Source organism: Ranitomeya imitator, chromosome 4 (genome assembly GCF_032444005.1).
Source record: "Ranitomeya imitator isolate aRanImi1 chromosome 4, aRanImi1.pri, whole genome shotgun sequence".
NCBI lineage: Eukaryota > Metazoa > Chordata > Amphibia > Anura > Dendrobatidae > Ranitomeya > Ranitomeya imitator.
The window spans coordinates 408,670,808-408,814,986 of NC_091285.1; the positions used below are offsets into that span (position 1 = coordinate 408,670,808).

Consider the following 144,179-nt stretch of genomic DNA (forward strand, 5'->3'; position numbering starts at 1 on the left):
GACTTTTTTTTATTATACATCATATTTCCATTAGCTATAGTCTCTCAAGATGCAATCTATAGATCTTAAGAGACGTCACATGCGTCATGTCCACTCTGACAAACCTGACAACTATCTGAAGGCTATCTCAATGTCTACCAACTTGTCTTTTTCTACAGATTATCGCAAGACACTGCGATCGTTCCATTGCTTTCCACACCGGAGAGGGGAGCGTTTCCATAGAGAAAATATCAGAGCCCCTTCCATAAGAGTGAGGAGGGGGAATGAGAGAGAGAGAGGGAGAGGGGGAGCAGACTTTCAAGTCAGAGGCAAGCTTCCTGATGATTTCTTTATCCTGAGAGGCAGAGAGAAGGGAGCGTCACTCATCAGCACTGCCACATTCAGGTAAGCACACACTGCTACTGACACCTTACCTAAAAGTCTTTATTAAAAGTGGAATAATGTCACTAATAACTTCTTTGTGATGTTGGAGATTTAAGAATAGGGGTGTTGATGTGTCCAGTATCTCTAAGAATGAAGTTATCTTCTTAAATTTATGTTATTTTTTTATTCTCTTTTTGAATGAAAAAGTTAGGAAATAATGGAGCTGTTAAAAAAAAAGGCAGGTTATATTTCAAAAAGTCATTCGGCAAAAGTTAAATATTGTTTCCACAATTAATTGATCTATTGATCGATCATCTCTTCACAGTAAAGAGAAATCTGTTAAATAAATATTCATTTTCAATATTAATTAAATACATGCTAATTTATTAGTTATTGTTAATAAGACATTGTTAGAAGCCAAGGAGAGAGGTGCTCCAACAGACACAGAAGTATTTTTTTTTCTATTCCTAAGAGCAATGCTTTATAGAAAATGTAAGCAACTTGAGTCCCATGTACTCATATCTGTTATCTCAATCATATATATATATATATATATATATATATATATTTATCTGCATTTTTACAGAATGGTACATTAGAGAAAATATTATTAAATCTATTTAATAAAAAAAAGCTGATATCCTATTGAAGCATCGTTAATTTACATGTAATATTATGAATATTATGTTGCATGCTACAAATGAATATTCTTCCTGGTTACTACATATGTTCCCACAAAGTTTATAGCAGTTATCTAATATGTAAAATATCTTATCTAAACTATCAACAAATCAATGAAAAAAATGCTTAAAACACCAAAGTACAGATACGATACATTAGAAAGATTAGATCAGATAAATTGATAATAAATTATAGATAAATAGATGATAAATAACATATATAGATGTATAGATAGATAATGGGTAGATAGATAGATAGATAGATAGATAGATAGATAGATAGATAGATAGATAGATAGATAGATAGATAGATAATGGGTAGATAGATAGATAGATAGATAGATAGATAGATAGATAGATAGATAATGGGTAGATAGATAGATAGATAGATAGATAGATAGATAGATAGATAGATAGATGATAGATAGATAGATAGATAGATAGATAGATAGATAGATAGATAGATAGATAGATAATGGATAGATAGATAGATAGATAGATAGATAGATAGATAATGGGTAGATAGATAGATAGATAGATAGATAATGGGTAGATAGATAGATAGATAGATAGATAGATAGATAGATAGATAGATAGATAGATAGATAGATAGACTGGTATTTACCTATGAGACTTTGTACCCTATACCCATTTGCACTGATTTTTACTCTTTATTTTCTAGATTGATGATAGATAGATAATAGACAGATAGACACATAGATAGTTAGAAAGAAAGATAGATAGGCAGATAATAATAATAGATAGATGATAGATGTATAGATATGGGATAGATAGATAGATAGATAGATATAGGATAGATAGAAGATAGATAGATAGATAGATAGATAGATAGATAGATAGATAGATAGATAGATAGATAGATAGATAGGAAGATAATAGATAGATAGGCATATAATAGATAGATAGATAATAGATAGATTATATAGACAGATATATATATATATATATATATATATATAGATGATAGATAGATAGATAGATAGATAGATAGATAGATAGGCATATAATAGATAGATAGATAGATATAGGATAGATAGATATAAGATAGATAGATAATAGATAGATGATATAGATAGATAGATAGATAGATAGATAGATAGATAGATAGATAGATAGATAGATAGGCATATAATAGATAGATAGGCATATAATAGATAGATAGATAGATATGGGATAGATAGATAGATAGATAGATAGATAGATAGATAGATAGATAGATAGATAGATAGATAGAAGGACTGGTATTTACCTATGAGACGCATATAATAGATATAGGATAGATAGATAGATAGATAGATAGATAGATAGATAGATAGATAGACAGATAGGAGGATAATAGATAGATTATATAGATAGATAGATAGATAGATAGCTAATAGATAGGCATATAATAGATAGATAGATAGATATAGGATAGATAGATATTAGATAGATAGATAGATAGATAGATAGATAGATAGATAGATAGATAGATAGATAGATAGATAGATAATAGATGATATAGACAGATACATAGATAATAGATAGGCATATAATAGATATAGATAGATAGATAGATAGATAGATATTAGATAGATAGATATTAGATAGATAGATAGATAGATATTAGTTAGATAGATTTATTTAAAAAACAAAAGTGAAAAACAGCGCTGATCCGAATAGTATTCCATGCAGGTGCGAGCCTTCAGGTCTCTGACCCACTGGACCGCAACATACAAAACACAGGACTCACACATTTTGGAATTCCCTTATTTCAGGGAGCCTGTGCGGCACCAGCAGTGTAATATCTATTGCACCATGTGAGTCATGAGTGCCTGCATCCAATATACATTGCAGTTGTGCAGGAAAAGTAAAACTACATAACATGAAGCCACAGTTCCTGACAAACAAGTTGACATTTCGTACTAAATGCTGTCAATATCCCTCCCTATTCATGTTTAGATCCAGTGCTTTACAGCCATATATTTTTCAGTTATGTGACAGCATTTGTGTAAAAAACAAAATCCAGCTCACCATACCGACATTCCCAAGAGCTCGGAGCACGGAACCGCTGTGTCAGGGCGTAGACGAACAAGAAAGAGAAGGAGATCCAGCTCAACGAAATAGTGAAAAATCCATAGTTTATTTCACTTAAAATATAGTGAAAGGACAAAACATCAGCATACAAAAAAATATTTTAAAACCAAGGTCAACGCGTTTCCCTTAAGGGTGCTTAGTCAGCGGAAACGCGTTGACCTTGGTTTTAAAATATTTTTTTGTATGCTGATGTTTTGTCCTTTCACTATATTTTAAGTGAAATAAACTATGGATTTTTCACTATTTCGTTGAGCTGGATCTCCTTCTCTTTCTTGACAGCATTTGTGTACATGTAATTTACATTCCCGAAATTACGACTAATTGTAATCCCAGCTATTGGAAGCCATCCTTGTGACTATGTAAATGTGCTAATGAGGAAGCGTTCCTCCTTTCCTATAAAGTGTAAGCTCTTAGTGTAACATTCACTCGCCTCCTTTCTGCCCATCCTCATGTACAAGTGATGCAGTGTATCTATTACCTCCTTGTAGAGAACCACCACAAACATTTCTATACATTATAATAATAGATAGCAGTGAACCCTTTTATGTCTGCCGAGGGGATGGCATCATTATCACAGAAATGTGTAAAATGTTTTCTGTCTTGTCAGAGAAAAGTGCTAAATTCAAGGAAAACTGGCATCAAAGTGTGATTTATAAAATCGTCACTAAAGTTGGGGAAGACTAAGCCTTGCAATTAGATCATGCAAAGCTAAGGATAGAACGCCGTGTTATGAAGCTCGCTCTTTTCTTGTGGAACGTTGTCTTCAAAGCCTGATGATCTACAGAAACACGATTTCTTACACAAAGTTCTAATAATTACTGCATAAACATGTAAGGAGAGATTAGCTAAGCAAAACGCGCCAGACTGTGGCCCAGAACGTGGCAAAACACTGGTGCACATGAAATGGACAGATTTATATGTGTTTTAGACACTTTTACGTGAAACTAGACAGTTTTGAACAGTTTCTAGAAATGGCTAAAAGGAGTTGTAAATGGCTACAAATGGTGCAGTGGTTAGCGGTGTAGCCTTGCAGCGCTGGAGTCCTGGGTTCAAATCCCACCAAGGACAACATCTGCAAAGAGTTTGTATGTTCTCCCCATGTTTGCGTGGGTTTCCTCTGGGCACTCCAGTTTCCTCCCACATTCCAAAGACATGCTGATAGGGAATTTAGATTGTGAGCCCCATCAGGGACAGTGATGATAATGTGTGCAAACTGTAAAGCGCTGCGGAATATGTTAGCGCTATATAAAAATAAAGATTATTATTATTATTATTAAAATGCTAAAGTAGTTATTGAATATTTGCACTTTGCAAGAATTTCCCTACAGACAGATTTCCAACGTGCCAGCAGAATGCTACAGAGCTGGAGGGGTTAAACAGAGTGATGTACCTATATGCCTTTCCCAAGCAATGTTAGGGATGTACATTCAGATATTTAAAGGGATGTTACAATTGCATATTGTTAACATATCGAGTGAAAAATATTATGTTAATTCATTATATAAACGTTGCATTAAAGTGCATACTAGTGACTTAATAAAGTGACAGTGCAAAATTACATAGATCAAATCTTTAACAGTTTTGAGATTTGATATGTGTAATTTTGCACTATCACTTTATTATATTAAGTAATTAGTATGCACTATAATATATATATATATATATATATATATATATATATATATATATATATATACACTGTGGTGGAAATAATAAGTATTCGATCCCTAGCTGATTTTGTAAGTTTGCCCACTGACAAAGATATGAACAGTCCAAAATTTTAAAGGTAGGTTAATTTTAACATTGAGAGATAGAATATCAAAAATAAAATCCAAGCACAGCAGTAAGACTTTTTTTGTAGTTGATGATGAGGTTTGCGCACATGTCAGGAATTTTGGTCCACTCCTCTTTGCAGATCATCTCTAAATCATTAGGATTTTGAGTCTGTCGCTTGGCAACTCGGAGCTTCAACTCCCTCCTTATTTTCTATGGGATTAAGGTCTGGAGACTGGCTAGGCCGCTCCATGACCTTAATGTGCTTCTTTTTGAGCCACTCCTTTGTTGCCTTGGCTGTATGTTTTGGGTTATTGTCTTGCTGGAAGACCTAGCCATGACCCATTTTTAATGTCCTAGCGGAGGGAAGGAGGTTGTTACTCAGGTACATGACTCCATCCATTCTCCCATTGATGCGGTGAAGTATTCCTGTGCCCTTAGCAGAAAAACACTCCCAAAACATAATGTTTCCACATTCATGCCTGAAAGTGGGGACGGTGTTCTTTGGGTCATAGGCAGCATTTCTCTTCCTCCAAACACGGCAAGTCGAGTTAATGCCAAAGACCTCAATTTTTGTCTCATCTCACCACAGCACCTTCTCCCAATTACTCACAGAATCATCCAGGTGTTCATTGGCAAACTTCAGATGGGCCTGCACATGTGCCTTCTTGAGCAGAATGTGTTTCCAATGGTTTTCCTGGTGATTGTGGTCCCAGCTGCCTTGAGATCATTAGCAAGTTCCCCCGTGTAGTTTTAGACTGATCTCTCACTTTCCTCATGATCAAGGATACCCCATGAGGTGAGATTTTTCATGGTGCCCCAGATCAATGTCGATTTACAGTCATTTTGTATTTCTTCTATTTTCTTACTATTGCACTAACAGTTGTCTTCTTCTCACCCAGTGTCTTACTTATGGTTTGGTAGCCCATTCCAACTTTGTGCAGGTCTATGATCTTGTCCCTGACATCCTTATAAAGCTCTTTGGTCTTGCCCATGTTGTAGAGGTTAGAGTCTGACTGATTAATTGAGTCTGTGGAACGGAGTCTTTTATAATGGTGACTATGTAAGACAGCTGTCTTTAATGCAGGTAACAAGTTGATTAGAAGCGTCTAACTGGTCTGTAGGAGCCAGAACTCTTAATGGTTGGTAGGGGATCAAATACTTATTTCTCACTGCAAAACGCAAATAAATTTATATAATTTATATAATATGATTTTCTGGATTGTATTTTTGATATTCTATCTCTCAATGTTAAGATTAACCTACCCTTAAAATTATAGACTGTTCATGTCTTTGTCAGTGGGCAAACTTATAAAATCAGCAAGGGATCAAATATTTATTTCCCCCACTGTATTATCTTGTTAATTAACGTCCCTTCTATTTCTAGATTTATACGTTTAGCGTGTGGTCCTACAGTAAATGATGGTTACCTTTTATGCATACTTGCTGAACTTGTTTAATATGATTCTTTTTAGGTGGAATTAGTGGCCAGGTAAGTCTCCCCGGTGACTTCCCACTCCATGTTGAACCCTATCTTGTCATCAACAGTGTGAAAGGACTTGCAACAAAAAAAAATTTGTGTGCGTCTTTCTAGATCCCCTATAGAATCATTCAATAGATACGATGAGGACAAGAATAAATAAATTGAAAAGTATGACGTTCATGCTGACGCACATGATTGTGCTGGAAAAAGTAGGAGGGATTTTACTGTTACATGTAGCGTGACTCATTTACTAATAATCTCCACCACTTTTCTTACTGGCAAACAGCACTGTCTGATCTGGAATTCTTTTTAGCCAATAAACAGAATTATTGAAGCTCTACCATGTTATTAGAACATTTTAACAATTATAATTTAATGCCAATCCTTGTAATTTGTGAATGTATACAAGCAATTGCTCAGTAATGAAGAACGGTAAGGTCAAAAAGGTCAAAAATCATGAAACTTCTCATTAGAACATAAAGATAATTAGTTGTTAGTAGGGTAATAAATATCTGACTTGTTTAGGAACCCTGGTCACACATAAAGAATTGTTAGGGTTAAGTCATCTGTGTAGATAGAATGGTCCAAATCTTTTTATATCAGGACATGACATGTATCAGTAGAAGTACTAATGCCTGGACAATGCCTGTTTAAAACAAATGATGGAAGTCAATCAATGACATGGTGTGATATTGCACTTGTAAGTTACTGTAATCTTAGGATAATAATGTCTGACTATGTTGCATTAGATATTAACTACTCTGATGCCTACAGACAGCTAATGGGACTATTATATACAGTGGGGAAAATAAGTATTTAATACGCTGCCAGTTTTGCAAGGTTTCCCACCTACAAAGAATGGAGAGGTATCTAATTTTTATTAGGTTCACTTCAACTATGAGAGATAGAATCTTGAAAAAAATCCCGAAAATCACATTGTATGATTTTTACATAATTAATTTGCATTTAGTTGCATGAAATAAGCATTTTATAAAATAGAAAAACAGAACAGAACAGGATTAGGGGGACCTTGCATGCCCTGCAGGATTTTAATCCATGAAGGCGTAACGGTGTTACTAACAGTAATGTTAATGTAATTGAGGCTGTGGTCCCAGCTCTCTTCAGGTCATTGACCAGGTCCTCCCATGTAGTTCTTCGCTGACTCCTGCCCTTTCTCACAATCATCCTTACCACACAAGGAAGACTGACAGCCATCTTCTGTTTCTTACATTTTCTAATAATTGTGCCAACAGTTGTTGCCCTCTCATCAAGCCGCTTAGCTATTGTACTGTAGCCCATCCCAGCCTTGTGCAGGTCTACAACTTTGTCACAGATGTCATTAGACAGCTCTTTGGTCTTGGCCATGGTGGAAAGGTTGGAGTGTGTTTGATTGAGTGTGTAGACAGGTGTCTTTTATACAGGTAATCAGTGCAGAGTAGGAGAGTTTTTTAAAGAAAAACTAACAGGCCTGTGAGAGCCAGAATTCTTGCAGTTTGGTAAGTGATCAAATATTTATTTCTTGCAATAAAATGCAATTTAATTATTTAAAAATCATACAATGTGATTTTCTGTTTTTCATTTTTAGATTCTGTCTTTCACAGTTGAAGTGTACTATGATACAAAAATTACAGACTTCTCCATACTCTATAGGTGGCAAAATCAGCAGTGTATCAAATACTTATTTTTCCCACTGTATGGTTTTGTCAATTATATAGTGACACTGAATAGGAATTTATGAATTTCCATAAACACATTGCTTTTTTTGGACCCTTTGATTTTCTGGTGGTTTGAGGTCATACTGGGAACTATACACTGCACACAATGTGACAGATCGGCAGCCACACCACAAAGTTGGCCTTAGTCTGTATGGTACTCTGTGCAAATTTGTTTTTGGTGCCCTCAGCCCATTAGATACACATATACTCATGGCCGAAAGTGTTGGCAACCTTGAAATTGTTCTGGAAAGTTAAGTATTTCTCCCAGAAAATTATTGTAATTACACATGTTTTGCTATGCACATGCTTAATTATGTTGTGTGTATTGGAACAACACAAAAAAAACAGAGAGAAAAAAGTAAAATTGGACATAATTTCAAAATTGGGCAGAACAAAATTGTTGGCACCTTTCCAAAATTGTGGGTAAACAACTTTGTTTCAAACTCACCTGTGGCAAGTAACAGGTGTGGGCAATATCAAAATGACACCTGAAACAGTATAAAAAGGGGAGAAGTTGACTCAATCTTTATATTGTGTGTCTGTGTGTGCCACACTGGAATACAGAAAGAGAAGACGAGAACTGTCTGAGGACTTGTGAACCAAATTTTTTCCATAAAAATGACACCATAGCTAATCTCCCTGGATGTGAACAGCAGAGAAAATCGATGAAAGGTTGCAACACAGGATATGACAGAAAAACAACTGGCACATCCAAACTAGTGTGAATAGGTGCAATGTCTGTATGCCTGGGTGAATGTGCACACCTCTGTCAGCAAGGCCTACATATGGGTTGGCCGGAATCAAGTGTGAATAGATGTAATTAAAAACCACATGGTGATGGGAGGAGTGCTCAGTCAGTAAGCTAACATAGAAATGACAGAAAAATTACTGGCACATCCAAACTAGTGTGAATAGGTGCATACCAGGAGCAGCTACCTCCATACACAATATACAAAAAAAGGTTGCACTCTATTGTGCCAAAGCATGTCTAATATGGAATACATGAAATATGAATAGCAAAATGGCTTTTGAACATTAGGAAAATATTTGGGAGACGCTTTGCACAGAATTTGATCAAATAGTGTGAGCCCATATTGTATATTGCAACACAGGATAGTTCGAATGGTGGATAAGCAGACCAAATCAAGTTCCAAAGAAATTCAAGCTGTTCAGCAGGCTCAGGGTGTATCAGTGTCAGCGTGAACTATCCAGTGACATTTGAACTAAATGAAATACTTTGGCAGGGGAACCAGGAGGACCCCACTGCTGACACAGAGACATAAAAAAGTTAAACTGAAGTTTGCCAAAATGTAGATGAGTAAGCCAAAATCCTTCTCTGCAAGAGTCTTGTGGACAGAGTAGACAAAGATAGAGCTTTTTGGTAAAGCACATCATTTTACTGTTTACCAAAAACTGAATGAGGCGTACAAAGAAAAGAACACAGTATTTACAATCAAATATGGTGGAGGTTTTGGGGTGATTTTGCTGCCTCTACCACTAGGTGCCTTGACTGTGTGCAAGGCATTATGAAATCTGAAGATTACCAAAGGATTTTGGGTTACAATGTAGTGCCCAGTGTCAGAAAGCTGGGTTTGTGTTCTAGGTTATGCGTGTTCAAGCAGGACAGTGACTCCAAACATACTTCAAGAAGAACCCAGAAATGAATTGAAATAAAGTGCTGGAGAGTTATGAAGTGGCCAGCAATGATTCTGAATCTAAATCCCATTGAACAATCGTGGAGAGATCTTAAAATTACTGTTGGGAGAAGGCACCCTTCAAATACGAGAGACCTGAAGCAGTTTGCAAAAGAAGAGTGGTCCAAAATTCAGGTTGAGAAGTGAAATTATGTCCAATTTGCCTTTTTCTCTCAGTGTTCTAATACACACAAAGGATATAAACATGTGAAAGCAAAACATGTGTAATTGCAATAATTTTCTGGGAGAAATACTTCATTTTCTTGAACAATTTCAAGGGTGCCAACACTTTCGGCCATGACTGTATACTACTCTACACACATATTTTCTTGTGCATTGAATTGATCCCACTTTCATGTATTGTACTAAAAACTCATGTGAATGTAACGGGGGCCAGGGAGATAGTTGTGGCGAGAGCCTGCTGCTGTTCTGGGACACCCTGACGCACCGCTACAGAAACATTAGATTCTTTATGCTGTGTGCTCTGTGCGTGGTACACTTCACCCACCTGTGGGTCAGAAGTCTTCTCAGACTGCAAAGTCCCGATCTGTTTCAGCAACGCACAAATATTCTCAAAGTTCAGATTCATTTTCAGCAAAACTTTACTTAACTCATTCAGATTCCTTACAGACACTGTCCAACAGTCTTCACATGTCACAGATGTTTCACCTTCTAAGCTGTCCATGGTCTTCCATAACAACACATCATCTGGTACCGTGATCTCCGTTCCTGCAGTTTTTTCTGGATAGCCGGTCTAGCTGGTCCATGGTGCTCCCCGTTCACTTTCCCCTTCTTGGGCGAAATTACAGGATTACGCTTCTAATCCTTGCCGGAATAGGTCCCGGGTGTCACGTGAGTTCCCAAAAGCCTAACTGCTGACCACTCCAACTGCCCAGATCACACCAGTCACGAAGACGGCCATGTCACACTTCTAATCTTCTCTGTTCTCTCACTTCTTCCAGAACAATTCTGCTCACCCTTGGCTAACTCCTCCCACTAGCTAGCTTTCAATGGCTGACTCTTCCAATCTTATCTGACATCTAAATCTGAATCTGACTCTATAGTGCCCCCACTGTCCTAAATCGTACATGACCCTTACTGAACACTAAACCTAACTGTATCACTACATATCCCTACCCATCTCTCACACCTAGAACCATATAAAAATTACTTGCACAATATATCAACACAAGTACATTGGTCAGCAGTGCACACTAAAATAGAATAAAATGCTACCACATTACATGGTACACATATTAAAACATATAAATCGTACCCGGTGGTGTGGAATCTGCTGGTACAATTCATGGTCAGCATATATTGCAGCTCCAGGCCAGGGGGAAGAAGCACATATAAGTTACGCCAGCAGTAATGAGCAGAGATTAATTATGTCACTTGTGGGATTGCGCTCTGCTGCCGGCTTGTTACTGCTGATTTGAGCCAGCAACAGAGAGCAGGTTTTAATTGTGCACATCAAATAGTACACAGTGTGCAGGGACTAGCCCAATCCCTGAAATGAGCCTCATTGACTTTGGCTGTCGCTGCCACAGCCTCTGCCCCCTGATGACTCTTTGGATCAGTATCCCAGCATGTACTTAATTCTGAATCTCTGAAACGAAGCCTAGTCAAAAAAGAAAGTGGAAAAAAGAAAAGCAATTAGATAGTGTAGTTAGGGAACGATAGAGTATTTTTAATTCACTTATATAAGAAAATGGTTTAGATTATGGCATTAAATAGATTTAGGATAAAAATGAATTTGGATTTCGGATCACCCTTTTAATTTGAAAATTACTTTTTTCAGTTTCAAATTATTTCAGAGACCATTATGGGTTTTTCTTTCTTTATTAGAAGGGCGACAATAATTTTGTCCACGTGTGTAAGTAGTATCGCTGCGCCTGTAAAAGTTCGAACAATCAAAATACAAAATTCATTAACCCATATGTTAAAAGTTGTAAAAAGAAAATCATCAAAACACTATTAAAGGATTACCATTTAAAAACAAAACATTATAAATTTGGTATTGTTGTAATTGAAATGACTTGAAAAATCATAATGCCATGTAGTTTTCACTGCAAATGAACACTAAAACCAAAACCCACAAAACCATTGCAGATTTAATTTTTTTGTTACATTTTTTTGCAAAACCCAAGCCTTCTTATGGATTTGCCATGGGAAATTTAGAAAGGTATGGCTCTCTGAAAAAGAAGAGGAAAAAATGAGAGCACAAAGCTTTTGTTTCTTAGGCTATGTGCACACGATGCGGATTTAGTGCGGATCCGCAGCGGATTTTTCCACGCAGAAACGCTGCAGATCCGCACTGTGATTTACAGTACAATGTAAATCAATATGAAAAAAAAAAACCTGTGCAGATGGTGAGGAAAAATACGCGCGGAAACGCAGCGGATTTAAAAGAAGTGCATGTCACTTCCTTTGTGAGGATCTGCAGCGTTTCTGCACCCTTCCATTATAGAAATCCGCAGTAGTAAAAACCGCAGAAAATCTGCACCAATTCCGCATAAAAAATGCACAAAATCCGCATAAAATCCGCAGCAAATCTGCACCTGCGGATTCTGCCAGGAGATGCGGATTTTGTGCAGAAAATTCTGCACCCCATTCCGCAACGTGTGCACATAGCCTAAGTCTACCAATGTTAGGCTGGTTTCACATTTGCATTTTTTGCCGCTGCGCTTTAACGCATATAAACGGATGCGTCTTGTTTTCCTAAGTTGAACATTAAAAACGCATGCGTTTTTTTGTATGCGTTTGGCTGCGTTTGATGACGCATGTGTCATTTCGATGCTTGCGTTTTGGTGCGGAAATGCAACATGTAGTAATTTCTAGAGGCTTTTTTTGCCGCAAAAAAACGCATGCGTTCGATTGCGTCAAAAAAAGTATTGCTGTCTATGTAAACGCATGCATTTTTAAGCACATGCGTTTGGTTGCGTTTTTGAACGCATGCGTTTCAATAGAGAAAAACAAGTCTAGACACTGATAAGCCACCCCCCACCATCAAGGTGATAACGGGATCCAAACCCTAACCCTAACCCTAGCCCTAACCCTACCCCTAACCCTAGCCCTAGCCCTAACCCTACCCCTAACCCTAACCCTAGCCCTAGCCATAACCCTGACCCTACCCCTAACCCTAACCATAATGGGAAAATGGAAATAAATACAATTTTTTAATTTTTCCCTAACTAAGGAGTTGATGAAGGGGGTTTGATTTCTATTTATAGTGGGTTTTCTAGTTGATTTTTATGATTGGCAGCTGTCACACACTAAAAGACGCTTTTTATTCCCAAAAATATTTTTTGCGTTACCACATTTTGAGAACTACAATTTTTCCATATTTTGGTCCACAGAGTCATGTCACACGCCCTCTGTAGTCCCATTGGCGGTGTCTGGATCTTGATTTTTCTCTTGTGAAATTTCTCATCGTGCGTACCAAAAGCGCAAACGCAGGAAAAAAGGCATGTAAACGCGTACAAATGCAGCGTTTTTTTAACCGCATGCGGCAACGCATGCGTCTAAAAAACGCAGCGTTTGTACGCATTTACATGTGTTTTTTTCACCACCTGCGGATGCGTTTTAAACGCTGCGTTTTTAAACTCAAATGTGAAACTAGCCTTATTTGGGGATATTATTTCTTCGTATCATATTACAAGTTTAGGTTTTTCTTGTATATTGTGTTGAGTACAGTGTGAATTCTCATCAATAGGGAAGGTCACCAACTTAGAAAATTTGATACAACCAGTATATTGAAGGACAGTGGCTTTATTAGATGTTTTTGTTGTATATATATATACAGGTATCCTGATAATGTACAGTACAACATACAGCTATTTGGAATCTAATTTAATTATTCAAATAAAGTTGTATGAGCAAAGCCTACTCCTTTTGGTCAATGTCCCCCACAGTGGTATTATGCTGCGTGCTGCTGAAAGCTTGTGGACTTTTTAAAACAGATATTTCCATGTATACCCTTATGGTATGAATTAATTTCACATAACAATAGCATATGTTCAATTTAAACTAATGTGTGATCTGAAATATCAAAACAGTGATATCACCTGCAGCTAATTAGAACGTTATACGGACCCGTGGATTTACTGCTGTTAAAAAATTTATATAAGAAAAAATACTTCACAGTATATTCCTGTACAAAAAACACATGGCCGGAGTCAGCAACTGGCAAGTTTGAGCATATACTGGGGCCCACTGAAGACCGGAGGGTACAATGCTGCTCTCTATTCCGTATTTCTTGTGCATTTTCTAACACAAAGGACAGAAGGAGAATCTCCTGGCGCTATATATTTAACCTCTTATTTTACCCAGTCTCAAATTCAGGACCTGGCTTATGGGAGGCAGAAACACTAACAGTGAGCCACAGGCTGAGATGTTGTCTATGAGAGCATTACACTTACATAAAAAAGGGCAGTTTGAAACCAATTCACAGCATTTCGGAAAAAAAACACACAATTGCAATAATGGAACTGGACTCTGTTTCATGCTGCCTGTGCTTCATACAGCTTGAATTAGCTTTCCTGCAATGGTTAAAAAGGTTGTAACTTATTTGCTACTTTGGCACTAACCACGTATTCTTAGAATAAACCATCAATATTGCTGGGAGTTGGACTCTCGACAACCTTGCCAATCAGCAGTGTCCTCTTTATTGATTACACTGCTCTGATTTGTACTTTTAGTTGTGTCTGTACCTGTCTGGCAGATATTCAAAGGAATATGGCAGCCTTTCCACCAGCTATTCATGGGCTGGCGAGAGTTGGACCACCATCAATTTGACATTGATAGCTTATCATAATCTGAAATGTATATCTTAATATACAGCATTATCCTTATTGCTCCTGAACCTAGAGTCATCAAAAGATTAGAAGGATCCTTCAATAAGTTACTATAGCGTCTTCGCAGTGTTTTAACATTTAAAAGGATTGCCCATATTTAAGACCAAAGTCTCCATTAACACTCACATTAACAGTATTAATATTGGTCCATGTCATATTTTCCTTATTCTTTGATAAGCTCATGATCATGAAGTTCCAAATAGCAATTATCTAGCTCTCTTTTAATAGGTCTAGCATCTGTTTGCTTTAGTGGAGCATGTTCATTACAAGTTCATGGTCAGTTCCACACTCTGCTATGTCTTTGAATAGTCTTTAAATAATAAAAAAAAGTTACTTTTCCTGTTGGCGTTGAGTATGCTTATCATTTGAGTTCAGTGATTCATGTCTAGTGATGTCCTCATCTAGATAAATCGCTATGATATATATTTACAAGGGCCCATTCATTATTTGCTATCCTGATCTCTACAACATTTATGAACAAGTCATTCATTTTCACCATTTCCCTTTTTAGCTTTGCTGGTGTTACCTATTTCATCATCTAATATAAAATGGCATGTAAATGTCTGAGCACCCCTGGTCAAAATTACTCTTATTGTGAACAGTTAAGCAACTTGAAGATAAAATGATCTCTAAAAGGCCTAAAGTTAAGGAGGACACATTCCCTTTGTATTTTAGCCAAAAAATATATATATATATTTTTTAATCTTTTACATTTTAAAAATTATAAAAAGGAAAATGGGCAGATGCAAAAGTATGGGTAAACAACTTTGTTTCAAGCATGTGATGCTCGCTCAAACTCACCCATGGCAAGTAACAGGTGTGGTCAATATAAATATCACACCTGAAACCAGATAAAAAGGTGAGATGGTGACTCAACCTTTGCTTTGTGTTTCTGTGTGTGCCACACTAAACATGGTGAACAAGAAGAAGAGAAGAGAGTTGTCTGAGTACTTGAGAACCAAAATTCTTGAAAAATATCAACAATCTCAAGGTATCACTGAATACTTGTTCATTACCAGACACTGACATCTGTTAAAGGTTTGATTGTCTAAACTCTTTTTAGAGGACTGCTAGATAACTTTGATAATTAGAAATGGCTAATTATAAAATGGTTTCAATGTTGTAATAATAGTTATGATAGTAAACGAATTGTAAATTAGCCTTCCCCAGTATTACATTATTCAATGAAGCCAACTAAGCATGCTTTATATTAGTCAATACTGTAAAGTGAAACCTATTTAACATAACTATGCTTAATTGTAACTTAAAGTATTTTTCTCGGGGGTGGCCTTTTCAACAAGATTACTTTTAAGCATATAGTACATACATTACAATACTGCTTAAAAGTTTTAGGCAATTACACAATATTACACAATGTAAAAAAGAAATAAATTTACATCTCAGAATCTATCCTCTGAGTGCCATTACATATTTTCTTTCCCACTTTTCCTAATTTTCCATACAGAAAATTGCCTAAGCTAGGCCAAGGACTGTTCGTGTCTACTTACAGGTCCCAATTAAGATATTACAGCAAATTTTCAAACTTTAAAATTGGCATTCTGTCTACCCGATCAGGAACTCTTCAACCTCATAGATCTTAGAACATGTATTAGACGTAAAATATCTCTCCCCTTAGTTTTATCTAAGGCTATTAATACTCTTTTAAGAAATCCCCATTTGGTTTTAGTGTGGAATATGAAAAATATATACTGTTTTTAATTCAGACACGGAATTTGTTAAGCAAAATCACATAATCAAATGGGAACAAGATGTAAATAAAAACTTTTCTAATAAAGCTTGGCAACAAACCTTTACATTGATGCATTAAAACAATATTAACTCCAATATTCAAGAAAATTATTTTAAACTTCTTGCAAGATGACATCTTACCCCTACTAGACTCAACTCAGCTTTCCTGTCTTATCCAGACACATGTTGGAGAGTAGAGTTGAGCGACCTTGACCTTTTTAGAGTCGAGCCGGGTTTCGCGAAACCCGACTATCTCAAAAGTCGGGTCGAGTGAAATCGGCCGAATATGACGTAAAGTCGGGATCGACCGAAACACGAAATCCAATGCAAGTCAATGGGGCAGCATAGTCGGCAGTGAGTGGGGGCCAGGAAAACACCTAGAGTGCCCATTTTAATGTCAAAACCATCCATTCTTCTTAATGAAGCTTGTCAAGCGTAATTTACCTTATAATAATTGGAAGGCATTTGAAATTGGGGTTCATTTGGCTAAAGTTGTGGTGGGTAGGGCTGGTTCAAGTAATTAGTGGGCCCAGGAAATCTGGACCACGTCACGGCAGTGGAGCAGGGAGAGGTAAGTATTTCAACTTTGCAAGTGCTGTGAACCTGAGCAAGCAGGGGGGGCCCACTCGTTGGCATTGGCACTGGCACAGGGCCCCTCAAAGTACAGCGGTGTGTTTGCACGGCGGGGGCGCCTCCCACCGGCAGCAACACTTTTGCGTACTATGAGAGGCCCTGTGCCAGTGACGTCGCCAACTAGTATTCCTCCCCCCACCTGATGAAGGAACCTGCACTTTCATCTGCACCTTCCTGTTTGTCCCCGTGTAAGGTGGTATGGTATGCGGGAAGGGGGACCTGACTTTCAGCAGGGTCACAATCTTGCAGTGTAGCGTGCACGGGAAATGTTGCGTTATGGGTCAATGTACCAGCAGACTCATCTATCACTGGCTGGGCAATGGGCAGGATGAGGAGGAAACACAGATATAGGCCCAAAGAATAAAGTGGGCTAAATGCAGTTCAAAATTGGTAACACAGGACTAATCAGGGGGCATTGCAGTGGAGGACAACTGGAATGAGAGGCTGACACAGAGAGTAGGCCCAAATCAGTAAGTAGTCGAAATGCAGTTCAAAATTGGCAACAGTAGTAAACAAGCGGCACAGCTTTGTTCAGTGGAGGAGAACAGCAAGGAGTGGCAGACACCGATAGTAGGCCCCAACCCAACTAGTAGGCCAAATGCAGTCTAACATTAACAACTACTTAACGAGAGCCTGAAAATGGAATTTCAGGACAGGAAACCAGGAGAACAGCAAGGAGCGGCAGACACTGTTAGTAGGATCCCAAACCAACTAGTACGCCAAATGCAGTTGTTCCGTTTAACCACAATTTAATGAGAGCCTGAAGATAGAAGTTCAGGAAAGGCAACCTGGAGAACACCTTGGAGTGGAACACACCATCTCTCTACACCCCATACCCAATTTGTAGGTCTAATGCAGCGTAGTTTCCAACAACTACTAAACGAGACCATGATGATCGAAGCATTGGCGAGGAAACCTGGGGAACACCTTGGAGTGGAACACACCATCTCTCTACACCCCATACCCAATTTGTAGGCCTAATGCAGCGTAGTTTCCAACAACTACTAAACGAGAGCATGATGATCGAAGCATTGGCGAGGAAACCTGGGGAGCACCTTGGAGTGGAACACACCATCTCTCTACAGTGGAACACACCATCTCTCTACACCCCATACCCAATTTGTAGGCCTAATGCAGCGTAGTTTCCAACAACTACTAAACGAGAGCCGGAAGATCGAAGCTCAGGAAAGGCAACCTGGAGAACACCTTGGAGTGGAACACACCATCTCTCTACACCCCATACCCAATTTGTAGGCCCAATGCAGCGTAGTTTCCAACAACTACTAAACGAGAGCATGATGATCGAAGCATTGGCGAGGAAACCTGGGGAACACCTTGGAGTGGAACACACCATCTCTCTACACCCCATACCCAATTTGTAGGCCTAATGCAGCGTAGTTTCCAACAACTACTAAACGAGAGCATGATGATCGAAGCATTGGCGAGGAAACCTGGGGAACACCTTGGAGTGGAACACACCATCTCTCTACAGTGGAACACACCATCTCTCTACACCCCATACCCAATTTGTAGGCCTAATGCAGCATAGTTTCCAACAACTACTAAACGAGAGCCGGAAGATCGAAGCTCAGGAAAGGCAACCTGGAGAACACCTTGGAGTGGAACACACCATCTCTCTACACCCCATACCCAATTTGTAGGCCTAATGCAGCGTAGTTTCCAACAACTACTAAACGAGAGCCGGAAGATCGAAGCTCAGGAAAGGCAACCTGGGGAACACCTTGGAGTGGAACACACCATCTCTCTACACCCCATACCCAATTTGTAGGCCCAATGCAGCGTAGTTTCCAACAACTACTAAACGAGAGCATGATGATCGAAGCATTGGCTAGGAAACCTGGGGAACACCTTGGAGTAGAACACACCATCTCTCTACACCCCATACCCAATTTGTAGGCCTAATGCAGCATAGTTTCCAACAACTACTAAACGAGAGCCGGAAGATCGAAGCTCAGGAAAGGCAACCTGGAGAACACCTTGGAGTGGAACACACCATCTCTCTACACCCCATACCCAATTTGTAGGCCTAATGCAGCGTAGTTTCCAACAACTACTAAACGAGAGCCGGAAGATCGAAGCTCAGGAAAGGCAACCTGGGGAACACCTTGGAGTGGAACACACCATCTCTCTACACCCCATACCCAATTTGTAGGCCCAATGCAGCGTAGTTTCCAACAACTACTAAACGAGAGCATGATGATCGAAGCATTGGCGAGGAAACCTGGGGAACACCTTGGAGTGGAACACACCATCTCTCTACAGTGGAACACACCATCTCTCTACACCCCATACCCAATTTGTAGGCCTAATGCAGCGTAGTTTCCAACAACTACTAAACGAGAGCCGGAAGATCGAAGCTCAGGAAAGGCAACCTGGGGAACACCTTGGAGTGGAACACACCATCTCTCTACACCCCATACCCAATTTGTAGGCCCAATGCAGCGTAGTTTCCAACAACTACTAAACGAGAGCATGATGATCGAAGCATTGGCGAGGAAACCTGGGGAACACCTTGGAGTGGAACACACCATCTCTCTACAGTGGAACACACCATCTCTCTACACCCCATACCCAATTTGTAGGCCTAATGCAGCGCAGTTTCCAACAACTACTAAACGAGAGCCGGAAGATCGAAGCTCAGGAAAGGCAACCTGGGGAACACCTTGGAGTGGAACACACCATCTCTCTACACCCCATACCCAATTTGTAGGCCTAATGCAGCGTAGTTTCCAACAACTACTAAACGAGAGCCGGAAGTTCGAAGCTCAGGAAAGGCAACCTGGGGAACACCTTGGAGTGTAACAAACCCTCTCTCTACACCACGGAAGGGCTGATTCTTAGGAAGGAAGGCTGTCGGAAAGAAGCAGGGCGCGTCCGAGGGTGATTATATTCTTATTAGGTATATACTCACCCTCGGACGCGCCCTGCTTCTTTATTTGTAATGAATGTTTATTTGCAATGTGGTTTTGACTTACTCTATTTTTTTGGTAAATAATGATTTTATTATTTTCATTGTTTTGCATCTTCTTGGCAATAATATAAAGAAGACGCGACAGGACAACACTCGGTGGATGCCATATCTGTGTTTAAAATTGAAAAAACCTTTCAGTTAACTACTTGCAGGAGAAAGTTATTGTAGCTGGTGGCCATTTTTAGTACTGTACCAGATTTTTGTTGTATGTGTTTGTTTTTAATGTTAAAATGTCTGCATTTGATATCTCTCCAGTATTTTCTTTTTTATAAGCAAAATACTTATTTTTATATTTTCTGATGTTGGTTCCAGGGGTACACGGGCAGCAGTGGTGTGGTCAGTGGAGGACTAGTGGAAGGAGTGACCGCAGACAGGCATCGAAGGCCTAAAATAATAACACATGGCTGTAGGCAATTTTAAATTGGTTCCAGGGGTACACGGGCAGCAGTGGTGTGGTCAGTGGAGGCCTAGTGGAAGGAGTGACCACAGACAGGCATCGAAGGCCTAAAATAATAACACATGGCTGTAGGCAATTTTAAATTGGTTCCAGGGGTACACGGGCAGCAGTGGTGTGGTCAGTGGAGGCCTAGTGGAAGGAGTGACCGCAGACAGGCATCGAAGGCCTAAAATAATAACACATGGCTGTAGGCAATTTTAAATTGGTTCCAGGGGTACACGGGCAGCAGTGGTGTGGTCAGTGGAGGCCTAGTGGAAGGAGTGACCGCAGACAGGCATCGAAGGCCTAAAATAATAACACATGGCTGTAGGCAATTTTAAATTGGTTCCAGGGGTACACGGGCAGCAGTGGTGTGGTCAGTGGAGGCCTAGTGGAAGGAGTGACCGCAGACAGGCATCGAAGGCCTAAAATAATAACACATGGCTGTAGGCAATTTTAAATTGGTTCCAGGGGTACACGGGCAGCAGTGGTGTGGTCAGTGGAGGCCTAGTGGAAGGAGTGACCGCAGACAGGCATCGAAGGCCTAAAATAATAACACATGGCTGTAGGCAATTTTAAATTGGTTCCAGGGGTACACGGGCAGCAGTGGTGTGGTCAGTGGAGGCCTAGTGGAAGGAGTGACCACAGACAGGCATCGAAGGCCTAACATAACAAAAATGTCAATACAATGGTATTGTCAGTGGCAGGCATTGAAGGATGTCAGCGCATAGACTAAACATTGGTGGAGCTGTGAGATAATTTTGCAAGTGGTAGAGCACTGTTTGAGCTGGGGGGAAACTGTCTTGTGGCCGGCGGTACAGGCCCAGGGCCCCTCATATTACAACGGTGTGTCTGACGTTGGGTGCGCACCACCACCGCCAGAGACACTTTATTGTACTAGGAGGGGCCCAGTGGCAGTGCCGTCGACCAAAAGCGGGCTCACCCACCTCTTCAGACAAACTGCACTCTCACGGGTGCTGTCGCCAAGTGTCGATACCACGGCCCCGTGTGGGGAGTTTGGCCATTTAGTGAGGTGTAAACATGTCGTATGCTGGACAATCAGGTGCAGAAAATTACGAGATTGGAAAAGGCATTCAGAATAGTCCACAGGCAAGACCTTTTCATAGGAAAGCTAGGTGTCAGCCGGGCAAGGTGGGGCAAAAGATTTCGAAATCCAGTTGTGGTTCATTTTAATGAAGGTTAGATCATCTACATTTTGGGTAGCCAGACGAGTCCTTTTTTCTGTAAGTATTGAACCTGCAGCACTGAATACTTTTTCTGATAGGACACTAGCTGCCGGGCAAGCAAGCTCCTGCAATGCATATTCTGCCAATTCTGGCCAGGTGTCTAATTTTGATGCCCAGTAATCAAATGGGAATGACGGTTGAGGGAGAACATCGATAAGGGATGAAAAATAGTTTGTAACCATACTGGACAAATGTTGTCTCCTGTCACTTTGAATTGATGCTGCAGTACCTGTCCTGTCTGCGGTCATAGCAAAATCACTCCACAACCTGGTCAGAAAACCCCTCTGGCCAACGCCACTTCTGATTTCTGCCCCTCTAACTCCTCTGGTCTGCTGGCCCCTGCAGCTCGTGTGAGAACGATCACGGGCGCTGTGTGCAGGGAATGCCAGAAGCAAACGGTCAACAAGAGTTGATTGTTTGGTTGATAATATTAGTTCCAAGTTCTCATGTGGCATTATATTTTGCAATTTGCCTTTATAGCGAGGATCAAGGAGGCAGGCCAACCAGTAATCGTCATCATTCATCATTTTAGTTATGCGTGTGTCCCTTTTGAGGATACGTAAGGCATAATCCGCCATGTGGGCCAAAGTTCCAGTTCTCAAATCTGCGGTTGTGCTTGGTTGAGGGGCAGTTTCAGGCAAATCCACGTCACTTGTGTCCCTCAAAAAACCAGAACCCGGCCTTGCCGCGCCACCAATTTCCAGTGGCCCCGGAAAAGCTTCCTCATTAAAAATATAATCATCCCCATCATCCTCCTCGTCCTCCTCCTCTTCGCCCGCTACCTCGTCCTGTACACTGTCCTGGCCAGACAATGGCTGACTGTCATCAAGGCTTTCCTCTTCCTCAGCTGCAGACGCCTGATCCTTTATGTGCGTCAAACTTTGCATCAGCAGACGCATTAGGGGGATGCTCATGCTTATTATGGCGTTTAGGGTTGAGCGAAACGGGTCGAACATTTTCAAAAGTCGCCGACTTTTGGCGAAGTCGAGTTTCATGAAACCCGATCCGACCCCTGTGCGTGGTCGGCCATGCGGTACGCGACTTTCGCGCCAAAGTCGCGTTTCAATGACGCGAAAAGCGCCATTTCTCAGCCAATGAAGGTAAACGCAGAGTGTGGGCAGCGTGATGACATAGGTCCTGGTCCCCACCATCTTAGAGAAGGGCATTGCAGTGATTGCTGTCTGCGGCGTCACAGGGGCTATAAAGGGGAGTTCCCGCCGACCGCCATGTTACTGCTGCTGATCTGAGCTTAGGGAGAGGTTGCTGCCGCTTCGTCAGAAGCAGGGATAGCGTTAGGCAGGGTCCATTAACCACAAAACCGCTTGTGCTGTAGCGATTTCCACTGCCCAACACCACCTTCGGTGTGCAGGGACAGTGGAAGCTCCTTTTTTTTTTTTTTTCCTCAGCGCTGTAGCTCATTGGGCTGCCCTAGAAGGCTCCCTGATAGCTGCATTGCTGTGTGTACGCCGCTGTGCAAACCAACTGCTTTTTTCAAAGCACAAATCCTCTTGTTCCTTCCTTTCTGCACAGCTATCTTGTTTGTTTGTCCACACTTTTTATTTAATTTGTGCATCAGTCCACTCCTTATTGCTGCCTGCCATACCTGGCTGAGATTACTGCAGGGAGATAGTAATTGAAGGACAGTTCCTTTTTTTTTTTTTTTTTTTTTTGTGGGAGATTAAGATTGACATTTCTGCTAGAGTGCCATCTCTGTCTGTGTCATCTCTCACTCAGTGGGCCATAGAAAGCCTATTTATTTTTTTGCTTGATTTGGGTTCCAAAATCTACCAGAAAAAATCACAACATCAATCAGTGGGAGAAAAATATTGGCCTCAGGGCTTGTGTGCCACTCCTTACTCCTGTGTGTGCCATCTCTCACTCAGTGGGCCATAGAAAGCCTATTAATTTTTTTGCTTGATTTGGGTTCTAAATTCTACCTGAAAAAATCAATAAATCAATCAGTGGGAGATTAATATTGGCCTTTGGGCTTGTGTGCCAGTCCTAAGCGTGCCATCTCTCTCTCTCTCTCAGATAGTGGGCCATAGAAAGCCTATTTTTTTATTATTTTATTGGGTTTATAAATTTTCCCTGGAAAAAAAAAAAAAGTGGGAGATTAATATTGGCCTCTGGGCTTGTGTGCCAGTCCTGAGCGTGCCATCTCTCTCACAAATAGTGGGCCATAGAAAGCCTATTTATTTTTTTGGTTGATTTGGGTTCATAATTCTACCTGAAAAAATCAATCAATCAATCAGTGGGAGATTAGTATTGGCCTTTGGGCTTGTGTGCCAGTCCTAAGCGTGCCATCTCTCTCTCTCTCAGATAGTGGGCCATAGAAAGCCTATTTATTATTATTTTTTTTATTGGGTTTATAAATTTTCCCTGGAAAAAAAAAAAAGTGGGAGATTAATATTGGCCTCTGGGCTTGTGTGCCAGTCCTGAGCGTGCCATCTCTCTCACAAATAGTGGGCCATAGAAAGCCTATTTATTTTTTGGGTTGATTTGGGTTCCTAATTCTACCTGAAAAAATCAATCAATCAATCAGTGGGAGAAAAATATTGGCCTCAGGGCTTGTGTGCCACTCCTTACTCCTGTGTGTGCCATCTCTCACTCAGTGGGCCATAGAAAGCCTATTAATTTTTTTGCTTGATTTGGGTTCTAAATTCTACCTGAAAAAATCATTAAATCAATCAGTGGGAGATTAATATTGGGCTTTGGGCTTGTGTGCCAGTCCTAAGCGTGCCATCTCTCTCTCTCTCAGATAGTGGGCCATAGAAAGCCTATTTATTATTATTTTTTTTATTGGGTTTATAAATTTTCCCTGGAAAAAAAAAAAATGGGAGATTAATATTGGCCTCTGGGCTTGTGTGCCAGTCCTGAGCGTGCCATCTCTCTCACAAATAGTGGGCCATAGAAAGCCTATTAATTTTTTTGCTTGATTTGGGTTCCAAAATCTACCTGAAAAAAATCACTAAATCAATCAGTGGGAGATTAATATTGGCCTCTGGGCTTGTGTGCCACTCCTGACTCCTGTGTGCGTCATCTGTCACTCAGTGGGCCCTAGAAAGCCTATTTTTTGTTTTATTTGTTTTCTAAATTCTCCCTGAAACAATCATTTTATTTTCTTTGGTTTCTAAATTATTCCTGAAAAAAATCATTTTTTTGGTATTTTTTTTTCTCTCAAGTCTCCCTGAAAAAAAAAAAAAAAAAAAATCTGTGGGAGATTCATATTGCCCCTTCTGCTTGTGTGCCAGTCTTGACTCCTGGGTGTGCCATCTCTCTCTCTCTCCCCAATTGTGGGCCATAGAAAGCCTATTAATTTTTTTGCTTGATTTGGGTTCCAAAATCTACCAAAAAAAAATCACTAAATCAATCAGTGGGAGATTAATATTGGCCTCTGGGCTTGTGTGCCACTCCTGACTCCTGTGTGCGTCATCTGTCACTCAGTGGGCCCTAGAAAGCCTATTTTTTGTTTTATTTGTTTTCTAAATTCTCCCTGAAACAATCATTTTATTTTCTTTGGTTTCTAAATTATTCCTGAAAAAAATCATTTTTTTGGTATTTTTTTTTCTCTCAAGTCTCCCTGAAAAAAAAAAAAAAAAAAAAATCTGTGGGAGATTCATATTGCCCCTTCTGCTTGTGTGCCAGTCTTGACTCCTGGGTGTGCCATCTCTCTCTCTCTCCCCAATTGTCGGCCATAGAAAGCCTATTAATTTTTTTGCTTGATTTGGGTTCCAAAATCTACCAAAAAAAATCACTAAATCAATCAGTGGGAGATTAATATTGGCCTCTGGGCTTGTGTGCCACTCCTGACTCCTGTGTGCGTCATCTGTCACTCAGTGGGCCCTAGAAAGCCTATTTTTTGTTTTATTTGTTTTCTAAATTCTCCCTGAAACAATAATTTTATTTTCTTTGGTTTCTAAATTATTCCTGAAAAAAATCATTTTTTTGGTATTTTTTTTTCTCTAAAGTCTCCCTGAAAAAAAAAAAAAAAAAAATCTGTGGGAGATTCATATTGCCCCTTCTGCTTGTGTGCCAGTCTTGACTCTTGGGTGTGCCATCTCTCTCTCTCTCCCCAATTGTGGGCCATAGAAAGCCTATTAATTTTTTTGCTTGATTTGGGTTCCAAAATCTACCAAAAAAAATAACTAAATCAATCGGTGGGAGATTAATATTGGCCTCTGGGCTTGTGTGCCACTCCTGACTCCTGTGTGCGTCCTCTCTCACTCAGTGGGCCCTACAAAGCCTTTTTTTTTTTTTTTTTCCTAAATTCTCCCTGAAACAATCATTTCATTTTATTTGTTTTATAAATTCTTCTGTAAAAAATAATTTTTTTTTTATTTTTTTTTTTTCTGAAGTCTCCCTTTTAAAAAAAACAAACACAAATCAGTGGGAGATAAATATTTACATTTGCGCTTCAGTGACAGTCCTGCGTGTGTGCCATCTCATTTGTTGCCAACAACAACAGAGTGTGTAACATTGTGGCTGATTTTCGTTGTGGTCTCACCCACCTGTAAAGGGGTAGCTAAATCATACTGAAGTTATAGCTCACCGTGTAAGTTGTGTGACAGCAACAAATACCGTTCGTTTGGTAACGTTTTTAAAACAATGAGGAAGTCTGGTGGAAGAGGTCGTGGCCGGGGGCGTTCATTGTCAGCTGGTAATGAGGGTAGTGGTAGTGGTGGAGCATCAGCTGGTCGTGGGAAAAAAAATATTGCACCTAAGTCTGGAGCTGTGGAGCCAGGTTCGTCGTCTGGCTACACAAGGCCTCGAACGCTCCCTTTTCTGGGAGTAGGAAAACCGCTTTTAAAGCCGGAGCAGCAAGAGCAAGTTTTGGCTTATCTTGCTGACTCAGCCTCTAGCTCTTTTGCCTCCTCTCGTGAAACTGGTAAATGTCAAAGCAGCGCGTCGTTAGTGGATGTTCACGGTCAGGGACAAGTCGCTTCCTTGTCCTCTTCAGCAAAAACAACAACAGAGAAGAATGCAGCAGGCGACACAACGGGTTACTCCATGGAGCTCTTTACACATACCGTCCCTGGCTTAGAAAGTGAAGCAGTTAACAGTCCATGCCCATTACAAGTTGAATCTGACATGGAGTGCACTGATGCACAGCCACAGCCAGACTACTATCCTGGTCCTTTGACTCAGACCACAACATTGCCATCGCAGGGTGCTGATCAAGAATCAGACCCTGATGAGACTATGTTGCCCCATCACGAACGCTATACCACCGACCGACACGGTGACACAGACGAAGTTGCACACGAGCTACAAGAAGAGGTAATAGATGACCCAGTTCTTGACCTCGATTGGCAGCCATTGGGGGAACAGGGTGCAGGCGGCAGCAGTTCTGAAGCGGAGAAGGAGGGGCCGCAGCAGGCATCAACATCGCAACAGGTTCCATCTGCCGGGCCCGTATCTTGCCCAAAACGCGTGGCAAAGCTAAAACCTGTTGGAGGACAGCGTGGCCATCCGGTTAAAGCTCAGTCTGCAATGCCTGAAAAGGTATCCGATGCTAGAAAGAGTGCAGTCTGGCATTTTTTTAAACAACATCCAATTGATCAGCGCAAAGTCATCTGTCAAAAATGTTCAACTACCTTAAGCAGAGGACAGAATCTGAAAAGTCTCAATACAAGTTGCATGCATAGACATTTAACCACCATGCATTTGCAAGCCTGGACTAACTACCAAACGTCCCTTAAGGTTGTAGCACCCTCGGCCAATGAAGCTAGTCAGCAACGCAACATCCCTTCCGGCAGTGTAGGGCCACCATTTTCCGCACCACCTGCAGTATCTGTGCAGGTTTCTTTGCCAGGCCAAAGCCGTCAGGGTCAGGGAATCACCAGTTTCGTAGTAGGAAACACTGCATCTAGGGCACCGGTGGCAACAATACCATCTCCCACCGTCTCTCAGTCTGCCATGTCCACCGGCACCCCCGCTAGTTCCACGATCTCCAGCTCTCCAGTCCAGCTCACCCTACATGAGACTATGGTTAGAAAAAGGAAGTACTTAGCCTCGCATCCGCGTACACAGGGTTTGAACGCACACATAGCTAGACTAATCTCGTTAGAGATGATGCCCTACCGGTTAGTTGAAAGCGAAGCTTTCAAAGCCCTGATGGACTACGCTGTACCACGCTACGAGCTACCCAGTCGACACTTTTTTTCCAGAAAAGCCATCCCAGCCCTCCACCAGCATGTTAAAGAGCGCATCGTCCATGCACTCAGGCAATCTGTGAGCACAAAGGTGCACCTGACAACAGATGCATGGACCAGTAGGCATGGCCAGGGACGTTACGTGTCCATCACGGCACACTGGGTAAATGTGGTGGATGCAGGGTCCACAGGGGACAGCAAGTTTGGGACAGTTCTGCCTAGCCCACGGTCTAGGAAACAATTGGCTGTAGCCGTTCGCAGCCCCTCCTCCTCCTCTTCGTCCTCCTGCAGAAGCGAGAGCTCGTCCACAGACCGCAGTCGCACAACCACTCCATCCGCAGCTGCCACTGTTGCACACCAGGTCTCCCATTATGGGGCAGCTACTGGCAAACGTCAGCAGGCTGTATTGGCTATGAAGTGTTTGGGCGACAACAGACACACCGCGGAAGTTCTGTCCGAGTTCTTGCAGAAAGAAACGCAGTCGTGGCTGGGCACTGTAGATCTTGAGGCAGGCAAGGTAGTGAGTGATAACGGAAGGAATTTCATGGCTGCCATATCCCTTTCCCAACTGAAACACATTCCTTGCCTGGCTCACACCTTAAACCTGGTGGTGCAGTGCTTCCTGAAAAGTTATCCGGGGTTATCCGACCTGCTCCTCAAAGTGCGTGGACTTTGCTCACATATCCGCCGTTCGCCCGTACACTCCAGCCGTATGCAGACCTATCAGCGTTCTTTGAACCTTCCCCAGCATCGCCTTATCATAGACGTTGCTACAAGGTGGAACTCAACACTGCACATGCTTCAGAGACTGTGTGAACAGAGGCGGGCTGTTATGTTTTTGTGGGAGGATACACATACACGGGCAGGCAGTAGGATGGCAGACATGGAGTTGTCAGGTGTGCAGTGGTCGAAGATTCAAGACATGTGTCAAGTCCTTCAGTGTTTTGAGGAATGCACACGGCTGGTTAGTGCAGACAACGCCATAATAAGCATGAGCATTCCCCTAATGCGTCTGCTGATGCAAAGTTTGACGCACATAAAGGATCAGGCGTCTGCAGCTGAGGAAGAGGAAAGCCTTGATGACAGTCAGCCATTGTCTGGCCAGGGCAGTGTACAGGACGAGGAGGAGGAGGACGAGGAGGATGATGGGGATGATTATATTTTTAATGAGGAAGCTTTTCCGGGGCCACTGGAAATTGGTGGCGCGGCAAGGCCGGGTTCTGGTTTTTTGAGGGACACAAGTGACGTGGATTTGCCTGAAACTGCCCCTCAACCAAGCACAACCGCAGATTTGAGAACTGGAACTTTGGCCCACATGGCGGATTATGCCTTACGTATCCTCAAAAGGGACACACGCATAACTAAAATGATGAATGATGACGATTACTGGTTGGCCTGCCTCCTTGATCCTCGCTATAAAGGCAAATTGCAAAATATAATGCCACATGAGAACTTGGAACTAATATTAGCAACCAAACAATCAACTCTTGTTGACCGTTTGCTTCTGGCATTCCCTGCACACAGCGCCCGTGATCGTTCTCACACGAGCTGCAGGGGCCAGCAGACCAGAGGAGTTAGAGGGGCAGAAATCAGAAGTGGCGTTGGCCAGAGGGGTTTTCTGACCAGGTTGTGGAGTGATTTTGCTATGACCGCAGACAGGACAGGTACTGCAGCATCAATTCAAAGTGACAGGAGACAACATTTGTCCAGTATGGTTACAAACTATTTTTCATCCCTTATCGATGTTCTCCCTCAACCGTCATTCCCATTTGATTACTGGGCATCAAAATTAGACACCTGGCCAGAATTGGCAGAATATGCATTGCAGGAGCTTGCTTGCCCGGCAGCTAGTGTCCTATCAGAAAGAGTATTCAGTGCTGCAGGTTCAATACTAACAGAAAAAAGGACTCGTCTGGCTACCCAAAATGTAGATGATCTAACCTTCATTAAAATGAACCACAACTGGATTTCGAAATCTTTTGCCCCACCTTGCCCGGCTGACACCTAGCTTTCCTATGAAAAGGTCTTGCCTGTGGACTATTCTGAATGCCTTTTCCAATCTCGTAATTTTCAGCACCTGATTGTCCAGCATACGACATGTTTACACCTCACTAAATGGCCAAACTCCCCACACGGGGCCGTGGTATCGACACTTGGCGACAGCACCCGTGAGAGTGCAGTTTGTCTGAAGAGGTGGGTGAGCCCGCTTTTGGTCGACGGCACTGCCACTGGGCCCCTCCTAGTACAATAAAGTGTCTCTGGCGGTGGTGGTGCGCACCCAACGTCAGACACACCGTTGTAATATGAGGGGCCCTGGGCCTGTACCGCCGGCCACAAGACAGTTTCCCCCCACCCCAGCTCAAACAGTGCTCTACCACTTGCAAAATTATCTCACAGCTCCACCAATGTTTAGTCTATGCGCTGACATCCTTCAATGCCTGCCACTGACAATACCATTGTATTGACATTTTTGTTATGTTAGGCCTTCGATGCCTGTCTGTGGTCACTCCTTCCACTAGGCCTCCACTGACCACACCACTGCTGCCCGTGTACCCCTGGAACCAATTTAACCCCTTAGTGACGGAGCCAAATTTTTGAAATCTGACCAGTGTCACTTTATGTGGTAATAACTCTGGAATGCTTCAACAAAGCCCAGTGATTTTGAGATTGTTTTTTCGTGACACATTATACTTTATGATAATGGTAAATTTAGGTTGATATGCTTTATGTTTATTTATAAAAAATATCAGAAATTTGAAAAAAATGTTAAAAAATTAGCAATTTTCAAACTTTGAATGATTATCCCTTTAATCCCGATAGTCATACCACAGCAAAACATTAATAAATAACATTTCCCACATGTCTGCTTTACAACAGCACCATTTGCAAAATGTTATTTTATTTTGTTAGCATTTTAAGAGGATTAAAAATGTAGCAACAATTTAAATTTTTTTCAAGGAAATTTACAAAATGTATTTTTTTAGGGACTTATCCATGTTTGAAGTGAATTTGGGGGTCCTATATATAGGGAAATCCCCACAAGTGATACCATTTTAAAAACAGCACCCCCTGACATATTGAAAACTGCAGTCAGGTAGTTTATTAACCCTTCAGGTGCTTTACAGGAATTAATGCAAAGTGGCATGAGAAAAATGAAAATGTGTATTTTTATCACCTAAATGTCACTAACTTCTGAACAGGTTACTACAGCCGACAGACTCTAAGGCCGCTATTAGGTCATGAATTTCCATGACAAACATCAGGACCATGCAATCATGATCTGAGACCACCAATTGGGATAAAGAGGAAGCCCCCACAGTCTGTTAACCGTTTATAATTATGTAGTCACTATTGACAGCAGCATCTAAGGGGTTAAATAGATTTGAATGGTGCAAACACTGATCATGGCTGATGCAGCAAGTTGTCAGCTATAGTGGACAGCTGACAGCTACTGGATTGTCACCTGTATGGGGATATAAGTCTCTTATATCTCAGGTCAGTTAAAAGGCGTATTGGCGGTCACTAAGGGGTTAAAATTGCCTACAGCCATGTGTTATTATTTTAGGCCTTCGATGCCTGTCTGCGGTCACTCCTTCCACTAGGCCTCCACTGACCACACCACTGCTGCCCGTGTACCCCTGGAACCAATTTAAAATTGCCTACAGCCATGTGTTATTATTTTAGGCCTTCGATGCCTGTCTGCGGTCACTCCTTCCACTAGGCCTCTACTGACCACACCACTGCTGCCAGTGTACCCCTGGAACCAATTTAAAATTGCCTACAGCCAGCCCAATTTTTTTATTTTAGGCCTTCGATGCCTGTCTGTGGTCCATTCTTTCAACTACTACTACACTGACCAGGTCACTGCTGCCCGTGAACCCCTGGAACCAATTTAAAATTGCCTACAGCCATGTGTTATTATTTTAGGCCTTCGATGCCTGTCTGCGGTCACTCCTTCCACTAGGCCTCCACTGACCACACCACTGCTGCCCGTGTACCCCTGGAACCAATTTAAAATTGCCTACAGCCATGTGTTATTATTTTAGGCCTTCGATGCCTGTCTGCGGTCACTCCTTCCACTAGGCCTCCACTGACCACACCACTGCTGCCCGTGTACCCCTGGAACCAATTTAAAATTGCCTACAGCCAGCCCAATTTTTTTATTTTAGGCCTTCGATGCCTGTCTGCGGTCCATTCTTTCAACTACTACTACACTGACCAGGGCACTGCTGCCCGTGTACCCCTGGAACCAACATCAGAAAATATAAAAATAAGTATTTTGCTTACAAAAAAGAAAATACTGGAGAGATATCAAATGCAGACATTTTAACATTAAAAACAAACACACAACTAAAATCTGGTACAGTACTAAAAATGGCCACCAGCTACAATTACTTTCTCCTGCAAGTAGTTAACTGAAAGGTTTTTTAAATTGAAAACACAGATATGGCATCCACCGAGTGTTGTCCTGTCGCGTCTTCTTTATATTATTGCCGAGAAGATGCAAAACAATGAAAATAATAAAATCATTAATTACCAAAATAATAGAGAAAGTCAACACCACATTGCAAATAAACATTCATTCCAAATAAAGAAGCAGGGCGCGTCCGAGGGTGAGTATATACCTAATAAGAATATAATCACCCTCGGACGCGCAATGCTTATTTCCAACAGCCTTCCTTCCTAAGAATCAGCCCTTCCGTGGTGTAGAGAGACGTTGTGTTATACTCCAAGGTGTTCCCCAGGTTGCCTTTCCTGAGCTTCGATCTTCCGGCTCTCGTTTAGTAGTTGTTGGAAACTACGCTGCATTAGGCCTTCAAATTGGGTATGGGGTGTAGAGAGATGGTGTGTTCCACTCCAAGGTGTTCCCCAGGTTGCCTTTCCTGAGCTTCGATCTTCTGGCTCTCGTTTAGTAGTTCTTGGAAACTACACTGCATTAGGCCTTCAAATTGGGTATGGGGTGTAGAGAGAGGGTGTGTTACACTCCAAGGTGTTCCCCAGGTTGCCTTTCCTGAGCTTCGATCTTCATGCTCTCGTTTAGTAGTTGTCGGAAACTACGCTGCATTAGGCCTACAAATTGGGTATGGGGTCTAGAGAGAGGGTTTGTTACACTCCAAGGTGTTCCCCAGGTTGCCTTTCCTGAGCTTCGATCTTCCGGCTCTCGTTTAGTAATTGTTGGAAACTACGCTGCATTAGGCCTTCAAATTTGGTATGGGGTGTAGAGAGAGGGTGTGTTACACTCCAAGGTGTTCCCCAGGTTGCCTTTCCTGAGCTTCGATATTCCGGCTCTCGTTTAGTAGTTGTTGGAAACTACACTGCATTAGGCCTACAAATTTGGTATGGGGGAAACATTGGCGCATCTGCGGTCCCTCCTTCCTCTAGGCCTCCACTGACCTGTCTACTGCTGCCCGTGTTCCCCTGGAACCAATTTTAAATTGCCTACAGGCAGCCCAATTTATTATGTTAGGGCTTCGAAGCCTGTCTGCGGTCCCTCCTTCCACTAGGCCTCCACTGACCTGTCTACTGCTGCCCGTGTACCCCTTGAACCAACATCATAAAATTAAAAAAAAAGTATTTTGCATATAAAAAAGAAAATACTGGTGAGATATCAAATGCAGACATTTTAACATTAAAAACAAACACACAACTAAAATCTGGTACAGTACTAAAAATGGCCACCAGCTACAATTACTTTCTCCTGCAAGTAGTTAACTGAAAGGTTTTTTAAATTGAAAACACACATATGGCATCCACCGAGTGTTGTCCTGTCGCGTCTTCTTTATATTATTGCCGAGAAGATGCAAAACAATGAAAATAATAAAATCATTAATTACCAAAATAATAGAGAAAGTCAACACCACATTGCAAATAAACATTCATTCCAAATAAAGAAGCAGGGCGCGTCCGAGGGTGAGTATATACCTAATAAGAATATAATCACCCTCGGACGCGCAATGCTTATTTCCAACAGCCTTCCTTCCTAAGAATCAGCCCTTCCATGGTGTAGAGAGACGTTGTGTTACACTCCAAGGTGTTCCCCAGGTTGCCTTTCCTGAGCTTCGATCTTCCGGCTCTCGTTTAGTAGTTGTTGGAAACTACGCTGCATTAGGCCTTCAAATTGGGTATGGGGTGTAGAGAGATGGTGTGTTCCACTCCAAGGTGTTCCCCAGGTTGCCTTTCCTGAGCTTCGATCTTCCGGCTCTCGTTTAGTAGTTCTTGGAAACTACACTGCATTAGGCCTTCAAATTGGGTATGGGGTGTAGAGAGAGGGTGTGTTACACTCCAAGGTGTTCCCCAGGTTGCCTTTCCTGAGCTTCGATCTTCATGCTCTCGTTTAGTAGTTGTCGGAAACTACGCTGCATTAGGCCTACAAATTGGGTATGGGGTGTAGAGAGAGGGTTTGTTACACTCCAAGGTGTTCCCCAGGTTGCCTTTCCTGAGCTTCGATCTTCCGGCTCTCGTTTAGTAGTTGTTGGAAACTACGCTGCATTAGGCCTTCAAATTGGGTATGGGGTGTAGCGAGAGGGTGTGTTACACTCCAAGGTGTTCCCCAGGTTGCCTTTCCTGAGCTTCGATCTTCCGGCTCTCGTTTAGTAGTTCTTGGAAACTACACTGCATTAGGCCTTCAAATTGGGTATGGGGTGTAGAGAGAGGGTGTGTTACACTCCAAGGTGTTCCCCAGGTTGCCTTTCCTGACCTTCGATCTTCCGGCTCTCGTTTAGTAGTTCTTGGAAACTACACTGCATTAGGCCTACAAATTGGGTATGGGGTGGAGAGAGATGGTGTGTTACACTCCAAGGTGTTCCCCAGGTTTCCTTGCCATTGCTTCGGTCTTCCGACTCTCGTTTAGTAGTTGTAGAAAAGTACACTGCATTAGGCCTACAAAATGGGTATGGGGTGGAGAGAGATGGTGTGTTACACTCCAAGGTGTTCCCCAGGTTGCCTTTCCTGAGCTTCTATCTTCAGGCTCTCATTAAATTGTGGTTAAATGGAACAACTGCATTTGGCGTACTAGTTGGTTTGGGGCCTACTATCGGTGTCTGCCACTCCTTGCTGTTCTCCTGGTTTCCTGTCCTGAAATTCCATTTTCAGGCTCTCGTTAAGTAGTTGTTAATGTTAGACTGCATTTGGCCTACTAGTTGGGTTGGGGCCTACTATCGGTGTCTGCCACTCCTTGCTGTTCTCCTCCACTGAACAAAGCTGTGCCGCCTGTTTACTACGGTTGCCAATTTTGAACTGCATTTCGACTACTTACTGATTTGGCCCTACTCTCTGTGTCAGCCTCTCATTCCAGTTGTCCTCCACTGCAATGCCCCCTGGTTATTCCTGTGTTACCAATTTTGAACTGCATTTAGCCCACTTTATTCTTTGGGCCTATATCTGTGTTTCCACTTCATCGTGCCCATTGCCCAGCCAGTGATAGATGAGTCTGCTGGTACATTGACCCATAACGCAACATTCCCCGTGCATGCTACACAACAACATTGTGACCCTGCTGAAAGTCAGGTTGCTCTTCCCGCATACCATACCACCTTACACGGGGACAAAGAGGAAGGTGCAGATGAAAGTGCAGGTTCCTTCATCAGGTGGGGGGAGGAATACTAGTTGGCGACGTCACTGGCACAGGGCCTCTCATAGTACGCAAAAGTGTTGCTGCCGGTGGGAGGCGCCCCCGCCGTGCAAACACACCGCTGTACTTTGAGGGGCCCTGTGCCAGTGCCAATGCCAACAAGTGGGCCCCCCCTGCTTGCTCAGGATCACAGCACTTGCAAAGTTGAAATACTTACCTCTCCCTGCTCCACTGCCGTGACGTGGTCCAGATTTCCTGGGCCCACTAATTACTTGAACCAGCCCTACCCCACACAACTTTAGCCAAATGACCCCCAATTTCAAATGCCTTCCAATTATTATAAGGTAAATTACGCTTGACAAGCTTCATTAAGAAGAATGGATGGTTTTGACATTAAAATGGGCACTCTAAGTGTTTTCCTGGCCCCCACTCACTGCCGACTATGCTGCCCCATTGACTTGCATTGGGTTTCGTGTTTCGGTCGATCCCGACTTTACGTCATAATCGGCCGATTTCACTCGACCCGACTTTTGAGATAGTCGGGTTTCGCGAAACCCGGCTCGACTCTAAAAAGGTCAAGGTCGCTCAACTCTAATGGCGTTGTTTGCACTAACCAGCCGTGTGCATTCCTCAAAACACTGAAGGACTTGACACATGTCTTGAATCTTCGACTACTGCACACCTGACAACTCCATGTCTGCCATCCTACTGCCTGCCCGTGTATGTGTATCCTCCCACAAAAACATAACAGCCCGCCTCTGTTCACACAGTCTCTGAAGCATGTGCAGTGTTGAGTTCCACCTTGTTGCAACGTCTATGATTAGGCGATGCTGGGGAAGGTTCAAAGAACGCTGATAGGTCTGCATACGGCTGGAGTGTACGGGCGAACGGCGGATATGTGAGCAAAGTCCACGCACTTTGAGGAGCAGGTCGGATAACCCCAGATAACTTTTCAGGAAGCACTGCACCACCAGGTTTAAGGTGTGAGCCAGGCAAGGAATGTGTTTCAGTTGGGAAAGGGAGATGGCAGCCATGAAATTCCTTCCGTTATCACTCACTACCTTGCCTGCCTCAAGATCTACAGTGCCCAGCCACGACTGCGTTTCTTTCTGCAAGAACTCAGACAGAACTTCCGCGGTGTGTCTGTTGTCGCCCAAACACTTCATAGCCAATACAGCCTGCTGACGTTTGCCAGTAGCTGCTCCATAATGGGAGACCTGGTGTGCAACAGTGGCAGCTGCGGATGGAGTGGTTGTGTGACTGCGGTCTGTGGACGAGCTCTCGCTTCTGCAGGAGGACGAAGAGGAGGAGGAAGGGGTGTGAACGGCTACAGCCAACTGTTTCCTAGACCGTGGGCTAGGCAGAACTGTCCCAAACTTGCTGTCCCCTGTGGACCCTGCATCCACCACATTTACCCAGTGTGCCGTGATGGACACGTAACGTCCCTGGCCATGCCCACTGGTCCATGCATCTGTTGTCAGGTGCACCTTTGTGCTCACAGATTGCCTGAGTGCATGGGCGATGCGCTCTTTAACATGCTGGTGGAGGGCTGGGATGGCTTTTCTGGAAAAAAAGTGTCGACTGGGTAGCTCGTAGCGTGGTACAGCGTAGTCCATCAGGGCTTTGAAAGCTTCGCTTTCAACTAACCGGTAGGGCATCATCTCTAACGAGATTAGTCTAGCTATGTGTGCGTTCAAACCCTGTGTACGCGGATGCGAGGCTAAGTACTTCCTTTTTCTAACCATAGTCTCATGTAGGGTGAGCTGGACTGGAGAGCTGGAGATCGTGGAACTAGCGGGGGTGCCGGTGGACATGGCAGACTGAGAGACGGTGGGAGATGGTATTGTTGCCGCCGGTGCCCTAGATGCAGTGTTTCCTACTACGAAACTGGTGATTCCCTGACCCTGACTGCTTTGGCCTGGCAAAGAAACCTGCACAGATACTGCAGGTGGTGCGGAAAATGGTGGCCCTACACTGCCGGAAGGGATGTTGCGTTGCTGACTAGCTTCATTGGCCGAGGGTGCTACAACCTTAAGGGACGTTTGGTAGTTAGTCCAGGCTTGCAAATGCATGGTGGTTAAATGTCTATGCATGCAACTTGTATTGAGACTTTTCAGATTCTGTCCTCTGCTTAAGGTAGTTGAACATTTTTGACAGATGACTTTGCGCTGATCAATTGGATGATGTTTAAAAAAATGCCAGACTGCACTCTTTCTAGCATCGGATACCTTTTCAGGCATTGCAGACTGAGCTTTAACCGGATGGCCACGCTGTCCTCCAACAGGTTTTGGCTTTGCCACGCGTTTTGGGCAAGATACGGGCCCGGCAGATGGAACCTGTTGCGATGTTGATGCCTGCTGCGGCCCCTCTTCCTCCGCTTCAGAACTGCTGCCGCCTGCACCCTGTTCCCCCAATGGCTGCCAATCGGGGTCAAGAACTGGGTCGTCTATTACCTCTTCTTGTAGCTCGTGTGCAACTTCGTCTGTGTCACCGTGTCGGTCGGTGGTATAGCGTTCGTGATGGGGCAACATAGTCTCATCAGGGTCTGATTCTTGATCAGCACCCTGCGAGGGCAATGTTGTGGTCTGAGTCAAAGGACCAGCATAGTAGTCTGGCTGTGGCTGTGCATCAGTGCACTCCATGTCAGATTCAACTTGTAATGGGCATGGACTGTTACCTGCTTCACTTTCTAAGCCAGGGACGGTATGTGTAAAGAGCTCCATGGAGTAACCCGTTGTGTCGCCTGCTGCATTCTTCTCTGTTGTTGTTTTTGCTGAAGAGGACAAGGAAGCGACTTGTCCCTGACCGTGAACATCCACTAACGACGCGCTGCTTTGACATTTACCAGTTTCACGAGAGGAGGCAAAAGAGCTAGAGGCTGAGTCAGCAAGATAAGCCAAAACTTGCTCTTGCTGCTCCGGCTTTAAAAGCGGTTTTCCTACTCCCAGAAAAGGGAGCGTTCGAGGCCTTGTGTAGCCTGACGACGAACCTGGCTCCACAGCTCCAGACTTAGGTGCAATATTTTTTTTCCCACGACCAGCTGATGCTCCACCACTACCACTACCCTCATTACCAGCTGACAATGAACGCCCCCGGCCACGACCTCTTCCACCATACTTCCTCATTGTTTTAAAAACGTAAACAAACTAACGGTATTTGTTGCTGTCACACAAATTACACGGTGAGCTATAACTTCAGTATGATTTAGCTACCCCTTTACAGGTGAGTGAGACCACAACGAAAATCAGGCACAATGTTACACACTCTGTTGTTGGTGGCAACAAATGAGAGAGATGCCACACACGCAGGACTGTCACTGAAGCACAAATGTAAATATTAATCTCCCACTGATTTGATTTATTTATTTTTTTAAGGGAGACTTTAGGAAAAAAAAAATAGAATAAAATGATTTTTTCAGGAAGAATTTAGAAACCAAATAAAATAAAATGATTTTTTCAGGGAGAATTTAGAAAACAAATAAAACAAAAAAAGGCTTTCTATGGCCCACTGAGTGAGAGATGACGCACACAGGAGTCAGGAGTGGCACACAAGCCCAGAGGCCAATATTTATCTCCCACTGATTGATGTAGTGATTTTTTCAGGTAGATTTTGGAACCCAAATCAAGCTAAAAAATAGTAGGCTTTCTATGGCCCACAATTGGAGAGAGAGAGAGAGATGGCACACCCAGGAGTCAAGACTGGCACACAAGCAGAAAGGGCAATATTAATCTCCCACTGATTTGTTTTTTTTTTTTTTTTTTCAGGGAGACTTTAGGAAAAAAAAAATAGAATAAAATGATTTTTTCAGGAAGAATTTAGAAACCAAAGAAAATAAAATGATTTTTTCAGGGAGAATTTAGAAAACAAATAAAACAAAAAAAGGCTTTCTATGGCCCACTGAGTGAGAGATGACGCACACAGGAGTCAGGAGTGGCACACAAGCCCAGAGGCCAATTGATTGATGTAGTGATTTTTTCAGGTAGATTTTGGAACCCAAATCAAGCTAAAAAAATAATAGGCTTTCTATGGCCCACAATTGGAGAGAGAGAGAGAGATGGCACACCCAGGAGTCAAGACTGGCACACAAGCAGAAAGGGCAATATTAATCTCCCACTGTTTTGTTTTTTTTTTGTTTTTTTTCAGGGAGACTTTAGGAAAAAAAAAATAGAATAAAATGATTTTTTCAGGAAGAATTTAGAAACCAAATAAAATAAAATGATTTTTTCAGGGAGAATTTAGAAAACAAATAAAACAAAAAAAGGTTTTCTATGGCCCACTGAGTGAGAGATGACGCACACAGGAGTCAGGAGTGGCACACAAGCCCAGAGGCCAATATTTATCTCCCACTGATTGATGTAGTGATTTTTTCAGGTAGATTTTGGAACCCAAATCAAGCTAAAAAAATAATAGGCTTTCTATGGCCCACAATTGGAGAGAGAGAGAGAGATGGCACACCCAGGAGTCAAGACTGGCACACAAGCAGAAAGGGCAATATTTATCTCCCACTGATTTTTTTTTTTTTTTTTCAGGGAGACTTTAGGAAAAAAAAATAATAGAATAAAATGATTTTTTCAGGAAGAATTTAGAAACCAAATAAAATAAAATGATTTTTTCAGGGAGAATTTAGAAAACAAATAAAACAAAAAATAGGCTTTCTAGGGCCCACTGAGTGAGAGAGGACGCACACAGGAGTCAGGAGTGGCACACAAGCCCAGAGGCCAATATTTATCTCCCACTGATTGATTTATTGATTTTTTCAGGTAGAATTTAGAACCCAAATCAACCAAAAAAATAAATAGGCTTTCTATGGCCCACTATTTGTGAGAGAGATGGCACGCTCAGGACTGGCACACAAGCCCAGAGGCCAATATTAATCTCCCACTTTTTTTTTTTTCCAGGGAAAATTTATAAACCCAATAAAAAAAATAATAAATAGGCTTTCTATGGCCCACTATCTGAGAGAGAGAGATGGCACGCTTAAGCCCAAAGGCCAATATTTTTCTCCCACTGATTGATGTAGTGATTTTTTCAGGTAGATTTTAGAACCCAAATCAAGCAAAAAAATAAATAGGCTTTCTATGGCCCACTGAGTGAGAGATGACACAGACAGGGATGGCACTCTAGCAGAAATGCCAATCTTAATCTCCCACAAAAAAAAAAAAAAAAAAGGAACTGTCCTTCAATTACTATCTCCCTGCAGTAATCTCAGCCAGGTATGGCAGGCAGCAATAAGGAGTGGACTGATGCACAAATTAAATAAAAAGTGTGGACAAACAAACAAGATAGCTGTGCAGAAAGGAAGGAACAAGAGGATTTGTGTTTTGAAAAAAGCAGTTGGTTTGCACAGCGGCGTACACACAGCAATGCAGCTATCAGGGAGCCTTCTAGGGCAGCCCAATGAGCTACAGCGCTGAGGGAAAAAAAAAAATGTAGCTTCCACTGTCCCTGCACACCGAAGGTGGTGTTGGGCAGTGGAAATCGCTACAGCACAAGCGGATTGGTGGTTAATGGACCCTGCCTAACGCTATCCCTGCTTCTGACGAAGCGGCAGCAACCTCTCCCTAGGCTCAGATCAGCAGCAGTAACATGGCGGTCGGCGGGAACGCCCCTTTATAGCCCCTGTGACGCCGCGGACAGCAAGCCAATCACTGCAATGCCCTTCTCTAAGATGGTGGGGACCAGGACCTATGTCATCACGCTGCCCACACTCTGCGTTTACCTTCATTGGCTGAGAAATGGCGCTTTTCGCGTCATTGAAACGCGACTTTGGCGCGAAAGTCGCGTACCGCATGGCCGACCCCGCACAGGGGTCGGATCGGGTTTCATGAAACCCGACTTTGTCAAAAGTCGGCGACTTTTGAAAATGTTCGACCCGTTTCGCTCAACCCTATTGGAGAGTACATGGGTTTAAAGGCAATATAATGCACATTTTTTGATTGTGTTCAAAAATAAAACCCTTTTGTAAGGAGGTTTATGATCTTATTTTTAAAATAGGGAAAAACAAAATAATGATGTCTCCTCAATTCTCTCGTTTGTCCCTAGACTTTGACTCTCTTCCTAAATTAATCTCCTTTCATATTTTATCAGTTGCCAAAATGGTAATAGGTGCCAAGTGGAAATCTGATACCATTTACAGTCTCAATATGCTAATAGACAGATTAGCATCCCACAATACCTTCAAATTAGTTTTGGCCTTGAACAACAACTCCCTACAAAATATAAATCTAAGTGGGCATTATGGAATCCAGTTTTTATCCACATGCAGAGTCCTTTACAACTGTTTGATATGACTCTATAGCCAGTGGATATGTCAAGTAGTAATCTTTTAAGATTGTTGCTCTTTACCATGTGACCACTCTCAATGGACTATTGTTTTGTTCTGTTCACCATTTTTTTCCATTGTTTTATCCCTAATTTCCCCTTTTTCCTACCTTATCCAAGTTCACCTCATTCCCCCCTTTTTTCCTCCCCTTTTTCCTTTTCCCCATTATCCTGTCTAAATTTGACTTATTATTCTTCATATAGTTTCTTACCTTCCCTGCATGCCCTCGCTGCAGCTATGTCCCCACTCATTAAGGTAATGAATATTCACCTCTCTTCACTCCCATAGGCGTGGAGTGAATATTCATTACCTTAATGAGCTGGGACACATGATAGCTCGGCCGGAAGAGCTGCTGGCACAGAACGAGATGCAGTGAGGGCGTGCAGGGAAGGTAAGTAGGATGTGTTGTTTTTTTTTTCAAGGAGCCATGCATACAACGACATACATGCTCCCTGCATACAGTATGATGAACCCCACTGCTCACTTATACAATGAAGACCCTATTGTTCCCCTATGCACAATATGATGGCCCCACAGTTCCCCTATAAACAGTATGATGATCGTTATACACAGTATGATGTCCCTACAGCTCTCAAAAAGACCCTTATGCACAGTATAATGCACACAAAGCTCTCCTATAAACATTATAATCCCCCACACTGTATAATGGCCCAAATAGTCAGTATCACACAGTATAATGCCCCAAAAGCCCACCTATATACGATATAAAGCCCCTAAACATAGCATAATGCCACCAAAGACCACCCTATATACAGTATAATGCCCCAAAACACCTATACACAGTATAATATGTATATAAATAAATAATAATAATAATATCCAAAAGTCCCACTAAACAATGTTTGATGCCCCCCCCCCAACTCAGTAGTTCTCAAACTTCAGGACGCCCTCACTGTCTCCTTATAAGTTCTATTAAAATAAACAACATAGAATGTAAGTCCGCAAGGACAGGGTCCTCTCCCCTCTGTACCAGTCTGTCATTATAAATTTAGTCTCTGTTAATGATTTCTATAACCCTGTATGTAATCCTTACTTCATGTACAGCACCATGGAATTAATGGTGCTATATAAATAAATGATAATATTAATAATAATAATCTTCCCCTAAGCCCAGATTCTGGTAAATTTGTCGGCAGTCAGCTGCAAATGACAAGCGGACCAAAGCAGGTAAAAAAAAGGTTTTGGTGCAGTGTTATCCAGTTGAAAAAAGATTAATTGTTCTCAATGGGAGAAACAAAATAATCTTATAGTTATGATACCTATTGGCTACCTATGATACCTATTGGCTAACAAAAATAAAATCAGTGGTGTTACAAAGCAAGCTTTCGAAGCTACTTAGGTCTCTTCATCGGGCATGGTATAGCAAAGTATCTGAAGAAACACAAATGTATGTGCAAAAAGAGCAGAGATATGACATATTAAAGGAACATATAAGAAAACATATAAACTGAACCCAGAGATTTAATGTCTCATTAGCATGGATAAGTGGTGTGAAAGTTTTATTGTCCCAGATCTGATGCCCTCACTGGAGCAGATTCCTCAGATTTTGTAGTAATTCATAATCCTTTTAATAGATTTAGTCCTATGTGGAGGGGTATTAAAGACTGCCGTAAATTTTTGTTCACAGACCCTTCAATGTATTTGTGATTTGAAGTTGCCTTTTGAATATAACAACTATCATATTGTTTATGTTGTGTCCTGGACCACAGAAATGTTTGGTCCAAAAATTAAACAAAACAAACAAAAATTAATGTCCGTCTTTGATACCCTAATACTAATTACTAATTCAGAAAAATAAACTATTAACTCTTCTATTTTTGAAAGCACTCTTACTGTGCATATTTTTTCCACACCTGTCTAAAACTTTTGTACAGTACCATGCTTGTGTATATATTTGTGTATATATACACTGTACGTGCTGAAATATACAATGCAATGTAAAAGTTTGGGCACCCCTGGTCAAAATTACTGTTATTGTGAATAGTTAAGCAAGTTGAAGATCAAATGATCTCTATAAGGCCTACATTTAAAGATGACATATGTCCTTTGTAATTTAGGCAAGAAAAAAATATATACATTCATGTTTTACATTTTAAAAATTACAAAAAAGAAAACGGGCCGATGTTAAAGTTTGGGCACCCTTGGAAATTTGTCTGCTCAGAAAACTTTGACCTCAATTAGCCTGCTGAGAGTTATGGCTTGTTCACTATCATCATTAGGAAAGGCCAGGTGATGCAAATTCCCAGCTTTATAAAAGCTCAGCTTCCTCTAACCTTGTGTCAAAAAACCACAGCCATTGGTTCTTGTAAGCAGCTGCCTAGCACTCTGAAAATCAAAATGGTGGAGGCCAAAAAAGCAGAAGCTATAACAAAATACAAAAGCTTTTTCAAGTTGCTATTTCATCAGTTCAAAATGTAATTAAGAAATGGCAGCTAAAAGGAACAGTGGAGGTCAAGATAAGGTCTGGAATATCAAGCAAATATTCAGTGATAGCTGCTTGTAGGATTGATAGAGAGGCAAATCAGAACCCCTGCCTGACTGCAAAATACCTTTAGAAAGATTTTGTAGACTCTAGAGTTGTGGTACATTGTTCTACTGTTCAGAGACACCTGCACAAATATGGCCTTCATGGAAGAGTCATCAGAATAAAACCTCTCCTGTGTCCTCACCATAAAATTCAGCATCACAAGTATGCAAAAGAACATCTAAACAAGCTGATGCATTTTGGAAACAAGTCATATGGACCAATTAGGTTTCAATAGAACTCTTTGGCCACATTGATCAAGGTATGTGTGGAGAAAAAGGGCATAGAATTTTAGGAAAAGAAAATCTTGCCAACCAATAAACCCATCAGCCCCCAAGCCTGTTTTCACCTTCATGACAAGGACAAATTTTACAATTCTGACAATTGACACGTTATGAGGTAATTACTCTGGAAAGCTTGAATGGATCCCATTGATTCTGACACTTTTTTTTTCGTGACATATTGTACATCATGATAGTGGTAAAATTTCTTTGATATGACTTGTGTTTATTGGCGAAAGAAAAGGAAATTTGGTGAAACTTTAGAAAATTTTGCAATTTTAAAAATTTTAATTTTTATGCCCTGAAATCAAAGAGTTATGTCACACAAACTAGCCAATACATAACATTTCCTACATGTCTACTTTACATCAGCACAATTTTGGAAACATATTTTTTTAGGAGGTTATAAGAGTTAAAAGTTGACCAGCAATTTCAAATTTTTCAAGCAAAATGTAAAAAACTATTTACATTACATTTGAAGTGATTTTGTCGAGTCTATATGACAGAAAATACCCAAAAGTGCTCACAATTGACCAGAAAATTTGTTGTGCAATTCATCCTGAGCATGCCAATACCCCATACAGTGGGGCAAAAAAGTATTTAGTCAGTCAGCAATAGTGCAAGTTCCACCACTTAAAAGATGAGAGGCGTCTGTAATTTACATCATAGGTAGACCTCAACTATGGGAGACAAACTGAGAAAAAAAAATCCAGAAAATCACATTGTCTGTTTTTTTAACAATTTATTTGCATATTATGGAGGAAAATAAGTATTTGGTCAGAAACAAAATTTAATCTCAATACTTTGTAATATATCCTTTGTTGGCAATGACAGAGGTCAAACGTTTTCTGTAAGTCTTCACAAGGTTGCCACACACTGTTGTTGGTATGTTGGCCCATTCCTCCATGCAGATCTCCTCTAGAGCAGTGATGTTTTTGTTTTTGGCTTTTCGCTTGGCAACACGGACTTTCAACTCCCTCCAAAGGTTTTCTATAGGGTTGAGATCTGGAGACTGGCTAGGCCACTCCAGGACCTTGAAATGCTTCTTACGAAGCCACTCCTTCGTTGCCCTGGCGGTGTGCTTTGGATCATTGTCATGTTGAAAGACCCAGCCACGTTTCATCTTCAATGCCCTTGCTGATGGAAGGAGGTTTGCACTCAAAATCTCACGATACATGGCCCCATTCATTCTTTCATGTACCCGGATCAGTCGTCCTGGCCCCTTTGCAGAGAAACAGCCCCAAAGCATGATGTTTGCACCACCATGCTTTACAGTAGGTATGGTGTTTGATGGATGCAACTCAGTATTCTTTTTCCTCCAAACACGACAAGTTGTGTTTCTACCAAACAGTTCCAGTTTGGTTTCATCAGACCATAGGACATTCTCCCAAAACTCCTCTGGATCATCCAAATGCTCTCTAGCAAGCTTCAGACGGGCCCGGACATGTACTGGCTTAAGCAGTGGGACACGTCTGGCACTGCAGGGTCTGAGACCATGGTGGCGTAGTGTGTTACTTATGGTAGGCCTTGTTACATTGGTCCCAGCTCTCTGCAGTTCATTCACTAGGTCCCCCCGCGTGGTTCTGGGATTTTTGCTCACCGTTCTTGTGATCATTCTGACCCCACGGGGTGGGATTTTGCGTGGAGCCCCAGATCGAGGGAGATTATCAGTGGTCTTGTATGTCTTCCATTTTCTAATTATTGCTCCCACTGTTGATTTCTTCAGTCCAAGCTGGTTGGCTATTGCAGATTCAGTCTTCCCAGCCTGGTGCAGGGCTACAATTTTGTTTCTGGTGTCCTTTGACAGCTCTTTGGTCTACTCTTCACCATAGTGGAGTTTGGAGTCAGACTGTTTGAGGGTGTGCACAGGTGTCTTTTTATACTGATAACAAGTTTAAACAGGTGCCATTACTACAGGTAATGAGTGGAGGAAAGAGGAGACTCTTAAAGAAGAAGTTACAGGTCTGTGAGAGCCAGAAATCTTGATTGTTTGTTTCTGACCAAATAGTTATTTTCCACCATAATATGCAAATAAAATGTTAAAAAAACAGACAATGTGATTTTCGGGATTTTTTTTTCTCAGTTTGTCTCCCATAGTTGAGGTCTACCTATGATGTAAATTACAGACGCCTCTCATCTTTTTAAGTGGTGGAACTTGCACTATTGCTGACTGACTAAATACTTTTTTGCCCCACTGTATATGAAAACTTACTGTTCGGGCTCATGACAGGGCCTAGAAGGGAAGGAACGCCATTTGACTTTTTGAATGCAAAATTTGCTGGAATAATTAGTGGATGCCATGTCGGGTTTGGAGAGCCCGTGATGTGCCTAAACAGTGGAAAACCTCCACAAGTGACACCATTTTGGAACCTAGACCTTTCAAGGAACTTATCTAGATGTGTGGTAAGCAACTTGAATCCTGAGGTGCTTCACAGGTGGTTATAATATTGAGCATTGAAAATTAAAAAAATAATATTTCCCACAAAAATGTTTTTTTAGCCCCAAATTTTGCATTTTCATAAGGGTAACGAGAAATTGCTCCATACAATTTGTTGTGCAATTTCTCTTGAGTACGCAGATACATAATATGTGGAGGAAAACAACTGTTTGGGTGCACGGCAAAGCTTGGAAGGGATGGAGCGTTACTTGACTTTTTGAAAGCAAAATTTGTTGGAATAATTAGAGGACCCCATGTCACATTTGGAGAGCACTTGATGTGCCTAAACACTGGAAATACCCCAAAACTGACACCATTTTGGAAACTAGACCCCTCAGGGAACTTAACTAGATATGTGCTGTAGTAGCTGGTCACCAAAAGAGATTCATAGACATGGGAGAAAGAGATAGCAGCTTAACAATGATTAAGGCGTTAAGTTGGTCTGTTTCTCCTATGTCTATGGATCTATTTTGGTGGTCTGCTACTACAGTTTTTAATTTAATTAATAAATTATATTTTTCAGATTTTTGACTACAAATTGAGGATGTTCCCTTTTTTCTGCTATTTTACAAACTACACCTCTCAATGAAATGATCTAGGGGTGAAGTGATCATATTGCCACCACAGGTGGGTCACAGAATTTTATACCATTGGGCAGTGAAGAAAAAACTAATTACATTTTTACCACCAAAATTTAGTTTTAGCCCCAGATTTTACATTTTCAAGCTGGGAAATAGGTAAAAAATGGTACAAAACTTGTTCCACGTTTTCTGCTGAATGTAGAAATACCCTATATATGGCTATACAGGACTGCTGCCATATGTTGAGACAAGAAAAGGACGGAGCACTATTTGCCTCTTGGAGCACAGATTTTCCTAAAATAGTTTGTAAACTAAGTGCTAGAAGACCAGAATCCCACCTCAAGTGACCCCATTTTCGAAATTATACCCCTTTAGGAATTTATCTACAGGTGTAGTGATGATTTTGACTCCATTGGTGTTTTCCAGAAACAAGCTCAGTGAATATTGCTGAATGAAAATTGCAAACTGTCAATGTAGTGACCGGTACTTTCAGGGATGAACCTAGCCTCTCTGCTGCCTGAGGCGAACTTCAAAATGGCACTCCCCCTTACTAAACACAAGTATGTCAGCGCCATCACACACACATACAAGAACCACACAGAAGAATCCAGAACAAGGATTATCAATGGCAATGGCAGGATTGGCACAAACATACAGATACACAGTGATGGCTGTAGAGCTGTGGTCCTTACAGGCAGACACAGTCCTGCATCCTTATAGCACAGGAGGCCTTATAGCATACACACAGGAGGCAACACTGATTTCCAACCTATTATCTCTGGCACACGCCATATTGGGATCATACACATATTTGCGATTGTATATAAATTATTGAGCTCGACCATTTAGAAGGACTAAGAATTAGTATTGTCATTTATATCACTTTAGATACAGTATCGCTAGTGCAGAGTATTACAGTGACATAAGACCATAATAACATTACAGTATAACTAGTTGGCTCTCTCAGGCACGGAAAATCATCAACCCTAATATAAATCTAGTAGTCCACTACACCACAGTCACAATTAAGTGGACTCAATGCATCGCACTTTTACACAATCATAAGAAAAATATATCTACCACCATTGTAAAACATAACAAAAACAAATCCATCTGAAACAGCCTATAGTTTGCAAACAGTGCATATCCTTGTCTGCAAGAAACTTGGGATGCTATTAAAAATGTGGGACGAATCTAGAATAACGGGTTCTCTACTTTACAATTGCAGACAAGTGAATATATTTGGAAAAATGCACAAAAATGTATTCAAAAGTAATGCTCTGCAGACGGAATCTGTTGTGAATTCTGTGGCAGAGCTCCCTCCTGTGGTCACAAGTGGGACTTCGGCTGATTCTCTCTGTGAGCTTCTGTTGGTGGAGGAAAGTGGTATTGCGGCTTCTGAGTTTCCTACCTCAGGTGATGTGGTGAGGTCCTTAGGTACTGCTCTACTTAACTCCACCTAATGCTTTGATCCTGGCTTCCTGTCAATGTTCCAGTGTTGGACTTGTTTTTCCCTGGATCATTCCTGTGGCCTGCTGCTCTGCATAGCTAAGTTCTTCTTTGCTATTTGTTTGCTATTTTTTCTGTCCAGCTTGTCTAATTGTTTTGCTGGAAGCTCTGGGACGCACAGGGTGTACCTCTGTGCTGTTAGTTCGGTACGGAGGGTCTTTTTGCCCCCTTTGCGTGGTTTTCTTTAGGGTTTTGTGTAGACCGCAAAGTTATCTTTCCTATCCTCACTCTGTTAAGAAAGTCGGGCCTCACTTTGCTGAATCTATTTCATCCCTACGTTTGTCTTTTCATCTTACTCACAGTCATTATATGTGGGGGGCTGCCTTTTCCTTTGGGGTATTTCTCTGAGGCAAGGTAGGCTTATTTTCTATCTTCAGGCTAGTTTCTCAGGCTGTGCCGAGTTGCATAGGCAGAGTTAGGCGCAATCCACGGCTGCCTCTAGTGTTGTTTGGTGAGGATTAGGGATTGCGGTCTGCAGAGTTCCCACGTCTCAGAGCTCGTTCTATGATTTTGGGTTATTGTCAGATCACTGTATGTGCTCTGACCGCTATGTCCATTGTGGTACTGAATTGCCTATCATAACAGTACAGGAAGCCAAAAGTACTAATGATTCTCAATAGAGGGAAAAAAGAAGTTCTGAGACCATTTTTTTTTCTTTGCACTGTGTTTTGCCTTTTTTTTCCCCTAGACATTTGGGTGGTTCAGGACACAGGTGTGGACATGGACATTCAGGGTCTGTGCTCTTCAATGGATAATCTAGTTATAAATGTACAAAAGATTCAAGATTTGGTGGTTCAGAATTCTATGTTTGAACCAAGAATTCCTATTCCTGATTTGTTTTATGGTGATAGAGTCAAGTTTGTGAATTTCAAAAATAATTGCAAACTGTTTCTGGCCTTGAAACCTCACTCCTCTGGTGACCCAGCTCAACAAGTGAGAATTATTATTTCTTTTTTGCGTGTCGAGTCTCAAGACTGGGCATTTTCCCTTGCGCCAGGAGATCCTGCATTAAGTAATATTGATGCGTTTTTCCTGGCGCTCGGATTGCTGTACGATGAGCCTAATTCAGTGGATCAGGCAGAGAAAATTTGCTGGCTTTGTGTCAGGGTCAGGATGAGATAGAGGTATATTGTCAGAAATTTAGAAAGTGGTCTGTACTCACTCAATGGAATGAAGCTGCGCTCGCAGCGATTTTCAGAAAGGGTCTCTCTGAAGCCCTTAAAGATATCATGGTGGGATTTCCTATGCCTGCTGGTCTGAATGAATCTATGTCTTTGGCCATTCAGATCGGTCGACGCTTGCGTGAGCGTAAATCCGTGCACCATTTGGCAGTATTACCTGAGATTAAACCTAAGCCTATGCAGTGCGATAGGACTTTGACCAGAGTTGAACGGCAAGAACACAGACGTCTGAATGGTCTGTGTTTCTACTGTGGTGATTCCACTCATGCCATCTCTGATTGTCCTAAGCGCTCTAAGCGGTTCGCTAGGTCTGCCACCATTGGTACGGTACAGTCAAAATTTCTTCTGTCCGTTACCTTGATCTGCTCTTTGTCATCGTATTCTGTCATGGCATTTGTGGATTCAGGCGCTGCCCTGAATTTGATGGACTTGGAGTATGCTAAGCGTTGTGGATTTTTCTTGGAGCCCTTGCAGTGTCCTATTCCATTGAGAGGAATTGATGCTACACCTTTGGCCAAGAATAAGCCTCAGTACTGGACCCAGCTGACCATGTGCATGGCTCCTGCACATCAAGAGGATATTCGCTTTCTGGTGTTGCATAATCTGCATGATGTGGTCGTGTTGGGGTTGCCATGGCTACAAGTCCATAATCCAGTATTAGATTGGAAATCCATGTCGGTGTCCAGCTGGGGTTGTCAGGGGGTACATTGTGATGTTCCATTTCTGTCAATTTCGTCATCTACCCCTTCTGAGGTCCCAGAGTTCTTGTCTGATTACCGGGATGTATTTGATGAGCCCAAGTCCGATACCCTACCTCCGCATAGGGATTGTGATTGTGCTATCAATTTGATTCCTGGTAGTAAATTCCCAAAAGGTCGACTGTTTAATTTATCCGTGCCTGAGCACGCCGCTATGCGCAGTTATGTGAAGGAATCCCTGGAGAAGGGGCATATTCGCCCATCATCGTCGCCATTAGGAGCAGGGTTCTTTTTTGTAGCCAAGAAGGATGGTTCGCTGAGACCTTGTATAGATTACCGCCTTCTTAATAAGATCACGGTTAAATTTCAGTACCCCTTGCCATTGTTATCTGATCTGTTTGCTCGGATTAAGGGGGCTAGTTGGTTCACCAAGATAGATCTTCGTGGTGCGTATAATCTGGTGCGAATTAAGCAAGGCGATGAATGGAAAACTGCATTTAATACGCCCGAGGGTCATTTTGAGTATCTAGTGATGCCGTTCGGACTTGCCAATGCTCCATCAGTCTTTCAGTCCTTTATGCATGACATCTTCCGAGAGTACCTGGATAAATTCCTGATTGTGTACTTGGATGACATTTTGATCTTCTCGGATGATTGGGAGTCTCATGTGAAGCAGGTCAGAACGGTTTTTCAGGTCCTGCGTGCTAATTCTTTGTTTGTGAAGGGATCAAAGTGTCTCTTTGGTGTGCAGAAGGTTTCATTTTTGGGGTTCATCTTTTCCCCTTCTACTATCGAGATGGATCCTGTTAAGGTCCAAGCCATCCATGATTGGACTCAGCCGACATCTCTGAAAAGTCTGCAAAAGTTCCTGGGCTTTGCTAATTTTTATCGTCGCTTAATCTGCAATTTTTCTAGTATTGCTAAACCATTGACCGATTTGACCAAGAAGGGTGCTGATGTGGTCAATTGGTCTTCTGCTGCTGTGGAAGCCTTTCAAGAGTTGAAGCGTTGTTTTTCTTCTGCCCCTGTGTTGTGTCAACCAGATGTTTCTCTTCCGTTCCAGGTCGAGGTTGATGCTTCTGAGATTGGAGCAGGGGCTGTTTTGTCGCAGAGAAGTTCTGATTGCTCAGTGATGAAACCATGCGCTTTTTTTTCCAGGAAGTTTTCGCCTGCTGAGCGAAATTATGATGTGGGCAACCGAGAGTTGCTGGCCATGAAGTGGGCATTCGAGGAGTGGCGTCATTGGCTTGAAGGAGCTAAGCATCGCGTGGTGGTATTGACTGATCATAAGAACTTGACTTATCTCGAGTCTGCCAAGCGGTTGAATCCTAGACAGGCTCGTTGGTCGCTGTTTTTTGCCCGTTTTGACTTTGTGATTTCGTACCTTCCGGGCTCTAAAAATGTGAAGGCGGATGCTCTGTCTAGGAGTTTTGTGCCCGACTCTCCGGGTTTGTCTGAGCCGGCGGGTATCCTCAAGGAGGGAGTAATTGTGTCTGCCATCTCCCCTGATTTGCGGCGGGTGCTGCAAAAATTTCAGGCTAATAAACCTGATCGTTGTCCAGCGGAGAAACTGTTTGTCCCTGATAGGTGGACGAATAAAGTTATCTCTGAGGTTCATTGTTCGGTGTTGGCTGGTCATCCTGGAATCTTTGGTACCAGAGAGTTAGTGGCTAGATCCTTTTGGTGGCCATCTCTGTCGCGGGATGTGCGTACTTTTGTGCAGTCCTGTGGGATTTGTGCTCGGGCTAAGCCCTGCTGTTCTCGTGCCAGTGGGTTGCTTCTGCCCTTGCCGGTCCCGAAGAGACCTTGGACACATATCTCTATGGATTTTATTTCAGATCTTCCAGTTTCTCAAAAGATGTCAGTCATTTGGGTGGTCTGTGATCGCTTTTCTAAGATGGTCCATCTGGTACCCTTGTCTAAATTGCCTTCCTCCTCTGATTTGGTGCCATTGTTATTCCAGCATGTGGTTCGTTTACATGGTATTCCAGAGAATATCGTTTCTGACAGAGGTTCCCAGTTTGTTTCGAGGTTTTGGCGAGCCTTTTGTGGTAGGATGGGCATTGACTTGTCTTTTTCCTCCGCTTTCCATCCTCAGACTAATGGCCAGACCGAACGAACCAATCAGACCTTGGAAACATATCTGAGATGTTTTGTTTCTGCTGATCAGGATGACTGGGTGTCCTTTTTGCCTTTGGCTGAGTTCGCCCTTAATAACCGGGCCAGCTCGGCTACCTTGGTTTCGCCATTTTTTTGCAACTCTGGGTTCCATCCTCGTTTCTCTTCAGGACAGGTTGAGTCTTCGGACTGTCCTGGTGTGGATACTGTGGTGGACAGGTTGCAGCAGATTTGGACTCATGTAGTGGACAATTTGACTTTGTCCCAGGAGAGGGCTCAACGTTTTGCTAATCGCAGACGCTGTGTGGGTCCCCGACTTCGTGTTGGGGATCTGGTTTGGTTATCTTCTCGTCATATTCCTATGAAGGTGTCCTCTCCTAAGTTTAAACCTCGTTTCATTGGTCCGTATAGGATTTCTGAGGTTCTTAATCCTGTGTCTTTTCGTCTGACCCTTCCAGATTCTTTTTCCATACATAACGTATTCCATAGGTCATTGTTGCGGAGATACGTGGCACCTATGGTTCCATCTGTTGACCCTCCTGCCCCGGTTTTGGTGGAGGGGGAGTTGGAGTATATTGTGGAGAAGATTTTGGATTCTCGTGTTTCAAGACGGAAACTCCAGTATCTGGTTAAATGGAAGGGTTATGCTCAGGAAGATAATTCCTGGGTTTTTGCCTCTGATGTCCATGCTCCCGATCTTGTTCGTGCCTTTCATGTGGCTCATCCTGGTCGGCCTGGGGGCTCTGGTGAGGGTTCAGTGACCCCTCCTCAAGGGGGGGGTACTGTTGTGAATTCTGTGGCAGAGCTCCCTCCTGTGGTCACAAGTGGGACTTCGGCTGATTCTCTCTGTGAGCTTCTGTTGGTGGAGGAAAGTGGTATTGCGGCTTCTGAGTTTCCTACCTCAGGTGATGTGGTGAGGTCCTTAGGTACTGCTCTACTTAACTCCACCTAATGCTTTGATCCTGGCTTCCTGTCAATGTTCCAGTGTTGGACTTGTTTTTCCCTGGATCATTCCTGTGGCCTGCTGCTCTGCATAGCTAAGTTCTTCTTTGCTATTTGTTTGCTATTTTTTCTGTCCAGCTTGTCTAATTGTTTTGCTGGAAGCTCTGGGACGCAAAGGGTGTACCTCTGTGCCGTTAGTTCGGTACGGAGGGTCTTTTTGCCCCCTTTGCGTGGTTTTCTTTAGGGTTTTGTGTAGACCGCAAAGTTATCTTTCCTATCCTCGCTCTGTTAAGAAAGTCGGGCCTCACTTTGCTGAATCTATTTCATCCCTACGTTTGTCTTTTCATCTTACTCACAGTCATTATATGTGGGGGGCTGCCTTTTCCTTTGGGGTATTTCTCTGAGGCAAGGTAGGCTTATTTTCTATCTTCAGGCTAGTTAGTTTCTCAGGCTGTGCCGAGTTGCATAGGCAGAGTTAGGCGCAATCCATGGCTGCCTCTAGTGTTGTTTGGTGAGGATTAGGGATTGCGGTCTGCAGAGTTCCCACGTCTCAGAGCTCGTTCTATGATTTTGGGTTATTGTCAGATCACTGTATGTGCTCTGACCGCTATGTCCATTGTGGTACTGAATTGCCTATCATAACAGGAATCAATCACATCAATAATGCTTACGTCCTACTGTCTTTATGCCAGGTACAGTATGTACTATTTTAGCAGTTTAGTGGATTATATTTTTACTATTATAACTAAACGTATACCTGGCGTAAGGAAAGTCAAACATAAGCATTGGTGTATTATGTCTGACCATCACAGTCAGTGGCTCCTCGGTGCTTCTGAATGCTCCATATGTATTATTTCAAATGTTTGGTCAAAGCAAGATCATAATATCTTTGCTATATTAGGAACAGACTGGTGGAATATATGTGCAAAACGGAGAACCCCAGTTATACAAAGGATCGGTTTGGGCATTCATTCCACTTGTCTGTTCTTAAAGCAGAAAAAATAAATGGAATTCCCCAAAGCCTCATTCACTGTCTGTGTTTAAACACGTACTTGAAAAAATGGTACTGATGTCATCATTGTTGGGTCTGTGTGTCCATTTGTACCATCAGTGTCATCAGAATTTTTCCACGTATGGATATAGAAGCTTCTTCTATCCTTTGCAATGTTAAAAATATACAGTAGCGTCCACAGATGGTACACTGATTATACACTGATGCCATCCGAGTGCTGGATGAATTTTTCACGGACCCATAGATATATATTAGCACTTTTCATCTGTGATACCAGAGAAAAACCGACATGTCTCCATGAGTTTAGCACGGACACGCGCTCTGTGAAAAAAGACAGACACATGAATGGCACCAAAGACTATAATGGGTACGTGCTGTATCTGTGAAAAAGGATAGAACACGTACATGCAACATGGACGTCTGAATGAGGCCTTGGGCAGATACACACCACAATGCACTAACAATCATGCACATGTAAATCAAATGAGACAAAAATAAAGAGAAGAACAAACACACGCTGTATGTCTTGTGATTGTGCCAAATTCAAGAGCCTGTGACAAACCTGGCTGGGCAATATACTACGTGACTGGCCAATATACTACATGGCTCTGTGCTGTATACTACTTCGCTGTGCAATATACTACATGGCTGGGCAATATACTACGTCACTGGGCGATATACTACGTGGCTCTGTGCTGTATACTATGTCACTGGGCAATATACTATGTGGCTGCGCAATATACTACGTCACTGGGCAATATACTACGTGGCTGCGCAATATACTACGTAACTGGGCAATATACTACGTGGCTGGGCAATATACTACATCACTAGGCAATATACTATGTAACTGGGCAATATACTACGTGGCTGGCCAATATATTACGTCACTGGGCAATGTACTACGTGTCTGCGCAATATACTACGTCACTAGGCAATATACTATGTAACTGGGCAATATACTACGTGGCTGGGCAATATACTATGTCACTAGGCAATATACTACGTGGCTGGGCAATATACTACGTGGCTGCGCAATATACTACGTCACTAGGCAATATACTATGTAACTGGGCAATATACTACGTGGCTGGGCAATATACTACGTCACTGGGCAATATACTACGTGGCTCTGTGCTGTATACTACGTCACTGGGCAATATGCTACGTGGCTGCGCAATATACTACGTAACGGGCAATATACTATGTGGCTGCGCAATATACTATGTAACTGGGCAATATACTACGTGGCTGGGCAATATACTACATCACTAGGCAATATACTATGTAACTGGGCAATATACTACGTGGCTGGGCAACATACTACGTCACTAGGCAATATACTACGTGGCTGGGCAATATACTACGTGGCTGGCCAATATATTACGTCACTGGGCAATATACTACGTGGCTGCGCAATATACTACGTCACTAGGCAATATACTATGTAACTGGGCAATATACTACGTGGCTGGGCAACATACTACGTCACTAGGCAATATACTACGTGGCTGGGCAATATACTACGTGGCTGCGCAATATACTACGTCACTAGGCAATATACTATATAACTGGGCAATATACTACGTGGCTGGGCAATATACTACGTCACTAGGCAATATACTATGTAACTGGGCAATATACTACGTGGCTGGGCAATATACTACGTCACTAGGCAATATACTATGTAACTGGGCAATATACTACGTGGCTGCGCAATATACTACGTCACACATGTACAACACATACTGTATGGAAACAATTCAGAGACAGACTGGGACTAAAGAGCTGCCCAAGCATACAAACCTACAGCAGTCCATATACAATATCATCCCTGCATAATGCACAATGAAAATAAAATTGTTTTATTTGGTCATTTACCCAGAAACAAATTTTTTTTAAAAAATAATTTAGATAAAGTGCTTTGCTATCTCTGGCACTTGCATTGAGAATGAATGGAGCAGAGGTGCACATGCTCGACTTCCACTCCATTCATATGGAGCTCTTTACAGCACCGTTCTCAGCATTGGTGGGGGTACCAGTGGTCAGTCTCTCAGTGATCAGGAAGTTATCTCCTATCCGATGATTACAGGATAACTTAAAAACGTGGCACAAAGTTTTTAAGGACAGCTATTGCTTCATGGGAGGAGACTGACACCGGGACTCCCAGATTACCTCTACCTGCATTTTCAGAGGTATTTTCAAGGTATTTTCAGAGACTAATTTATTTTTTAACTATCTGCCTGTCCTACCTGGCGTCGGCTCAGAGTTGACATGGACCCTGTCTTCTGGGCTGCTTTGTCAGTGGGACAATACTGTCGGCATCATGTCGATTGACAGAAGGCTCCCAGAGTTATGCAGCAAGGAGCCAGATGTCATTCAGCCTGATGTCAGCAGTCAATCCACATCAACAGAGCAGAGCAGAAGAGAAGATGCGGCACTGTCTAGGTGATGTTAATGGAATCCACAGAATTGCCAGCAGGAGTGGTCAGTGAGACAGTGACCACACTGTGCCAGCAGAGATCGAAGCAGGGCACAACAGGCAGGTAGTTAGCAACCAACTTCCTGTTAGTACTTAAGCCCATAATAGGAAAAAAACTATTCCTGTATAAACCAGCTCCACAAACTTCGCATTCGTTCTGAGACAGTCCACAAAACTCTCCATCACAGTTGTGGCTGGGGGTTCAGCTGGGGGTAGGGGCAGACATATGAGTGGACCCAAACCAAATAACTCTGATAACAACTATGGCGGCACACCCTAAGAGTGCCTATAGGGGAACCTGAGCAAATGACCCACCGTTACTGAAAATAAATTTCTATACAAAGGCCAACACTGCTATTACAGTCATGGAGATCATATAGTGGTAGTTCACAGTCCTGCAGATTACAGCACAGTTATAGATAGTAACTTACAGCTGATCTTCTTTGTGATAGTCGTTCACTTTTCCCGTTTTTTTTCTGTCTGGCCCAGATCGACATGGCAATTTCTTCATTCACAACTCATCTGCAAAGATTAAAAGAAACACATCTGTCTTCTCACATTTACAGCAACCTCCCTATCTATTCACAACCAGCAGGAACTTGTTATCCTGCTGATACCCCAGTGCTGAACCGCTGCTGCCATATGTGTCCCTATTAATGCTGTGTGGTACAATAACAGTGTTCCTCTTACTGCCCCATATTATAATGCCCACTTCTGTGCCTCTTACATAGTAATAATGCCCTCTAGATAGTAAAATTTCCCTCTAGAAAATATTAATGCCCTATGCAAGTGTCCTAGAAAACAGTGTACACATTTTGCCCCTAGCATGTAATAATGCCCTATGTACCCCTTTTGATGGTCATATGATGGGCCCACAGCTCCCCTATATCATACCCCCATAGCTCCCCCATACGCAGTATAATGCTCCTACAGGACATAAGAAACCAGAGGAAAAGAAACATGCAGAGAAGCAGGGATCACAAAAATATAACAAAATTTATTTTTAACATGTCACAAGCCACATATATAAGATTAAAAACACTTAAAAAGGATTTCACAAACAGAAATAATACACGTAAACCCAAGAAAAACCACACAGGATAATCTGCCCTCGCCTCCCTTTCCCACCGAGCAAAACCTTTCCTACTAATAATAAAGCGACAAATATCACCTAGTAATAGCTAACCCAAGTGCATCCTAAGCCTCTATATATATATCGGTGCCGACAGAAACAAAATTCTAATCCAGGCAAAGTAGAGACAGAGCTATTACAGAGCTATCAATATAGGTGCTACATATGTAGACCCCTAAACACAAAAGTGCAGTGTACCTATAATGGACAAGTTCATATCGCATACTCAGGGTTGAATCATACCGCTCAGAAGGCACCAAAGGGAGGGGAGGGCCAGTTCCCGTGTGGTCAGCCCGACGCGTGTCGTCACAAGAGTGACTTCATCAGGGGTAACATGAACAATGTGGCTAGCACACACTAGACTATATAGTACTTACTCAGTTGTTGATCAAAAACAGCTGTAAAGAGATTACCGCATGGAGCCAAACATCTTCGTACCATCACAAACTATCAGCGTCCCGGAAATAGTGACTGCGCATGCCTGGTGGTCGCCTAGGTAACCTGGCTACACCATACAGCGCACTCATAAATATAACTAAACTTATATCGTAAAGACCATCCCGACAATATACGTCAGTGTCCCTCCGAATCCCCCACTCAGAGCCCCCGTACCGCTGCTAATATACTAATCCCGAATATTGCTGATCAGGATCCCCGGGGGAGAGACATCCCCGCACATGACCGGAAATAGCCCATACCGCCGCAGCACACGGAAATGGTTACCCTGGCAACACACCAACAAACCCCATATAACTATGCTCCAAATCACCGGCGCCGAAGCTCACCGCCCGCAGGTACCTTGAAGGGAGGGACAAACACCGGGGCGATGCGCCGCTGCGACAGGCCTCATCGCGCAAGCGCACCGCCCACAATTGGCCCAATTCCAAGATACGAGCATCGCTACATTCAATAAAATAACCCAGTGCCATAAGCTCCTTATACCAGACTCCTAGAGCCGCAAAGAGGAGATATATGAGGATCCCAAATATATATACATCAACTATATAGGTACCCCTGGATTCCATAAAATCATATGATGTCCTAGGCTCCTCCTAGCGGACTCCTAGAGCCCCAAACAAGGCAAAAAGTCCCAAACATGAAGTATACATGGAAAAGTTGGTACTCAATACCCCCATATTGCTGCTAGTATAATAAAATAATCCCGGATACTGCCAATCAGGATCCCGGGTGAGAAATATCACCACCCATGACCGGAATTAGGCCATGTCACCGCGGCACATGGAGATGGTTGCCATGGCAACATACCAAAAAAGCCCCTTTATATGCAAGCTCCAATCTACCACCATAGAACCGGCACCAAAACTCACCGCTCGTAGGTATATTAAGGGGAGGGATAAATATCAGGGCGATGCGCCGCAGCGACAGGCCCCATCGCGCAAGCGCACCGCCCACAAATGGCCCAATTCCAAGTTATGTGCACCGATAAGTTCAATAAGGTAATCTAGTGCCATAGGCTCCTCCTCCCAGACTCCTAGAACCCCCAAACGGAGATAAATGAAAAAACATCGAATATATTGATATCGCTGGATTCCATAAAACTGTCTGATATCATAGGCTCCTCCTAGCGGACTCCTAGAGCCCAAGACAAGGCAAAAAGTCCCAAACATCATACAAGTGGAAGCAATAGAAAAACGATGAATCACTGCTCCTGTAGTCTCTCATTAATGTCAAACATATGGCCAAAAATAAAGGGATAGATGAATACTCGGAAACTCCAACCAACTGGATCAGATTTCTTCAACCTCATAATGCAGTCTAAGGTCATATAGGAAGGACACCCTATCAGATAGATTTTTAAACTGCAAAACCCACACATTTCTCTTCCTTTTGCTCTTTGTTTTTTATTTTTTTTTTACTAAATATAAGTATCCCATAGGGGGTGAAAAAAGACCAATACAAAGTCACAATATGCCAACCGAACCATTGGGGCACAAGATGCTATCCAAGCGGCAATAGATAGAGATGGCTGAAAATACTTTCCCAGTCATAACATTTACCCTAAGATGTTACAATAATGCAGCTAATATAAACATAAACTAGCTCATACGAATTCCATCACAATGCTATTTGTTCAAACCAAATCTTAATCATCAAATAAAACTGAGAAAAAAGTACAATAAAAGAAAGAAACCAATGCTTCTTAAAGTTGTTTGTAGAACCCCGTAAATAAGAGTTCCTCATTTAGTCCTCTTGGTGCAAGACTCCTCAGCCTGTAGATCCACTTGGATTCGCATCGCAACAGTCGATTGGTCAAATTACCCCCCCTGATGGTATCGTTGACATTCTCAAGTCCCATCACTTTGAGACCTCTAGGGTTACCCCCATGTATTTCCAGGAAGTGTCTTGCCACTGATGTCAATTTCTTCCCTCTTGAGAGGTCCTGTCTGGCCATGTTGATATTTGAGATGTGCTGCTGACACCTCCTCCTCAGTTGTTGGGAAGTCTGGCCCACATACGGTTTGGGGCAATCACATAGTAACACATACACGAGATTAGTTGACCTGCAGTTAAAGTAAAAGTTACATTTAAGCGGAGATGGTAATGTATCAATTATAATTTCCTCTCGTGCGATCATAAACTGGCACACATTACACCCCCCACAAGGAAAGGTGCCTCTTATCCTCTGTCCCGTCCTCAATCTACTCTTGGGGCGTTGGTAATGACTATGGCACAATTGGTCCTTCAAATTAGTTGCTCTTCTTGCCACTACTTTGGGGGACGATGTGATATGTGGTGTCAATTTTGGCTCACTAAGAAGGATGTTCCAATTTTTATTAAGAATTTTATATACCTCAGACCACTGGTTGTTATAAGTGGTGATCAGGCAGAGTGGTTGAGTTGATTCACGCTCCTGCCGGCCAAAAAGGCTGGATCTATCTCTTTGTTTTGCCGCCTGAAAGCCCCGAGATACAATTTTCCGCGGGTATTGCCTGCTGGTAAAGCGTGTGGTAAGGTCTCCCGCCAGTCTTAAAAAATCATCAGTTGAGCTACAGTTTCTACGGAGTCTCAAAAACTGACCTTTAGGGATCCCATTCTTCAGATGTGTCGGATGAAAACTAGAATAATGAAGCAGATTATTTGTAGCTGTCAATTTCCGATACAGGCAAGAGGAGACTCGGTTTTCTTCTATGGTAAGCTTGATATCCAAAAAGTCTATGGTATTCGGGGAAATAACAGAGGTCAGCTTTATATTAAGAAGATTTAAATTCAGATCTTGAATAAACTCCTCACATGCAGAATATGATCCCGTCCACAGAAACACCACATCATCTATATACCGTCGCCAAGTGGCGACGTTACTTGAAAACATTACATGTTGGTAAACCACGGTCTCCTCCCACCACCCCAAAAAGAGGTTCGCGTACGAGGGCGCACAACGCGCCCCCATCGCAGTCCCGGAAATTTGTCTATAATATTTTCTGTCGAAGACGAAATAGTTCTTATCAAGGACAAAATGCAACAATTCCAATAGAAAGAGGTTATGCTCACCGTTCCCTTGATGTTTATTCAGGTAGAAGGAGACCGCTTGAATGCCAAGATCGTGAGCTATACTTGTGTATAAGGATTCTACATCCAAACCGACCAGTAGGGTACCCTCCAGAATCGTCAAATTTTCAAGATGCGTCATTAAATGTGCTGAGTCCCTTATATACGAGTCCAAGGACAAGGCCAAGGGTTGCAGGAAATGGTCTAAGTAAATACAGGGTCTTTCCATGATGCCACCAATGCCAGATACTATCGGCCTTCCCGGGGGCCTGTCGGTTGACTTGTGGACTTTCGGTAATATATAAAACGTAGGAACCACCGGGTGATGTGTTACAAGAAATTCCGCTTCTCTTTTGTTAAGGATACCTTCTCTGGTGGCCTCCTTTATAAGGTGATCCAATTTACAGATCTTCCCGGCCTGGGAGGTCACGGGGCCTTTTAAAAAGGTTTGGGAGACAGGGCTGTTGCAGTGCTCTGGGATTTTAATGGACATGCTCATTGAACATGATCAAACGCTCTTAGTGAAAATAAAGGAGGATATTAAAATCAGTGAAAGTAAATTGGAGGCTTTCGATAAGGAATTGTTGGTCAACCCTTTTCTGGCAAAATTGAAGAAGACATTGGATGAGTTTGAGAAAAATATTATCAGTGGGAAGAGAAACAAATTCTTTAGGGATAAAATGGACTTTAGTAAAGATCAAGCCTTCAAGTGGGTACATCATGGTAACAGACGGTATGTTAGCAGAACCCAAGCAGGCCCTAATGGCAATGGTTCTGTACAAATGCCCAGGTGCGAATTATCCTCTAGTGATTTTTTATCCTCGGATATGAGCGACCCGGAGGGAGCTGCGGGCGCCGTAGGAGGAGGAGGGGGAGACGTAAGTCACGGACCCGTACGGCAAAAAGGCAAGAATCGTTACAATTGGTCACCAATACACAAGAGAGAGACGAGGTTCAATCGGAGGCGATAGTTCCTGGAAAAATGCCAACACGCTCAAAGATTGAAGGACTACAAATTATTAACCTTTCCTCTTATATTCTGTCGGATCCAGAAAAGTCTGTATTGATGAAAGGACTATCGTTTTCGCCTACGAACCCCTTGGATAAGTTCACGTTAGTAAAAGATTTGTATTTGTTTTGTCGTAAAATGACGTTTAAACTTCTGTATCATAAACCCTCTCTGGTGGATTCACTCCCTGAGGATGAGAGACAGACTTTTAGGGATCTCCTGGAATTGTTACAGGAAAATGAGAACATACCAGACCGTACCAGATTTGTCAGGAGGTCTCCCTCACAGGCGACACCATCGCTCTCACTTTTTCCAGCTGTACACATTTTTTTTGAAAGCGTCTGCAGGGATATAGAGGATCTAAGACTGGATAGTCTAAGACACAACAATCTAAGTATTGAAGAAAGGAGAGCCCTGAAGGAACTGTGTAATAACTCGGAGTTCCTGGTCCGCGAAGCGGATAAGGGAGGGAATGTTGTGCTTTGGCCTCATGAAATGTATTCCACTGAAGTATTGCGGCAACTAAATAACACCAGTAATTACCATGTCCTTCCCTCAGACCCTACGTGGGTCTTTAAGGGCAAATTGGATCACCTTATAAAGGAGGCCACCAGAGAAGGTATCCTTAACAAAAGAGAAGCGGAATTTCTTGTAACACATCACCCGGTGGTTCCTACGTTTTATATATTACCGAAAGTCCACAAGTCAACCGACAGGCCCCCGGGAAGGCCGATAGTATCTGGCATTGGTGGCATCATGGAAAGACCCTGTATTTACTTAGACCATTTCCTGCAACCCTTGGCCTTGTCCTTGGACTCGTATATAAGGGACTCAGCACATTTAATGACGCATCTTGAAAATTTGACGATTCTGGAGGGTACCCTACTGGTCGGTTTGGATGTAGAATCCTTATACACAAGTATAGCTCACGATCTTGGCATTCAAGCGGTCTCCTTCTACCTGAATAAACATCAAGGGAACGGTGAGCATAACCTCTTTCTATTGGAATTGTTGCATTTTGTCCTTGATAAGAACTATTTCGTCTTCGACAGAAAATATTATAGACAAATTTCCGGGACTGCGATGGGGGCGCGTTGTGCGCCCTCGTACGCGAACCTCTTTTTGGGGTGGTGGGAGGAGACCGTGGTTTACCAACATGTAATGTTTTCAAGTAACGTCGCCACTTGGCGACGGTATATAGATGATGTGGTGTTTCTGTGGACGGGATCATATTCTGCATGTGAGGAGTTTATTCAAGATCTGAATTTAAATCTTCTTAATATAAAGCTGACCTCTGTTATTTCCCCGAATACCATAGACTTTTTGGATATCAAGCTTACCATAGAAGAAAACCGAGTCTCCTCTTGCCTGTATCGGAAATTGACAGCTACAAATAATCTGCTTCATTATTCTAGTTTTCATCCGACACATCTGAAGAATGGGATCCCTAAAGGTCAGTTTTTGAGACTCCGTAGAAACTGTAGCTCAACTGATGATTTTTTAAGACTGGCGGGAGACCTTACCACACGCTTTACCAGCAGGCAATACCCGCGGAAAATTGTATCTCGGGGCTTTCAGGCGGCAAAACAAAGAGATAGATCCAGCCTTTTTGGCCGGCAGGAGCGTGAATCAACTCAACCACTCTGCCTGATCACCACTTATAACAACCAGTGGTCTGAGGTATATAAAATTCTTAATAAAAATTGGAACATCCTTCTTAGTGAGCCAAAATTGACACCACATATCACATCGTCCCCCAAAGTAGTGGCAAGAAGAGCAACTAATTTGAAGGACCAATTGTGCCATAGTCATTACCAACGCCCCAAGAGTAGATTGAGGACGGGACAGAGGATAAGAGGCACCTTTCCTTGTGGGGGGTGTAATGTGTGCCAGTTTATGATCGCACGAGAGGAAATTATAATTGATACATTACCATCTCCGCTTAAATGTAACTTTTACTTTAACTGCAGGTCAACTAATCTCGTGTATGTGTTACTATGTGATTGCCCCAAACCGTATGTGGGCCAGACTTCCCAACAACTGAGGAGGAGGTGTCAGCAGCACATCTCAAATATCAACATGGCCAGACAGGACCTCTCAAGAGGGAAGAAATTGACATCAGTGGCAAGACACTTCCTGGAAATACATGGGGGTAACCCTAGAGGTCTCAAAGTGATGGGACTTGAGAATGTCAACGATACCATCAGGGGGGGTAATTTGACCAATCGACTGTTGCGATGCGAATCCAAGTGGATCTACAGGCTGAGGAGTCTTGCACCAAGAGGACTAAATGAGGAACTCTTATTTACGGGGTTCTACAAACAACTTTAAGAAGCATTGGTTTCTTTCTTTTATTGTACTTTTTTCTCAGTTTTATTTGATGATTAAGATTTGGTTTGAACAAATAGCATTGTGATGGAATTCGTATGAGCTAGTTTATGTTTATATTAGCTGCATTATTGTAACATCTTAGGGTAAATGTTATGACTGGGAAAGTATTTTCAGCCATCTCTATCTATTGCTGCTTGGATAGCATCTTGTGCCCCAATGGTTCGGTTGGCATATTGTGACTTTGTATTGGTCTTTTTTCACCCCCTATGGGATACTTATATTTAGTAAAAAAAAAATAAAAAACAAAGAGCAAAAGGAAGAGAAATGTGTGGGTTTTGCAGTTTAAAAATCTATCTGATAGGGTGTCCTTCCTATATGACCTTAGACTGCATTATGAGGTTGAAGAAATCTGATCCAGTTGGTTGGAGTTTCCGAGTATTCATCTATCCCTTTATTTTTGGCCATATGTTTGACATTAATGAGAGACTACAGGAGCAGTGATTCATCGTTTTTCTATTGCTTCCACTTGTATGATGTTTGGGACTTTTTGCCTTGTCTTGGGCTCTAGGAGTCCGCTAGGAGGAGCCTATGATATCAGACAGTTTTATGGAATCCAGCGATATCAATATATTCGATGTTTTTTCATTTATCTCCGTTTGGGGGTTCTAGGAGTCTGGGAGGAGGAGCCTATGGCACTAGATTACCTTATTGAACTTATCGGTGCACATAACTTGGAATTGGGCCATTTGTGGGCGGTGCGCTTGCGCGATGGGGCCTGTCGCTGCGGCGCATCGCCCTGATATTTATCCCTCCCCTTAATATACCTACGAGCGGTGAGTTTTGGTGCCGGTTCTATGGTGGTAGATTGGAGCTTGCATATAAAGGGGCTTTTTTGGTATGTTGCCATGGCAACCATCTCCATGTGCCGCGGTGACATGGCCTAATTCCGGTCATGGGTGGTGATATTTCTCACCCGGGATCCTGATTGGCAGTATCCGGGATTATTTTATTATACTAGCAGCAATATGGGGGTATTGAGTACCAACTTTTCCATGTATACTTCATGTTTGGGACTTTTTGCCTTGTTTGGGGCTCTAGGAGTCCGCTAGGAGGAGCCTAAGACATCATATGATTTTATGGAATCCAGGGGTACCTATATAGTTGATGTATATATATTTGGGATCCTCATATATCTCCTCTTTGCGGCTCTAGGAGTCTGGTATAAGGAGCTTATGGCACTGGGTTATTTTATTGAATGTAGCGATGCTCGTATCTTGGAATTGGGCCAATTGTGGGCGGTGCGCTTGCGCGATGAGGCCTGTCGCAGCGGCGTATCGCCCCGGTGTTTGTCCCTCCCTTCAAGGTACCTGCGGGCGGTGAGCTTCGGCGCCGGTGATTTGGAGCATAGTTATATGGGGTTTGTTGGTGTGTTGCCAGGGTAACCATTTCCGTGTGCTGCGGCGGTATGGGCTATTTCCGGTCATGTGCGGGGATGTCTCTCCCCCGGGGATCCTGATCAGCAATATTCGGGATTAGTATATTAGCAGCGGTACGGGGGCTCTGAGTGGGGGATTCGGAGGGACACTGACGTATATTGTCGGGATGGTCTTTACGATATAAGTTTAGTTATATTTATGAGTGCGCTGTATGGTGTAGCCAGGTTACCTAGGCGACCACCAGGCATGCGCAGTCACTATTTCCGGGACGCTGATAGTTTGTGATGGTACGAAGATGTTTGGCTCCATGCGGTAATCTCTTTACAGCTGTTTTTGATCAACAACTGAGTAAGTACTATATAGTCTAGTGTGTGCTAGCCACATTGTTCATGTTACCCCTGATGAAGTCACTCTTGTGACGACACGCGTCGGGCTGACCACACGGGAACTGGCCCTCCCCTCCCTTTGGTGCCTTCTGAGCGGTATGATTCAACCCTGAGTATGCGATATGAACTTGTCCATTATAGGTACACTGCACTTTTGTGTTTAGGGGTCTACATATGTAGCACCTATATTGATAGCTCTGTAATAGCTCTGTCTCTACTTTGCCTGGATTAGAATTTTGTTTCTGTCGGCACCGATATATACAGTGGGGCAAAAAAGTATTTAGTCAGTCAGCAATAGTGCAAGTTCCACCACTTAAAAAGATGAGAGGCGTCTGTAGTTTACATCATAGGTAGACCTCAACTATGGGAGACAAACTGAGAAAAAAAAATCCAGAAAATCACATTGTCTGTTTTTTTAACATTTTATTTGCATATTATGGTGGAAAATAAGTATTTGGTCAGAAACAAAATTTCATCTCAATACTTTGTAATATATCCTTTGTTGGCAATGACAGAGGTCAAACATTTTCTGTAAGTCTTCACAAGGTTGCCACACACTGTTGTTGGTATGTTGGCCCATTCCTCCATGCAGATCTCCTCTAGAGCAGTGATGTTTTTGGCTTTTCGCTTGGCAACACGGACTTTCAACTCCCTCCAAAGGTTTTCTATAGGGTTGAGATCTGGAGACTGGCTAGGCCACTCCAGGACCTTGAAATGCTTCTTACGAAGCCACTCCTTCGTTGCCCTGGCGGTGTGCTTTGGATCATTGTCATGTTGAAAGACCCAGCCATGTTTCATCTTCAATGCCCTTGCTGATGGAAGGAGGTTTGCACTCAAAATCTCACGATACATGGCCCCATTCATTCTTTCATGTACCCGGATCAGTCGTCCTGGCCCCTTTGCAGAGAAACAGCCCCAAAGCATGATGTTTCCACCACCATGCTTTACAGTAGGTATGGTGTTTGATGGATGCAACTCAGTATTCTTTTTCCTCCAAACACGACAAGTTGTGTTTCTACGAAACAGTTCCAGTTTGGTTTCATCAGACCATAGGACATTCTCCCAAAACTCCTCTGGATCATCCAAATGCTCTCTAGCAAACTTCAGACGGGCCCGGACATGTACTGGCTTAAGCAGTGGGACACGTCTGGCACTGCAGGATCTGAGTCCATGGTGGCGTAGTGTGTTACTTATGGTAGGCCTTGTTACATTAGTCCCAGCTCTCTGCAGTTCATTCACTAGGACCCCCCGCGTGGTTCTGGGATTTTTGCTCACCGTTCTTGTGATCATTCTGACCCCACGGGGTTGGATTTTGCGTGGAGCCCCAGATCGAGGGAGATTATCAGTGGTCTTGTATGTCTTCCATTTTCTAATTATTGCTCCCACTGTTGATTTCTTCACTCCAAGCTGGTTGGCTATTGCAGATTCAGTCTTCCCAGCCTGCTGCAGGGCTACAATTTTGTTTCTGGTGTCCTTTGACAGCTCTTTGGTCTTCACCATAGTGGAGTTTGGAGTCAGACTGTTTGAGGGTGTGCACAGGTGTCTTTTTATACTGATAACAAGTTTAAACAGGTGCCATTACTACAGGTAATGAGTGGAGGAAAGAGGAGACTCTTAAAGAAGAAGTTACAGGTCTATGAGAGCCAGAAATCTTGATTGTTTGTTTCTGACCAAATACTTATTTTCCACCATAATATGCAAAAAAAATGATAAAAAAACAGACAATGTGATTTTCTGGATTTTTTTTTCTCAGTTTGTCTCCCATAGTTGAGGTCTACCTATGATGTAAATTACAGATGCCTCTCATCTTTTTAAGTGGTGGAACTTGCACTATTGCTGACTGACTAAATACTTTTTTGCCCCACTGTATATAGAGGCTTAGGATGCACTTGGGTTAGCTATTACTAGGTGATATTTGTCGCTTTATTATTAGTAGGAAAGGTTTTGCTCGGTGGGAAAGGGAGGCGAGGGCAGATTATCCTGTGTGGTTTTTCTTGGGTTTACGTGTATTATTTCTGTTTGTGAAATCCTTTTTAAGTGTTTTTAATCTTATATATGTGGCTTGTGACATGTTAAAAATAAATTTTGTTATATTTTTGTGATCCCTGCTTCTCTGCATGTTTCTTTTCCTCTGGTTTCTTATGTCTTGTGTTTGACATGCAGCAGGTTGAGCACTGTTATTATAAAATTGGATGGTGCCCTCCTTCTTGGTAGTTTACTAGTATAATGCTCCTACAGCTTCCCTCTATGCAGTCTAATGCCCCCACTGCATCACTATATGCAGTATATTGCCCCATAGCTCAATAAAACTCAATTTAATGGGCCCACAGCTCCTCTATACACAATATAATTGGCTCGCTGCTCCCCTGTACACAGTATGATGGGTCCACAGCTCCCTATACATAGTATGATTTACTCAATTCTCCCCTATACATACTATGATGTCCTCACTGCTCCCTTAAAATAGAGTAAAATGCCTCCAAAGTAGCCTCACACTGTATAATGAACACCAAACTGTATAGTAGCCTTCACACTGTATGATGGTCCCCTCTGTAGTATCCCACATTTTATGATGGTCCTCACAGTAGTCCGCACTTTTAGGGCCCCCACATTAGCTCCTATACTGTATGAGGGCCCCACACTATATGGTGGCCCCACATTTGTCCCCAAACTGTACATTGGCCCCTACATTAGCTCCCATACTGTATGAGGGCACCCACATAAGCTCCCATGCTGTATAATGGCCTCCACACTTTAAAAGTGCCCCAACAGCAGCCCCTAAAACGTATGAGAGCACCCTACCCAACTGTATGAGGGTCCAGCACACTCTCTGATGCCCCCAGTGTCACACCAAAAGTTTTAAGTAAAAAAAAAAATTACATACTCACCTGATATCAATGTGTTGATATCCCTGCACTACCGCTCTGAGCGATGGCAGGATGATTGTTGTGGATTCTGTTTTTGGGCTCCCTCTGGTGGTTACAGATGGTACTGGGTGACTTGTGTTCTCTGCTGTCTCTGGTGTCCACCTGTTCTATCAAGATATGGGAGTTTCCTATTTAACCTGGCTTTCTTGTCATTTCCTCGCCGGCTATCAATGTAATCAGTGTGTCTTGTTACCTCTGCTTCCCGCTTCTGTATTCTTCAGGACAAGCTAAGTTTTTGATTTTCCTGTTCCACGTTTTGCTTAATTTTTGTCTTAGTCCAGCTTGCAGATATGTGATTCCTTTTTGCTGGTTGCTCTAGTGGGCTGATATTACTCCTCATGCTCCATGAGTTGGAACATGAGTTCAAGTAATTTCAGGATGGTTTTTTGTAGGGTTTTTCGCTGACCGCGCAGTTCACTTTTGTATCCTCTGCTATCTAGCTTTAGCGGGCCTCATTTTGCTGAATCTGTTTTCATAACTACGTATGTGCTTTCCTCTCATTTCACCGTCATTACATGTGGGGGCCTGCTATTTCTGTGGGGTGTTTCTCTGGAGGCAAGAGAGGTCTGTGTTTCTTCTAATAGGGAAAGTTAGTTCTTCGGCTGGCGCAAGACGTCTAGAATCATCGTAGGCACGTTCCGCGGCTACAGCTAGTTGTGTGTTGAGGTTCAGGATCGCGGTCAGCTCAGTTTCCATCACCCTAGAGCTTGTTTTGTTTTTTGTGCTTGTCCTTTTGTGATCCCCTGCCATTGGGATCATGACAGTATAGCCGGCCAAAAAGTGGTAATCGTATTGGCTGAAGTAGGAGGAAAAGTAGTCTGAGGAAGTTTTTTTTTTTTTTTTTTTTTTCCCTCAGAGTTTGCTGCATAGCCTTAATTGCAGCCTGGCTGCGTCTTACCTCCTCTTAATCCTTGAATGGCTCTGACCTCAGCTGTTTATCATGGACGTCCAGAGTTTGGCTTCCAGCCTGAATAATCTTGCTGCTAAGGTTCAAAATATACAAGATTTTGTTGTACATGCTCCTATGTCTGAACCTAGAATTCCTATCCCAGAGTTTTTTTCTGGAGATAGATCTAGTTTTCTGAATTTTAGGAACAATTGCAAGTTGTTTCTTTCTTTGAAATCTCGCTCTTCTGGAGACCCTGCTCAGCAAGTCAAGATTGTTATATCTTTCCTGCGGGGTGACCCTCAGAATTGGGCATTTGCATTGGCACCAGGGGATCCTGCGTTGCTCAATGTGGATGCGTTTTTTCTGGCATTGGGTTTGCTCTATGAGGAACCTAACCTAGAGATTCAGGCTGAAAAAGCTTTATTGGCTCTCTTTCAGGGGCAAGATGAAGCAGAAATATATTGTCAGAAATTTCAGAAATGGTCAGTGCTTACTCAGTGGAATGAGTGCGCTCTGGCTGCAAGATTCAGAGATGGCCTTTCTGAGGCCATTAAAGATGTCATGGTGGGGTTCCCTGCGCCTACAGGTCTGAATGAGTCTATGACTATGGCTATTCAGATTGATCGGCGTTTACGGGAGCGCAAACCTGTGCACCATTTGGCGGTGTCTTCTGAACAGGCACCTGAGACAATGCAATGTGATAGAATTCAGTCCAGAAGTGAACGGCAAAACTATAGGCGGAAAAATGGGTTGTGTTTTTATTGTGGTGATTCAGCTCATGTTATATCAGCATGCTCTAAACGCACAAAAAAGGTTGATAAGTCTGTTGCCATTAGTACTTTATAGTCTAAGTTCATTCTGTCTGTGACTCTGATTTGTTCATTATCAGCCATTTCCGTCGATGCCTATGTGGATTCAGGCGCTGCCCTGAGTCTTATGGATTGGTCATTTGCCAACCGCTGTGGGTTTAGTCTGGAGCCTCTGGAAGTCCCTATTCCTTTGAAAGGAATTGACTCTACACCTTTGGCTATGAATAAACCTCAGTACTGGACACAAGTGACCATGCGTATGACTCCCGTTCATCAGGAGGTGATTCGCTTCCTGGTACTGTATAATTTACATGATGTCTTAGTGCTTGGTCTGCCATGGTTACAAACTCATAACCCAGTCTTGGACTGGAAAACGATGTCTGTGTTAAGCTGGGGATGTCAGGGGGTTCATGATGATGCACCTCCGATTTCTATCGCTTCATCTACTCCTTCTGAGGTTCCGGTATTTTTGTCTGATTATCGGGATGTTTTTGAGGAGCCTAAGCTCAATTCGCTTCCTCCTCACAGGGATTGCGATTGTGCTATAGATTTGATTCCTGGCAGTAAATTTCCTAAAGGTCGTTTGTTCAATCTGTCAGTGCCAGAGCATACTGCTATGCGGGATTATGTTAAGGAGTCCTTGGAAAAGGGACATATCCGTCCATCTTCGTCCCCTTTGGGAGCAGGTTTTTTTTTTGTGGCCAAAAAAGATGGTTCCTTGAGGCCTTGTATAGATTACCGTCTTTTGAATAAGATTACAGTTAAATATCAGTATCCTTTGCCATTGTTGACTGATTTGTTCGCTCGCATTAAGGGGGCTAAATGGTTCACTAAGATTGATCTTCGGGGTGCGTATAATCTTGTGCGGATAAAGCAGGGTGATGAGTGGAAAACCGCATTTAATACGCCTGAGGGCCATTTTGAGTATTTGGTGATGCCTTTTGGACTTTCTAATGCTCCTTCTGTCTTCCAGTCCTTTATGCACGATATTTTCCGTGAATATCTGGATAAATTTATGATTGTGTATTTGGATGATGTTTTGGTTTTTTCGGATGACTGGGAGTCCCATGTTCAGCAGGTCAGGAAGGTGTTTCAGGTCCTGCGGGCCAATTCTTTGTTTGTAAAAGGTTCAAAGTGTCTCTTTGGAGTCCAGAAGATTTCTTTTTTGGGGTATATTTTTTCCCCTTCTACTATTGAGATGGATCCCGTCAAGGTTCAGGCTATTTGTGACTGGACGCAGCCTACATCTCTTAAGAGTCTACAGAAGTTCTTGGGCTTTGCTAATTTTTATCGTCGTTTCATAACTAATTTTTCTAGTGTTGTTAAGCCTTTGACGGATTTGACTAAGAAGGGTGCTGATGTTGCTGATTGGTCTCCTGCGGCTGTGGAGGCCTTTCAGGAACTTAAGCGCCGGTTTTCTTCTGCTCCTGTGTTGCGTCAGCCAGATGTTTCGCTTCCTTTTCAGGTTGAGGTTGATGCTTCCGAGATTGGAGCGGGGGCGGTTTTGTCACAGAGAAGCTCCGATTGCTCAGTGATGAAGCCATGTGCGTTCTTTTCTAGAAAGTTTTCGCCCACTGAGCGGAATTATGATGTTGGTAATCGGGAGCTTTTGGCCATGAAGTGGGCATTTGAGGAGTGGCATCATTGGCTTGAGGGTGCTAGACATCGTGTGGTGGTCTTGACTGATCACAAAAATTTGATTTACCTTGAGTCTGCCAAGCGTCTGAATCCTAGACAGGCTCGTTGGTCACTGTTTTTCTCCCGTTTCGATTTTGTGGTTTCATACCTGCCAGGTTCAAAGAATGTGAAGGCGGATGCTCTTTCTAGGAGTTTTGTGCCTGACTCCCCTGGAAATTCTGAGCCCACTGGTATCCTTAGGGATGGGGTGATTTTGTCGGCTGTCTCCCCAGACTTGCGACGTGCTTTGCAGGAGTTTCAGGTGGATAAACCTGATCGTTGTCCGCCTGAAAGACTGTTTGTTCCGGATAATTGGACCAGTAGAGTCATCTCCGAGGTCCATTCTTCTGCGTTGGCAGGTCATCCTGGAATATTTGGTACTAGAGACTTGGTGGCCATGTCTTTTTGGTGGCCTTCCTTGTCGAGGGATGTGCGTTCTTTTGTGCAGTCTTGTGAAGTTTGCGCTCGGGCTAAGCCTTGCTGTTCTCGGGCCAGTGGATTGTTGTCACCTTTGCCTATCCCGAAGAGGCCTTGGACGCACATTTCCATGGACTTTATTTCAGATCTCCCTGTCTCTCAAAAAATGTCCGTCATCTGGGTTGTGTGTGACCACTTTTCTAAGATGGTTCATCTGGTACCCTTGCCTAAGTTACCTTCCTCCTCTGAGTTGGTCCCTCTGTTTTTTCAGAACGTGGTTCGTTTGCATGGGATTCCGGAGAACATCGTTTCTGACAGGGGATCCCAGTTTGTGTCTAGATTTTGGCGGACGTTCTGTGCTAAGATGGGCATTGATTTGTCCTTTTCGTCTGCATTCCATCCTCAGACGAATGGCCAGACGGAACGAACTAATCAGACCTTGGAAACTTATTTAAGGTGTTTTGTTTCTGCTGATCAAGATGACTGGGTTACCTTTTTGCCGCTTGCCGAATTTGCCCTTAATAATCGGGCTAGTTCTGCTACCTTGGTTTCTCCTTTCTTTTGTAATTCGGGGTTTCATCCTCGTCTTTCCTCTGGTCAGGTGGAGCCTTCTGATTGTCCTGGAGTGGACATGGTGGTGGATAGGTTGCATCAGATTTGGAGTCATGTGGTGGACAATTTGAAGTTGTCCCAGGAGAGGGCTCAGCAGTTTGCTAATCGCCGTCGCCGCGTGGGTCCTCGACTTCGTGTTGGGGACTTGGTGTGGTTGTCTTCTCGTTTTGTTCCTATGAAGGTCTCTTCTCCTAAGTTCAAGCCTCGGTTCATCGGTCCCTATAGGATCTTGGAAATTCTTAACCCTGTGTTGTTTCGTTTGGATCTCCCGGCATCGTTTGCTATTCATAATGTGTTCCATCGGTCGTTGTTGCGGAAGTATGAGGTACCTGTTGTTCCTTCGCTTGAGCCTCCTGCTCCAGTGCTGGTGGAGGGAGAATTGGAGTATGTTGTGGAGAAGATCTTGGATTCTCGTGTTTCCAGACGGAGACTCCAGTATTTGGTCAAGTGGAAGGGTTATGGTCAGGAGGATAATTCTTGGGTGGTTGCCTCTGATGTTCATGCTGCTGATTTGGTCCGTGCATTTCATAGGGCTCATCCTGGTCACCCTGGTGGTTCTCGTGAGGGTTCGGTGACCCCTCCTCAAGGGGGGGGTACTGTTGTGGATTCTGTTTTTGGGCTCCCTCTGGTGGTTACAGATGGTACTGGGTGACTTGTGTTCTCTGCTGTCTCTGGTGTCCACCTGTTCTATCAGGATATGGGAGTTTCCTATTTAACCTGGCTTTCTTGTCATTTCCTCGCCGGCTATCAATGTAATCAGTGTGTCTTGTTACCTCTGCTTTCCGCTTCTGTATTCTTCAGGACAAGCTAAGTTTTTGATTTTCCTGTTCCACGTTTTGCTTAATTTTTGTCTTAGTCCAGCTTGCAGATATGTGATTCCTTTTTGCTGGTTGCTCTAGTGGGCTGATATTACTCCTCATGTTCCATGAGTTGGAACATGAGTTCAAGTAATTTCAGGATGGTTTTTTGTAGGGTTTTTCGCTGACCGCGCAGTTCACTTTTGTATCCTCTGCTATCTAGCTTTAGCGGGCCTCATTTTGCTGAATCTGTTTTCATAACTACGTATGTGCTTTCCTCTCATTTCACCGTCATTACATGTGGGGGGCTGCTATTTCTGTGGGGTGTTTCTCTGGAGGCAAGAGAGGTCTGTGTTTCTTCTAATAGGGAAAGTTAGTTCTTCGGCTGGCGCGAGACGTCTAGAATCATCGTAGGCACGTTCCCCGGCTACAGCTAGTTGTGTGTTGAGGTTCAGGATCGCGGTCAGCTCAGTTTCCATCACCCTAGAGCTTGTTTTGTTTTTTGTGCTTGTCCTTTTGTGATCCCCTGCCATTGGGATCATGACAGATGATGCATTGGCCGAGGTCTCCTGACCTTCCTGTGCATGAGCCAGTCCCTTGACCACTGCATCATTCTGCTGTGGCTGAAAGCGGTATTGCAGGGACATCGTATCTCCCTGCTCTACCATAAAGTTTAACTGTATTGTCGCGCTATAATAATAATCTTTATTTTTATATAGCGCTAACATATTCCACAGCGCTTTTGCACACATTATCACCGCTGTTCCCGATGGGGCTCACAATCTAAATTCCCTATCAGTAAGTCTGGAATGTGGGAGGAAACTGGAGTACCTAGAGGAAACCCAATAAACACGGGTAGAACATACAAACTCCTTGCAGATGTTGTCTTTGGTGGTATTTGAACCCAGGACTCCAGCGCTGCACGGCTGCAGTGCTAACCACTGCGCCACCGTGCATGCCTATACAGTTACACGTAGTGTAGCTGTGAATGAGGCCTGGGGCAACTTCCCCCTCTGCCCCCTTGGTAGCTACATTACTGCTCGCCACACATAGCATGCACTGTGACACCCCCCAGTCCATCAAAGTCCCAGTCCCCAGTCCAGCACAGGGTGTACAGTGATGAATTGAATAGATCCCCATGCCCCTCACAGGATAACATCCACCAACACAGATGTGTTCAGTGCCACACGCAGTACACAGGGTAATATATCCCCAAACTCTAACAGCAAACAGTGCAACGCCCCTCATACACCCACAGAGTACAAAGTGCAGCATACCCCCAGCCCCTCAAAATTGATATGGTAGCAGTCCACCAGTCTCCTGTCATATACATTGCAGCAGACCCCTAGCAACCCTAATAATACACATTGCTGCAGACCTCCCCAGCCTGTCATGAGATACATTGCTACAGGCCCCCCATAATATACATTGCTGCAGCCCCACAATAATACACAATTCTGCACCCCCCAGCCCATCATGATATACATTGCTACAGGCCCCCCATAAAATACATAGCTGCAGCCCTTATAATAATATACATTTCTGCAGACCCTCATAATTTTTACCCTCCATCCAGCCCACCACAGTACAAAGTACATACTTTGACAGCTGTCACTACATATCCATTTTACCATTAATCTTCTGTCCAGGATCTCCTTGTGCAGCAGGAGTGAAGCCCTGAAACATAGCACAGGAGAGGGAGGTGGAACCAGCAGTTTTGCTCCGCATAGGGTCTGGATTGCAGAGATAGAGACAGCCGGGAATCCACTTCAGCCAGCTGCTCCTGACAGGAAGTGGCCTGCACAGCCTGCAAATCAGCACCTTTGAGTCGCCCAGGCAGTGACACTGAAAGGTACAGTGCTGCCCAGCAGCTGCTGAAGCAGCAGATGGCCCTAAATAGCCCACCCGACCCCGCAGTCACTGACTACACACAGGATTGCAGGAGCAGGGCACCAAGTTATCTGACTGCAGGGGCGCGCTGCCACCCCCTGTGTTCAATGACTCACTGCTGCCTGAGGCAAAGTGCTCAACTGGCCTCATTATAGGTGCGCCCCTGAGTACTTTACAGTGACCAGTACATTGCAGTGACCAGTACATTGTAGTGACCAGTACATTGTGTCCAGGTCATGCTTCTGGAAACATATAACTGTAAATTATACGGGCTGTCATCATTTTAGAAATACCAAACATGTGGATGCTATATGTGGTTTAGGCACACTGTGGGGCTCAGAAGGGTGGGAGGCATTTGGATTTGGGAGTGCAGAATTTGTGTTACCAGTAATGTGGAAGCCCCTTATATTTCCTTTGACAGAAAATAGAGAAGGCACAAAGTGACTACATCTGCCTTATTAAAGTCAATAACCCAGCTGAGGACTTCGCTAGAAACCCATTTTTCAGGATTTCTCACAGAAACCTCAATGGAGCCACTGACGTGAGGCAAAAAAACACAATGTAAACCCATATTTAAGTTGGGCTTTATTAGGAGCCTCCATCTCAGAATCCATCTAAAACTAAGCTGCATTTTTTTCCAACACAATGATGAACCCCATGAAGAACTGCATTGTATTCAGCGCCTCTGGACCCATTGTTTTCTCTCATGTGATGGATTAACTAGAGTATTGAATTACATTTTTCTGCTCCCCAGAAATATCAAAAAATATAATTCTTATCTCTAATAACAAGGCAGAATTGCAAGCTTTATTTTCTTTGTAATGATGTGTACACTTTAAAAGTATCCGTGTGGTAACTTCAAATTGGTCAATAAACCAAAGTTGCACACAATTTTTTAATTTTCTCATGAAGAACTCAATGCAAGTTTCTCATTGGGGCTTTTGAATGGCATAATATCGAACATACAGCTATATTGATAAATTATATATAGATAAATATATACCTCTTCTTTGCATAAATCCTGGTAGTAACACAATGTTTTTTTTTCCTAGGTGCATGGTGAAAGTATGCCACACACAAGGCTACTCTTGCTACTGCTCATATTGTGCATGGCCCGGTCAAGTCTTCACTACAACTTTTACAAAACAGAGTCAATTTTCAGCTGTCTCAAAGAAGCCCTTGAGGAGGCCAAAAGAAGAAGTTTAGAAGACAATTCAGTTCTCAACAAGAGGGGCTATGACTTTGGACCAAGTGATAACCTATTATCCCAGGAAGAAGAGGAAGAAGAAGAGGATGAGAAAGAAAAGAGGACATTTCCAGCTGCACGGTACAGATATCTGTCACAGGCCCAGGTGAAGGGTAAGGTGTATCAAAACAAGGCAAAAAGTGACCGTCGGACCAAATTCACTCTTTCATTGGATGTACCTACTAATCTAATGAACATCCTATTCGACATTGCAAAGGCTAAAAACATGAGGGCAAAGGCTGCAGCAAATGCCCAACTGATGGCTCAAATTGGTAGGCGAAAGTAAGGATGGCTAGGCCGTGCGTGGCTCACAAATGGAGGTAGATAAACTAGCACAGAACTTGTGACATGAAATCTCCTGTCCCACACATGGCCGAAACTTGGAACTTCTCTTTGTACAGTACATTGCTATATTATGAGTCCTTCAAAGCTGCATTTAATTCCTACATGTCTATGCCCAAGGGGTGATATGTCACCCTCCTTGCCCTCTTTTATAATTCATTAATAAAATAATTTTGTTCTATTTTGTTATATCTTCTCTATCTTTATCTTTTGCGAACTCCCTGAAAGTACTGTATTTTTGCTTTATTGAGGTCCTATAGATTTTATTATACCTTTTTTTCTTTGCTTGCTATTTTCTTTGTAGTTTCTGTTCCTTTAAATTGAGATTTTACTGCACCAATTGAAAATTATTAAAAAAAATGTTTGCATCTACCACAGTGATGGTTTTTTTATTAAAACAAGTTTCAGAAAATGTTGTTTTTCTTTTTATGTGTTCAACTCAAGCCATTGATATTAAATAAATATATTGAGAAAAAACTGCTGCTGTACATGTTTAACATATGTACTTTTGCTGTTCTGAATAGTGTAGTACACTATACTTTTAGAATACTATCAAGAAAAAAAATTATCAAGGAACACTGTCCAGCTGTTAAAGGGGTTGTCTAATGAATTTATTCTGTGCCGATTGTCCTATTTCAGGCAGTCTTGATGGAACATTAAGTAGGAATTACACCTAGACCCTTAAGGTGGGTGTAGATGACTTTAACATTAACCAATGAGATGCCAGCACATATGCAAAGATAACCTGAGCCAATAATTTTGCTAAATTAATTTGCAGGCATTGAAGATACGGATTCGGATACAGGTAAGGAATTGGTCAATTTCAAACCAAAACCTAAAACGTTTCCATCACTTAGCATGTTTCTGATAATAGAAATGTTTGTTAAACTTGTTTCAGAGGAATTTGACAGGATACTGAGAACGGTTGTGCATAACACTCTAACAATCTAACTTTGGAACAGAAAAAGGCACTGAACGAACTAAAAAGGCTAAAGGGTGTGGTCATAAAACCAGCTAACAAAGGCGGGAATATTGTAATCTGGCCCCAAAATCTTTATGAAAAAGAAGCGTTTCTCCAATTAGGGAATTCAAATTGTTACAAAAGATTATCCTTTAATCCCATTATTGCTTTTCATATTTATTTGCAGAATATGATTGAGGAGGGCTTCATGAATGATGTAATCTCTAAAGAGCAAAAAGAATTTCTCTTGTGGAACATCCCCTGTGTTTGTGTTTTTATCTACTACCAAAGGTTCATAAGGACAGAAACATACCACCGGGTTGACCAATCATGTCAGGAAATGGTCAAATGTGAGAACCCTTGTGCCAATTTCTAGATGGTCATTTGAAATGTTTGGTCGAAACCATGCCCTCCTTTTTAATGGATTCCACCAATTTGCTGCATTAAATTGAAGACAATTGTCTAGAGTTATATGTGGATGGTGGCCCTAGACATAGAAGCCTTATATACAGCGATAAAACACGAAGATGGACTATGGGCATCAAGCTTCTTCCTTTCCACAAGTATGTTGGAGTCTAATGTGATCAACTTCTTTATGGAAGCCCTGGAATTTGGCCTAACCCACAACTTTTTTTTATCTTTAAGGAGACCTTCCACCTGCAGCTCCAGGGAATGGCTATGGGGATTGCCTTTGCCCCCCTCAAAACCAACCATTTCCTGAGCAGTGGGAGAGGGAAATCTTCCTAAGCAACACAGAACATCATGACTAGGACTAGGTTCACTGATGACATCTTTATAATTTGGCAGGGCACAGGGGATGATCTTCAAACATTTATACAAGATCTGAATAACAACTAAATTAACATAGCACTGATGAGCCACTCAAGTCAAGTGATAATGGACTTTTGGATTTACCATATTTTTCGAACTATAAGACACACTTTTTTCCTGTCAAAATGTGGAGGAAAATGGGGGGTGCATCTTATAGTGCGGATATATTGGCTTTAGCTGTGGTGGAGGTGGGGAGCGGTATCGGAGGAGCAGCGGGTCACAAAGGCAGGAGCTGGCAGCTCCGGCTAACTCCTGTGCCCGCTGTTAAAGAGAAATGAATATGCACTGCATTCCATGGCAGGGACATCATGTGCTGCTCACAAGCAGAGCATAGCTGCTGGAAAACTCACCTGCTGTTCATTGGAGATCGCGGTGAGTATCCATTCCTCTTCAGTAGCGCGCACAGTCAGCCGCCTGCTTCCTGCTGCTGCCGGCGGTCACATGTGCTGATGCTTAAGAGGAAATTAATATTCAGAATATTAATTTCTCTTAAGTATCAGCACACGTGGCCACCGGCAGCAGCAGGTAGCAGGCGGCTGACAGAGCGCGATACTGAAGAGGAATGGATACTCACCACAATCTCTGATGAACACCCGGTGAGTATTCCGGCAGCTGTGCTATGCTTGTGAGCAGCGCATGAAGTATATAAGCAGCTGCTGGCACCGGAGCATGACGCTGCGACTGCAAGGGAGCGGAGGAAGGTAAGAGTAAAGGTTTGTTTTTTTTATGTTTTCTGATGGGACCATGGATACCAGGACTGGGATGGGGCCAATTATACCAGCAAGGGGATGCGGCCAATCAATCATACTAGGAACTGGATGGGGCCAATCAATCATACCAGGAACTAGATGGGGCCAATCAATCATACCAGCAAGGGGATGGGGGCCAATCAATTATACCAGGCACTGGATGGGGCCATGTATACCAGGAATGGGATTGGGCCAATCAATCATACCAGGAACTGGTGAGGCCAATCAATCATACCAGGAACAGGATGGGGTCAATCATACCTGGAATGGGATGGGGCCAATCATACCAGAATAAGGATGGGACCATGCATACCAGAATAAGGATGGGGCCATGCATACCAGGATGGGGATGAGGGCCATGCATACCAGGATGGGGATGAGGGCCATGCACACCAGGATAGGGATGAGGGGACCATATTTACCAGGATAGGTGATCTTAAGTACAGAACTTACCACATTTTTTGCTTCAGTTTATTTTTCCTAATTCCCTCCTCTAAAACCTAGGTGCGTCTTATGGTCCGGTGCATTTTATAGTCCAACAAATACGGTAACTATCTATAAAGATGAAAAGAACATGTTACAGACCAAAACATTCTGCAAAATTGACAGCAGTCAATGCCTTGCTGTACATGCAATCCTCATATCCACGACCATTGATTCAAAATATCCCCACTGGCCAATATCTAAGATTGCAAAGAAATTGCTCAGAAAACATTGTCTTTCTGGAACAGGCATGAGATTTATCTGCCAGGTTTCGGGAGAGGGAATTTAGCTGAAGAGTCTCAGTAAAGCATCTAAGAGAGCAAGTGAAACACCAAGAAAAGATCTCTTTAGGCTGAAACGACAACCATCTACTTGCCAAGAGGTAAGATCTATCTCACAATATAATGGAAACTATGCCCTAATAAAGGACGCTCTTCGTAAATTCTGGTCCATTCTATTAACTGACCCTATTCTAAGGGATTATGTACCAGAAAGATCCACAATCACCTATAGGAGATCGCATAACCTGAGCGATACATTGGTGAGAAGTTTTATCAAGGGTATAAGATCCTTGATATCCTACCCGGCTCTAATCACTACTACAACCTGCATAAATGGCACACAAAACCATAAGTATTGGCTATATCATAATGGGCTGACGTCCTATGCAACTTACATTATTATGCTTCCTGTCCTGTCCGCACATCAGTAGGGGCTACTGATGTGCGGACAGGACAGGAAGCATAATAATGTAAGGATATAGCCGAAAAGAGATATTTGTCTCGTGGTACTGCTAATTAGAGCTGTGTATTATAGTGGCTATTGGCAATTGTTTTATCTGCCGGCTATGCAGGCTGTGATAGGCGGCTCTGCCATATCTTTTGCACAGGACACTTTCCTAGACTATAACATGCAGGTTAGAGATTGATGGGGCTGTGATAGCCTATATACTAAGAATGTCTGTGTATTTTTCCAAGAAGATTTACTAGACTCTTCTTCGAAATTAAGTATGTCCTTACCATTTAATATCCTGTATAGGTAAATAGGGTGCGTTTTGTGGCTTTAAAATAATTGATAAGCTTAAATACTCTGTCCTGTTGGCTATCAGTATTTTATGAGTATCCTTGTCTTGTTTTTTATTTTTATCTTAATAAAGTGTATATGATTTTATATCTGCTTATGCCTCTTCTTCACCTACAAATATGTATGGTGGTTGTGAATAAGTAAATGTTGTGTAGGAAGTGTGGATTTGGCATTTCACTGGTCATCTGTCCGTGTGGTTGGAATGTAGTATGGATAGATTGGGAGAGTTCTGGAGGTAAAAAGTAATTATTAGTGGATTGTACCCATTGGAGCTGACATTGGTGATTACTGGCAGCAGCCTCCTTTAGTACAAAGAAAACCCATATGGTTCTGACCCCTAGATGTAGGGGCCGAAGGTATTTTGTCTGATTATATGATGTTCATCCTTCGTTTTTGAAGATGACCATGACTTCAGGGTTAGAAGAGAATTAATAGTTATGGGTCCGGAGATGGCTCATGAGTCCAATCCGGGCCCTGAAGATTCGCCCACATACTTGACATACGAAAGCAGATGTGGTCAGTCCACCAGATTCTGCTTGTGCCTTGCGTACAGCACGCTTTCTTTTTGCGTCACAGATTTTCCTATCTTCAGCTGCACGTGCTCCTGAGGTGATCCTGCCCCGCCAACCTGGACGATCCAGGGCAAGCTCTTCCCATTCATTGGTGTTGACTTCCAGGTTTTTGAGAGACACCTTAAGGCAGTCTTTATAGCGCTTCTTCTGCCCCCCAACTGCTCGCTTTCCTTGGCACAGTTCTCCGTACAGCAGTTGTTTCGGTAGTCGGCTGTCCGGCATTCGGACCACATGTCCAGCCCACCTGGCTTGGACTTTCAGGAGAGTGTAAACGCTGCAGAGCCCAGTTAGTTCCAGAATTGCCGTGTCTGGGACATTGTCTTGCCACCTGATGTGGAGGAGTCTGCGGAGGCAACTCATGTGGAAATGATTAAGCTGTTTAGCATGCCGGCTGTACACTGTCCAGGTCTCGCTAGCATAGAGAAGTGTGGTGAGGACCACCACGCAGTAGACCTTCAGCTTGGTGGTAAGGCTGAGTCCCCTTCGTTACCAGACGTTCTTACGCAGTCTCCCGAAGGCGGCACTGGCTTTGGCGATTCTGTTGTTAACCTCAGCATCTATGGTTACTTCACGGGAAAGTGTGCTGCCTAAGTAGGTGAAGTTATCGACTGCTTTGAGGTTTTGCTCCTTCACCGTGATACGTGGCTCCTTGTACAGTTTTCCTGGAGCCGGTTGATACATAACTTCGGTTTTTCTAATCTTGATCTCGAGACCAAAACTGTTGCAAGCTTGCGAAAAACTGTCCATTTCATGCTGCATCTGCTGTTCCATGCTAGCGTTAAGTGCACAGTCATCAGCAAATAGTAATTCACGGATAACAGCCTCATGCACTTTCGTAACCGCCTTCAGGCGTTTTGGGTTGAATAGCTTGCCATCAGTCCTGTACCTAACCTGGATTCCATCTTCACAGTTGTTAAAGGCATCACTTAACATTGCAGAGAACAGCATACTGAACAGGGTTGGAGCCAGCACACAGCCTTGTTTTACGCCATTTGTTACTGGCAAAGCCTCAGATACGTCTCCATCGTTCAGAACCTTCACCATCATGCCATCATGGAACTGCCGGATGACTGAGATGAACTTGCTCCAGCAGCCGAATTTTGCCATGATCTTCCACAGGCCGTCTCTACTGACTGTGTCAAAAGCCTTGGTCAAATCAACAAAAGTTACATAAAGGTCACGGTGTTGCTCCTGGCACTTTTCCTGAAGTTGACGTGCTGAAAAGACCATATCTACTGTTCCACGTTTAGCACGGAAACCACACTGGCTTTCGGGTAATAGTCCTTGCTCAAGATGATGTCAAAGGCGGTTGAGCAAGACACGAGCCAATATCTTGCCTGCAGTGGACAGAAGGGAGATGCCTCGATGGTTGTCACAAGATTGGCGATTACCTTTCCTCTTGTATATGTGGATTATGCTGGCATCTTTCATCTGTTGTGGAACCTGTTCCTTTGTCCACATATATTGGAATAGTTTGGTCACCGTTTGCATCAGAACAGGGCTGCCAGATTTATATACCTCAGCAGGTATAGCATCATTTCCGGGTGCTTTTCCACAAGAAAGTTGTTTTACTGCTTCCTGACTTCATCTCCACTTGGAAGAACATCAAGCTCCTTGTTGATTTCTACCTGGGGCAGGCGAGCAATAGCCTCATCATTGATATTGGCAGGGCGATTAAGAATATCATTAAAATGCTCAGCCCACCGTTCCAGAATTTGGTTCCTTTCTGTCAGCAGCTTAGTTCCATCTGCGTTAAGCAGAGATGAAGAGCTTGATGACTGGGGTCCATATACAGCTTTGAGCGCATCGTAGAAGCGCTTCTGGTCATGGGTATCTGCATAGCCCTGAATTTCGTCGGCCTTCTTGCTAAACCAGATATCCTGCATCTCGCGTAGCTTGATTTGTACCTTTCTTTTTATGTTGGTAAAGGCACCTTTCTTAGCTAACGACGTGGGGTCATTTTGGTACACCTTATACCGCTGATGTTTCTCTTCTAGGAGTGTCTTTATTTCCTCGTCGTTTTCATCGAACCAGTCTTGATTATTTCTGGTTGCTGATCCAAGATGCTCCAGAGCAGTATCATAAACAGCATCTCTCAGAATTGTCCACTGTTCCTCAACGCCAATCTCCTCTGCCTGTAGTATATTTAACAGTCTGCCATCAAGGTCATTGGCAAATTCCCTTGCAATTCTTTTATTTTGCAGCTTATAGATATTCAGCCTCTTTGTCGTTTTCTGCCCTTGGGGTCTCCTCGCAGGCAGGATGCGAAGCCTGCACTTAGATACAATGAGGCGATGGTCAGTCCAGCAGTCTGCACCACACATGGCCTTCATCACTCTAAAGTCCATCTCATCCCTTTTCCTGGCAATGATGTAATCAATGAGATGCCAATGCCTCGAGCGTGGGTGCATCCATGATGTCTTCTTGCGGGTGGGTAAGCGAAATAAAGTGTTGGTGATGACAAGGTCATGTGTGGCACACATCTTGAGGAGCAGCAGGCCATTACTGTTACACTTGCCAGTGCCGTGTCTCCCAATGACTCCTTCCCAGTTTTGATGGTCTGTTCCCACTCTGGCATTAAAGTCTCCAAGTATAATGAGCTTGTCTGCCTGTGGGATTGCTGAAATCTGTGTGTCAAGTTCATCATAGAACTTATCTTTAATGTCATCCAGATTAGTCATCGTGGGAGCATAGGCACTGATCAGAGTCGCGCGTTTCTTGTTTGTAAGTGGGAGCTGAAATGTCATCAGACGGTCGTTGATGCCCTCCGGAAGCCAGGTAAGTTTACAAGCAAGATGAGTTTTGATAGCAAATCCCACGCCTGCTTCTCGTTTTTCAGTGCTGCCTTGACCACTCCAGAAGAATGTATATCCACCACTATGCTGGCAGACATTTTGTCTGATTATATAGTCAGGCAAGGAGAGACAAAGAAAAAGACCATAGTGAAAGGTAGAGTACCCGCTTGTTTACCTTGTGTTCCTATTGTAAAAGAGAGAAGATGAGTAATCTATCCACTAATGGACAGACCGAAAGGTAGGGTGGCTGTCGAAGTATTAAAGTAAAATAGAGGAAAGAAATTTGCCCAGAAAATGTGTAGGTTTTGTTCAGAGTCCACCAGAAGGAGAAGAAGGGATGTTTAAAGAGATAAGCGAATATTTCAATGTTCGGTTCGGTTTACGATTGCCGAATTTGCAATATTTCACCTATTAATTCGTCGAATATTCGCTGAACATAACCGAACGCCATTCATCTCAGTGGGAGGCAAAAACAAACGCATGCACAACACCTTTTAACGGCCCCAAATGCTGGCAAAACACATCAAATGAGGGACAGACACCAGGAAAGTGGCCTCAATTCACCCACAGTACAAATTGTAGCATGGCACTGCAGCAATCAGCCAGGTATGAGGTATCGGGGTCTGGAACAGCATTTATAGCTTTCAATTGAACGTCACAGCAAAACCAGGTGGGTGTGGGATCGGCGTAGGCCTCCTTTGCTGGGAGCCCTGATACTACGTGCAACACCTCTACCTGCTTTCATGCTGAGCCACACTTAGGTGGCACAAATATCAGTTTTGTAGACTACCATTGTCAGAAAAATGTAAGGATATAAACACGGGTACTTGAGTACAAGAAAGTGGAGGCCTGACGGTCTCGGAGGCCTACTGCTACAGGCAACATGCATGAAGGAGACCCACAGGAGTGTTCATATTTCCAAAAATTATTGGCAGACAATACCAAAGTGGCATCTATTTCACCACAGTATAGATAGTATAATAGGGATCAACAGGTCTTCCACTACACTCAATCCAGCAGATGGACACCCAACCAGGAGTGTTCAGATTTAAACAAATGAGGGCCTTACACCACAGAAGTGGCATCAATTTCCCCACAGTAGAAATAGTATAATAGGGACCGACAGGTCTTCCACTACGCCCAATCCAGAAGATGGACACCCAAACTGGAGTTTATATATTTTAAAAAATGAGGGCCTGACACCACCGAAGTGGAATAACTGTCACGAGAATAGAAATAGTATAATTGTGACTGGCACGTCTTCCACTACAGCCTACCCAGCAGATGTAGACCAACCATGACTGTTCACAGCAGCAGTCACAGCAGGCACAGAAGCCACACTAAAGATATCACAGAGTGCAGTTACGTGACATTAGTGCATCACAATAAAAAATGCAGTATCACCTAGTCTGTGCAGTTTGCAATTGGGGTGCAAAAGTCCTTGGAGATACATGACTTGTTCATCTTGACGAAAGTTAGGTGGTCTACACTTTCAGGGGACAGCCGGTTGTGCTTATCTATCAGGATACCACTAGCAGTGCTGAAGACACGTTCTGAGAAAAATGATAAAACCTCCTTGTGATGCAAGCTAAGGCCACTCATCCATTTTGGAAGACCAAAATGTGAAAGGGTCCAAACCCTCCCTGATGGTATTGATATTCAGTTTTAGATACTCCTGCACCATCCTCTCCATTTGTTCACCACAAGTATGACTGGGACTCTGTTGTGCTGGTACACGAGCTAAAAAAGGACTCACAAAAATTGCTTCTTCCACTTACACCACTGCTGCTGCTAATGTTTTGGCGTTAACGAATTGACGTGCCGGAGATGGAGATTGAAAGTCTAGAAATGGGATGCAAACTGTGTGGTTCATTGCTGTCTTGGGGAAAAGCTCTCTTAAGTTTGTGTATAAGCATGTTTCGATACTCCAGAATTCACGGGTACCTTTCCAGGGTGGGAAGCATCTGGCAAAATTTGGTTTAATAACATGGATCTAACAGAGTAGCAACCCAGTAGTCAGCAGCATTCCTAATCATAACTATACAGGGATCATGTTGCAGATAGTGCAGCAAGAAGGCACTCATATGTCAGGCACTAACATGAAGTCCAAGCCTATGCTGTGTTGGTGGGTAACAATGATTCTCATTTCCTCCGTCCCCTCCCGCCAACCACGAACAACAGGGAGGGGAGGATTATCCTCTTCATCTGACAGTTGCTCACCTGTTGTGAATTCTGTTGTCGGGCTCCCTCCTGTGGTCATGAATGGTACTTCGGCTGGTTCTGTCCATGGACCTCTGGTGGGTGTTTCTGAGTTTCCTTCCTCAGGTGACGAGGTTGATTCGTTAGCTGGCTGCTCTATTTAACTCCACTTAGATCTTTGCTCCATGCCACCTGTCAATGTTCCAGTATTGGTCTAGTTCACTCCTGGATGGTTCTTGTGACCTGTCTTCCCAGCAGAAGCTAAGTTCCAGCTTGTATTTCTTTGGTTTGCTATTTTTCTGTCCAGCTTGCTATTTTTATTGTAGTCTTGCTTGCTGGAAGCTCTGGGACGCAGAGGGAGCGCCTCCGCACCGTGAGTCGGTGCGGAGGGTCTTTTTGCGCCCTCTGTGTGGTCTTTTTGTAGGTTTTTGTGCTGACCGCAAAGTAACCTTTCCTATCCTCGGTCTGTTCAGTAAGTCAGGCCTCACTTTGCTAAATCTATTTCATCTCTGTGTTTGTATTTTCATCTTTACTCACAGTCATTATATGTGGGGGGCTGCCTTTTCCTTTGGGGAATTTCTCTGAGGCAAGGTAGGCTTTATTTTTCTATCTTCAGGGCTAGCTAGTTCCTTAGGCTGTGCCGAGTTGCATAGGGAGCGTTAGGAGCAATCCATGGCTATTTCTAGTGTGTTTGATAGGATTAGGGATTGCGGTCAGCAGAGTTCCCACGTCCCAGAGCTCGTCCTTTATTATCAGTAACTATCAGGTCTTTCCGTGTGCTCTTAACCACCAGGTCCATTATTGTCCTGACCACCAGGTCATAACACTCACCCATCACCTCTTCCTCCTCCATTTGTTCCTCGGATCTTGCACCTTCAAAAACAGTTTGTTATCACCAGCCCCCCTTGGTCGCAGTAATCCACCCTCCCTTGGCACCCACCTGTGTGATGGCAGTCTTTAACTTAGAGACAATATTATCCCTTCCGCATCCTCCTCTTCTCCCTCCTCTTCTTCTGGGATCACCATCTCCTCCCGCAGGCTATTCAAAGTCTATTCCAGCATGTAGATGACCGAAATAGTGATGCTGATGATGGCGTCATCTTAGCAGCCATTTTGAGACTGTGCAGAAAAGTGCAGAGGTCCTTAATCTGTGCCCACTCTGTAAACGTGATATGCGTCACATCTGTGGACAAAAAAAGAGAAAGACAGAGCAAATAAAAGTGCACATACCCCACATAGCAAGTGAAAAAAAGGCATAATTGAGAACACAAAGTGCAAAAAACATATAAACATTTAACAACATCCATAAAAAAGCATATATAGTCATGCACAAACTCCCAATAGAGTATACTTTTTCTCTTTTTTGTCCATTACATGCTTTCATGTGCAATAGTTGCACCCCAAATTATTATTTTGTAACTATTATGAGCGGTGCCCTCTAATTTCTCTTTTCCATGCGCCACATCTGGTGGCATTGGCCCAGGCTATACGACATGACATACTGCATCAGGGCTCGCTGCTGCCGCCACAGTCGCTGCAATATGTGCAGGGTGGAATTCCTCCATGTAGGCACATCACATATCAGCCTGTTAACTGGCATGGACAAAGACCTTGTATCAATGCAAGTCGATGACCTGAGGGGTGCAAACGGCGGAAATGAGCACACAGCTTACGTGCTTTATGTAGCAGCTCAGCTGTACCACCAGGTTGAGGTCGTGAGCCATGCAAGGCACATGTGTGAGCTTGCCTCGCCATATGGCTGACACCAGGTTCGTACTGTTATTGGACATGATATTCCCTGGATGCAGGTTCAGCAGAAACAGCCATTGATCAAACTGAGCTGGGAGAGCTGTCCACAACTCTTCAGCTGTATGACTGCGATCTCCAAGGCATATCAATTTTAATACTGCTTGATTGCGGTGAGCCCTGGCTGTGCAGTATGGAGGTGGTGGGGATTCACTCTGCATTGTTGGAATGCGTGTCTCATTAAGGCAGAGGTTGAGGGGGCAGATGGAGGCCCTAGAGGCACACCTTTCTTAGAAAAGTAATGGCAACTGGGCAGTTGGTACTGGGGGACTGCGACGGCCATCAGCTTTTGGAAACCATCTGTATCTACCAGGCGGAGGAAGCATTTCTGTGGCCAACAGATTGGAGATGGTGGAGTTCATCCTCTTAGGTGTGTCATCCTTGGACTGGCTGCAGTGCTGAGAGAGGGTGGAGTACGGTGAAGCGGACAAACTGCTGAACTGTGAGAGAGGTGCAGGTGGAGATGTTATGGTGGATTGAGAAGGTTGTGGTGTGCTCATTCTCTGAGATAAGTCAAATACAGCAGGCATGTCTGCTTCCGTTACAGCTGATGGCGGGCTCTCAGTCAGCATTAATGGAACGGGTAAAGAACTCGAGGTTCTGCAGTCGAAGACCTGCGTCTCAACAGTTGGCACAGAGGAGGGGGAAGAAGCAGCAGATGCTATGGACAGGGCGGCTGATGGTTGTTGAGGCCCGCATGTCTGCATTTTAGTGCAGTGGGATTCCCAGAGTAACGCATGTTGATTGTGCACGTGAAGGTTCATACATGTAGTAGTCAAATTATTGTACTTTTTACCTCTACTCAGTTTTTTTGGAGAGTTGGCAGATTACAAGAGTTGGCTCATCCTTTGCAGTATCAAAAAAGTCAAAGACTAGGCAACCCTTGCCACCCCTGCGAGCTGCAGACCCGTGGACGCTGCTGGCCACAGTAGTGGCTGAGGATTCATTGCTCGTCCTGCCAACTGGGATCTAGCACTACATCATCATTATCCTCTGTGTTATCACATTCCTCTCCCTTTTAGTCACCCTCCTCCTCTTCCTGCCCTGACAGCACCGTACAGTCCGAGTGAGCCTCAGAAATCTGAGTCTCATCAGGATCACCTCTCCCCCAGGTCTGACCCCACGTCTGATGATGAGGGTCAGGATGCTGTTCGGACCCTAGATCATCTTGCCCCAGATCCAAGTTAAAAAAAATTGGCTTCAGTGCAGATTTCCTCCTCTTGTCTCTGTGAAGCTTTTGAGTACACTTCTGATGAACATTTCATAGAATGTGTGAACAGCTCTTCAGAGTCACCCATCTGTGGTTCCGTACAGTCAGTTGTACAGTTGGAGAGTTGGGACGCGGAGAGAAGCAAGGGGAATTTGGGTGCCACCTCTATGGACTGTTCTGGATGTGATGTTGAGGTAAAGAAAGAGGAGGCGAGGTCACTTGAAGCTGCACTTGCTATCCATTCAAGCAAATGCTCTTTCTGGGCCTCATCAACAAGGTGTACTGCTGTGCATTTGCCAAAGAAAAGTAGTGGAGTAGCCTGTCCAGTAACAGAAGTTGTCAGTTGTCTTTGCATAGGACGTGATGTTGGTTCACTAGTGCTTTCACAAACATTACCACCTACCGCTTGAACACCTTACCAGCTTATGTGCTTTCTGGAGCAACTCAGCTGTATCACCAGGATGAGGGCGTGAGCCATGCAAGGCACATGTGTAAGCTTGCCTCGCTTTAGGGCAGCCACCAGGTTTGCAGCGTTATCAGACACAACATTCCCTGGATGCAGGTTCAGCAGAGACAGCCATTGATCAAACTGAGCCTGGAGAGCTGTCCGCATATTCTTCAGCTGTATGACTGCGATCTACAAGGCATATCAATTTTAATACTGCCTGATTGCGGTGAGCCCTGGCAGCGCAGTACGGAGGTGGTGGGGATTCGCTCTGCAATGTTGGAATGCGTGTTTCATTAAGGCAGAGATTGAGGGTGCAGATGGGAGGCCTTTGAGGAGAAAGAGGAGGCAGAAGCAGTGTAGGAAATGTTAAATGTAGAAGTTTGTCCTGCAAGCCTTGGGGATTCCAAGACTTGTAGAGTAGCACCTGCCCCCACAGCCACCAGAGTCACTAGGGGTCCAGTCAGCGATATGTAATACCCTTGGCCATGCTTACTCGTCCAAGTGTCTGTGGTGAAATACACCCTGGCAGAAAGAAGATTTAGTCAAGGAACAGGTGATGTTTATCCAGTATACAAATGACCAACAGCACTCACTCCTGAGGGCGCTCGTTCCAAATCCAGGGAACCCTCCTGGAAACGTACAAATTCAGCAAAATAGGAAGAACAGCGCTCCAAACGGGTGTTATCCAATAGAAAAGAACTTTATTCCAGCCATGGTATGATAGCAACGTTACGGCCGTACATCCGGCCTTTTTCAAGCATACAGCATAGTGCCGTGGGCTGTCTTAAATAGTGTGCACTCCACACAGGGAGCCAATCACCATTCAGTGCCAGCCCACCATTAAAATATAAACAAACATTATATACCTCAAAACAGACATCAGATACATATGACCATATAGTTTACATATACAGTTAGGGCCAGAAATATTTGGACAGTGACACAATTTTCGCGAGTTGGGCTCTGCATGCCACCACATTGGATTTGAAATGAAACCTCTACAACAGAATTCAAGTGCAGATTGTAACGTTTAATTTGAAGGGTTGAACAAAAATATCTGATAGAAAATGTAGGAATTGTACACATTTCTTTACAAACACTCCACATTTTAGGAGGTCAAAAGTAATTGGACAAATAAACATAACCCAAACAAAATATTTTTATTATCAATATTTTGTTGCAAATCCTTTGGAGGCAATCACTGCCTTAAGTCTGGAACCCATGGACATCACCAAACGCTGGGTTTCCTCCTTCTTAATGCTTTGCCAGGCCTTTACAGCCGCAGCCATCAGGTCTTGCTTGTTTGTGGGTCTTTCCGTCTTAAGTCTGGATTTGAGCAAGTGAAATGCATGCTCAATTGGGTTTAGATCTGGAGATTGACTTGGCCTTTGCAGAATGTTCCACTTTTTGGCACTCATGAACTCCTGGGTAGCTTTGGCTGTATGCTTGGGGTCATTGTCCATCTGTACTATGAAGCGCCATCCAATCAACTTTGCAGCATTTGGCTGAATCTGGGCTGAAAGTATATCCCGGTACACTTCAGAATTCATCCGGCTACTCTTGTCTGCTCTTATGTCATCAATAAACACAAGTGACCCAGTGCCATTGAAAGCCATGCATGCCCATGCCATCACGTTGCCTCCACCATGTTTTACAGAGGATGTGGTGTGCCTTGGATCATGTGCCGTTCCCTTTCTTCTCCAAACTTTTTTCTTCCCATCATTCTGGTACAGGTTGATCTTTGTCTCATCTGTCCATAGAATACTTTTCCAGAACTGAGCTGGCTTCTTGAGGTGTTTTTCTGCAAATTTAACTCTGGCCTGTCTATTTTTGGTATTGATGAATGGTTTGCATCTGGATGTGAACCCTTTGTATTTACTGTCATAGAGTCTTCTCTTTACTGTTGACTTAGAGACAGATACACCTACTTCACTGAGAGTGTTCTGGACTTCAGTTGATGTTGTGAACGGGTTCTTCTTCACCAAATTAAGTATGCGGCGATCATCCACCACTGTTGTCATCCGTGGACGCCCAGGCCTTTTTGAGTTCCCAAGCTCACCAGTCAATTCCTTTTTTCTCAGAATGTACCCAACTGTTGATTTTGCTACTCCAAGCATGTCTGCTATCTCTCTGATGGATTTTTTCTTTTTTTTCAGCCTCAGGATGTTGTGCTGCACCTCAATTGAGAGTTCCTTTGACCGCATGTTGTCTGCTCACAGCAACAGCTTCCAAATGCAAAACCACACACCTGGAATCCACCCCTGACCTTTTAACTACTTCATTGATTACAGATTAACGAGGGAGACGCCTTCAGAGTTAATTGCAGCCCTTAGAGTCCATTGTCCAATTACTTTTGGTCCCTTGAAAAAGAGGACGCTATGCATTACAGAGCTATGATTCCTAAACCCTTTCTCCGATTTGGATGTGGAAACTATCATATTGCAGCTGGGAGTGTGCACTTTCAGCCCATATTATATATATAATTGTATTTCTGAACATGTTTTTGTAAACAGCTAAAATAACAAAACTTGTGTCACTGTCCAAATATTTCTGGCCCTAACTGTAGGTATAACACTGCTATGTATAACATTATAATAATCATTTCACAAATATAAAAACATGCAGTGTTTACTCATTATCCTCCATACGTTTCCACAATGTTTATTCATCTCCATAGTGACCGTTTGCCAATGGGCTCTACTCCATGATGCATTTCCTGTGTTCCTCCAGCTAGTCATAGCAGTCGGCGCCAAGTGTTGCATCCATCAAATCCCGGCTTCCATTACATATATATGTGTCCAAGGCTCCCAATGAGAGGCGGTCTTACAATATAGCATACTTACTGCGTTATCTATAGTTCACACTCCGGTCATCACCTTGCGTCCTCAGTATCCACATAGGACGCCGTGTGTCTGTGTCAGCGCTAAGCGTCAGCGCCGAGCATCCCCGCCCAAACGGGGAGGAGCCCAGCGCCGGCACAAAGCGCTTCCGCAGCACACAACACAGACAAACACCACGTGACCGCAGATCACATGGGTTGCCTAGGAAACGTAAGCCAACAATCAGGGAGAAACCCAGTACTAGCATAAAGTGCTTTAGCAGCATATACCGCGAATATCATGTGACTACATGTCACAAGGGTAGCCATGGAAACACAAATATATGGCTACTTCCAACTGCAATATCTATGACCACTGCTTTTGCAGTAATATTGTTAACAGCAGTGTTCCCCAGAGGAATCTGAGTCATTTATACATACAATTAGCATAGTAGAAGTGACTATTCACAATATGTGCGCCACATTTCTCCAAAAATAGTCTAAATAATGGAAGAACTATAGTTGAAGAAATAATGTCTTTGTAGAGCTATCAAAAAATTATAAACTAAGTTACCAGTACATTAATGGAGCATTTAAGTGGATGCACCGTATCATAGTATATTGAAAATATATCAAAATGGGACAGTTGGGAAGAATTTCAAACCGGGAAAATAAAATATTAATATATCAAACTTAAGACTATAGTAGTCCAGTGATTATTTCTGATGAAAAATCTTCATGTCCATATACCGACTGTCTCATTCGCTGTCCATTTGATGATACAGTAGCAAACGCTAAAAGAAGGAAAAAAGAGTATAAATTAAAAACAAAATCTGTACAAATAAAAACAAAGAGGATGATGCTCTTAAGAAGGGGCCTCTCAAAATTAAGGGGTACAAATATGTGGATTAAAGTCTATATTCAGACCCCTAGGTTGTAATGAGTTCAACGTATAAATCCATCTCATTTCTTTGGTTTTCAATATTTTTAACCTGTCCCCTCCCCTTCTTAAGATGGGAACATTGTCAATAACCCTAAATCTCAATTGGTTCACTGAGTGCTTATTCTCTATAAAATGTTTCGGAACCGGAAGTTCTGTGAGTCCCATTCGAATCGTGCTCTTGTGTTTGCTGATACGTATTTTAACTTCTGTGGTGGTCTCCCCGATGTACACCAGTCCACAATCATATAGACGACATAACTCGATGCACAAGTGTATCTTTCTTTAAGGTAGAATTTCTTTCCCGTTAGGGGGTGGCAAAAAGAATCCCCTTTTAACATGTTGTTGCAGCACGCGCAACCAAGGCATGGGAAATTCCCACGCCTTGGTGCACTAAGAGTTTGCTGATATGACATCTTGGAAGAACCAAGATCTGATTTAATCAATCTGTCACCTAGATTTTTTCCTCTCCTGTATGACAACATAGGAAATGACTTAAAGCTGGGGATTTGGGGTAAGCCCCGTTGTAAGAGGGCCCAATGTTTTTTTTATAATACCACCAATACGACCACTCACTGAACTATACGTAGAAACGAACGGAACCTGTTCACATTTGGATTTCTCTGAATTGTTTTTTCTAGCATTTTCTCGTGAGGTACCGAGGGCTCTCTTTTTGAAATTATTCACATCTTTCTCTGGGTACCCTCTCACCACAAATTTAGCGCACATCTCATCCAACCGTTTACTTACTGTATTCTCATCCGATACTATCCTCCGTACGCTCAATAGTTGACTCCAAGGAAGAGAATCAATCATCTTTCTTGGATGATTACTGTCATATAATAACAGACTATTCCTGTCTGTCTCTTTTACAAATATGTCTGTTTTTAGCCTGTCTCCATCTTTGTATACGAGGGTATCTAGAAATTGTATTTGTACGGTTGAATGGACTAGCGTAAATTGTAGCTCAGGGTACACTCCATTCAGACTGGAAGTCATCCAGAGCTGTCAGGCTCCCATCCCATACCATGAATATGTCATCGATGTAACACCACCAAGCTCTGACGTGGCGCCAGAGGATAGACTGATACACAAACTTGTCCTCAAATACTGCCATATAGATGTTGGCATAAGTGGGGGCCACATTGGACCCCATGGCGGTACCCCTTAACTGAAGGTAATACTCATCCCCAAAGAGAAAATAATTCCTCCCAAGGATGAGCTCCAACAGGGTGAGGACAAGCTGGGCACACTCTGGGGCCACGTCAGAGCTCGACAGCGCACATCGAACGGCATCCAAGCCCTTCTCATGTTCAATGGAAGTATATAATGATGTGACGTCAAAAGACGCCAACATCATACTTTCAGATATTGTCACATTCTCTATTTTATCTAAGAAATCATTTGTATCCCTGACATAGGATTTTGCAGACATAGCAAAGGGACGTAGCACTCGATCAAGGAAAATAGCAGTCTTACTGAACAGAGACCCCCTACCGGAGACTATCGGTCTACCCGGGGGGTTCAGCAAATCTTTGTGGATTTTCGGTAGCACATATAGCACTGGCACCACTGGTGCATCCACAATCAAAAACTCCGACAGCTTGTGGTCCATGAGTCCCGAGGCTAGGGAGTCACTGACCACAAGCTGTAACTCTCTTTGGAACCGTAGTGTTGGGTTACACGACAACTTCTCATATATCAAATGGTCCCCTAGTTGACAAACAATCTCTGCTTTATACTTTGAACTGTCCATGATAACAACCGCCCCACCTTTGTCAGCTCTTTTTATAGTAAGGGCAGTATTTTCAGCCAAATTCTTGACAGCCTTCTTTTCTGCTAGTGTCATATTCTGATGCTGGGGAGGTTTATAAGAGTTCTTTAGTTTCTCAACCTCACCCTGTATCAACTCAACATATGACTCTGTAAAATGATTTTTGGTTGGAGGCTGAAACATGCTCTTATTATAAAGACCCAGCTCTTTAAGAGAGAAAGCTTGTGTTGACTCACTGTCATGTATATTATTGTTACTTATCTTGTCAGAAAAAAACGATGACAGTCTTAGCCTCCTAGAAAAGGTTTGTAAGCCTATTTCAATCTAACAGAGTAACATAGTTAGTAAGGCCGAAAAAAGACATTTGTCCATCCAGTTCAGCCTATATTCCATCATAATAAATACCCAGATCTACGTCCTTCTACAGAACCTAATAATTGTATGATACAATATTATTCTGCTCCAGGAAGACATCCAGGCCTCTCTTGAACCCCTCGACTGAGTTCGCCATCACCACCTCCTCAGGCAAGCAATTCCAGATTCTCACTGCCCTAACAGTAAATCCTCTTCTATGTTGGTGGAAAAACCTTCTCTCCTCCAGACGCAAAGAATGCCCCCTTGTGCCCGTCACCTTCCTTGGCATAAACAGATCCTCAGCGAGATATTTGTATTGTCCCCTTATATACTTATACATGGTTATTAGATCGCCCCTCAGTCGTCTTTTTTCTAGACTAAATAATCCTAATTTCGCTAATCTATCTGGGTATTGTAGTTCTCCCATCCCCTTTATTAATTTTGTTGCCCTCCTTTGTACTCTCTCTAGTTCCATTATATCCTTCCTGAGCACCGATGCCCAAAACTGGACACAGTACTCCATGTGCGGTCTAACTAGGGATTTGTACAGAGGCAGTATAATGCTCTCATCATGTGTATCCAGACCTCTTTTAATGCACCCCATGATCCTGTTTGCCTTGGCAGCTGCTGCCTGGCACTGGCTGCTCCAGGTAAGTTTATCATTAACTAGGATCCCCAAGTCCTTCTCCCTGTCAGATTTACCCAGTGGTTTCCCGTTCAGTGTGTAATGGTGATATTGATTCCCTCTTCCCATGTGTATAACCTTACATTTATCATTGTTAAACCTCATCTGCCACCTTTCAGCCCAAGTTTCCAACTTATCCAGATCCATCTGTAGCAGAATACTATCTTCTCTTGTATTAACTGCTTTACATAGTTTTGTATCATCTGCAAATATCGATATTTTACTGTGTAAACCTTCTACCAGATCATTAATGAATATGTTGAAGAGAACAGGTCCCAATACTGACCCCTGCGGTACCCCACTGGTCACAGCGACCCAGTTAGAGACTATACCATTTATAACCACCCTCTGCTTTCTATCACTAAGCCAGTTACTAACCCATTTACACACATTTTCCCCCAGACCAAGCATTCTCATTTTGTGTACCAACCTCTTGTGCGGCACGGTATCAAACGCTTTGGAAAAATCGAGATATACCACGTCCAATGACTCACCGTGGTCCAGTCTATAGCTTACCTCTTCATAAAAACTGATTAGATTGGTTTGACAGGAGCGATTTCTCATAAACCCATGCTGATATGGAGTTAAACAGTTATTCTCATTGAGATAATCCAGAATAACATCCCTCAGAAACCCTTCAAATATTTTACCAACAATAGAGGTTAGACTTACTGGCCTATAATTTCCAGGTTCACTTTTAGAGCCCTTTTTGAATATTGGCACCACATTTGCTATGCGCCAGTCCTGCGGAACAGACCCTGTCGCTATAGAGTCACTAAAAATAAGAAATAATGGTTTATCTATTACATTACTTAGTTCTCTTAGTACTCGTGGGTGTATGCCATCCGGACCCGGAGATTTATCTATTTTAATCTTATTTAGCCGGTTTCGCACCTCTTCTTGGGTTAGATTGGTGACCCTTAATATAGGGTTTTCATTGTTTCTTGGGATTTCACCTAGCATTTCATTTTCCACCGTGAATACCGTGGAGAAGAAGGTGTTTAATATGTTAGCTTTTTCCTCGTCATCTACAACCATTCTTTCCTCACTATTTTTTAAGGGGCCTACATTTTCAGTTTTTATTCTTTTACTATTGATATAGTTGAAGAACAGTTTGGGATTAGTTTTACTCTCCTTAGCAATGTGCTTCTCTGTTTCCTTTTTGGCAGCTTTAATTAGTTTTTTAGATAAAGTATTTTTCTCCCTATAGTTTTTTAGAGCTTCAATGGTGCCATCCTGCTTTAGTAGTGCAAATGCTTTCTTTTTACTGTTAATTGCCTGTCTTACTTCTTTGTTTAGCCACATTGGGTTTTTCCTATTTCTAGTCCTTTTATTCCCACAAGGTATAAACCGCTTACACTGCCTATTTAGGATGTTCTTAAACATTTCCCATTTATTATCTGTATTCTCATTTCTGAGGATATTGTCCCAGTCTACCAGATTAAGGGCATCTCTAAGCTGGTCAAACTTTGCCTTCCTAAAGTTCAATGTTTTTGTGACTCCCTGACAAGTCCCCCTAGTGAAAGACAGGTGAAACTGCACAATATTGTGGTCGCTATTTCCTAAATGCCCAACCACCTGCAGATTTGTTATTCTGTCAGGTCTATTAGATAGTATTAGGTCTAAAACTGCTGCTCCTCTGGTTGGATTCTGCACCAATTGTGAAAGATAATTTTTCTTGGTTATTAGCAGAAACCTGTTGCCTTTATGGGTTTCACAGGTTTCTGTTTCCCAGTTAATATCCGGGTAGTTAAAGTCCCCCATAACCAGGACCTCATTATGGGTTGCAGCTTCATCTATCTGCTTTAGAAGTAGACTTTCCATGCTTTCTGTTATATTTGGGGGTTTGTAACAGACCCCAATGAGAATTTTGTTACCATTTTTCCCTCCATGAATTTCAACCCATATGGACTCGACATCCTCATTCCCTTCGCTAATATCCTCCCTTAAAGTGGACTTTAGACAAGACTTTACATAGAGACAAACCCCTCCTCCTCTCCGATTTTTACGATCCTTTCTAAACAGACTGTAACCCTGTAAGTTAACTGCCCAGTCATAGCTTTCATCTAACCATGTCTCGGTTATTCCCACTATGTCAAAGTTACCTGTAGATATTTCTGCTTCTAGTTCTTCCATCTTGTTTGTCAGGCTTCTGGCGTTTGCGAGCATGCAGTTTAGAGGATTTTGTTTTGTTCCAATCTCCTCACTGTGGATTGTTTTAGAAATGTTCTTACCTCCCTTCTGAGTATGTTTTCCTGGGTCGTCTTTGTTCGAGTCTAATGTTTTTCTTCCCGTCCCCTCTTCTTCTAGTTTAACGCCCTCCTGATGAGTGTAGCGAGTCTTCTGGCGAATGTGTGTTTCCCAGGTTTGTTGAGGTGTAGTCCGTCTCTGGCGAGGAGTCCATCATACCAGTAATTCACACCGTGGTCCAGGAATCCAAATCCTTGTTGTCTGCACCATCGTCTTAGCCAGTTGTTTGCATCAAGGATCCTGTTCCATCTCCTGGTGCCATGCCCGTCTACTGGAAGGATAGAAGAAAAAACTACCTGTGCATCCAGTTCCTTTACTTTCTTCCCCAACTCTTCAAAGTCCTTGCAGATTGTCGGTAGGTCCTTCCTTGCCGTGTCATTGGTGCCAACATGTATCAGAAGAAATGGGTGGACGTCCTTGGAGCTGAAGAGCTTTGGTATCCTATCGGTCACATCCTTGATCATCGCACCTGGAAGGCAGCATACTTCTCTTGCAGTTATCTCAAACCAATCTGGGTTATTGGATGGGCAAAAAGACAGTCCCTTAGATATAATATCAAGTTCAACATTAGAGAGAGTAGTAGAAGATATATTTACCACTAGTTCTCTATTGGTTGTTAATTGTTCCTCGTGTTCCTTGTCTTCATTGTAGTCGTTTTGCCTTGTCTCTGTTCCCTGGCTCATGTTCCTCCTGTGTTTCCATCCCCCTCTCCAGCCACGTTTCCTGGGATGGCTTTGTCCAGTCTCACTGATTCTAAAAAATGAGCCCCTCTTGCTCCTCCAGTAACGGAGTCATCTGTAGCGTCTGATTCAGCTGTCGTGAAGCCGAAATTGGATTGTTTCCTTTCTTGTGGTCTCCTTTGTCTTTTAGACGATTGATATCTATTCCTCTTGTACTTTTTAGAGAATTGATTAGGACCCACTTGCCAGGAAAAGACACGTCCTTTCTTGTAATCTTCCATATCTCTGAAGCACTTAAGGTACCTTCACACTAAACGATATCGCTAGCGATCCGTGACGTTGCAGCGTCCTCGCTAGCAATATCGTTCAGTTTGACACGCAGCAGCGATCAGAATCCTGCTGTGATGTCGTTGGTCGGGGCTAGAAGGCCAGAACTTTATTTGGTCGCTGGCTCTCCCGCTGACATCGCTGAATCGGCGTGTGTGACACCGATTCAGCGATGTCTTCACTGGTAACCAGGGTAAACATCGGGTTACTAAGCGCAGGGCCGCACTTAGTAACCCGATGTTTACCCTGGTTACCATCCTAAAAGTAAAAAAAAAACGCTTCAGACTTACCTTCCGCTGTCTGTCCCCAGCGCTCTGCTTCCTGCACTGGCTGTGAGCGCTGGTCAGCCGGAAAGCACAGCGGTGACGTCACCGCTCTGCTTTCCGGCCGCTGTGCTCACAGCCAGTACAGAGAAGCACAGCGCCGGGGACAGACAGCGGAAGGTAAGTATGAAGCGTTTGTTTTTTTTACTTTTAGGATGGTAACCAGGGTAAACATCGGGTTACTAAGTGCGGCCCTGCACTTAGTAACCCGATGTTTACCCTGGTTACCGGCATCGTTGGTCGCTGGAGAGCTGTCTGTGTGACAGCTCTCCAGCGACCAAACAGCGACGCTGCAGTGATCCGGATCGTTGTCGGTATCGCTGCAGCGTCGTTTAGTGTGAAGGTACCTTTAGTCCTTTTAGTAGTTTCAGTATCGATTCTTAGTCAGGTTATCATCCGTTTTTGTTTTTAGAGAGCCCCACTCTTGTGCAGTGAGTTGAGCCTTTAGTTGATTCTCCCATTCGACTATGTTCTTCTTTACATTATCCAATTCTTTGTTAAGAAACTCGATATTAAGTAGCATGATGTCGAATGCGAATTTATTAGATATAGCTTTGAATTTTGTGCAACATTGCACATTGTCAGGGAAAAGAGTCGGTCTCAAATGCGGTCGTAATCCACGTGGGATCCTTCTGACTTTAAAATATTCCGTCAGAGTCATAGCATGGAGTTCTGATGAAATCAACTTCCTCCTTTCGTTTTCCCACTTCTTCCTCAGCATCTCATTAGTAGGTTTACTCAGGAACACAATGTCCATATTAGAGCCAGCCAAGATTCTAGCGGCGTCATCTTCAGTGTATGAAAACGTCATGGCTATGTCAGAGTCACCCACCTCTGAATTAGTAGCAGAATTCATCATTGTGGTTCAGGTGCACGTTAGTCTGGGTTCAGTTCAGCTTATCCAGTATACAAATGACCAACAGCACTCACTCCTGAGGGCGCTCGTTCCAAATCCAGGGAACCCTCCTGGAAACGTACAAATTCAGCAAAAAAGGAAGAACAGCGCTCCAAACAGGTGATGTTGTCTGCGACATGCTGGTGCAGTGCAGGCACAGTTTTCTTACAAAAGTAATGGCGACTAGGCAGTTGATACTGGGGGACTGTGACGGCCATCAGCTTTCGGAAACCGTCTGCATCTACCAGGTAGAAAAGCAGCAATTCTGTGGGCAACAGATTGGAGATGGTGGAGTTCATCCTCTTAGCTTTGTCAAGCGTAGGAGGAAACAATCTTTTATGTGACCACAACTGTGGAACCGTGGGCTCGCTACAGTACTGAGAGAGGGTGGAGTATGGTGAACCAGACAAACTGTTGGACTGTGAGAGAGGTGCAGGTGGAAATGTTACGGTGGATTGAGAAGGTTGTGGTGTGCTCATTCTCTGAGATCGGTCAAAAACAGCAGGCATGTCCGCTTCTATTACAGCTGACAGTGGGCTCTCAGTTAGCATTACTGAAGCAGGTAAAGAACCCAAGTTTCTGCAGTCGAAGATCTGCGTCTCAGTAGTTGGCACGGTAACAGAGAAGGAGGAAGAAGCAGCAGATACGATTGATGGGGCGGCTGATGGTTGTTGAGGTCCGCATTTTCGTGCAGTGGGATTCCCAGAGTAACGCATCTTGATTGCGCATGTGAAGGTTCATACATGTAGTAGTCAAATTATCAAACTTTTTACCTCAACTCAGTTTTTTTTGCAAAGTTGGCAGATGACGTGGGATGACTCAGCCTTTGCAGTATCAAAAAAGGCTCAGACTAAGCAACCCTTGCTACCCCTGCAAGCTGCAGACCCGCGGACGCTGCAGGTCACTGGGATCTAACACCTCATCATCATTATCCCCTGTGTTATCACATTCCTCACCCTTGGAGTGACCCTCCTCCTCTTCCCTGACAGCACAGTACAGTCCGCGTAAGCCTCAGATCTCTAAGTCTCATCAGGATCATCTCATCCCAAAGGGTTAATGTCTAATGACGAGGGTCAGGATGCTGATCGGACCCTACTTCATCCTGCCCCAGATCCAAGTTAAAAAAAATGTGGGCGTCAGTGCAGATTTCCTCCTCTTGACTCTGTGAAGCTGTTGAGTACACTTCTGATGAACATTTCATAGAATGTGTGAACAGCTCTTCAGAGACACCCATCTGTCGTTCCATACAGTCAGTTGTACAGTTGGAGAGTTGGGATGTGGAGGGAAGCAAGGGGAATTTGGGTGCCACCTCTGTGGACTCTACTGGGTGTGTTGTTGAGGTGGAGGAAGAGAAGGAGAAACCACTTGAAGCTGCACTTGCCATCCACATGAGCACATGCTCTTTCTGGGCTTCATCAACAAGGCGTACCGCTGTGGGTCTGCAAAAGAAAGGTAGTGGAGTAGCCCTTCCAGTAACAGAAGTTGTCAGTTGTCTTTGCATAGGACGTGATGTTGGTTCACTAGTGCTTTCTCAAACATTACCACCTACCCCACGTACACCTTGCACACCAAGCCTAATTCCCCTTCCACCACGGCCTCGCTTTTTCCCCAATGATGTAGCTCAAATAGTGTGGTAGGAGCACAGTATTAGCAACAACAAAAAATAGACTTTAAACTCTGCACCACCTCTGCAAACAGCTAAATTTCAGCGACAGTAAATTCAAAGGTAAAATATGGCATGCTGTATCGTGTTAGTCACAGAAGAAAGAATTGTTTGAGTGTAGATGAGGCCTGTAAGACAAAGAAGATATGCTACAAGCAATTTGAAAGTTAGATGTCCCCTAATGTATGACGTTAGGAACACATGAATTTTTTGTGGCCTCTGGATCAAGCCTCTATAACACACCAGATGCTGCAAACTATTTGAAAGTCAGGTCCCCTACTGTATGACACTAGGAACAGAAGGATTTTTGTGTCCTCTGGATCAGGCCTCTAAAATATAATTTCAACCCAACAAATTGACAAAGTATGATATGGTGGGCTGTCTAACATTTTGCAACTGAAAAATTATAATTTTTTTTAATGTGCCTTAGGTCTGCAGACAGTTTCATATCACCACAGCACTAAATGACAACGTGGGATATGGCAGGTTGCATCATATTCAGCAACAGAAAAAAATAATTTTTTTATGTGCCTTAGGTCTGCAGACAGTTTCATATCACAACAGCACGAAATGACAACGTGGGATACAGCAGGTTGTTTCACAATAGCAACGGAAATAACACTTTTTTTTAATGTGCCTGAGGTCTGCAGACAGTTTCATATCACCACAGCACAGAATGACAAGGTGGGATACAGCAGGCTGTTTCACATTTAGCTAGTGAAGCAATACTATTTAGAATGCTATACTCATGCATGGAGCACAATAGAAGCAGTGCACAACACAATTGTATGAACATTGCCTTGTCTGTGGACCTCAGTAATGGCAAAAAAAATAGCTGGAAGGTAAATTTAGCAGCCACTGGACACTAGCTAGCTACACTATCTAACTGATATACAACGACCTAGCTAACTAGCTAAAATTTTGCTGCTCAAAGAGTCAGTGTCAGAAGCAGCCTCTCTGCGCAGTTACAGTGTCAAAATGGCACTGAAACAAGATGTTCGCTATTTATATGGAGAGGGACATGTGATTTCAGCAGCCAATGACACAAGCATTTGTGTCAGGACATTGTGGGTGTTTCCTGCAGCCTGATTGGCTAGCCACAATGTGCACACATAAAGTGAGGAAAAAAATGACTGTTTAAAAGAAATAAGATAGGCTGTCTTATTTGTTATGGCATTTACAAAACGCTTGTCTAACATATACTCTCGAGTTTACTCCTCTCTCCCAGATCCAGATTCTGTGGAAGAAAGCCACCACCTACAGCCTGGAAACTGGGTGTGTCAAAAGACACATTAGAAGAACCCTTGAGCCTAGATTTGATGGGCCCTTCCAAGTTCTATCGACAACTGAGATCGCAATAAAGCTTGAGGGAAAGCCCAAATGGATCCATGTCTCACATTGCAAGAAGACAGCTGAGCCCAGAAAAGCCACCAAATGATTTGGATGCACACCCTGTTCCTTCTCCTTTTTGCCTTGATAAATGGGACCCATCTAGGGCTATATTCCAAGAGATCAAGAATATGGAGCTAGTGACCACTTTCTGATTTAATACCTCAGACCCTGTAGTCAGTTATAAGTTTGTGTAACATGGTCTCCTGTCCCTTGGTGGAGTGGCAGCATGTAGATACCTTTAGTCTTACCCAAAATTGTATATGCCTCATCACCACCAACACTGGCTATGGGTCTGATTGTGAGTCCTGGAGTATGGTGGGGTGGAACACTGGGGAATACTGGGTCTACAAACCTTTCGTAGCCCGAGAGAAGACAGACAACAAGTATAGGAACCTCCTTATGCGTTTCAGGTGCATGCAGCACCCTTAGTCATATGATATACAATTAAAATCACAGCCAGAATAAATATGAATGAACAACCAATCACAGATGACAAATAATTAATTACATATGCACAAGGTGTGGATGCAAACACAGCAGCAAAAAAAATAGAAAAAACATATCAATAAATATAAAATAGATTGTTTCTTGAGTTCATGCCCATCGGATATCTTGTGTCCAACTTTCAAATCCAGAATGCCTCCCTTGAAGTCCATAGTTTCCGATTGTTTCCACCCTAAGTGGGATTAAAAATCTTTTCAAATGTATAAAAAGCAAAATGTGTGACATCTCCTTGGTGAATATTCTCAAAGTGTTTTGAGGCATTCACAAAGTGTTTTTATATATTGGTTTGGCAGATATGTGGATGATCTGATCTTTATATGGCAGGGTTCTACAGCAGAGCTGGAAAAATGTCAAAAAAGGAATTTTTGTGCCTACACCACTGATAGTAAAAGATAAATTTAAATCATTGTTATTAATAACAATGATTTAAATTTATCTTTTACTATCAGTGGTGTAGGCACAAAAATTCCTTTTTTGGATGTATTGTTAACAGGAGATTCCATTTTACATAAGATACATACTTCGGCATATAGAAAAGGTAATTCAGGAAACTCTTTAATTCTTTCTTCCTCCTCTCATTCGAAACATGCTATTAAGGCGATCCCTTATGGTGAGTTTAACAGAATCAAACGTCTATGTTCTAATCAAGATATTTTTTCCAGGAAAGTCATGTTGTTACTGAATGTTTGATAGATAGAGGTCATAATTGTCATGATATTAGAGAAGCTTTCAACAGGGTTTGCAGACAACCTAGATCTCTTTCACCTATCAGAGCCCTTCCCCCTACGGATTCAGATTCCATTGTTTCATTTGCTACTCCCTATAGTCCCTAATTTCACTTAATAAAATATATAGTGAAAAAATAATTACCTGTAGTTAATCAGGATGAAAAATTTATGTCAAATTACCAGGAATGGCTGCAGATATGTAGCAAGAAAAGGATTTAGTTTAGGTAATGGGCTTTCTCCTAGTTTTCTTAACCCCAAAGCCTGTTTTCAACTTCCTGACCAGGCCATTTTTTTTTAATTCTGACTTCTGTCACTTTATGTGGTCATAGCCTAAAAACGCTTGAACGGATCCTGGTGATTCTGAGACTGTTTTCTCGTGACATATTGTACTTTATGATAGTGGTAAAATTATTTCGATATGACTTACGTTTATTTGTGAAAAAGACAGAAATTTGGAGAAAATTTTGCAATTTTCAAACTTTTAGTTTTTATGCCCTTAAATTAGAGAGTCATATCAGACATAATAGTTAATAAATAACATTTCACACATGTCTGCTTTACATCAGCACAATTTTGGAAACATAATTTTTTGTTAGGAAGTTAGAAGGTTGAAAAAGTGACCAGTGATTTCTCATTTTTACAACAAAATTGCAAAACCATTTTTTTAGGGACCGCCTCACACTTGAAGTGACTTTGAGGGGCCTACATGACAGAAAATGCCCAAAAGTGACACCATTCTAAAAACTGCACCCCTCAAGGTACTAAAACCACATTCAAGAAGTTTATTAACCCTTCAGTTGTTTCACAGGAATTTTTGGAATGTTTAAAAAAAACATTTAACTTTTTTTCACAAAAAATTTACTTCAGATCCAATTTGTTTTATTTTACCAAGGGTAACACTGTTTGGGTGCATGGCAGAGCTCAGAAGGGATGGAGCGCCGTTTGATTTTTCAATGCAAAATTTGCTGGAATTGAGATCGGACACCATGTCGTGTTTGGAGAGCCCTTGATGTGCCTAAACAGTGGAAACCCCCCACAAGTGACACCATTTAGGAAAGTAGATCCCTTAAAGAACTTATTGAGATGTGTGGTGAGCACTTTGAACCACCAAGTGCTTCACAGAAGTTTATAATGTAGAGCTGTAAAAATAAAAAATCATATTTTTTTCACAAAAATTATTTTTTGGCCCCCAATTTTGTTCCCAAGGGTAACAGGAGAAATTGGACCCCAAAGGTTGTTGTGCAATTTGCCCTGAGTACGCTGATACTCCATATGTGGGGTAAACAACTGTTTGGGTGTATGGCAGAGCTCGGAAAGGAAGGAGCGCCGTTTGATTTTTCAATGTAAAATTTGCAGGAATTGAGATCGGAAACCATGTCGCGTTTGGAGAGCCTCTGATGTGCCTAAACAGTGGAAACCCCCCACAAGTGGTACCATTTTGTAAATTAGACCACCTAAGGAACTTATCTAGATGTGTGGTGAGCACTTTGACCCACCAAGTGCTTCACAGAAGTTTATAATGTAGAGCTGTAAAAATAAAAATCATTTTTTTCACAAAGATGACATTTTCGCCCCAAATTTTTTATTTTCCCAGGGTAACAGGAGAAATGGGACCCCAAAAGTTGTTGAGCAATTTGTCCTGAGTATGCCGATACCCCATATGTGGGGGTAAACCACTGTTTGGGTCTATGGCATAGCTCGGAAGAGAAGTAGTGCCGTTTGACTATTCAATGCAAAATTTGCTGGAATTGAGATCGGACACCATGTCACGTTTGCAGAGCCCCTGATGTGCCTAAACAGTGGAAACCCCCCACAAGTGACACCATTTTGGAAAGTAGACCCCCTAAGAAACTTATCTAGATGTGTGGAAACCCCCAATTCTAACTCCAACCCTAACCCCAACACACCCCTAAATCTAATCCCAACCCTAACCCTAACCACACCCCTAACCCCAACACACCCCTAACCCCAACACACCCCTAACCCTAATCCCAACCCTAACCATAACCCTTCCAACACTCCTAACCCTGACACACCCCTAACCCTCATCCCAACCCTAAACCCAACCCTAACTCATCCGTAAATGTAATCCAAGCTCTAACCCCAACTTTATCTCCAACCCTAGCCCTAAATTTAGCCCCAACCCTAACCCTAACTTTAGCCCCAACCCTAACTTTAGCCCCAACCCTAAAATTAACCCTAACTCTAATGGGAAAATGGAAATAAATATTTTTTTTAATTTTATTATTTTTCCCTAACTAAGGGGGTGATAAAGAGGGGTTTGATTTACTATTTATAGTGGGTTTTAATAGCGTATTTTTATGATTGGCTGCTGTTACACACTAAAAGACGCTTTTTATTGCAAAAAATAGTTTTTGCATTACCACATTTTGAGAGCTATAATTTATCCATATTTTGGACCCCAGGGTCATGTGAGGTCTTGTTTTTTGCAGGACAAGTTGACGTTTTTATTGGTACCATTTTCGGACACATGACATTTTTTGATCGCTTTTTATTCCGATTTTTGAGAGGCAGAATGAACAAAAACCAGCAATTCCTGCATTTCTTTTTTTTGGGGGGTGTTTATACCGTTCCGGGTGTGGTAAAATTGATAAGGCAGTATTATTCTTTGGGTCAGTACGATTACGATACCTCATTTATTTATTTTTATGTTTTGGCGCTTTTACACAATAAAAACTATTTTATATACAAAATAATTGTTTTTGCATCACTTTATTCTGAGAGCTATAACTCTTTATTTTTCTGCTGATGGAGCTGTATGGCAGCTTGTTTTTTTGCGGGAGAAGATGAAGTTTTCAGCTGTACCATTCTTATTTATATCTGTCGTTTTGATCGCGTTTTACTGCACTTTTTGTTCGGTGGTGAGATGATAAAGCATTGTGTTTTGCCTCGTTTTTTTATGGCGTTCACTGAAGGGGTTAACTAGTGGGATAGTTTCATAGAGCGGGTGGTTACGGACGCGGCGATACCAAATATGTGTACTTTTATTGTTTTATGAAATTTACATAAATAAATGGATTTATTGGGAAAAAAATGTTTATTCTTTATTTGGGGATTTTTTTATATTTTTATATGTTCTAATATATATTTTTTTAACTTTATAACATTCTCCCAGGTTGGGACATCACTATATGGCCGGCGTCACACTAAGCGTAGGGAAATACGGTCTGTATTTTACATGCGCAATACGCAGAAATGATCCCAAAACAGTGATCCGTATGTCATCTGTAGGCAGGGTGTGGTTGCGTATTTTACGCAAGTCATCCTCCGTATGGCATCCGTATGGCGAGATTTTCTCGCCGGCTTACAAAATGGACATAGAATGGATCCATGGGCTCAAATACTCGTGAAAACATATATACATTATATATATATGTATATATATATATATATATGTATATATATATATATATATATATATGTCAGTGAGACACATATATATATTTATATGTAATACAGCGCAAGATAGCAGAAGAGCCGGTAATTCAATTGCCGGCTTTTGCTATCTCCTTCCCAAACCTGACATGATATGAGACATGGTTTACATACAGTAAACCATTTCATATCCCTTTTTTTTTGCATATACCTCACTACTAGAGTTGAGTGACTTTTACTTTTTTAGGATCGAGTTGGGTTTCGCGAAACCCGACTTTGTCAAAAGTCAGGCCGGGTGAAATCGGCCGCTTTTTTCAAAAAGTCGGGGACCGACCGAAACACGAAACCCAGTGCAAGTCAATGGGGAATCAAAGTCGGCAGTGAGTGGAGGACAGGAAAACACCTACAGTGCCCATTTTAATGCCAAAAACATCAATTCTTATTTCTTAAGCTTGTCAATCTTAATTTACTTTATAATAATAGTTAGGCATTGAAAACAGGGGGTCATTTGGCTAAAGTTGTGGGGGGGTAGGGCTGGCTCAAGATTATTGTGGGCCCAGGAAAAGCGGAATACGTCACGGCGGTGGAGCAGGGGGAGGTAAGTTTTTCAACTTTGCAAGTGCTGTGATCCTGAGCAAGCAGGGGAGGCCCACTTGTTGGCACTTGGCACTGGCACAGGGCCCCTCATAGTACGGTGGTGTGTTTGACGGTGGGTGGCGCCTCCCACTGCCAGAGACACTTTTGCATACTATGAGGGGCCCTGTGCCAGTGACGTCTCCAATGAGTATGCCCCCCCCACCTGATGAAGGAACCTGCACTTTCATCTGCACCTTCCTCTTTGTCCCTGTGTAAGGTGGTATAGTATGCAGGAAGGGGAACCTGAATTTCAGCAGGGTCAGATTCTGGCTGTGTAGAGTGCAAGGGGAATGCAGTGGTCTGGGTCAATGTACCAGCAGACTCATCTAGCTGTGGCTGGGCAATGGGCTGGATGAGGAGGAAACACAGATATAGGCCCAATAATAAAGTAGGCTAAATGCAGTTCATAATTGGTAACAGGACTAAACAGGCGGCATAGTTTTGTTCAGTGGAGGACAACTGTAATGAGTGGCGCAGACACAGTTAGCAGGCCCAAAATAAAAAAGTAGGCTAAAAGCAGTTAAAAATTGGTAACAGGACTAAACAGGCGGCATTGCTTTGTTCAGTGGAGGACACCTGTAATGAGTGGCGTAGACACAGTTAGTAGGCCCAAAATAAAAAAGTCGGCTAAAAGCAGTTCAAAATTGGTAACAGGACTAAACAGGCGGCATAGCTTTGTTCAGTGGAGGACAACTGTAATGAGTGGCGCAGACACAGTTTGTAGGCCCACAGTAAAAAAGTAGGCTAAATGCAGTTCAAAATTGGTAAAAGGACTAAACAGGCGGCATAGCTTTGTTCAGTGGAAGACAACTGTAATGAGTGGCGCAGACACAGTTAGTAAGCCCAAATAATAAACTAGGCTAAATGCAGTTCAAAATTGGTAACAGGACTAAACATGCGGTATTGCTTTGTTCAGTGGAGGACAACTGTAATGAGTGGCGCAGACAGAGTTAGTAGGCCCAAAATAAAAAAAGTCGGCTAAAAGCAGTTCAAAATTGGTAACAGGACTAAACAGGCGGCATAGTTTTGTTCAGTGGAGGACAACTGTAATGAGTGGCGCAGACATAGTAGGCCCAAATACAAAAGTAGGCTAAATGCAGTTCAAAATTGGTAACAGGACTAAAGAGGCGGCATTGCTTTGTTCAGTGGAGGACAACTGTAATGAGTGGCGCATACACAGTAAGTAGGGCCAAAATAAAACGTAGGCTAAAAGCAGTTCAAAATTGGTAACAGGACTAAACAGGCAACATAGCTTTGTTCAGTGGAGGACAACTGTAATGAGTGGTGCAGACACAGATAGTAGGCCCAAATACAAAAGTAGGCTAAATGCAGTTCAAAATTGGTAACAGGACTAAACAGGCGGCATAGCTTTGTTCAGTGGAGGACAACTGTAATTAGTAGCGCAGACACAGTTTGTAGGCCCACAATAAAAAAGTAGGCTAAACGCAGTTCAAAATTGGTAACAGGACTAAACAGGCGGCATAGCTTTGTTCAGTGGAGGACAACTGTAATGAGTGGCGCAGACATAGTTAGTAGGCCCAAATAATAAAGTAGGCTAAATGCAGTTCAAAATTGGTAACAGGACTAAACAGGCGGCATAGCTAGGTACTGGGGTGGACTCCTCTGCTGAGTAGCAGACAGTGGTAGTAGGCGCAAAGTATTAACTGGTCTAAATGGAGGCCAGGGCCCCTGTATATTTTAACTATCATCTATCATTTCAACAAATTTGTATTGGCAGTGCCATTGAAGGATTTAACAGCACAGACTACACAGTGGTGGAGCAGGGAGAGGTAAGTATTGCAAGTGGTAGAGCACTGTTCGAGCTGGGGGGGAACACTCTCTCGTGGGCGGCGGTACTGGCACAGGGTCCCTCATATTACGACGGTGTGTCTGATGTTGGTTGTGCACCACCACCGTCAGAGACACTTCATTTTACTATGAGGGACCCTGTGCCAGTGCCGTCGCCCAAGAGTGGGCGCACCCACCTGTCCAGGCAAACGGCACTCGCATGGGTGCTTGCGCCAGGTGGTGACCACGGCCCTGTGGGGGGAGTCAGTCCATTTAGGGAGGTATAAAAATGGCCTATGGTGGACATTCAGCAGCTGCAAATGGCGGAATTGGAGAAGTCAGTAAGAGGAGGCCAAAAGCAAGACATTTTTCGATGCAGCAGTACCTGTCGTGTCAGCGGTCATTGCGAAATCACTCCACAACCTGGTCATAAAACCCCTCTGTCCAACGACACTTCGGATTTGTGCACCTCTAACACCTCTGCCATGTTGCCCCCTACGGCTCTTGTGAGAACCATCACCGCCGCTGTGTGCTGGGAATGCCTGAACCAAACAGCCTACAAGAGTTGCTTGTTTGGTAGCCAATATTTGCTCAAGGTTATCATGTGGCATGATATTTTGTAATTTTCCTTTATATCGTGGATCCAGGAGGCAGGCCAACCAGTAATCGCCATCGGTCATCATTTTGATAATGGATATGCAAGGCATACTCAGCCATGTGGGTCAATGTTTCAGGTGGTGTCAATTCACTGTTTGTGCTGGGTTGAGGAGCACTTTCTGGCAAATCAACATCACTTGTGTCCCGCAAAAACCCTGCTGTACCTGACCTTGCAACGTCACCAGTTTCTATTGCCCCGAGAAGCATCCTCCTCCCATATATATTCATCCCCATCATCCTCCTCCTCCTCTTCGTCCGCCACCTCGTCCAGGAGAGTTCCCTGAGCAGACAATGGCTGACTGTCATCAAGGCTTCCCTCCTCCTCGGCTGCAGACGCCAGCTCCTTAATGTGCATCAAACTTTGCATCAGCAGATGCATTAGTGGGATGCTCATGCTTATGATGGCGTCGTCTGCACTTACCAGCTGTGTGCATTCCTCAAGACACTGAAGTACTTGACAGAGGTCTTGGAGCTTCGACCACTGCACACCAGACAATGCCATGTCTGCCATCCAACTGCCTGCACGTGTATGTGTATCCTCCCACAAATTAATTACAGCACGCTTCTTTTCGCACAGTGTGGAGTTCCACCTTGTTGCAACGTCGATTATTAGGTGGTGCTGGGGAAGATTCAGCTATCGCTGATGGGTCAGCATACGGCTGGAGTGTACGAGCGACCGGTGGATGTGCGAGCAAAGTCTTCGCACCTTCAGGAGCAGGGCTGGTAACTCTGGATAATTTTTGAGGAAGCACTGCACCACCAGGTTCAAGGTGTGAGCCAGGCAGGGTATGTGTTTAAGTACTGAAAGGGCTATGGCAGCCATAAAATTCCTTCCGTTATCACTGACTACCTTGCCTGCCTCAAGATGTATACTGCCCAGCCATGACTGAGTTTGTTGCTGCAAGTACTCGGCCAGTACTTCCGCTGTGTGTCTGTTGTCGCCCAAACACTTCATTTCTAACACAGCCTGCTGACGCTTACCACTAGCTGTTCGATAATGGGACACCTCGTGTGCAACACTGGCAGCTGCGGATGGAGTGGTCGTGCAACTGCACTCTGTGGACGAGCTTTCGCTTCTGGAGGAGGAGGAGGAGGGGTGGCGAACGCCTACAGCCAACTGTTTCCTAGACCGTGGGCTAGGCAGAACTGTCCCACTATGGCTGTCCCCTGTGGACCCTGCATCCACCACATTAACCTAGTGTGCCATGATGGACACGTAACGTCCCTGGCCATGCCTACTGGTCCATGCATCTGTTGTGAGGTGCATCTTTCTACTGACTGATTGCCTCAGTGCATGGACAATGCGGTCTTTGACATGCTGGTGGAGGGCTGGGATGGCTTTTCTCGCAAAGAAGTGTCGACTGGGTAGGTCATAGCGTGGTACTGCGTAGGCCATCAGGGCTTTGAAAGCTTCGATTTCAACCAATCGGTAGGGCATCATCTCTAACAAGATTAGTCTAGCAATGTGGACGTTCAAACACTGTGTACGCAGATGAGTACCTTCTTTTCCCAACGAGAGTCCCTTGTAGGGTGAGCTGGACTGGAGAGGTGCATATGGTGGAACTAGCGGTGATGGTGGTGGTGGACAAGGCAGATTGAGAGAGGGTTGGTGATGGTATTCTCGATGTTGGCCTACATACAGTGTTTCCTACCATTAACCTTGTGATTCCCTGACTGCTTTGGCCTTGCGACGATACCTCCACATTTGCTGCTGGTGGTGTCCTAACCGGTGGGCTTACAGTGAAGGAAGCAATGTAGCGTTGCTGACTACCTTCATTGTGAGCAGGTGCACCAACGGTACGGGACGTTTGGTAGTTAGTCCAGGCTTGCAAGTGCATGCTGGTTAAATGTCTAAGCATGCACGTTGTATTTAAATTTTGAAGATTCTTTCCTCGGCTAAAGGTCTTTGAACATTTCTTACAGATAACTTTTAACTGATCATTCGGATCTTGATTAAAAAATTGCCACACTGCACTCATCCTACTATGGAATACCTTTTCAGGCATTGCACGCTGTTCTGCTTTCACCGGATGGCCACGCTGTCTTAAAACTGTATTTGTTTTTGACAAACGTTTTTGGCCTGATATGGGCCTGCCAGATGACAGCTGTTGCGATGTAGATGGCTGCTGCGGATCATCCTCCTCCGCTACTGAGCTACTGGCAGCGGCACTCTCTTTCCCCAATGGCTGCCAATCTGGGTCAACAACTGGGTCATCTATCACCTCCTCTTCAATGTCATGTGCACCTTCCTCTGTGTCACCGTGTAAGGTGAAATAGCGTTCGGGACGGGGCACCATAGTCTCATTAGGGTCAGATTCTGGCTCAGTACACTGCGAGGGTAATGTAGTGATCTGAGTCAATGGAACAGCATTATAATCTAGCTGTGGCTGTGCATCAGTGCACTCCATGTCCGATTCATCTTGTAATGGGCAGTTAATAATTTCCTGTTCTAACCCAGGCACGGTATGTGTAAAGAGCTCCATGGAGTAAAGGTACCTTCACACTAAACGACGCTGCAGCGATCCAGACAACGATCCGGATCGCTGCAGTGTCGCTGTTTGGTCGCTGGAGAGCTGTCACACAGACAGCTCTCCAGCGACCAACGATGCCGGTAACCAGGGTAAACATCGGGTTACTAAGCGCAGGGCCGCGCTTAGTAACCCGATGTTTACCCTGGTTACCATCCTAAAAGTAAAAAAAACAAACGCTTCATACTTACCTTCCGCTGTCTGTCCTCGGCGCTCTGCTTCTCTGTACTGGCTGTGAGTACAGCGGCCGGAAAGCAGAGCGGTGACGTCACCGCTCTGCTTTCCGGCCGCTGTGCTCACAGTGAGTGCAGGAAAGCAGAGCGCCGGAGGACAGACAGCGGAAGGTAAGTATGAAGCGTTTTTTTTTTTACTTTTAGGATGGTAACCAGGGTAAACATCGGGTTACTAAGCGCGGCCCTGCGCTTAGTAACCCGATGTTTACCCTGGTTACCAGTGAAGACATCGCTGAATCGGTGTCACACACGTCGATTCAGCGATGTCAGCGGGAGAGCTAGCGACCAAATAAAGTTCTGGCCTTCTAGCTCCGACCAACGACATCACAGCAGGATTCTGATCGCTGCTGTGTGTCAAACTGAACGATATCGCTAGCGAGGACGCTGCAACGTCACGGATCGCTAGCGATATCGTTTTGTGTGAAGGTACCTTAACCTGTAGTGTCGCCTGACGCATCCTTCACTTTTGGTTTGGGTGAAGGACACAAAGAAACGTCTTGTTCCTGACCGGGAGCATCCACTGACGACTCGCTGCTTTTATATTTGGAACTTTCTGAAGAGGAGGCGAAAGAGCTAGAGGCTGAGTCAGCAAGGAAAGCCAAAACTTTTTCCGGCTGCTCCGGCTTTAAAAGTCGTTTTCGTACTCCCAGATAAGGGAGCCTTCGAGGCCTTGTGTAGCCAGACGATGACGCTGGCTCGACACCTCCAGCCTTAGGTGCTATTGTGCTTTTGCCACTACCACCAGATGCACCACCATCACCATCAGTACCAGCTCGCAACCACCGCCCACGGCCTCTTCCACCTGACTTCCTCGTTTTTTGGAAAATCTAACCAAAATAACAACCATTATATGGTACTGTAAAACAAGGTAGAAGGTGTATATAAACGTGTTGAGATTTTAAATCTCCCTTTTTTTTGGGAGACTGAACAAAAAATCAGGCCCTGTGCAAAAAACAACACAATGTAAGTGGCTGAAAGTGGCTGGCTGATATACCACAAACTAACAGTACTGCAGTATATCCACTTTGTGATAATTTGAATCTCACTTTTTTGGGGGGAGACTAAACCAAACCTCAGGCCCTGTGCATAAAACAACACAATGTAAGTGGCAGAAAGTGGCTGGAAGATATATGAAAAAAGACTGTAGTACAATTTCAATCTCCCTACAATGATCTCAGGACAAGTACGGCAGCAATAAAAAGGACTGCTGCACACAAAAGTGTGGACAAATAAACAAGATAACAAAAGATGTGCAGAAAGGAGCAACAGGATTTTTTCTTTTAAAAAAGCAGTTGGTTTGCACAGCGGCATGCAAACAGAAATGCAGCTACCAGGGAGCCTTATAAGGCAGCCTAATCAGCTACAGAGCTGATGCACAAAAATATTGCCTCCAATGTCCCTGCAAACAAATGGTGGTGTTGGACAGTGGAAATCGCTACAGCACAAGCAGTTTCGGGGCCTAATCTTCCCTCCCTAACTATATCCCTTCTTCTGATGAAGCTGTGGCAACCTCTCCCTATGCTACGATCGGCAGAAGTAAGATGGCGGTTGGTGTGCACGCCCCTTTATAGCCCCTGTGACGCCGCAAAAAGCAAGCCAATCTCTGCCATGCCCTTCTCTAAGATGGTGGGGACCGAGACCTATGTCATCACGCTGCCCACACTCTGCGTCCTCATTCATTGGCTGAAAAATGGTGCTGAACGCGTCATACGAAACGCGACTTTGGAGCGAAGATCCAGCGACCTCATGGCCGATCCCACACTAGGATCGGGTCGGGTATGAAACCCAAATTCAAAGTTGGCGATTTTTGAATTTGTCTGATCCATTTCGCTCAACCCTACTCACTACTGTTTGTAGAGTGTGTGTGCAAAATTTGGGGGCTCTAGCTATTAAAATAAGGGGTTAAAAAAAACTGGCGTGGGCTCCAGCGCAATTTTCTCCACCAGAATGGGAAAGCCAGTGACTGAGGGCAGATATTAATAGCCTAGAGAGGGACCATGGTTATTGCCCCTCCCCCCCCCCGGCTAAAAACATCTGCCCCCAGCCACCCCAAAAAAGCACATCTGTAATATGTGCCTATTCTGGCTCTTAGCCACTCTCTTCCCACTCCCCTGTAGTGGTGGGATATGGGATAATAAAGGGTTAATGTCACCTTGCTATTGTAAAGTGACATTAAACCTGGTTAATAATGGATAGGTGTCAATGAGACACCTATCCATTATTAATCCAATAGTAGTAAATGGTTAATAAAACACACACATGCAGCGCCCCAGAGTCCTGGTCATTGCAGTAATGTCGCTCTGCCGCTAAGGGGAGTGATGTTATGTCTGATTGCACTAAAGGAGTTTACCTGACCAGGTATCAAAGCACACATTACACTTCACACTCCGGCCACTATGGGGAGCAAAAGGCACTATGTATTAGGCCACTCCTCACACTGGTAAAACTAGGGGTCGGATAGGAAGTTAGAACAGAACGCAGCCTGGGAGAGCTCCAGGGAGGACCTGTCAGGGGTGGGTTCCTGACAGGGGCCTAGCAGAACGAATAGAAAGCAATGGAACCGCGCCTGCACTACCTTGCGGCGGTATCCTAAGAATGGACACGAAGAGAAGGATATTGTGGAAAGTGAGAAACGAGATCAAGCACAAAGGAGAGCCAGTAGGAGTCGTGCCTTGAGAACGACAACTTCCTACTGAGGTGCGTAGCCAGTGACCGGAACACCGAGGAAGTAACTGACTCTATGCCTTACTTCAAATACCACAGGACAGTTAATTATAGGTTGGCTGTCTACCATACATCACATAAGCAGACATAGGGGGCAAGCGTGGAGAGGGGCATCTCTAGGGTCCCAGAATAGCTCCGAGCCTTCCTATCAAACGGGTGCGTCCTATCCAAATAAACTTGGGGGACGGAGAGAGAGAGAGAAAGAGAAAGAACGAGAACAGAAGTTGTGAGGACTATCCCGAATGCTCAGCAGTGAAGAACTACAACACACAGGCGCTAGTGGTAGGCACTGATTTCCACCTGCAAAGGGAACTCTGGATGTGCCTTCAGACTGGCCGGTCTCAGACAGCCCTGTTGACAGTGCTCTGGATTGTGGATCCCGAAGTCTACAGTAAAAGGTAAAGAGACTGCAACCCTGTGTCCTCGTTATTGACTGCACCTCACGCCATCGCCACCTACATTACTGGGAAGCCCTGGGGATATACTTCACCTGTGGGAAGGTATACCATCTAGCTGCCATCACATCACCCCAGTGGACCCCAAGCAGCGTCGATCGACCTGACCGAACACCACAGGTGGCGTCACGAAACCTTAGCCGACTTTCATCACCCCTTTTATTGGGCGCCCCTTAGCAGGGTCACGGACCGAGTCCAGCCACCGTGAAAGCCCTAGAACTGCGACAGGGAGGACCGGTACCGAGTAACCCACGGCCCTGCATCTGGGGGCGCTCCACACACATTAGGAAAAAAGTATTTTATTGAAATAAAGACACAGAGTGTTGTAATAGTTTATTATACTCTCAATCCAAATGACAACCCTCGTTCTGTAAAAAAGGAAAAATAAAAAAACAACAATATCCCATACCTTTCCGTCGTTACAGTCATGTCCCAAGATGTAAATCCATCAGAAGGGGTTAAATAATTTTACAACCAGGAGCTCTGCTAATGCAGCCGCCCCTGCCTGTAAAAACTGGGGAATGAATGGGAAGCAGGGGAACGTAGCTACCTCGACTTGCAGCGCTGCGCCCCCTGCTGGCATAAACTCATATGAACTCGAGCGTGAGAAAATATTCCAAAAAATTCCCACACTCGAGTTCATATGAGCCATTTTGGTCCATGGAGACCACCGGAACAACGCGATCGCATCGCGTTGTTCTGGTGGGAGAACGCAGGGAGCCCCCTCCCTGCGCGTTTGTTCTCTATGCCACTGTCACCACTGACAGCGGCATCAGAGAGGTTAAATGCCCACGATCGGTGCTAGCACCCATCGTGAGCATTGCTGCGGGGTGTCAGCTGTCACATACAGCTGACACCCTCACCCGATCGCCGCGACGCTGAACGTGAGATCGCGCGATCCTGCCGCAGTACTAGTATGGTGCATGTCAGGAAGGGGTTGAAAAACCTTCTACTCCTAAATCCTGGTTGTCCACAACTGGTTTTTACAAATGTGCTGGTAATCATTGTAATGTGTGCGTTTATGCACTGGATAAAACTTAATCTAATAGTTCTTTTTCAGGTTTTTCAGAGAAGATTACGTTTTTCATGAGTTGTGATACACAATATGTTATTTACTGCATCTCTTGTTGGTTGCACCACACGAAAAATTAAGAAACACATAGCAGAACATTTAGCCAATATTCAAAACAAAAATGTGGTTAACTCCGGTGCCTTAAAACACTTTGTGAATATTCAACAAGGAGACATCACACATTTTGCTTTTTATGCATTTGAAAAAATTTTTAATCCCATTCGGGGTGGAAACAAACAGAAACTATTGACTTCAAGGGAGGCATTCTAGATTCTAAAGTTGAAAAAAAATATGGGATAAAAAGGTAGATTAACTCCGCACTGCTTGAAAGATAGAAGTCCAAATGGATATTCAGATGAAAAGGTGGCTTTATTCAACATGTTTCGGAGTACTATGACTCCTTCACCAGGAAACCACAAAAGTATATACATAGGCACATGTTTGACAGTTCTTAAATAAGTCCCAAATTCAAAAAAATGGGGCCAATAGCATCACATGACATGTCAAATTTAAAAAAATAAAGGTCCAATATCATACAGACTTATTTACTTACAAATGGTCCATTTCTAACAATCTTTACTACATCTTTTGTAGGAATAAGAAAAATCAGGAAGAAACCAAAAAACAAAGAAATGCCACTGAGAAAAAAAAAATTATGCAGAAGGTGACGAGAACCCACGACAGAAAACAACCCCTCTCAAGAGTGTACTCACCGATCCACACGTCATCATCAGACACACCACCGACCCTATGGATTCACATTAAATCAAAATGAGATGTAATAAAAACAAATTTATTAAAATATACTAGAAATAAAAAAATATATATTAAAAGAGAAACGAGTGTTCTTTTGTTATGTGTAAAAATATATATTATAAACTAGATGGTGGCCCGATTCTAATGCATCGGGTATTCTAGAATATGCATGTCCACATAGTATATTGCACAGCCCACATAGTATATTGCCCAACCACGTAGTATATTGCCCAGCCACGTAGTATATTGCCCAGCCACGTAGTATATTGGCCAGTGACGTAGTATATTGCCCAGGCACGTAGTATATTGCCCAGTCACGTAGTATATTGCCCAGTCACGTAGTATATTACCCAGTCACGTAGTATATTGCCCAGTGACGTAGTATATTGCCCAGCCACAAAGTATATTGCCCAGTCACATAGTATATTGCACAGCAACGTAGTATACAGCACAGACACGTAGTATACTGCCCAGTCAAGTAGCATATTGGCCAGTCACGTAGTATATTGCCCAGCTACGTAGTATATTGCCCAGCCACGTATGTAACAGGTTAAAAAATAAAAAAGAAACATATACTCACCCTCCGAAGGCCCCTTGTTGTCCTGTCGCCTGTGTGCGGTGTACGTGGCAGCTACCGGTCCCAGGGTTGGTATGAGCGCAGGACCTATGATGACATCGCGGTCACATGACTGTGATGTCATGGAAGGTCCTTCTCACATAGCATCTTTGGAACCGGAACCTGCCGCTTGCACTGCCGAGGACAGAAAGCACGTCGGAGGGTGAGAATAACCTTTTTTTATTATTATTATTATTATTTTTAACATTAGATCGTTTTACTCTTGATGCTGCATACGCAGCATCAATAGTAAAAAGTTGGTCACATAGGGTTAATAGCTGTGTAACCGGAGTGCGTTACACCGCGCTCCGGTAACGCTGGCATTAACCCTGTGTGAGGGCTGACTGGATGACTGGAGGGGAGTATGGAGCGGGCACTGACTGCGGGGAGCAAAGAGCGGCCATATTGCCACCGGACTGTGGCCGTCGCTGATTGGTCGTGGCAATGGTCGTGGGCGTTTTGCCACGACCAATCAGCGACTTGGATTCCATGACAGACAGAGGCCGCGACCAATGAATATCTGCGACAGAAAGACAGACAGAAGGACAGACAGACAGAAAGACGGAAGTGACCCTAAGACAATTATATAGTAGATATAATAAAAAAAGGCACTAGGTTCAAGAAGGATTGCACCAAAAATAATTAAAATATTTAAAACCATGAAACCCTGTATTCATTGTAGAAGCATATTGTAAAAACAAACAATATACTAGTAGATCCTAGTCATTATAACAGCTCATGACGCTAGCCGATGATACACATGTTGGCACAGGGAAAAAAAAAAGAGAGAAAATCCCACCTCTCAAAGGATCGAGATCAGAGGCTGGATCACCAATAGACATAACGCACAATTTTGTGTATGACTGAGAAATTTGTATAGTTGGTAGCAAATTAAAGAGCTATGCATATCTACACCTCAGATAGCCAGAAGTACAACAAGGTACACAATGTCCAAAACGGAGAACACAACCAATCTCGGGACCATATAACAGGTGATCCCGCACAAAACACAGAGCCTGCTTGAATCTCTGCTCAAGATATCCCCAGAAAAAAATGAAATTATTTATAAAAGTTGATAAATATCAGTGTACATAGTAGATATATCCAATTACTAATATTAGTTAGATAAATAAGAAATTAATCCACCTTTCTATCCCATTTTTATTTTTGTTTCACTCTAGCTGGTCACGAGTAGACAGGTGGATCTGCAGCAGCTAATATTTCTATGAGCCTCTGCTTGCGCTCTATCTGGTGAGTAAAATCTGATTACAGGTATCTATATATAAAATTGTCTAACGTCTATTTCAGTCTGTTTGTCTGTAATGGAAATCCCGCATCGCTGATTGGTCGCGGCCGGCCGCGACCAATCAGCGATATTGGGGCGGGATTTAAACACCACTTCACTTTTTACTATTGATGCTGCCTATGCAGCATCAATAGTAAAAAATATATAATGTTAAAAATAATAATAATAAAAAAAAATTGTGATGTTCTCACCCTCCGGTGTCCCCGGCAGCTTTTCCCGCTCCTCGCGATGCTCCGGTCCCAGTAATGCTTTGCAGTAATGACCCCAGATGACTTAGCGGTCTCGCGAGACCGCTACATCATTACGGGTTATTGCCGCAAAGTATCACTGGGAATGGACCTGGCGGGAGCATCGCTAAATGCCTGGGCTGGATCCAGGTGCCGCCGGAAGGTGAGTATATAACTATTTTTTATTTTAATTCTTTTTTTTAACAGGGATATGGTGCCCACACTGCTATATACTATGTGGCTGTGTTATACACTATGTGGGCTGTGTTATATACTGTGTGGGCTGTGTGTTGTGAATTCTGCTTTTGGGCTCCCTCCGGTGGTTGTAGGTGGTAATGCAGTTGTCCCTGGGCTGCTGTCCTGGACAGGTGTATCTGCTGATTGCAATTCTGACTGGGGTATTTAGGTTTGAAGGGCTCATTAGTCCTTGCCAGTTGTCAATGTATCTTGGGAAGTGTTGGACCTCTGTCTGGCTTCTCCTGCTTAGCTGCCAATTCAGCAAACATAAGTGTCTGTTTCTTTTTCTATGGCACACAAGCTGTGTGCTTGTTTTTTGATTGTATTCCTGCTCTGAGTGTAGGAGTCTCTGGAGTTGCAGATATACGTTCCACGTCTTTAGTTAGATGGAGGAATTTTTTGTATAATCTGCTGTGGATATTTTTGGAAGGGTTTTAATACTGACCGCACAGCACTCTGTCCTATCCTTTCCTATTTTAGCTAGAGTGGCCTCTTGTGCTAAATCCTGTTTTCTGCCTGTGTGTGTCTTTCCTCTCCTACTCAGAGCCAATATTTGTGGGAGGCTGCCTATCCTTTGGGGTTCTGCTCTGAGGCAAGGTAGAATTCCTATTTCCATCTATAGGGGTATTTAGTCCTCCGGCTGTGACAAGAGTTGTGAATTCTGCTCTTGGGCTCCCTCCGGTGGTTGTTGATGGTAATGCAATTATTCCTGAGCAGCAGTCTTGGACATGTGTTTCTGCTAATTGCAATTTGGACTGGGGTATTTAGCTGTGCAGGACTCATTAGTCCCTGCCAGTAGTCAATGTTCCTTTGGAAATGTTGGTCCTCTGCCTGGCCCCTCCTGTTTGCTGCCAATTCAGCTAAGATATTTCCATCTTTAGGGATATTTAGTCCTTAGGCTGTGTCGAGGTGTCTAGGTCTGGTTAGGCACACCCCACGGCTACTTCTAGTTGCGGTGATAGGATCAGGGATTGCGGTCAGTAAAGTTACCACTGCTCCAGCGAAGGTCATTTCATGCTGCTCCAAGGCCACCTGATCATAACAGTACTACTGGCCAACAATGAGTTAATTGCATCTCAGAAGAAGGGAGGAAAGATCCTGAGCCATTTTTTTTTCTTCAGTCTGTTTTGTCTTATCCTCCCTCTTTATCTCTGGGTGGCTGAAGAGCCTTGTGCTAGCATGAGTGTTCAGGAACTAGCTTCTCGTGTAGACCAGCTTGCTGCTAGTGTACAGGGTATTTCTGATTACAATGTTCAGACTCCGGCTTTAGAACCGAAGATACCTACTCCTGATTTGTTTTTTGGTGACAGGTCCAAATTTTTGAGTTTTAAAAACAACTGTAAACTGTTTTTTGCTTTGAGACCTCGATCCTCCGGTGATTCCATTCAGCAGGTTAAAATCGTCATCTCCCTGCTGCGTGGCGACCCGCAGGACTGGGCGTTTTCCCTGGAATCTGGGAATCCGGCTTTGCTTAATGTAGACTCCTTTTTTCAGGCTTTAGGATTATTATATGATTAACCTAATTCTGTGGATCAAGCTGAGAAGACCTTGTTGGCCTTGTCTCAGGGTCAAGAGGCGGCAGAATTGTATTGTCAGAAATTCAGAAAATGGTCTGTGTTGACTAAATGGAATAATGATGCTTTGGTGGCAATTTTCAGAAAGGGTCTTTCTGAATCCGTTAAAGATGTTATGGTGGGGTTTCCCACGCCTTCTAGTCTGAGTGATTTGGTTCGTGCCTTTCATCTGGCTCATCCTGATCGGACTGTTGTGAATTCTGCTTTTGGGCTCCCTCCGGTGGTTGTAGGTGGTAATGCAGTTGTCCCTGGGCTGCTGTCCTGGACAGGTGTATCTGCTGATTGCAATTCTGACTGGGGTATTTAGGTTTGCAGGACTCATTAGTCCTTGCCAGTTGTCAATGTTTCTTGGGAAGTGTTGGACCTCTGTCTGGCTTCTCCTGCTTAGCTGCCAATTCAGCAAACATAAGTGTCTGTTTCTTTTTCTATGGCACACAAGCTGTGTGCTTGTTTTCTTATTGTATTCCTGCTCTGAGTGTAGGAGTCTCTGGAGTTGCAGATATACATTCCACGTCTTTAGTTAGATGGAGGAATTTTTTTGTATAATCTGCTGTGGATATTTTTGGAAGGGTTTCAATACTGACCGCACAGTACTCTGTCCTATCCTTTCCTATTTTAGCTAGAGTGGTCTCTTGTGCTAAATCCTGTTTTCTGCCTGTGTGTGTCTTTCCTCTCCTACTCAGAGCCAATATTTGTGGGGGGCTGCCTATCCTTTGGGGTTCTGCTCTGAGGCAAGGTAGAATTCCTATTTCCATCTATAGGGGTATTTAGTCCTCCGGCTGTGACGAGGTGTCTAGGGTTTGTTAGGTACAACCCGCGGCTACTTCTAGTTGCGGTGTTAAGATCAGGATTTGCGGTCAGTATAGTAACCACCTACTCCAGTGAAAGTTTTCATGCTGCTCCAAGGTCACCGGATCATAACAGCTGTGCTATATACTGCGTGGGCTGTGTCATATACTGCGTGGGCTGTGCTATATACTATGTGGCCTGTGCTATATACTACATGGGCTGTGTTATATACGACGTGGGCTGTGCTATATACGACGTGGGCTGTGCTATATACTACGTGGGCTGTGCTATATACTACGTGGGCTGTGCTATATCTAATATGGGCTGTGTTATATACTACATGGCTGTGCAATATACTACGTAGCTGTGCAATATACTACGTGGCTGTGCTATATACTACGTGGCTGTGCTATATACTATGTGGCTGTGCTATATACTATGTGGGCTGTGTTATATGCTATGTGGGCTGTTATATACTACGTGGCTGTGCTATATACTACGTGGCTGTGCTATATACTACATGGCTGTGCTATATACTACGTGGGCTGTGTTATATGCTATGTGGGCTGTGCAATATACTATGTGGCTGTGTTATATGCTATGTGGCTGTGCTATATGCTACGTGACTGTGCTTTATGCTACGTGGCTGTGCTATATACTATGTGGGCTGTGTTATATGCTACGTGGCTGTACTATATACTACGTGGCTGTGTTACATACTACGTGGCTGTGCTATATACTATGTGGGCTGTGTTATATACTACGTTGGCTGTGCAATATACTACGTGGCTGTGTTATGTACTATGTGGCTGTGTTATATGCTATGTGGCTGTGCTATATGCTACATGGGCTGTGTTATATACTACGTGGGCTGTGTTATATGCTACATGGCTGTGCTATATGCTACGTGGGCTGTGTTATTTGCTATGTGGCTGTGCTATATTTCTCTGCTGTATCTGTGCATCATGAATCGTGGTATGTGTTAAAGGGGGGCCCAGTGAGACTCTTTCACTCAGGGCCCTCAAAAATCTGGAGATGGCCCAATCAGCGACAGGTGCAGTCCGGCCATGAATTGGTGTGGTATTTGAACCATGCTTCGCTGATTGGTTGGGCCCGGCCAGCTTGCCGAATCCTGTGTATTCACTCCATTATTCTTAAATCTTCATAAATAAACTACATACATATTCTAGAATACCCGATGAGTTAGAATCGGGCCACCATCTAGTCTCTTAATACCCAGATAAGACCCTATTGCGCTTTTACTTTCCTTCCAGCTTTTTATAGATTCTAAATTTGGACACGAGATATTCGATGGGCATGAACTCAAGAAACGATCTCATATTTATTGATATGTTTTTTTCTATATTGCTTTTTTTTGCTCCTGTGTTTGCATCCACACCTTGTTGCACATATAATTATTTACCGTATTTTTCAGACTATAAGACGCACTGGACCATAAGACGTTCCGGGGAAGCCAGAAGCTCGGGAAAATTTGCATCTCTAGAGAGCACTGACCTGGACCTTTAATTTCAACACTTTGCTAATAGTTTTATTAAGCATCATTTGTTTTATGTTTTAAGCCTCTACCAGCAGTTATGTGTAAAAAGCAGCGATACAAGTGAGATTTGAATATGTATCATGCTCAGTTCACAATTTATATGTTTATGCACCATCTAAATAGCCACCGATCCCCTATCCATCAGCAAGGTGCATCTCTGTGCTCTCACCCCGTTGTCCTGGTTCGGTCATATGCCTTCTGTAGCTTCCTGCTGATATCTTGGTGATACCCCTGGGGCATGTGCGCAATGACTGACAGGGTCTTAAAGAGCCAAAGTATCTTTCCCAATCAATGCCCAGCTGACACAGGATATGTAAAGGATCCCAATCGTTCTCTTCCTAACCAATAGATTTTCTCTGGTTTCCACCTATGCAAAGGTGTGCTTATGCATTGTCTTCCATTTACTAACCCATCCGGTATTGTGCAATTACTGTTTCTTCCAGCCTGCCCTGACTTTATCTAATACTTTATGAATCTTGTTGCTGCCCTACGTTTTGGATAACATTATCCAAAAAAAACATTACTAAGTGCTATTATACATAATTATTATCTAGAGTTATCCCATGGCTACACAATGATGCTGTAAACCCAAAGGACCTTTGGGTTAATGACGTTGACATTGCTATAGAAAATAAATTACACTTGTTGCCTTATTGAATTAAAATATTATCAAGAATGGATTTAATGCCAATAACGATTTACTGACGTACTTTGCCACTTACAGTAATAATGTTAAATACAGAATATGATTTTGTATCAGACATGGAATATGCTGTTTCTTCTATCAAAACTCTTTAGATGTATTCAATGAATTATATTTAGAAGAATATTCATGCTAAATCAGATATTTTAAGAAAATTACCTATGGCTAGGACTCCATTGAAGTCCAGTAAAGACAAATCTCTGCTATTCGGGCATCCAAGTAAATGAGTGATGCACTTAATTAGCACCTGATGGTCAAGTAAGTTCTAAAGATGAAAACAGGAAGTACTGAGACATCAGACCTAAATGCTAAGATACTGCATCATCACAAACAAGCATTTAGGCTCTATTTACACAATCTGATTTCAGACTGATTAAATTAACACAATTGCCTATATTGAGTCATATAAACATATGTATATATTTTCACCTACTACGTGTCTTGCAGGACACTCACTTGACACAGGATTCAAGCACTCAGGCACGGTTTCCTCATATAAATCAGTCTCTTAGGTTTATTAACCATCATAAACCACATAATGTAAAGTTCATGATCAACCAAGTATATTACAATCCCCTTGTCCAGGGTTACCTTCCAGGAGCTCCTGCTCCACAGACTGACTCCTCGTCAGTCCAAGGTCCTCAACACAGGTGACCTGTCCGGGTGCTATTCAGGATGTGTGTCCCCGGCTGGGACCGTCCAACACCCAGACCACCAGTACCAGAGTCCCACCACGTGCTCTTTAGGGAGACAGCACTCCCAACACCTAGGTTTCCAGGGCCTTCCAGCACAGGACCATTCAGGTCCACACTCAAAGACCATGTGACCCACACCCTGGTCACATTACATACTTGTAACCACTCCCATAGGTGGGAGTTGTATGGGTGGCTAGTTTGACCCACCCATCTCTCATAACTAGCCCTGTCAGTCTCCCTTGTTAAGCAACAGAATTTACTTGTTCGACTACAGGTCCCAGAACATTCTTACTTCAGGCTGACAGTGAAGAGTGTCTTCCTCTGCGACACACATACCGACCATTCACAATAACGCCAGACTTTGTCTTATCACCACAGTTATGCCTGTGACTGCCATGCATTCCCATGGCCTCAATACGCCTCCATGCACATTCTGGGGAGACCATACAGCGCCCCTACCTGTAACAGGGGTCACTGCACCACATATTCCCCCCCTCTGTTCAATCCTGTGGGGTTGAACACTTATAACACACCCGGGAGCTCGAGGCCGGGTACCCAAGTCACCTTGCTCTACCAGTCGAGAGCACCCTCTCAGTCGGATTCGAGCATCCTTCATCACCATACCCTTGTTAGGCCTCCCCTGCCCCCAGCATTCAGTAAGTCTTGAGTTTTGGTCCTCAGGTCACAGTTCTTCTGCGTCACCAGACCTTTGGTCACCACATTTTTCCAGTACGCCCCTTTACCCGCCTTTCTCTTCATGGCCGCCACCCACAGTTGGTGTGGTCATGAAACCCACTTACAGTCGAGCCTGCTGTCTGGTCTGGGTCTGAGTCTGGCCCGTCTAACACTTGACAGAGGCTACTATCCAGGTCTCTCAGTCTCGTACTGGGAATAGAACTGCCACTTGCAGATTCTGGGCCTCCTAATCTTGCTGAGCATCTTCAGCTGTCAACATTTCCATCAATTGGGTGCAGCAGTCCTGTAAGGCGCCGTCTTTCAAGCCTTAACTGCTTCATCTCTCTTAAATATGCCACACGATACTCCAGCAGAGTCCGTACTTTGCTAAGACTCTGTTCCCACAACAAAGAAGGGAACCATACCCTTTTCCTGCGGTAACTGAACTTCGTGGACACTACAGACTTATTCACCATCTCTTGCATGGCTCGAACATTCCTTCCAATTACTTTCTTCACCATAGATACATCTTCCTGAAGATTCTGCGTTTTTCTCACATGCTCCAGCCGCCTAGTAGCATCTTCATTCCTCAATTGAACCATCCACTTTGTACGCACATATCTCAAGTGCATGTCACTCAGGGTAGCGATTCTCTTTGCTGTGACATCAGTTGTGGACAGTATCACTAACTGACTAGCTTCTGGGGTCCAGTTCACCTTACACGCCCCCACAGCCTTCTTGAACTCTTCATGCATAGACTCCCTGGCACATGCCTCTCTCAGATCTTCAGGAACATCTATCAATCAAGCATTTAAATAGAGAAGTATCTATCTTTCCTGTTGTTATTAGACTCCCATCTAGTTCAGCTTTCAGGGCCATCTTCCTCTGAACGTCACCTGCTTCCAAATGTTTGGCCAGGATAGACACCTGCCGCTCCATCTTCCTCAAGGCTGCCGTATTCATCGACTGACTTTCTGCCAGGTGACCTCTGAGTTCCTCAACCTCTTTCTCTAACTACTTTCACACATCAGGTTTTTTGTTTCAGGCTAAATCCGGCGAATGTTGGAAAAACTGGATTCGGCGCAGATTGTGAAAAACTGATGCGACAGATCCGTTTTTGATGGATCCGGCTAGCCTATCTAGATTATTGGATAAAAAAAAATTGGAGCATGCTCAGTTTAAAAAAACGGATCAGGCCGCCGGATCTGCCTTTTTCTGCATCTGGCACCTTCCGGTTCCCATAGGCTTTAATTCTAGGAAACAGCCGGAAGCGCCGGATCCGGCGCTTCAGGCTTTTTCGCTGGAGACAAAAAACGTTACAGTAGATGTTTTTTCCAGACGCCGCAATCGAGTGTACGCCGGATCTGGCATCAAACCAGAAGGAACGCTGGGCCATCTGGCGCAATCCGGCGCTAATACAAGTAAATGGGGGAAAAGCCGGATCCGGTTTTTATTTTTTCCAGTTCCGGTTTTTCTCCCGAGAGCCGGATTTAGCCTGAAACAAAAAACCTTATGTGTGAAAGCAGCCTAAGCACCCACACGGCACTCAGCAGCCTGTCTCCGAAGCTCCTCTTGCTTCAACCGTACTTCTACAGTCTCTTGGACCCTCCTTAGCTCGCTTCCTCCTTCCTCTGGATTGGCTGAGCTTTCATCACGCGAGGAGGTATCTACTTCAGGCCCTGCTTCTTTGGTGGCCTCCTCCACTTCTGTACCCTTGGTCTTCACCTGGGCTTCAGCAACGGCATCTTCAACCCTCTCTTGGGTATCCGGGTACCCCAGCCCTTCCGCATCAGTTACTACGGAGCCTTCACCACAATCCGCTACTTTATCCTTCACTGTTACCGCAGACGTGGCTCTACAACAGGTCAGTTCCTTATGACCTCGTGGATTCTCATTCCACCAGCACTCTCCAGGTTTTCTTCGTCTCCAGCGCTATCATCTGGTCGGTCATCCGACTCCAACCTAGCGGTTGATGCGGGCAACATGAATGCATCCTTCTTCCTGGTACAGACTGGGAGAGAATCCACATCCTGAACAAAAGCACAAAATAATGTTTTTCCTTCATTCACTTCTTCACAAGGTGCAACTGGTACAACGTATTTGCACCCTTTACGTCTCCGGTGACGGGAGGACTTTCCCTTCTTGTGGGGCTCTTCTTTACTGTACTACCTTACTTCCTCAGAGTCACAGTCAACCCCGGAGTCTGTGTCACACCCCATAGTATGGTGAACCGCCAAGTCACTCTCTATCTGGGTGTCAGCTCCATTCTTCTTTTCTACCGCATCATTTTCAGTCACATTGTGGTACCCTTCAGGTAACATCAGGTCAGTAAGATGGGCAGGCGCATCCTTATCAGTCACCCCCCTATCCTCCCACAAGTCCCAAAACCTTTCAAAGTCCTTGCCTATTACTACAGGGAATGGCAAGTCTGGGACTACAGGGACATCATGGCTGGAAATACTAGTGGGAGTCTCAATGATTACCGTGGACACCGGATAATCCCTAGAAACTCCATGAACACAGTGGACTTCAATCTTCCTTCCGAGAATCAGATAGACAGGGAGTGTGGCGCTCACCAGTGTCACCAGGCTCCCCGAGTCCAGAAGTCCAGTCACACACTTTCCATTAATTTCTACAGAACAGCTCTGTGAAATCTTGTCAGAGAAAAAATCAGTACAACATCCTGGACATACGCTGTTCAAACACTGAATCCGGCAACAGTCCATTGTGGCATTCGCCGCCGCCCTTTTAGGACCACCACCCCTTTAGGTTCACCACCCCTTATTGGGCAACTACTCCCTTTTGGGATACCGCCCCTTTAGGGTTACCATCCCTTTTTGGCCAACTATTGCCTTTTGGGATACCGCCCCCTTTTGGGACTCCACCACTTTTTTGGCAACCATCCCTGTTTCGGTCACTGCTAACTTTTAGGGACACCACCCCCTCCCTGGGGTACACCCCGTGGACTCCCCATGGTATTTTCAGGCCGCAGTTCGCACAGTACACAAAAAAATGTCTCTGGGCTTGCACTGGCCCTTTAAGAGTCAGCACGACCTGGAGCACAATGGCTTTGCAACACCTCACCAGTTCCTGCTGGTACTGCCACAGCTCCCGCTGTAGTCACAAACCACTGGCACCTCCGGGTGCTGATCACCAGCAGCTGATGCTGCCACTGAAGCTCCGGCTGCTGCGGAACCTCTTGCTGCACCTGCAGCTACACTCCACTGCAGACTTTGTGGACCCGCCGATCCACAACAAGACGCTTGTCACCTTCGTGGACCTGCTGATCCACAGCAAGTTGATTTGAGGGACGAAAAAAAAAACACAGTCTTTCACTTTCTCTCTCTCTGACCCCGGTCAGTATAACACGGATCCCTTTCTGTTACCTGTTGGTGCCGACTACACAGGTTCCCGGATACCTCTTATCCTCAGAGGTATCCCATAGACGTCTCTCACTGACCCGGGTCAGTATAACACAGACTCCTGTCTGTTACACACTCGGCTTTACAGCCTAAACACAGTTTCTCATTGACCCCGGTCAGAATAACATGGACTCCTGTCCGTTACCTGTTGGTGTCGGTCACACAGGTTCCCGGATCCCTCTTCTCCTCAGTGGTATCCCACAAACAGTTCTCTCTGGCCCCAGTCAGCATAACACACGGTTGTCAGACCGTTGACTCATCTGGCTCAGACCAGCCAGCACTGCAACATGTGCTTCTTGGACCGTTGCCCGCAGTCTAGCACCAATTGTAGCACTTTGCACCGTCAAATATATTCTGTTCTGTAACAATATATCTCATATCTGAAAATAAATTAGGGTTCAGTGGTGGATTGGAGATTAGTGTATTAGGGACATTTTGGCAGGTTTGATTGTGTTTCAAAGTTTGTTGCTGCCACGTATAAGAAATAATCCTTTCAGTGACAATTCAAATATATTCTGCCCACGCACTGGAACTCAACATTGCACATGTTGGCAAGACTTTGTGAGCAGCAGAGGGTAGAAGCTGAACACCATCTCTAACATAGTGACATAGTAACATAATTAGCAAGGCCGAACAAGAACATTTGTCCATCCAGTTCAGCCTATATACCGTTAGAATAAATCCCCACATCTACGTCCTTCTAAAGAACCTAATCGGTATTCCGCTCAACCTCTGCACATAACTGACAAGTGGCCATGGATGTCTGACATCTGTGCAGTACTCCAAAATTTTGAGGAATCAACCAATATGGTGAGCGACGATGACAACATAATTAGCATGACCATCCCACTTCTTTGTCTACTCAAACATTCACTGCTCACAATGAAAGAGGAAGCTCTGCATGTGGACCAGGTGGCGGTGGAGGAAGAAAGTAGACAGGGTGATACTACCTGGCCCTGCCTCATTTCATCTTCTCAGCTCGGATTGGGTGGTAATGGGGAGGAGAAGGAACAGGAGATGGTTACCTGCGCTACAGAGAGTGTTAACAACACCAACTTATCGTCTGTTCAGCATGGATGATCTGAAGAGGAGAGGGAGGAGGAGATGGAGATTTGTTCTCCTGGTAGGGACAATGAACTCTTGACTGTTGGGAGTCTGACACACATGGCAGACTTTAGGTCCCGCTGCCTTTCATGTGACCCTTGCATTATATGCATTTTGGGTACTACATATTACTGGTTGTTTACCCTTCTTGATCCTTGCTACAAGAAGAGCTGGCTTCCCACCGGGTCACTCCACTGAATATGCCCTAACAAAAGTCACCAATGACCTACTGACTGCCAAAGCCAAGCGACACTACTCTGTCCTCCTCCTCCTGGACCTGTCCTCTCTCTGCCTTTGACACAGTAGATCACTCCCTATTACTACAGACCCTCTCATCTCTTGGCATCACTGACTTGGCCCTATCTTGGATCGTGTCATACCTAGCAGACCAGACATTCAATGTCTCCAACTAACATACCACCTCCTCACCTCGTCCCCTATTTATTGGAGTCCCGCAAGGTTCAGTCCTAGGGCCCCTGCTCTTCTCCATTTACATCTTTGGCCTGGGACAGCTCATAGAATCTCACAGTTTGCAGCATCCCCTCTATGCTGATGACACACAGATCTACCTCTCTGGACCAGATATCACCTTCCAAGTAAGCAATATCTCACAATGTCTGTCCGCTATTTCATCCTTCTTCTTCGCTAGATTTCTAAAACTTAATATGGATAAAACAGAACTCATCATCTTTCACCCATCTCACTCAACTCCCCCAACAGACCTATCCATTAAAGTAAATGGCTGCTCACTCTCCCCAGTCCCACAAGCTCACTGCCTAGGGGTAATCCTTGACTCTGATCTCTCCGTCAAGCCACATATCCAATCCCTTTTCACTTCCTGCCGACTTCAACTCAAAAATATTTCCCGGATCCATGTATTCCTAAACCTAGAATCTGCAAAAACTCTAGTGCATGCCCTCATCATCTCCTGTCTTGACTACTGCAACCTCCTACTTTGTGGCCTCCTCTCTAACACTCTCGCGCACCTCCACTCTAATCTAAACTCTGCTGCCCGACTAATCCACCTGTCCCCCCGTTAATCCCCAGCCTCTCCTCTCTGTCAATCTCTTCAATGGCTTGCTATTACCCAGAGAATCCAGTTAAAAAGAAACCTTAACCATGGCATACAAAGCCATCCACAACCTGTCTCCTCCATAAATCTGTGACCTTGTCTCACGGTACTTACCTGCATGCAACCTCCGATCCTCATAAGATCTCTCTCTTTCTCTACTCTCCTCTTATCTCCTCTTCCCACAATCGCATACAAGCTTTCTCCTGCGCATCCCCACTACTCTGGAACTCTCTACCCCAACATACCAGACTCTCGCCTACAAAAGGAACCTGAAGACTCACCTCTTCCTACTAGTCTACAACCTGCAGTAACCAGTGATCTACCAAACCACTGCATGACCAGCTCTGCCCTTGCCTATTGTATCCTCACCCATCCCTTGGAGATTGTGAGCCCTCGTGAGCAGGATCCTCTTTCCTGCTGTACCAGTCATGACTTGTATTGTTTAAGATTACTATACTTGTTTTTTACTATGTATACCCCTTTTCACATGTAAGCGCCATGGAATAAATGACGCTATAATAATAAATAATAATAATTCTCTACGTGTCTTGTTGGCTGTATTGCAATACCTCCTTGTAAGTTTAGGTAGGTCTTGCACTGACTGCAAAAGCATAGAATGTAAGTCCGCAAAGACAGGGTCCTCTCCCCTCTGTACCAATCTGTCACTGTAAACCTGTATACTGTAAACGATATCTATAACCCTGTATGTAACCCCTTTCTCATGTACAGCACCATGGAATTAATGGTGCTATATAAATAATAATAATAATAATAATAATAACTAGTTTTGGTCTCAGAATCTCTGTAAAATTGTACCAGAAATGAATCAAAGTCCCTCGTCTGTGTCTTGCTGGCAGTATTGCAATGCCTCCTTGTAACTTTCGGTAGGCCTCACAGTGCCTGCATGCCTTTGCCAGTTTCTAAGTCAGAATCTTTTTAAAATAGTACCAGAATTAAATCAAGAGTCCCTCCTCTACCTGTCTATGCATTTGAGGCCCAAACCCTCCTACAGGGTGTATCGGAGAGCTTCCTTCTAAGTTTTGCTAGACCTTGCACACAGTGCATTGGCTTTATAAGTGTAGGAGTCGCAGTGCGCGTATCTAAGAATTTTAACAGAATGTGTATGAGGCCATCCTTTACTTCTAATACAGGGTGTAACGGAGTCCCTCCTCCTAATTTTTTTCCAGTTCTTCCATTGTCTGCATGGGTTTGGTTGCGAATCACAGTCTCTTCTTTATAAATTAAACAGGATGTGTTTCACAATGTTACACACACACATGCCCAGACAGTAGGTAGTAATATGTTAAAACTGAATTTACCGGAAAATGGGTTATTCACCATTTAAAGCAATGAGAAAGGGCACAAAAGCAGCGAAAACACAATGTGTTAACATAGCCTAAAGGGGTGAAGGAGGCTTTTTTATTTTATTTTTTGCCTTACATACGGGGGGCATTCATTAAAGATTTCCCATGACCCACTCTGAAACTCTTGGCACAGTTATTAGTCCTTCTCTTCATAGGTGCCACCTAAGGACACACACTTCTCCCATCTCTTTAAGGAACTATAAACACGTTGCTTGTAGAAGTCAACAGGTTGCTCCAAAAGCTACATTGTGACTTCGGAAATCAGAGTCTCATCATCTGGAAATGCTTGCCCTTCAAAAATAACTTAATTGTTGGAAAGAGGTGGAAGTCCGATGGTGCGAGGTTGGGTGAATAAGGGGAATGCAGTAAAATCTTAAAGCTACAGGAGCATGTTTCCATTTGGGCAACATGTGAGTTGTGAACTGGTGCATTGTCTTGCAGAAGGCGGACACCTTTGGTGAGCATGCCACGTCTATTGGTTTTGATGGCCTTCCGCAATTTCTGCAGCAGTGAAGCATAGTATGCCCCAGTGATCATAAAACTATTTGCTAGTAAATCAATTAATACTACTCCATGCTGGCCTCAAAATACTGTGACCATGACCTTGCCTGTCGAGTGTTGGGCATGTGCCTTCTTTGGAGGTAGTGAGTCATGATGCTTCCATTGCATCGATTGACGTTTAGTCTCAGGATTATAATGATGGACCCAGCTTTCATCCTGTGTGATCAGTCTGTTGAAAATGTCCTCCTGGTTTCCATGGCACATTGTCAATAGGGCCTGAGAGCATTTGACTTATTCCTGCTTCTGGAAAGGTGCGAGCAGCCGGGGAACCCAGAGAGCAGATACACATGTGAAAATGGTCTTGGATGATTTTTTCCATGGACCTCACACTAATCTTGACATGGTTACGTGGCAATATTCCAAAATAGCGACCTCCACTTACTGGATGGTGTGGTCATCAATAGCAGAGTGGGGTCACCCTGGAATTAGAGCTGATTGCATCGATGTGCGACCAAATTTGAATTGACAATGCCAGTTCTTGACTAAACATATGATGAGGAATCATCACCATAAACCTCTTTTATCTCATCAAACGTCTCCTTTGGTGTGCGGCCTTTCAAGTAAAGGAACTTGATGATTGCTCTGCATTCCACTGAGTCCATTATAAAACCTCACACCACTTCAGCACCTGTAAAATCAAGACCCTTATCAGTTCTGAGTTGCAAATTGGCATGTAACCTATAAAGACTTATATCATTACACATGTGCAGTTTCAGCATCCTGTGATAAATAGACGTGGGTCAGGGGAAATCTTTAATTAACACCCCCATACAAGTCATTATGCAAGAAAGAATGTTACCTAACATTTTTTCCTGTAAAATCCATATTTGCTTTGGGGTTCTCTGTTTTATTTCAAGTCCGTAAAAGTGGAATAATACTCTGACAAGGAAGGTAAGGATCCAGCTTCAGTCCATAAAATCCATAAAATTTTATTGTTTGTTTTTAATAAAACGTTATGGATTTTTTGAACTGGAGCTAGATCCTTACCTTCTTTGCAAGTATACATTGATGTCTGCCAGAGATGTGATCCCATACTTCCAACATTGAAACTCACAGGGACTTACCACCAAGGGTGAGCTGATTTTTTCATAAACTGTGAACCTAATACTCTGACAATATTGTTCCTAGAAGCAAACTGGGAGTCAGAGATATGTTTAGGAATTTTCCCCATGCTGCTCCCATTCAAAATGAGCACTTTTTCCAATGCCCCCCAGACCAATATTTTTTTTTAATGCCCTCCAGACCTCCTGGGAAAGTCTGCTGTAAAAATGCTTGAGTTTCCCATTCACTTCCATTATATTGGTTACTCGAGATGAGCACTGGAGCAGTACAACGTGTTTGACAGAAATAACGAGCACCAGCGTATTTTAGTGCTCGCTCTTCAGTTAACAACATCACTTGGCAACTGTGCCTCATCATCATCAACCTCTTGAGACCCAAATTGACATAGCACACCATCATCGCCTTCTTCTGACCGTGGTTGCACAAATATTTGGCCATCAATACACACAATTTCCTCATGTCCCTCATGTATCCAGGGCAAGAGACTGTAATCAATAAATGCAAATGTCAACACTTGCTCCTCGGATCAGTTTTATGATTAAGTGGTCCAGACTCTTGGATAGTGAGACAGAACTGTGTGGAAGACAGGTTAATGCTGGGAAATAGACTTGAAGCATTATGTGCCATACAACCAAACAAGTGTTCACACGATTCTGCTTTAAAGAGTGTTGTTCGGTGCCCCCCTGCAAACTAGGACTGGAATCTAGGTCTCAAGGATGAGCATATTTGCTCCAAAAAATTTTATTTATGAGTGAGAGATGACTGCTGGCCCTCCAAAACTAATAAGCGAGGGACAACTCCTGGCTCTCCAAAATTTGTGAGTGTATTTATGAGTTCTCCTCGAAGCATATAACATGTGGGTCACAGTAAATGCAGTGATACATAAATTTAGCCATGTCTGACAGAGTTCCAACAGTCAACACTTTTGTTTCCCCACAGAACTCTCCATGCCCTCCTCCTCCTCCTTCAGTATTTTTGCCGGCCCCAAATTTTTCAAGATTTAGCAAAAAGCTTGTGAGGCAGTTCATTTATAGTGATTGCGACAATGTGAACTGATGATCTGTCAGAAAATTATTCCTACTGGTTTTTAGCTTTTGTAAATCCAAAAAAAGGCACTACCAAAATTGGTAGAGGACCGACTGAGGGCCCTCCCAAAATGATGGTAGAGGGCTGCTTGAGGGTCCTCCTAAAAGTATAGTAGAGGGCTGCCTGGGGACCATCCCAGATGTGTCACTGAGAGCCGGCTGGTTGACCTCTAAATTTTTGGAGTGTATTTATGAGTTCTCCTTGAAGTGTGGGTCGAGAAGAGTGAACAACCAGTAATGAGTGTTGTCCAAACTGCATATAACACATGGGTCACAGTAAACACGGTACATAAAGTAAGCCATGTGTGCAAGAATCACAACAGTAAAGACTCTCCATTGCATCCTCCTCCTGACATTTCAATATTGTTGCTATCCCCAAATTTTTAAATATTTTGCAAAGAGCCTGTGAGGCAGATTATTTATAGTGATTGTGACACTATCTGCTGATCTGACAGAAAATTATGCCTGCTAGATTTACAGCTTTTATAATAAAAAAGTCCCTTCCAAATGTATAGTAGAGGTCCATCCAAGGGCCCTCATAAATGTATGAGTGAGGACTGCCTGACTGGCAAGCCGAAATTCAGTGGGGCCACCATTGCGTAATTTTTGGGTGCAAACCTCCACGGTCAGGTAGGGTTAAATCAGGGTCAGGTTTAGGCAACTATTAGCCTGTTTTTGGTTGTATCTTCCCTGCTTTGTCCATCCTTGTGTGCATAAGGATGCAGCCGTAAAAGAAACTTAGTGTCCCTGTCCACAAGCACTTGTTGACTTGACAGTAACTGCATTGATCAGGGCACAGATGTTGTTATGAGACATGTGCTGGTGTAAGGCAGGGATGGAACACAGTGAAAAATTATGGTGGATGGGGACCGATGGACCTACACCACCCCATGTTGCAGAAACGCAAAGTTTCTACAAGCCTAAACGGCACAATTTCCAGGACAAGCAGTCTGTAAATGTGCCCATTTTGTGTTTGGGCCTGCTGCTAAATGGGTGGGTGGTATAGTATTTCCTTTGCCTTTCAAGGCCTGGGGTAGGGACAGCTAAATGCTACACTGGAACAAGGAAGTTGACATTGAGCTGATGATGCTTTCGAACGTGCAACAGTAGTTGCAGAGCTGGACACATACGTGCCTGCATCCTGGAAAGCGGATTGGTAGCACCCTGTGTACTTTCTTCCTCCATCTCCACCTGGTCCACATGCAAACATTCCTCTTTAATTGTGAGTAGGCAGCGTTTGAGTAGACACAGAAGCGGAATGTTTATGCTGACTATGGCGACATCACTGCTCACCAGCTTGGTTTATTCTCCACAGATGTCATACATCGATGGCCACTCATCCCTTGTTATGTGTGGAGGCTGAGCAGAATACTGACGGGCATGTTGGAGCTGGTATGCAACTACTGCCTGCTGCTACTGCTCATAAAGCCTTGCCAAGTATATATTTAATGTTGAGTTCCAGCATACGAGCAGATTGCAAACCAGTTACAAAACAGTTGGCCACCATCTCATTCTTGAATCCCCACTGCCTCTGATGACCCTTTAAAGGTTGAATGAGGGCATCATGATGACTCTATAGAAATAATGGAAGAGAAGGCAAAAAAACTCAACCATATTCACTTTTTGATTTGGGAAGGGGTGAGTAACACCTAACCCTTGTTGTGGGATACTGCCACATTTGTGTCTCCTTTGGGGAACAGTTGGCCACCTTCTCCTTCTGGACACCTCACTGCCTCTGATGGCCTGTAAAAATTGAGTTAGGGCCACATGATGATTCTGTGGATACGGTGGAGGAGGAAGAGGACAAAAAAAACCATGAACCGTAAACCATTTTGTAGGTGGGAAGGGGGAAGGAAACTCTGCGTGTGCTTGCTCTGGTGAACAATTGCCTGCTTTCTCCCTCTAGCCACCCCACTGCATCTGATGGCCCTATAAAAATTATTAACCATAGGAAGGATGACACCACAGCTTCAGAGATGACCTTCTAATAGCCGCGCTCGACTACTCATCTCTACTGAAAACCCTTTCGGCTTCATGAGAAGTCGGTGGAGGACATCAGTTCTGAAAATAGGGTCCCAGAGCTACACCCAACAGTTTTAGCAGCACTCTTAGAAGAGTCAATACACTGAGACAACAGGGGAGTGTAACCCTCACTTTGTCACTGAGGATGAAATTCATTATCCCAGGATTATTTTGGAGTGGTTCTTGTGGTGGGATGCAGGTCAGGACAACTGTCGTCATCCTATCAGATAGATAAGAATTAATGTATGTATGCATATGCTTTATTAAAGATGGTGTTATGCGCACATGGTATTCTACTCGGTAGGGACTCGCATCGGACCTGTAAATATGCAGTCACAGTCGCACTTAGCGAAATACACCACTTCTAGGTAAATACAAAGGACTGGGATATTCTTGATCCACTCCCAATAAGGAGGGGGGCTTTACAGAGCCCTTCCCAGACTGCTGTTGCAGGTTATAACAAGCCCAAACTGAAACAAGTCATGTGAAACTTCTCCACCATGCTCACAACCCTAAATAAGGGAGTCCAATTAAGAGGAGTCGCACTAATGATTACATATAGGACACTCCCAATACTGCATTATATAGGACGAAATGGAGTAGATGTCCATAAAAAATCAAGTTTATTGAAAATACATAGATAAATAATCAAATATCAAACAACACAATAAATACTTGTACACAAAAAGGTATTATAGACAAAAGAAATGGCTATGGTAGCACAGATAGAAAACAACGTGGAGAAAAACTGATGCCAGTTGGTATTTTCATAAAGTGCATAGTGCTACAGTTTCACTAAGGGGGAGAGGAGGCACGGTGTATCTGATCTAAAGAAATAAGTTAAGTCCGTGTGGACGGGTCGCAGAGCCCTGTTCACAAGCTCTAACCACTAACAGTATACTGGACAGTCACATAGAAACCCTGAATCCTTACCCCACAGAGATGGCACACAGGAGAACACCACGCTGTAGCCCCAACGCGCGTTTCGGGCCCCCTGACGAAGCTAACACGAAACGCGCATTGGGGCTACAATGTGGTGTTCTCCTGTGTGCCATCTCTGTGGGGTAAGGATTCAGGGTTTCTATGTGACTGTCCAGTATACTGTTAATGGTTAGAGCTTGTGTACAGGGCTCTGCGACCCGTCCACACGGACTTAACTTATTTCTTTAGATCAGATACACCCTGCCTCCTCTCCCCCTTAGTGAAACTGTAGCACTATGCACTTTATGAAAATACCAACTGGCATCAGTTTTTCTCCACGTTGTTTTCTATCTGTGCTACCATAGCCATTTCTTTTGTCTATAATACCTCTTTGTGTACAAGTATTTGTTGTGTTGTTTGATATTTGATTATTTATCTATGTATTTTCAATAAACTTGATTTTTTATTGACATCTACTCCATTTCGTCCTATATAATGCTGTTGCAGGTTAGCTGGCGTGTGGTGATGCGGATGATGTTAGAGTCAGGATAATAGAGTAAGTCCTAAGCTAGCAGCATTAAACCAAAACAAAAAGCAAAATGGAACCCAAAAGCAAAAGCTAACAAAGAACTGGAAAAGACTGTAAGCAACTGCTGAGAAGCAACCTGAACATCAACAGGAAGAGCTCATCTCACCACTACGCAAGGGAACTTAAAGGGAACCCGTTAGCAGGATTGTGCTGAGTAACCTACAGACAGTGTCAGGTTGGTGCCTTTATACTGATTAAGATGCTGATTAAGATACCGAAAGATACTACTGCATAGGCATGGCCAGTGCTATTTTGAGAAAGATTTTTTTTCAGAATAAATGTATATGACTAAATAAAACAATTTAACCCCTTTACCCCCAAGGGTGGTTTGCACGTTAATGACCGGGCCAATTTTTACAATTCTGACCACTGTCCCTTTATGAGGTTATAACTCTGGAACGCTTCAACGGATACCAGTGAATCTGACATTGTTTTCTCGTGACATATTGTACTTCATGACAATGGTAAAAATTCTTTGATAGTACCTGTGTTTATTTGTGAAAAAAACGGAAATTTGGCGAAAATTATGAAAATTTCGCAATTTTCCAACTTTGAATTTTTATGCAATTAAATCACAGAGATATGTCACACAAAATACTTAATAAGTAACATTTCCCACATGTCTACTTTACAGCAGCACAATTTTGGAACCAAAATTGTTTTGTTTTAGGGAGTTATAAGGGTGAAAAGTTGACCAGCAATTTCTCATTTCTACAACACCATTTTTGTTTAGGGACCACATCTCATTTGAAGTCATTTTGAGAGGTCTATATGATAGAAAATACCCAAGTGTGACACCATTCTAAAAACTACACCCCTCAAGGTGCTCAAAACCACATTCAAGAAGTTTATTAACCCTTCTGGTGCTTCACAGGAATTTTTTGAATGTTTAAATAAAAATGAACATTTAACTTTTTTTCACAAAAA

General features: G+C 43.4%; 1 protein-coding gene across 1 annotated transcript; it reads left to right on the top strand.

Moving 5' to 3' along the window:
• Positions 1–333: 333 nt before the first annotated feature.
• UCN3 (urocortin 3) lies at positions 334–79,326 on the top strand. The gene is made up of 2 exons (XM_069762067.1): positions 334–384; positions 78,420–79,326. Exon 2 carries the CDS (start codon positions 78,435–78,437, stop codon positions 78,897–78,899), a length of 465 nt encoding a protein of 154 aa, XP_069618168.1. The 5' UTR covers positions 334–384; positions 78,420–78,434; the 3' UTR covers positions 78,900–79,326.
• Positions 79,327–144,179: the final 64,853 nt, after the last annotated feature.

Bases quoted from the DNA above. Each gene is read 5' to 3' on its own strand.
- UCN3 (XM_069762067.1), top strand. From the start codon at position 78,435: ATGCCACACACAAGGCTACTCTTGCTACTGCTCATATTGTGCATGGCC.